The sequence below is a fragment of the Chenopodium album genome, chromosome 11, assembly GCF_948465745.1.
Source record: "Chenopodium album chromosome 11, dcCheAlbu1.1, whole genome shotgun sequence".
Classification (NCBI taxonomy): domain Eukaryota; kingdom Viridiplantae; phylum Streptophyta; class Magnoliopsida; order Caryophyllales; family Amaranthaceae; genus Chenopodium; species Chenopodium album.
This window is the reverse complement of record NC_137844.1, coordinates 11609190-11731305: the sequence shown is the minus strand read 5'-3', so window position 1 is coordinate 11731305 and position 122116 is coordinate 11609190. Positions and strand designations below refer to the sequence as shown.

General features: G+C 34.7%; 6 protein-coding genes and 2 long non-coding RNA genes across 23 annotated transcripts; 6 read left to right on the top strand and 2 right to left on the bottom strand.

The window, feature by feature from the left end:
* Window positions 1-12989: 12989 nt before the first annotated feature.
* On the bottom strand, window positions 12990-18909 carry LOC145568574 (uncharacterized). 10 transcript variants are annotated; one of them, XM_081627997.1, is made up of 9 exons: window positions 18686-18909; window positions 17680-17735; window positions 17190-17564; window positions 16978-17070; window positions 16220-16885; window positions 15774-16086; window positions 14240-15689; window positions 13623-14147; window positions 12990-13534 (listed from the first exon to the last, which is right to left on the bottom strand). In XM_081627997.1, the coding sequence occupies exons 2-4, from the start codon at window positions 17731-17733 to the stop codon at window positions 16981-16983; spliced, it is 519 nt and encodes a 172-aa protein (XP_081484123.1). In that variant the 5' UTR covers window positions 17734-17735; window positions 18686-18909; the 3' UTR covers window positions 12990-13534; window positions 13623-14147; window positions 14240-15689; window positions 15774-16086; window positions 16220-16885; window positions 16978-16980. The 10 variants fall into 10 exon arrangements, with proteins under 10 accessions (XP_081484123.1, XP_081484124.1, XP_081484125.1 ...); XM_081627998.1 differs by having other exon boundaries at window positions 12990-13731; window positions 13827-14147; XM_081627999.1 differs by having other exon boundaries at window positions 12990-13900; window positions 14055-14147.
* A 2198-nt stretch (window positions 18910-21107) lies between these two features.
* Window positions 21108-30386, top strand: LOC145567390 (uncharacterized). The gene is made up of 9 exons (XM_081626657.1): window positions 21108-21489; window positions 24566-24730; window positions 25511-25892; window positions 26013-26287; window positions 26454-26522; window positions 26638-26694; window positions 28442-28494; window positions 28594-28669; window positions 28806-30386. Exons 1-9 carry the CDS (start codon window positions 21446-21448, stop codon window positions 29782-29784), a joined length of 2100 nt encoding a protein of 699 aa, XP_081482783.1. The 5' UTR covers window positions 21108-21445; the 3' UTR covers window positions 29785-30386.
* Window positions 30387-41537: 11151 nt separating this feature from the next.
* Window positions 41538-44875, top strand: LOC145568573 (protein AAL-toxin resistant 7-like). The gene is made up of 2 exons (XM_081627994.1): window positions 41538-42679; window positions 44697-44875. Exons 1-2 carry the CDS (start codon window positions 41559-41561, stop codon window positions 44743-44745), a joined length of 1170 nt encoding a protein of 389 aa, XP_081484120.1. The 5' UTR covers window positions 41538-41558; the 3' UTR covers window positions 44746-44875.
* An 8994-nt stretch (window positions 44876-53869) lies between these two features.
* On the top strand, window positions 53870-61042 carry LOC145568572 (uncharacterized). Of its 2 annotated transcripts, none has more exons than XM_081627993.1 (6): window positions 53870-53981; window positions 54090-54234; window positions 55450-55543; window positions 57800-57999; window positions 59762-59882; window positions 60115-61042. In XM_081627993.1, the coding sequence occupies exons 1-5, from the start codon at window positions 53922-53924 to the stop codon at window positions 59875-59877; spliced, it is 615 nt and encodes a 204-aa protein (XP_081484119.1). In that variant the 5' UTR covers window positions 53870-53921; the 3' UTR covers window positions 59878-59882; window positions 60115-61042. The 2 variants fall into 2 exon arrangements, with proteins under 2 accessions (XP_081484119.1, XP_081484118.1); XM_081627992.1 differs by having other exon boundaries at window positions 54090-54252.
* A 1919-nt stretch (window positions 61043-62961) lies between these two features.
* LOC145567389 (histone deacetylase 15-like) lies at window positions 62962-79305 on the top strand. Of its 2 annotated transcripts, none has more exons than XM_081626656.1 (17): window positions 62962-63222; window positions 63300-63431; window positions 63567-63840; window positions 66360-66436; window positions 68256-68331; window positions 68476-68540; window positions 69686-69741; window positions 71652-71775; window positions 71863-71988; window positions 72081-72131; window positions 72798-72866; window positions 74576-74684; window positions 76416-76495; window positions 76600-76682; window positions 76771-76816; window positions 78485-78656; window positions 78973-79305. In XM_081626656.1, exons 1-17 carry the CDS (start codon window positions 63220-63222, stop codon window positions 79083-79085), a joined length of 1656 nt encoding a protein of 551 aa, XP_081482782.1. In that variant the 5' UTR covers window positions 62962-63219; the 3' UTR covers window positions 79086-79305. The 2 variants fall into 2 exon arrangements, with proteins under 2 accessions (XP_081482782.1, XP_081482781.1); XM_081626655.1 differs by having other exon boundaries at window positions 63564-63840.
* A 7055-nt stretch (window positions 79306-86360) lies between these two features.
* Window positions 86361-97887, top strand: LOC145568571 (uncharacterized). Of its 3 annotated transcripts, none has more exons than XR_014095847.1 (4): window positions 86361-86536; window positions 87001-88386; window positions 95137-95258; window positions 97624-97887. It is a non-coding gene; the product is annotated as an uncharacterized LOC145568571 (long non-coding RNA). The 3 variants fall into 3 exon arrangements; XR_014095848.1 differs by having other exon boundaries at window positions 95093-95258; XR_014095849.1 differs by lacking the exon at window positions 95137-95258.
* Window positions 97888-98379: 492 nt separating this feature from the next.
* On the top strand, window positions 98380-105518 carry LOC145568570 (uncharacterized). The gene is made up of 3 exons (XR_014095846.1): window positions 98380-102000; window positions 103318-103385; window positions 104762-105518. It is a non-coding gene; the product is annotated as an uncharacterized LOC145568570 (long non-coding RNA).
* A 3611-nt stretch (window positions 105519-109129) lies between these two features.
* LOC145567387 (uncharacterized) lies at window positions 109130-117079 on the bottom strand. 3 transcript variants are annotated; one of them, XM_081626653.1, is made up of 5 exons: window positions 116719-117079; window positions 114895-116623; window positions 114602-114794; window positions 109699-109905; window positions 109130-109507 (listed from the first exon to the last, which is right to left on the bottom strand). In XM_081626653.1, exons 2-4 carry the CDS (start codon window positions 116508-116510, stop codon window positions 109753-109755), a joined length of 1962 nt encoding a protein of 653 aa, XP_081482779.1. In that variant the 5' UTR covers window positions 116511-116623; window positions 116719-117079; the 3' UTR covers window positions 109130-109507; window positions 109699-109752. The 3 variants fall into 3 exon arrangements, with proteins under 3 accessions (XP_081482779.1, XP_081482780.1, XP_081482778.1); XM_081626654.1 differs by having other exon boundaries at window positions 109610-109899; XM_081626652.1 differs by having other exon boundaries at window positions 109132-109507; window positions 109610-109905.
* Between the last annotated feature and the right edge of the window lie 5037 nt (window positions 117080-122116).

Below are 122116 nucleotides of genomic sequence, written 5' to 3'. Positions count from 1 at the left end.
ATAAGGTTACAATAAAGAACAAGTATCCACTTCCAAGGATTGATGATTTGTTTGACCAGTTGAAAGGTGCAACAGTGTTTTCTAATATTGACTTGAGGTCCAGATATCATCAGTTGAGAATTGAAGATGAAGACATTCCTAAAACTGCATTTAGGACGAGATATGGACACTATGAGTTTACAGTGATGCCATTTGGATTGACAAATGCTCCAACAATCTTTATGGATTTGATGAATAGGGTGTTTCATCAATTTATGTATAGGTTTGTAGTAGTGTTCATAGATGATATATTGGTGTATTCAAAGAGCAAAGAAGAGCATGTAGAACACCTGAGGGCAATTTTGCAAACACTAAGAGAAAACAATCTTTATGCAAAGTTCTCTAAGTGTGAATTTTGGTAGGAAAATGTAGCATTCTTAGGTCATTTTGTGTCTAAGGATGACGTGGAAGTAGATCCAGCTAAGATCAAAGTTGTGAAGGGTTGGCCTACGCCCAAAACATTATCTGATATTCGGAGTTTCTTAGGTCTAGCAGGGTATTATAGGCGTTTTGTGAAAGATTTCTCAAAGATTGCTAAACCTATGACTACTCTGATTAAGAAGGACAAGAAATTCGAGTGGGATGATAAGTGTGAAGAAGCATTCCAACTCTTGAAAAAGAAGTTGGTTACAGCATTGCTGATTGTGTGTTTGTATGTTTGTTTAGCCTTGTCTTTATCTTGGCCCTACGATGACCCATTTTTAATGGCGAGTAGTGGGGACAAGTAAAGAGGAGCTTTGCAGGTGAGAAGCATATTCATGATGGACATGAGTGAAGAGCAAATTATGCTTAGTTTCCATAAGTTTATAATGTGGTTTATTGCTCTGAATTTTATATTTTATTATGCTTGTGAGATTAACGCAAAGGTTTTAAGTATTTTTCGGTTTTAATAGTGGACTACAATGGTTCCAAGTTGTAGGTTGATTTTGTTTGATTTCGTTTGACTTTGGTTTGACTTTACTTTCGGTTGGTTTGACTTTTAAGTTGACTTGTTTTGAATGGTTTTAAAGATAGTTTTCTGCTGTGTGTCTTTGATAATTGCCTTAGCCATTTTCATGGTGGCAGAAATGTCTTAGATTTCCTATTTTGTATTTTAAAAAGGGCAAACAGGTATTTTTAAAGAAAAGGATTTCTAGGGTGTTACATCTTCCTAGTCCCAAACCCTAACCTTTCCCCTTCTATTTCCGGAAAAGGAAGGCTAGGGCGAAGAGAGAAAGAGAAAAGGAACAGCAGCGACGGCGGCGGTGAGGGGAGGTGCGGCTCAATGTTTTCCGGCAGTCGGGGAGGTTATTTAAGGCTTTTTCGAGGGGAGGAGGGGTTACGGGAAGTTTTAAGGGGAAAAGGGGAAGGTGATCGGGGCAGTGCCGACACCGAGGGAGGAAGAGGAAGTCTGGGCGACGGTCGGCACTCAAAGGGACGAGAATTAGGCCGGTCGTAGGTTGCAACGGCAGCTGACCTTAGGTGGCAGCCTTGGTGGTTTTGGGTTATTTGTGTGTTTTTTTATTTTTTTTTTAATTTTTATCTTTTAATTATTTATTTTTTGACTAATAACTTGCTGACACGTGTATATTAAACTTTTTAAAAAAAATTTTACCTCCTCAACAGGATACCGGTCACCTGGGAGTGTTACTGGAGGATAGGGTATAAACTTGGAATAAATAAAAAATAAACGAAAGTTAAGATTAATATTGGCGAATGAGGCAAAGTTGGGATTAATCATGACAATTTTTCTTTAAAAAAACTCTTAAATTGTACTCCCTCCGTTTTTTAAGTACTTGCTCCACTTTCCTTTTCCGGCCGTTTTTAAATACTTGCTCCATTTCCTTATTTGGAAAGTTTTTACAATATTTAATTAATTTCTCTCACCAGGTGGACCCAAAAATATTAATTCCATATTCTCTCTCCTTCAATTCTCTCCTCTACTTTTGTTTTTTTTTTTACAATTTTTTATTCTTTCACCAACCCTACTACCTCCGAGGATTTCTTATCCACTACTAAGTTGAGTCCAAATGGACTCAACTAAGGGGAAAAGGAAAATAATTTTTGGAATAAAGTAAATAAATTGGGGGGACCAAGTGGTGTGGGGACCAAATTTAAAGCATCCAAAAAAATTCGAAAAAGAAATAGGGTGATTGGGACCTGTAACTAACCCCTCTTTCATCCCTAATTATTAAGAGGAGAGAGGAGAGAGGAGAGAGAAGAGCCATGGCAGGGAAAATCCCCAATTTTTTCACCTAAAATTGTTTCCCAATTTTTCCCTCCCATTTTTTGCACCTAAATTTTTCCCCCAAATTATTAATCGCAGAGGTCCTAATTTTTGATATTGGAAGCTGGACAAAACAGAATCGAAGAGGACCTAATTTTTTTCCCCAAATTTTGTTTCCCCCAAATTTTTTCCCAAAAATAAATCGACTACTATAGCTGAAAGGGACGAGTTTGGTGGACCATTGAAGACGAGCTGAGTTGAATTTGGTGGGGGGACTATTGAAGACAAGGTGAGCTGAATTTGGTGGACTATTCAAGACGAGCTGAGCTGAGGAGTTTGCGAAAATGGAATACGGTGGTTGTGTGAACAGAGTAAGTGAAATTATTAAGGTTAGTGATTATTTAGTAAATATTTAGTTCAGAAGTTGGTCATTGATGAAATTGTTAATTGTAATTGAACTTGCTAAACAAAGATGAATTATTTCATTAAGCTATAATGGCAATTGAAATTAGAAAAAGTAAAGAACAACATGCAAATATTTTGGATTTGTCGATCTGTTTATGATTTGTGGATTTCTTTGTGCTTAATTTTTATGTTATATGGACAATTGAATTTTGTGTCATCTAAGGAAATTATTGTTGTGTAAGTTGTGCTGATGTTGATGTTGTGGTATTATAAAATTTGTCAGCTTCAGTTGTTGATGTCCATGTTGTGGTGTTATGAAATTGTTTTTGTAAATTTGGTGGTTGTAATTGAACGATTTTTGTTGTGCTGTTGGTAGGGCTGTACACGGGTCCAAAACCGGACCGAACCTGGACCAGACTTGTTGGGACCGGGACCTGAATTAAAAAAATTTGAGGACCAGAGACCGGACCTGATTGAACAGGTCCAGTTCCGGGTCAGACTTGATTCAACAGGTCCGGTCCGGTTCGGGTTTGGGCCTGAACGAACCTGTTTTGTGATTTTTTTCGTTTTTTTTAATAAATAACATGTTGGACTTGTATTTGGACCTGTTTAGACCTGTTGCATAATTTGAACCTATTTTGATTTTTTTTTTAAAAAGCTTTTTTTAAAAAAAAAAAATAAAAACACAATTTTATCGGGTTTCAGGTCCGGACCTGAAAACCCCGGTTTTAGACCTGATCCGGACCAGACCCGGAATCCTTGAATTTTATCGTGGAGGGTGGCATTAGTAGGGACAGTGAGTTTATTGATTTGAATTAAGATTGTAGTGTGGGCTGTCATATTACAGTAGGGACAGGTACTTCATTACCTCAACAAGTAGTGGGAATGGTGTTTGGTACCTGGGATGAAATGAATAAGTTCTATCGTGGTTATGGGAGTCAAGAAGGATTTGATGTTGTGTGTATATGTGGTGGGAAGCCAGCCTCCAAAAATGCGGGAAAGTCAAATTCATATCGCACTTATGTTTGGAAATGCGAGTGCTATGGGAAGACAACGTACAGAAGGAGGTTTAATGGAAATAGGATTGTGGTTAAGGAAGAACCAGTAGTGAAGAAAAATGCGAATGTCCAGTTATGATGTACGGGCAAGGTAATGATGAAGGAGGTTGGATGATAAAGAAGGCTGTCAACGAGCACAATCATGTAGTGAGTCCCGAGATGTCCAAACACATAACTATGTATAGGAAGGAGAATATTACAAAGCACTTAGAGCATAGAATTGAAAATGACCATGGATCCAGTGCTCCAATCGGGCAGATTTACAATAATATGGCTATCCAAAGAAATGGTGTTGCGAATATGGGATTCACTAAAAAAGATATGCACAACTTGGTGAATAGAAAGAGGAGGTTGAAGTTAAAAAATGGTGATGCCTCGACTATGTTGGACTATTTTGACAGGATGAGTGCCGATAATCAAAATTTTTTTCACATGCATCGCCTTGATGAGAAAGGGAGGTTGAAAGACATCATGTGGGTTGATGCTCGGAGCAGGGAGGCATATAACTATTTTGGGGATGTCGTATGTTTTGATTCCACCTACGTAACAAATCAGTACGAACTTCCGTTTCCAAACTTTATAGGTGTCAATCACCACAGCCAGACTATTCTTCTTGGGTGTGCGTTGGTTTCTCATGAGAATGTAGAGACCTTTGAGTGGTTATTCAAGACTTGGGTGTCATGCATGAGAGGCAAGGCCCCAACAGCGATCATGATAGATCAAGATGCGGCGATGAGGAAGGCAATTAGAGTTGTATTTCCCATGCCTCAAACACTCCATCGGTGGTGTATGTGGCACTTTATGAAGAAGTTTGGGCAGAAACTTGGTGCTTTGTCTAACTATCAGGATGTGAAAGATGAGTTGCAGCATGTGATCTACAATAGCATTACCCCGGATGAGTTTGTTGAGTCTTGGTGGGAAGTTGTGAAGAAGTTCAAGCTGGAACAATTTGATTGCTATGATTGGCTGGAAGGTTAATGTTCTAAACTGATTGTTTGGTTCTGTTTTTACGCTTCTGCGTCCATGAAGTATTGTGTTTGTTTGGCTGTGTTTACTTGGGGTCTGATTAGTTTTTTCTGATGGAGTTGGTTCTATTTTATTCTGTTCTTCTATATATTGGGGAGTACCATCAAAGCCCATGTTGGTACTTTTTTAATATTGCTGTGTAGTAAACGAGTACCATCCAAGCCCATGTTGGTACTTGTTTGATACTGCTATGTAGTGAACTAGTACCATCCATGCCCATGTTGTTACTCTAATTTGTAGTGGACCTATTCCAGTATCATTTTGCATTTGTGTTGGATACTCATTTGACTTGGTATTTGAGGCTTTGTAATGGTATTTTACTTTGAGAAGTAAATTACTAAAATTCATCCCTATGTTTTGCATGTTGTTTGTGTTTGTGGTAGGGCTATTCGAGGAGAGAGAGATGTGGATTCCCATGTACGTTAAAGATGTGTTTTGGGCAGGAATGCAGACAATTCAAAGGGTCGAGAGCATCAACAGCTTTTTTTATGGGTATATTAATAAGCACACTCGCCTAGCTGAGTTTGTTCCTAATTATTGTAAGGCGATGGAAGCCATGCAAGTGATGAGACAGTTGCGGATGCGAATTCAGCGTGTTCTGTAAGGCCTTTATTGTCAGAATTTCGATTAGATCATAAATTTCAAAAAGTGTATACAGATGCAAAGTTTGTTAAAGTACAAAATCAGTGCAACCGTGTGGCATATGTGACCCCTGTCGGGCGAAAGAAGATGGTGTCACATAATGAGGAAGAGCATGCCTTCTCAGATCGTGTATGGATCTTGTAACATCCGAGAAATTCCTTTCTTTTAAAATACCTGTTTTGCCCTGTTTAAAACTTTAAATAGGAAAATCTAAGACATTACCGCCACCATGAAAACGACTAAGGCAACTATCAAAGACACACAGCGGAAGACTCTCCTTTAAAATATTTAAAACGACTCAACTTAAAAAGTCAACCAACAAAAGTAAAGTCAAACCAAAGTAAAACAAAGTCAAACCTACAACTTGAAACCATTGTAGGCCCTTAACAAAACCAAACAAATTTCAAAACCTTTATGTTAGTCTTGCAACAATAATATCATAATATAATTAAAGCAATAACACATCATAAACTTATGGAAACTAGCATGATTCGCTCTTCACTCATGCCCATCATAAAAATGCTTCATCACCTGAAAAACTTCTCTCTACTTGTTTCCACTACTCTCCATTAAAAATGGGTCATCATAGGGCCAAGGTAAAGATAAGGCCAACAAACACACAAACACATATTCAGCAAAGCTAAGTATATAAGCGTATTTAAACACACTAACATGCTTTTACCTATCAACACACAACTTACCTTGTAGCACTTGTTTTCAAGCACACAACATACATCAAAACTTCTCAACTAATTAACTAAATAATTTATTTAGTTTTGATTATATATCGAACGGGTTTCCCCCCTAACCTGCCCCAATAAAGGGATACTAACACGGGAGCTAAGCGTGCTAGTATAAAAGAACCACTCGTAAGTGGCCGAATTTCTACACATAATAATAAAGGAAAATATAGCGTCCTATACTCCCAATAGAAGTTATGGTTAAATATAAAACCCCATAACTCCCCCCATATGTTCATACTCAAAGTATATACGTTCCAAGAGTTTTGGTGCGCAATCACTTTCACTTTATGTTATTTACATATTATTAAACTTGGTGATGACTCTCAAACCATAATCATACAATCAAAATAATTATTCAAACAATTAAACACTCCAATTTAATTCTTGAATAATTAGTGACCACATAATATTTAATGTTGAACCCTTTTTAAATCTACCTCGGTGTCAAAGACACCTTAAATGCTTAAGCGCCAAAAATCCTATCCCTCGGTGTTAAAAACACCTTAACTGCACCAAGGCACCAACATACAATTTATTCCTTGTGTACATAGACGCTTACATAGCTCCTTTCCCAAGCTTATAGCATCAAATAAAATTATATGAACCATAATAAAATTCCCTTTTAATATTTCAAACCAAATTAAACATGTAGTTTAATTAAACATGCTTTCTATCATGCCATAAATAAAAGTGTGGTTTTTATTCAACGTGTCAAACGATTATTTCTAATCAATAATCCATCACAACTAAATCATGCTTCATAATTCAATCACCAATAACAACCAAATCACAAATCATAATCTAGCACGATACTATTTGGAATTAATTAATTACATCTAGCATGCTACTACATCATCAAAAATATGCTAAGTACGCGAACGTACTTTGAATACGATCTTAATATCGCCACGACTAATAGAAATCACTCACTTTAAAGTCTCCTACAAATTAAAATCATAATAGAGCATTAAAATCCACTCTACACAAATTTCCAGCAATATATACTCTTATTAAACCACTCATAAATTAATTAAAACAAGCTGAAATTTTATTTAAAATCTCAAACTTTAATCCCAATTAATGGGTAATTAAAATTCTTTAAAGAAACTTGATTTTTAGCATACTACCAAAAATTCCAGCAATATATATTAATAAAAACTTGCTGTAATTATGCTTTAAAACCCTTAAATTAAAGGTTTAAACCACCCTAAATCATAATCCTTTAATAATCAATTATTTATGAATCTAGGGTTTCAAAATTGGGGCTTTTTAATTAGAATTAAAATCTGAAAATTAATTTGCACCATACTTAATATCAATCATCATGAAATTAACACAAAACCCATAATTTATGATTAGATCTAAGGTTTAAACACAAATAAAAACAAAAGGTTACATTTTTTTTTTCGAGAATAAGGGTGGCCGGACATCAGGTGGCGCCACTACAGACTGATGCCAGCCTGCTGGTGGTCTCCACCGCTGCCGGCTGGTGCTGGTGGTGGTCGGCGGTGGTGAACCGAAAAGGGAAAGGGGAAAAAAAGAAAGAAAAAGAGAAAAAAAAATAAAGGAGAAGGGAGAGAAATTTTACCTTGGGTTTTCTCCACTCTAGGCAAAGGTTAATTTGCCTAAGTGTTGAATATTTATACCCCTTTCTCTAGAAACCCTTCTTGCCTAAACTTTCCCTTTTTATCTTTCCTAATCCCTTTCCTAATTAAACTTTACTAAAATAAAACTTTCCTAAATTAAATTCCAACTTAATAAAATAATTAATTAAATAAAACTTTCCTTTTATAAAATATTTCCAAACTTGTTTAAAATAAATAATTAAAATATCATAAATAATTCATTTCAAATTATTTAAATACCCCAAAAAATATTTATTTTAAATAAAATACGTATAAAAATACAGGGTATTACAGATCTATTGCAAGAAAAAGAGGAAAGAAATTCCGCTACAAAATAGGTTGATGGAGTACACAATTTTGTATAACACGGAGAAAAAAGAGGCATACTGTGATTGTCGCCACTTTGAATGTCATGGGATTGTTTGTAAACATATAATAAAGGTTTTGGTAGGAAACATACCCTTACCAAAGTTTCTTATCATAATGCGTCCAAAACGGAAGAGGTGATGAGATATGATAAGTTGATGCTAGCTCTTGAACATGTTGTTTTGCGTGCTTCATCGTCAGAAGATGTTGTTGAAGTGTTGATGGATATGATTTAGTTAATCAGCATCAAAGTAGATGAACTACAAGTGTTGGCTCAAGGTTTAGGACAAGGTTCTGGCGGTGATGAAAGGCCTAGTTGTGATCTTGAGGTGGTGAAAAAGGTTGTGGTTCAAACTCCAAAAATCCCTAGCTCGGTTAACAAAGGAAGCATTGCACAACCAGAAGACACTTTCAATTCTTGTGTGAAAGACCCTGAACCTCGGGGTAATAATAAAAAAGGCAGACCAAGAGGATCTCGGTTTGTATCCTCGGCAGAAAAAGGGGTTCGAATAAACAAGCCAAGGTTTCCAATACAGGTGTTAAGAAGAAATAGAAACAGGTTGCGGGGCAAGATGTGGATAATGACACTAGGAGTATACATCCCTTCAGTATGTAGAACCAAGTAAGTGTGCTGTGGTAACTGTGTTGAATATGTATACTGTCCTCAGGTTTGTTTATTAGGAGCTATTTGAATAATTTCAGGTACCTTATCCTAATGTGTTGGTTGCTCAACAAATGGCCTCATATTTTCATCAAGGGTATTTTCAGCAAGGCTACCAGCAGGTACTAGTATATGCAGCCCAGTAATTGGTTTTATAATTTTTTTTTTATTTGCCTTCCCCAAAGAAACTAATACTATGTTGGCAGCAGGTAGTAAGCAATGGGAGTGGCCCTTCAGCGTTTAACGGAACTATTTTAGCTGGTGGAATTCACATGAATGAGAAGAGTGACATACTTAGGTACTTCACCAACAACGCGTCGGTCAAATGCATTTCGGTCAACAAGGCCATGTATTTAATAACGGCTTTTCGACAAACCTGCCCATACATCATTTGCAACAGGATTCTAATCATTCAATAATAAATTGATTTGTAGAAAATAAGTCAGGTGTAGTATAATTTTTTGGTATGTTGCTGTAATTGTTCAAGTTAGGATGGCTTTTCATTCAGTTTTCATTCAATAACAACTTGATTAAATTGGTATCTTGTTGGCATAATAGATTGGTTATAATGGTATGATTATTGCATAGTAATAAGAGTTACAATGGTATCATTTTCATATTAATGGTATCATATATATTAATTAGTTAGAATGGTATCATATTTTACTACAATTAATAGTTACAATGGTATCATATTATTTATAATACGAGGTAGAATGGTACCCTAGTTATTTGCATACCAAGGAGCGTAGAGAACATATAACCAGTACCAAATTGCAAGATCATGTGGTACTATGTGGTAACTTTTTATCGTTGTCTATATGCAATCCAAAAAAATTATACTATGGATAATGTAATCCATACAGATTCTCTTGACATATCCACTAAGATAGCATATATATATATACACACACACACACACACATTATGGACTTTATTCATTGAAAAACATATTAAATGAATCAAAAATGTCGCACCTTCATGCTTGATGGGGGCATTCATACAGGTGAAGTGACCGAAATATATGGTGAATCCGGGGTGGGCAAAACCCAAATATGTTTGCAGTTGTTGTTGACGTACCTGTTGAAATCCCGGGATGGTGGGCTTCATGGATCATCTATATACATACAAGCATGTCCAGTTTTCCCAGCTCAGCGACTAAACCAGCTAAGTGTACATATGTGTCCTTCTAAATCTGTTGGTGGTGAAAACCCACCTAGCTTTATTCACGTAAAAAAAAATCGACAATGCGTAGGAGATTTTCTTGGTTTTGAATCAAGTTGAGCTAATGGTGGTGAACTCCCACGAAGGATGCAGACACATGAGGGTTGTTATTTTTTATTCAATAGCGTATCTGTTTAGGCATGAGCACGACAACACTTCTAAAGGTTTTTGGAGCGTACACGAATGTTAGTGGCTGTAGCGAGAAAAATGAAAGACATAGCAAGTATAATATTGTGTTCATTGTGGTGAACGAGGTAACTAATGTTTTTGAGAACTCAAATGGAGGGACCATAAGCACATACAGTTCGGGCAGAGAAGTGAAGGCCTCATTAGGCACTGCTTGGGACAGTTTGATTCCGAACAAGATGTTCATTTCGAACCAGTACGACAATAATACTAAAGCATGGTATCGAGACTGGTTGGTGGTGAAGAGCACCAACATCTCCATGTAAGGGTGGCGTTATTCATTTCGTATCACGGCCGCAGGTTTGGCAACTTGAAGCCCCATCGTAGTCCAATTATGTGTTATTCTATATTGCGTGTGTAGACCAGTACATACCAACTTTGTTCTGGTTTGTATTCAGGAGCCTATGTGTAATATACTAATGTATTTGTTAATGGGATCAGCTTTGTAATTAGGTATTTAGGAGTCTATGTAATACACTAATGTGGAGTTAATGTTGGTATTCAGTGTTTTGCACATAAAAGATTGTACCATTAAATTTTCTGATCGACCTTCTGGTTACTGGTGGTGATGCCGCACCATGTCCCTGAAAAGTAATCCAAAACAACTCCAATATGTCACTTTTAAAAAATATATAGATCACTGATTGTTGTAGTACCACCACATATTATGATGGTGTTAACTACATCCCAACATACTCTACGTTGGTACTGTTAAAGGTTATGGTGGTATCGATAGGGAAAGAACAAATAAAAAGAATGAGTTAAAGAGACAAAATAGAAAAACATACATGGAACGAAAGATCAAGCAAGTGGACCACGAATGGTTCTTCCCGTGGTTTAGATGGATTGACCATTGAGACTAGTTCACCTTTTAGCTAAAAAACAAGAACCCCGCTTGGTGAAGGGCTCGAGGTCCAACACTTTCCATTTCATAACTTGTAGGGAGGCCAAGTCTAATTAGAAGGAGGTCTTCAACTCGATTTTGACTCTCCGTTACAACCAACATTGAAGGCTCGTAGCGGTTGTAAATTTCGTAAAAGTGGCGGACAAAACACAAACGGTTGATCCCCCTAGCGTTCCAACACACAATATTCTTCCCTTTCGATATTATAGAAGGTGAATTGTATGATGGAGATGTGGGAGCTGTCTTCACTTTCAGTACGTGAAAACGCAGTTTTTGTTTTGCGAAATATGAATAAAACACTTGTACATACAACACAACAGATAAAGTTGGCAGCTCCATAACATGAATAGAATCGGTATAAGAACCAAAAAAGATAGGACATGTTTTAGTTGGTATGGCATATATACCAATGTCATCAAAATGGTATTCTGGATTAGGATCAAACAAAGGTAGTAAATTTTCCGATATTATGACTCGTTGGTCTAAATTAAGTGACAACTTACGTATTCCCACTCCAAATAACCCCATAAACCCCGATGCAAACCATAAGAATTGCATAACAAAGGTAGGTGGATGGGGAGTATTTTATGACCTGGTGGTGGTATGAGCATGCACCTACCTGGAAAGGGGTCTGAGTACAATGCAGACGAAAGCAAGGAAACCCACATTTCATCCATGTCTATCGTATTCCCCATCTCTGTATCATCATAACTAGCGAAGTAGAAGGTCTGGTTTACATTCAACTCTACCTCCAACTACGAAGGGGCATAACACAAGGAGGATGGTATGGAATATGTGCAGATAGTGAGAGTTGTGTTGATTTTAATTTCAAACAAATATTTGGCGAGGTATTAGCCATTTAAGATTAGAAAGGATTGAACAACTATTTTAGTTTGAGAGGGGTTTCTACAAATGACCTCTAACATCTTATTTATACACCCCAGTAGGAGCATTAAATGCATTAATGGATTGCCAACGACTTACTTTAATTACAAAATTCACCTGGGGTGTGGTATACCATCAGTTTATTATATATTCCTGGAAATACATACCAATATGGACTGTCATGGTATAGTTTTTTGGAATGCACTATCAAAAGCACTATAACATGGACTTGATAATTGATTTCCTAATTACATGAATTTCTCATCTAATTACTGTCAATGTAATTATTGCGCTTTGTACTTAATTTGCATGCTTAATTAATGCGCATTGTTACAATCAACTATTACATTACCTCCTTTGTAACAAGGCATTGGGGTGATTATGAAATAACAAAAAATATGGATCATATATATCGTAATCATCATTCTTTTAGTTCTACTCCTTATTAGAATTATACCAATCAAAACAAACCAAAATCGGGATTATTTTAACTTCATTAGACACATGAACTATAAAAATTGTTGCTGAGATAACTAGTTAAAGACCAAGTAAGTCCAGGCCTTTTCAGCTTTTCTTTATTCTTATTTTAATTAAATACGTAAATTTCCATTTTTAACCCTTGTGATTTAGTCGATGGAGGCACCAACTAAAATTGAGTTCAATAAATTTCCAAACACCACTTCGATCATGAGTTTTTACTTTATAGAAACACATCATTTTATCTTGTTAAGACCCTATACTGTTGTTGGTATACCATTATAGTGATCTTGGTATATTTTATCTTATTTAAACCCTATACTGTTGTTGGTATACCATAATTTTGTCACGTTTTTTTTTTATATTTTTAATTATTTTTCAGGACTTTTCCATAAAATTCATATGTTATTTTTTCATAACTATATGAGCTCGCATATAAACCATTAAGTATTTTTTTATAAATACACCTGACAGACATAATGGTATACCAATAAGGTACATGATGGTATACCATTCCTTTCATTTGACATGTTGAAGCATAATACAATGTATTCAATATTAAGCATATTAAGCATGTTAAGCATGCTTAGCTTAAATAAATGTGCATTGCAAAATCAAAATATTTTGGTGCCACACTTGTGAGTATATGCCACATAACCAAAATCAATGTCTAAACCACGACCTTAATGTTTCCACTGTTTTCCCGCCCCTAATAATAACTGTTATCCCAAAGTAATTCATAATAATTGTTTACCCTACAAAAATAATTCAACCCCATACAAGCACATCAAAGTCACCTATAACACAACTAAGCCATCTAGATCGTCCCGTCTTTCATTGCAAACTGAACGCAAATCCTCAATAAGCAGCTGTGCCCGGCCAAATTCCATGTCCTGTGAATCAACTCCTCCCTCTTGTGAATCTCCCTCTTGTGAATCAAGGATATGATATAAAATATCATAATTTGTCAACTAATAATCCAAACATAAGGTGAATGCAATACAATGTACTGACCATTTGATATTTTGTCTGAAAACGATCCGTACTTGCCTTAATGCAAGCTAGCATGATAACCCCACAACTAACACTATATACATAGAGGACTAATAAGATTAGTAAAAACATAAGTTGTGTACACAAAACAAGGTAGGTTATAACAGTAGTTGTGAACTCACATATCTGGTTGGTGAACAACTTTGACGCTTTCTACAGGCCACCCTCCAAAGGTACCCTCTACCCAACTACTGTCATGGGTGTTTATCAACACCTCAATTGCACTAATCTCTAATCATTTATTTGAATACATAATTCAGTAATCAATCGTTTACCAAAATTCTATTTTTACCAATTTTGGTATGAACACCACAAACGAGTTTTACCAATTTTGGTATGACTGCTTCATGTTTTTTAGCAGATTCAGAGTACATCGAGTCTATGAGCCATATCTTATGCTCTTTGAAGGAGAAGGCAGCACACCACCAATGTTCGTCCATTAGAACAAGGAAAAATATATGCAATTCATAACACAAAATAGGGAATTAACTCACCAAGATTAATTACAATAACACGACTTTCAAATTAGCACACAAAATACAAAATTAGCTCACCACAGAAATTTGGGTACAAGCCACACCACGCAAAGGGTGCCCATGTTTTTTGGCAAGAGTGGGAGCATCATCCATGTATGTAGCTAGCTTAATCTGTAAAATGCAATAACAATAAAACAATACATTATGAGAACTCTACAGTTACAAGTACCAAAACTGTTCAAACATAAGGCAAATTAACGTACCGCAAAGGCAGGATGCAGCATGATCCTTTTGTTGTGCCCCTCATACTTGATACCTTATTCCTTAGTATACAACTTAGACGCCACAGACACATACTTCGTACCAACCCTTTGGCGACGATGCAGAACATTATGGTAACATTCCTTATTAGCATATTCCCCTTCACATTCCAACAGAACAGGACCATTGAAATCATAAAAAAGACTCCTATTACTCATGATATAAACTAACTAGTAGGGCCTGGATGGTATAGTAGTGAATACCATCTTAGTCTAGAGTGTATAAGGATGGTATGGTATTTGAATACCATCTTAGTCTAGACTGTATCTGGATGGTATAGTAGTGAATACCATCTTAGTCTAGACTGTATCAGGATGGTATATTATTTGAATACCAACTTAGTCTAAACTATAACAAATTGGTATAGTATCTGACTATAACCTTGTGATTAACTTTGGATGATCAATTGTAGGAGACCTGAATGTCTAAATTTATCTAAATCTACAGATAAGAATTACTTAAATTCACTTACATAACTTCTTTAAGTATTTAGTAAATTCATTTCTAAATAGAAATGATTGAACATTTAATGTTTTTATTTTATTATGGAGAGTATTTAGTAATCAAATATGCATAATATACACGAGCTAATCACAAGTTTAAGTAAGCTAGTATCACACACTCAAATATATAATGGAAACTTAATGAGGTAATCATCGAAAGTAGTATGGATGTATCAGTTAAGCTTGCACTCACCTGCCACTCCCGGAAGTCCACAATTTAATCCACATCACAAGATTCGAATCAGGTGTCTTAAGCTTAGACACCCGACCCCTACGATTTCCGACAAAGTCTCCTGAAAGCACCTTAGACGATGGCTTTAGAGTCCGCTTACTGTCACTCCAGTTGCGGTTCTTTTTCTCCATCTTCACCTTCCTCTAATATATGTGTTGTCTCAGGTTCATGTGGTGGTTGCAATCCTGCACCATCATTAGGCAATCCCTTCCCAAGACCATCTTCCCCGTTTTCACCATTGCCCTCAACAACGCCTTCTTCAACTACGCCTTAAACTACCAGACCATGCACACCTTCCCCCGTCTTGTCCCCTCCCTTTGAACTTAACTCTTTCCCATGAACGCCATAGAAATTAGAATAAACCTTAGAGGTGACTCCTTGAATCACATCTGCAACCCTCATTGTTGTATACCCAACATCGATAACATCATCTAACTTCCTGAAAGTATCAGACAAAGATTTCCTATTCACGTTATGTGACTCCAACTCGCGCTCCTTGATTGAAGAGCTACCAGTACTCACATCAGCATGACTCAGAACAGGGGACCTGTGAACAGGGGACCTTTCCTTCGGCGCATTCCTCAAAGTAGGTATGCTGCTGCGGGCTTTTAGCATCTTCTCCATATTCTCAAACATAGGCTTCATCATTTCCATAACCTACAACACACAAAGAGAAAAAAAAAGAGAATGAGTTTTATATTTTCATAACCACAAAATACGACAAAACCCCTTATACTTTACCTCATTTGCAATCCTAACTTCTAACGATTGGAATGAGTCCCTTCCAACCAAAGGATGTCGTTCCCCGTACGCAACATCAACCATCTACCTGTTGCAATATGAACATTTAATACATTGGATCACCTTCAAAATAAAAAGAATCCAAAATATTGTATCAAACATAATACACATTCAGCTTCTGTTTCCCATAGTCTAGTGACGGGAGCAAATCAGCTTGAATAGCAGCTGTCAGTTTCTTCTCAGTCCACACCACCAATCTTAGCATATGCCCCCAACTCAAAGGAGGCAATGCAAGGTGGTCCAAGTAAAATATCTACAAAACAAACATGCAGTTAAAATTTGCATAAAGGAAAAACACATCAATATGCATAGAAAAACAAGACGAATTTGGCTTAATAATTGCATAAAGGAAAATCACATTAAAAAGGTTAAGTAAGACATGAGACCTGAAGGAATAAGACACATCCACCACCACCAGCTAAATACCCTTTGCTATGAAGCCTTTTCCTAAAATCTCTAACACAAGTCATTAACCAACTGTGTGCACATGAACACCAATCAAAATCCGCTGCAGCAGCCCCTATCAAAATAGCGGGCAATAATGCAGTTGCCAAGCTTTGACCATTCATAGTGGGACATATTAGCAGTCCCAACATCACTAGCAAGAAGGCCTTCATAAACTCATCCTTGTCATGGTCAGTTATAATCGACTTCAAAGGAAGCTCATCGACTGCTTGCTGAATCTTGATATGACAAACACCGTCTTTTGTAATCTCCCCATACTAATGAACAATACGATCAACCCTTGCTTGCATGGCTGCATTCTGAACTTTAACAAGCACGTGGTTTTGACCCCGAGGAAGCCCAAATATGCACCTCCATTGTTCAAGGTATAAAGGTAGCTCCCTTCCATCTCCTCCATTTAACACCTTCTTCTCAGGATCGATCCTTGCCATAAGCCAGTAACACAACCTACGATCGTTCTTTGTTAAAGGCAGCTTCAACAACCCTCCAAACCCACTTACCTCCAATAACTGTATTTTGTTCTCATCTATGTTCATCGCTTTCACAACATCAAAAAATGCATCAACCCCACAGTTGAAATTCGCTGGCTGAAATAAGATGACAAAATATACCTTAAAAGTCAACAAATACACATGAAGAAAATACAATCCACAACAAAACTTTTATCGACAAACTATACCTTCTAGCTGAAATTCCTCAACTGTGTGGCAACTATCACACCTCTTTTTTTAACTTGCTCACCCAACATTTTCCCCGGTTGTCCAACAACAAACTACAATAAACAAACAAACAAAACTCAACATCATCTACCATTTCACATAAATAAACTCATCAAACAAAGTCTGATGAAAGATAAAGAACAAAATCCTTCAGATTAAACTGTTTCTATACCTCATTAACTTCATGTTCAATTACTAGTGGACATTGTGCTCTTCTCACAATCCTCAGTTGTGTCTGTGGGGGTCTGATCGGTTTTAGTGGTGGGGGAACAACTTTACGCTTCTTATCAGTGTGATGAGTCACAAGGTACTCTGACTCCACCTCGTAATCACCAACATTTATATCACCTTCGGCATAGTCTTCTTCTTCTTCCACCACATAGTCAGCATCGTTAGAATCATCCGCTCCACTTATCAATCCATCATAGTTATTATCTTCTTCATCCTCAACAACTGGTGCTTTCATTTTCTTTTTGTTGTTGGCCTGTTGTTTGCTAGATGAACCAGCTGGAGCATTCCTGGTTCTCATTATCTGTTTAAGGGTACACTATGAATGGTAAAAAACAAAAACAATCAATAAATACAAAAAGCAAATCATTATCAGAAAACAAATGTGCTCAAACTCTTTAATAGATATTTTTTTTAAAGCATTCTTCACGTACCCCACAATTACTTCTGCAGCCTACTGAAGAATCATTGAACTGCTCCGACACCATGACTAAAACATTAGAACAACACACCCAAAAAAAGGAAAACATATCAATAATTAATTAGACACACACCAACACCACTTAACAAGTTCCTATATACCCAAACAAGTGGACACCCCATACATCAAATACTACCAACCAATTCGATGGTATCAGCTTATTAATGGAATCAATAAGAAGGCACCAACATGCAACATTATGGTATCACCAACAACAGTCTCAGAATACCACTCTTCACATTGATCACCTAATTCTCACTAATTCTATTTCTACACCAACTTCAAAGAGATGAAAAAACATCAATATACACGCAACAACATTCAACACAATCATACACAAAAACACCACTTCAACTTGCATTCACAATTTCCCATCAATTAATTACACTAATTTGACATAGAATTTACCCAATTTAAACCAAGATAACAAGAGGAATTCACACAACAACAAAATTAATTAAAAAATTAGTAAATTCAAACCAACCACGCTCATAACAGGGCATCATAGCAAATGAGGACACCAACTTAGTACAAGATAAGAAATCCTCGTAGCAAATCAAATGTTCAGTCAAATCACAAGCACCCACCACACAAATTCTATGTCTGTTACCCAGAAATACACTGAATTTAACATAAATTACCCATATTTACAACAGAACAAGCATACACTGTTCATCCTCCATCATATACTATCACAAAACTTCAATTCACACACACGATACACAGAATTTGGTAAGAAATTTTTTAATTTCAAAGGTGCAAAGGATATTAAGGCGAAATTTGAAATTAAATGCCTAGTAAAAACCCTTACTTTGACAAATAGTTAAGTGATTAAAACCCTAAAACACGTAAATTCGAGATTAAGCAAATAAATTACAAATTTTTTCGACATTCTCACAAATAATAGAATACCACACAAATTTTGTTAAAAAAATTAAAAAATAAGGGTTGAAACTTACATCCCTCGTCAAGTGCGATATTCCGACGCCTCCTTCCAACGTCGTCGCCAACTAAAATCCGGCAAACACCACCAGTACTTGACTCGCAACTGTTACGGGTCTTCAAATTACAACTACAGGATGTGAATTTGCCTTCAAACTGCTTCTGAAAACTTCCTTTCTCTCTAGGGTTTTAATTTGCTCTGCTCTCTTTCTGAAATGTGACATCAAATTTTTCTCTCTCCTTTTTTTTTAGAAAGCTTCAACCCTTTTCAATTCTTTTTTTTAAAAATTTGAATAACTTACAAATTGTGGGGACCAAAGCCTTCTCTCTCTGCATACTTTTTTAATCAAAAAGTGAATTTCCTATTTTACCCCTTAGTTGAGTCCATTTGGACTCAACTTAATAAAGGATGAGAAATTCTCCACTACCTCCATATTTTATTACTTTTTCCAATTTCTCCTAAAACTCCGCGCATAGAGAAGCATTAAAAAATGGAGGGAGTATAAAAGATTAAAGGAAAAAGATATATGCATCTCTTAGGGCTGCATATAAGAAGTTATAAACTATATATAAGAAGCTATAAGTGAAAAAAATAGACAATATATAAACATTTATTACACCAATTTACTCGTGAATTATTGATAAACTAGCATTTTGGCCCGTTCAATGCACGGGTTATAACTTAGGTTATTTTTATATAAATGTATGCTTTTCAATAGTTGAAACTACGAAGTTATTGTTACATGACTTTTGAGGTGAATGCTGTGAAAACTTATAATAAAAAAAAGTGAGGGTGGAATTGTGGAAGAATATGAAGGAATTTAGTTAAGTTTATATACATGAATATTGTAGGATATGAAATGACACCTTAGTTTAAGCTATATTTTAAGTTTAAGAGATAAAAAGACTATTTTTATTATACTTCATATGTTTATGTAATAGTTAATTCAACTTTATTTTATGATGGTGGAAATGAAACACTTCATTTTCTTAATTAACTGTGCAAATTACGAAATGCATAAAGATTTTAACATTATGTAATATATTTAATTTAATTTTTTTAATATTAAAAAGGTAAGGGAAGTGGCATGTGCATATGAGTGAGTTGTGCAGACATGTGGCATATGAATGATTGTGGTTTGAGTTTTTAAATACTAAAAATATAGATTTTTAATTTATTTAATAATAAAATAAAATATATTAAATCATATAACTAATATATAAAGCTAAACTTTTAGCCAAGTCATGAGATAGCGACACTTGACATTTCAACTTTTCGTCAAGTGTCACGCTACGTAGGCAACAACTAAATAGTAGGTTGACACATAGGATTTATTTGGATATATTTTTCATGAATAAAAAAGTTAGTTTTTTTTATTAGGATAAAAACTGGGATAAATTTTGTAGCATAAAAAAAATAGTTTAGAGTTTTATTTTTAATAAAATTTGGATAGATTTATAGGATAAAATTGTTGGTTTAGAGTTTTATTTTCGATAAAATACCAATATTTCACAAGTACAAAATCATATAACTAATTTATAAAGCTAAACTTTTGGCCAAGTCACGAGGCAGCGACACTTGACGTTCTAACTTTTCGTCAAGTGTTGCGCCACGTTGAATAGATTTAAATAGACTTCATAAGATAAAAAGTTAGTTCAAAGTCTATTTTTATAGAATTTTAGGATAAAATTGTTAATTTAGAGCTTTATTTTCGATAAAATACCAATATTTCAGAGGTACAAATTGAATTATAAATTTATTCTAAAAAAATTATTGGATTATAATTCTAAAAAATTATTATATAAATTTATTTCTTATATCATAATATTTTTTAGAGTGAAGGAAGTAGTTCAAAGCGTGAAACATCCATTTATAATATATACTAATCAGTTAAAATAATATACTTCACAATCTAATAGAGTTTTATTACAATGTAGACCTGTCAATTAGGATCGGGTCATGAGTCATCTCGGACTGGGTCACTTCAGGTTACGAGTCAAAAAATGTTCAACGCTTGTCCAAAGTTTTGGGTTCGAGTCAATCCAACGGGCTTTGTACATTTATTTTATTTAATTTTTTTTTGTTAATTTTTTATTTTTTTAATGTATTAAATCGAACATTTCCACGAATAATATTATTAGTCATTATATGTCTATTAGATAGTAAATCATGATAAAAGCATATCAATTCCTAATTAATTTTGTATCAATGATGTATCAATGATGTATTTTGGGCACAAAATTAATGCTTATATATAGCGAATCGAATAAATTTCAAAAGATTGCGGCCGTGATGGGGATCACCGTATAACCATACGTATTTATCGTAAGATTTAGATTTATAAGTTGCGAATTTCGAGTGGTTGTTAAGAAGAAGACACGCAACATTATTTAGGAGCTCCACATTCCCACGTGTCTTGCCGACCCACGAATAAAATGACAAAATGACACGCCAAAATTAAAATAAAATTTTACTCGTTTTTATTTTTATACTCCTCATTTTACTTATTTAAAATTTTTTACCTCAAAAAATCCGTGTTTCAGTTATGTACGCATAGAATCGGCGCTGTTGTTGTTATCTTTCTCAATTTCGTCGCCTCTTTTTTAACCCACTTCTCGTCGCTTTTCTCTCTCCTCTTTTAGATTCCTCCTGCTACCAAGATTCTCTTGATTCTTCGTTATTCCTTCTGGAATTTCTTCATTCGATTCCTTTTTTCAACTGGGATTTTTGTTTTTACTTTTGTTTTGATTTTCAGCGCTTTTTTCCTTTCTTGCCGATGATGCAGCGAATCGTGGATAACGCCATTGCAATTACTAAGGAGTAAGTCGAATTTTGATTTCTGATTTTTTTGATATTTGATTTTAAGCAAATTTTTTTTTGGATTTTTTTTTGTGTTAATTTTATTGGATTGAATTGGATTTTTGAGCGTGATTTCATCTGGGTATGTTGCGGATGTTGAGGGAAAATTGTGATTGTTTCATATTCGTAATTTTTTCAGTTATTTGTGCATTTTTGTTGCTGTAATTACGGAGTTATTTAACGAATTTTGGCTTGAATTAATGAGTGATTTGTAGGGTTTTTGTCTAATATTATGTTAACTGTAATGAAGTTGATTGCTATCATCTTAATATGACGTTGAGCTAGAAATATTGGCATAAGAAATGCGAAGTAGGATTTTGTGGAGCGATTAGTGTTATGGAATGATTGATCATGAAGTTTCTGGAACACAGCCGAGCTGTAGAGCTTGTTGTTAAGTAATAGTTAAGTGGCATTGTTGCTGTTGAAGATGTTAATTGAATGGTACGGAGTAGTTGAACATGTTTATTGAGTGGTACAGGGGTAGTTGAAGGTGTTTATCACATGTTACAGGGGTAGTTGAGGATGCTTATTGAGTTGCGTAGGTGCTGTCAAAATTGATATCCATCCCTATGTTGTTATCCATGCTTATAAAAGCCTCTATAACTATATATGTTTTTAATATTTGATGATTTGAGGTTGCCAAGACGTGCCACGAACTTAATAGGAAGACCTCCTTAAATGAGTTCTTAAGGAAAGTGGTTTCGTAGGGGTGGTGAATGTATTGTTTGCTGTTGTAGGAAGATGTACTTGGTTGTTCGATGTTGGAAGTACATGATTCATTTTGTTTGTCGTGCCAATTGATTTAGTTTTTTTTTGGGATTGATGAGGATTCATGATTAGGATGAATATTGTGGAGCTCTTTTGAAGTTACTAAACAATGCTACCTTATAATCTTTCCAATAAAGTTTCTTCACACGTCTACTAGTTTGTAGTCCATTTGTGTTTCAAATTGCTTATTGCTGTGATATTGAGGTCTTTTATCTGTGTAACGTTGGGGGCATTTGGTTTACCTGGTTATCAAGTAGGGTAGCCCAATGGCAATAATAGGGTCATGCTTAAAGGGCTTCTAATGGACAAAGCCGGTAATGGATAGGGACCTTATTAGGTAGGGTCAATATATGGCTAAAATGTTTTTCCAATTTAGTAGATAATGTAAAAATAAATACATAGATAAATTTGTATTCATATAAACTTAATAATGGCTTTGTCCAATATTTTTTTTATTGATATTTTGTTGGCCTGCCCATTTTCAGCCCGTTATTAACCCATGATCCGCATTGGCTCAATCCTCTATTGACCTAATAAAATTTAACCCTCTTTACCAGGTCTGTTTACCAGCTCATATAGGTTTGGAATTAGGAATTAAACCATAATGCTATCAGTTTAGAACTTGATACTAAAAAACCATGTGTTTGGTAAATGTTTCATATTGTTTTTTTTCTTCCTTGTATTATGATACCTAAAGGTTTGGTATGAGCAAAAGCCACCTTCCCCTTGGTTTCTCAAACCCATATTCTTGAGGGTTATGGGTATTAAATTTATAAATCTCTCAATAGTTTTAGCCATTCTAAACCTATACTTTATACCAAAATTACATGAACCAAACACCTTGGTGTTTTCATTGGATACTTTAGGGGGTCTTTGGTTCACTTCAAAGTGATTTAATTTACAAATTTTTAATATCAATTCTTGAATCTTCTTGATCCCAAAATCTGATTTGCTGGTCAGTGAACTTGCTTCCTTGCTTGAACGCCTTAATCCCATAAGTGGGGCGGCTAATTGGCTAAATGAACCAACATGAAGACTTCCTAGGAGGTCAGTCATCCTAGTACTACTCTCAATCATTTTGGGCTGTCACTGGCCTACCGTAACCCTTCTCCTTTATACAGGCTCGGGACTGGTTTTCCCACTGGCGGAGTTAGTTAGTGAACCGAAGAAAAAATAAATAATTACTTCCGCCTTAAATTATTAGCTGTTGTAGTAGCATAAAGAACTGCAGAATGTGTATTTCTTGCATTTTTAGGCCTAGTTCTCTTCACTTCTAACTCAATATTTAGTAAAAGTCAGTTTAAATCAGTGAAAGTTAATTCCTAATAGTGAAAAACTGAAAACAATTAAAATAAGCTCTAATTTGTAACATTTGGTAACTTCAACAATACAATTTTCAGATTACCACTAACTCAATGTGAACCATACACACACACCAATAAAAAAACGAAAAAATATAGAATTTAAAGCCAATTCACTTGAAGTCCACAAAACTTTAACACTATCTTTACGAATATACTGTTGCAATCTAGTTTATTTATTTTTTAAAAAAAAAAATGATTTTTCGGAGTAAGGACTATAGTACTCGAACCAACCTCTCCTTCTTCTTTACCAGATTATAAACTATAGCTAAATTGTATACAGGCTGCTTGAGAATTTGAGTTGCAATTGCTGATTTGGAAAATTAGTTTGGGGTCGGCCGTTGGAGAAAGTTAGGTATAGCCGCTAAGGAAGCTAGACTACACCCTTTAATTGTCTATGGAAACCGGAAATTCAGTTATTTAAATAAGTGAATTCGAGGTTGGCCATTGGTGATGGTTAGGTAAATGTACCATTGAATATCTAAATAACTGAATTCAACACTAATAGGTACAATCTTGGAAATTTAGTTAATATTTGATGATGCTGTAATTCTAGTATAGGGGGCTCAAGAGTTTGCATGATGCAAGTTTTACTCCCCTAGTTGGGTCATACCCTCTATGATTAAAATTAAGCTTAGAAAGAAGGCTAAAGCTTGTCCTCATTAAACCAATCTCTACATTCATTGTGTTGGAGCTTCTTTCACTTTAGTATATTTGGGTTTGCTTCCATATTATTTTTTAAATGTACACACATATATTAAAAAGAGTGTACTTGGTGATTGCTAAAGTCCAATTTACTCATATGAGAATGGGATTAGGGTGCACATAGATGCATATGATGTTCAAGATGATGATCTTTGTCTTCTATATATGATAGCATATTTGTAATTTATTTTATCATTCTGCAGGTCAGTGAAGACAGTTACCTATGAGTCCTTGAACAATATAGTTAAACTGATAAATAGCATCTCAGCAATTCTGCTAGCCATTTTGCCTGGGAAGGCTTCTATTCTGGAAGGTCTTGAGATAAGACCTACTTTTCGTGGACCTCGACTTCCAAGGTGGATGGGAAGGTAGTATTTACTTGATCAATAACCTGTAACAATTGCACTTTCTGTTTGATTGTTCGCTTGTTCTGTTCATTGTACTCCCTCAAACTTATGCTTCTTTTATCACTATTGGTTGTTTCTTGGCACTTTCTTCAAAGGATTTTATGAAAAAGGCATTAACTGTGATTGTTGCAATAATTTGAAATTATTTGCTGTTTGCCCTTAATAAACCTCTGATAGTATCTACTAGGAGTGTTTTATGCAGTAATGCTATAGTTTGGTTGTAGGGTAACAAAGGGAAAAAAGTAAGGGTCATAAAGATTGAGAGATATGTTGTTATATATTCTTAGGGATCTCTATCTTCATTTAACAGACATGCTACTCTTGTAAATACAAAGCACTTGTTAAATGTGTTTGGAGCTTCTGAACTATGTTTGCCTATTGTCTGTGAGCCATGTTCCATTACTAAATTGATACAGGATTGCATACCTTATCGTTTTGTTTCAGTTCTCTCTCTCTTATCTCTCTCTCTCTCTATCTCTATGTGGATTTTCCTTTTTTTTTTTTTTTTTTTAATTTATGAATCAGATTTATTCGTAAATTATATGCTTGAAGTGCAAACTGCATAAATTTGAGTGTCGTAACTATAATCTAGTTGAATTTCCTAAATATGGAAAAAAAAATGTGCCTCTTTTAGTAAAGAGGAGTAGAGGACTATGAAAAATAGATATTAAGCAACATGTTGTGACTTTTTTTTTTTTTTTACTATGTTATTTAACTTTTGACTTTTCTTTGTAATGGCAGTGGTGTTTCTTCCTTCAACCAGTTGATTCATGATCTGTCTGTGGATTCTGATACCTCAAGTGTGGAATACTCCTCTGGGGAAGAGGATGATGGATACTCATCACCTGCAACACCTAGATCTGAAAGCTCTCGAGCTTCATGGGCAAGCAATGTGAGAGAGTATGATAATCATCAGACATTGATTGGGTATATGCTTTCGTGGATTTTATTTCCCTTCACACTTATGTTGGGGTTTCCGTTTTGGCTCTACCGTCTAATCTTAAGAGGGAATAGGTCCCAACATGCCGAGTGTCCTTCACCTATTCATTCTCCTAGAAAGCTGCCTAGTCTGAGGGATCATTTTGTTCATCGTGCTACGGACCGCAGAAGAGGAGTTATTGAGGTCTCCACTTTTTCTTTTATATAACTAGTATCTTTACATTCTTCAAGTTCTTTGTAAAGTAAAATTTGGCCAATGGTGGCTTTTAGCATTTTTATCATTTTGCTTTTTTGAAACTCTCAGGATCTTCATCTAGCTACTGAAATTGTTATAGAAGCTGTCTTTGATGCCGTCCACAAGACTGCGCATTTTCTTCTTTCTCCATCAGAGGCTTTTAGAATTATATCTGGATGGATTTTTCCTCAACGGAGTAGCAGTATTTATGTCCATGAGTCTGTTGAAGATGTCCCTACAGCTGTACTTGGAGATCATGAAACGGCTCCTACTGAGAGGAAAACGACATTTCATCCACTTAATACAGATGCGCGGACTTGTCAAGATGTCATCACAGAATTTGGGTAAGAATGACTGTTGTATGCTTCTGCTGACAGATTCAAGCTCTTGTCTTTGGTTTTCTTTTGTAAACTATGTTACATATTGGACGCACTCATGAAGCAATAGGCTTACCTGTTGATTTTTTTTACCTTAATAATGTTAGTATTCATGGTTCTATGCACATTGTAGGTATCCTTACGAAGCTATACATGTGGTTACAGAAGATGGGTATATTCTTCTTCTGGAAAGAATTCCAAGGTACGGTGTTGTTCTTAGTTCCTAACTTTTGTTTTGCTAATGTCTTTTTTTCCCTTTTCTTGGATAATTTAGTGGTTTAATGTCACCATTCTGATGGTTGCAATGATTTTTCCAGACGTGATTCTAGGAAGGCGGTTTATTTACAGCATGGAGTACTTGATTCATCTATGGGGTGAGCTGTCCCTGCCCTTCTTGTTAATTTTGTATATTATACAGTAAATTATTGCAGTCTACAATTTAATGATGAAACTTTGTGCTTTGCCCATTTCTTGGAATTTCTGAAAGTTACTGTATAATTTTGGACATGGTGTTTTGGGGTTGATTTAGCAATAAACAGAAATTGACTTAAATGTTTCTATATTTTGAGAAATGGGACAAGTGAAGAAATCTTTTACTACCTTAGCTACTTATGTGAAGATGTTTCTATGCACCCACCTGGTGCACCAATTGTTCCGCACTCATCAATCTATGTCTCTTGAGGTTTTTTTTCATTCAATTGTTGAGATGTTTGTTTGAGATTTTGAAGCCCTTTGCTATGTTAAGTAGTAGGTGGTGATCCCTTGTATTTTTGGTTAGGAATTGAAAGTCACAAATGGACCGTTTTTGCCTTACTTTTTGTAGGGGAGGTATATTAAGGGTTTGTTAAGTTAAGAAGAGCATGCAATATCGCCTTTGATTTGCCATTGTTTGAGTGAAGCCTTCTTGTCTCTTTGACCACATTTTAGGATCATATCTGATTAAGGATAGTGGAAAAGGAAATTACTCTGAGAGCTGAGGTCACTGAAGCTGGCATTTGCAGTGAAATTTGTTTGTTGGAAAACAAGATTTTTGTATGCATCTTCTCAAAGCTTTCAGCCCTTTCCGCATTCTATTAAAATTAAATATGATTCTATTTGCCTGTTGCTACTACACTGCTGGAATGCTGGTTAATTGTTGACTGGGAATATCTAGCATATAAGCAGTTATCATGAATTCTGTCACTGTGCATGAATGTTGCATGTACATCTCGACAGAATTAAAACAGGGTTTTAATGATTGGTTTTTGTTTGTGTGAATGTGAGTGAGCAGATTTGGCGTAGGTGGCCAAATTCTGCAACTTCTGGTCTGTTTTGTAAAGTTCAGTTTACACATGTACTAATAATTATTCTCTAGTTATTTACTCCCGTCCCATATTAAGTGCCAAAATTCCCTTTATTTCTGGCCCAATTAAGTTGTAAAATCACGCTTTGCTGATTTGTGACCTGCTAGAAATATATATCGTATCTGTAATTTTATTTCCCATTTGTTAAGCTTCCATTTACCTACACATTTACTAGTGATTATTTTATACTCAATTAAAATGTGTCCCCATTAATTTCTCACAATATTTGGAAAGTGGAGTCCAACTTATAGTGACATGTATACCCCCCATTAATTACACATGTCCACCAATTTGACCCTTCTAAAACTCCCTTCAGGCCTTCTTTACTCCGTTACTTTTAGTGCTTTTAATTTGTGCCTTATTCATTTGTGGCGCTTAAATTGGGATGGATAGAGTATAATTTTCTAGATTGCAAATGACAAATTGGCGTAATAATTTGTCATCAATTCATCATATTTGGACATCAGATAAGGTAAAGTTCAAAGAAAAAATGACTTACTTCAAACTGGAAACTCTGGTGTGCTTTAGGTCGCTTTGAAGTCCTGTTCTTTTTTTCTGATGACCAAACCTGCTTGAAAATGATATTTAAATGATCATACCTATTTGAGAGTGTATTTGTATAGGGTAACACTTTTTGGGCTATGATTGCCTTCAGTAGCATACTGTTACATAGCTAATTTTTGTAGTTCGCATGATTTTGCTCCCCTGATTTTGCAATAAAAATAATATCTTCAGCTCCTCTAGCTCCTCTTTTTAACTTTTTCTCTTTCTCATTTAGTTGGGTGTCCAATGGAGTGGTGGGGTCTCCCGCTTTTGCAGCTTTTGATCAAGGTATGCTAAGTGCTCTTTTTTTTCTTTTTTTTTTTTTTTTTTCCTATGCTATGGTGTAATATTGCTATTATACTTCTAATTAACATGTCTGTTTAACAGGTTATGACGTATTTCTTGGGAATTTCCGTGGTTTGGTCTCAAGGGAACATGTTGACAGGAACATTTCATCAAGACAGTGAGTTCTTTTATACTGCTGTAGTGAACCTTATTTCCATTGTTACTAAGCAACTAAGACAAAACAAACATGTTACAGTATATTCTGCAGTCTGAGATGCAACGGTGATAAGACTAACTGTTTATTTATGAAATAGGTATTGGCGGTATTCTATCAATGAGCATGGCACTAAGGATATTCCTGCTATGCTAGAGAAAATTCATGAGGTGAAAACTTCTGAATTGAAGTTGCGGTACCCTGACTTTGATGAAGAAAACAGTGATGAGGCACCATATAATCTGTGTGCAATCTGCCACAGCTTAGGAGGAGCTGGTATTCTTATGTATGTAATCACGCGTCGAATTGAACAGAAACCGCATAGGCTTTCAAGACTGATATTATTATCACCAGCTGGTTTCCATGATGATTCAAACCTTGCGTTTACCGTGGTTGAACATCTATTCCTCGCATTGGCCCCCGTCTTAGTTAAGATCATTCCAGCTTTCTATATACCTACACGATTCTTCCGTATGCTGCTGAATAAATTAGCACGTGACTTCCATAATTACCCTGCTGTTGGTGGTTTGGTCCAAACTCTTATGAGTTATGTTGTAGGAGGAGACAGTTCCAACTGGATTGGGGTCCTAGGTTTACCGCACTACAACATGAATGACATGCCAGGAGTATCATTCTACGTTGCTCTTCATATGGCACAGATGAAGCGAACTGGCAAGTTTAGGATGTTTGATTATGGGAACCCAGATGCTAATTTCCAGGTTTATGGATCTCCAGAGCCAGTGGATTTGGGGGAATTCTTTGATCTTATTGACATTCCTGTTGATCTGGTTGCGGGTCGAAAGGATAAGGTCATTCGTTCATCAATGGTCAGAAAGTATTACACTTTGATGAAAGCAGCTGGAGTAGATGTATCATACAATGAATATGATTATGCCCATTTGGACTTCACGTTTTCTCACCGAGAGGAACTCTTGGCATATGTGATGTCCCGTCTACAGCTCGTTAAGTCTACTCCCAAGGAACGTCTAGGTTGTGTAGATGGAGGGTTGGAGGAAAAGCAACGACTAGGTTGTGTAGATGGAGGTTCAGAGGAAGATTTGCACAAGCATTCTGATTAATGAGGGTATCTTATTTATCCTTGTTATTGATGTGGTAACTGTTGTGAATGTCCTAAAGGTGTAGACTGGTGTACATAATTACAGTTACGTCTTTTGTCACATCATCTTTAGATTTAGAATCGGCTTTATGTTGACCATGGCTTCCCGTTATTTTATCCGAGGGAAGGCGAAATTTTAGAAGCGTCTGTTTGAAGCAACATGTCAGCAGAAGGTAAACTTGTAATTAGTTCCTTGATGGATAAAGTAACATTCCTATACTGTATGCGGCTGCTGTTGAAATGTGGTAAGACTTCACGTAGTATGCTGATACCGAGTCTCTTTTAGACTAAACCTATACTTGTTCTTCGGTCCTCCCTACATTTATGTATGATGTATTTAGTTTTTGATTCACATATGTTCAAATGATTGTAAAACTCAGGTTCCAATAGACCCTGAATTGATGCATTTTGTACTCTAATAGAATTGTTTTTATAGCTTCATCATTATGCTTGATGATTCTGAATATTGTAAAGATGATACAAAAGTCTCATATGTGCCAAAACTTCTACTACGTAGTATTTGTTTACTAAATATTGTACCAAATATAGCCCGAGGGCCTTGTTTCATTTTATTTTACCTTTTAGAAACTTATTTTAGACAAAATAAGCTCAAAATTTTTTAAAGAAGTTTAGTTTGTGGACACAGAATAAGAATACGGAGTAAAAGAATTTGTAAGTAAGCGTTCCATTCGGATTTCGGGCCTTCTTTGTTATATATACTTCTAGTTTTGCTAATGGAGTTTTGCTAATGGCTCAAGTGTCACTTAAGCTAGTAACGTGAAAACTAAATTCGAATAAGGGGCGTGTAATTGCTTAGGGTGAATGGGGGACAAAGAAATGGGACCTCATATCACATGGGAGTGATTTTAATTTTGTATGTGAAAGACAGGGAGCATTATTAAGGGTGAATTTAATTATATATATATCATAAAAGTTGAGATGATGAGTAAATTGGTATTTTTAAGCCGAACCCAAGTTGGCAATGTATACATACTGATACTGCGCTGCATGCAGGAAGAGGCACTGCAGGTGAGGCCAACAATTTAGTAAGTAAATAGCAGCTTTATTTGCTTGCTATTGCCTATTCCTCCATTTCTCCCATCCCCCTTTTCTACAGTTATCATGCATTCAATCGTCTTCATCCCCTTCACTTTGATACTTTATTACTACATTTAATATTAACCAACTTGGATAATATCAGGGGTGGATATAGCTATTAATGCAATTTAATCATATGTATTGATCAAGATTAATAATCAATATAAATAGTTTGGCATAATGATGGAAGACTAGGATAAAAATGCGATTTAATTATATAACTACTTTTTGGCCCGAGCGGTGGCTCGAGTCAATAATATATTATATATATTGAAAATGAGCTTTTATACATAGTAATAAAAGTTATGTGATGAAAAATAAATATAGATGAAATTAGTTACATATACCATAATACTTGTATTATTTAAAATATATTTTTCTTTCAATCACTATTGTACCGCAATACATATTTTGGGATACATATATAAAAAAAAATAGCTATAGGTTTTATTTATGTATGAGCAAATAAAAGAAATTAGATTATTTTTTGTTATTATAGATTGTTGTTGAATATTTATGTATAAAATTAAACATTAAATATTCAAGTTTATGAATATGGTCAAGTCTTTTTAACAAAACATTATACACATAAGATGTGTTATTGGAATAGTGGTTAGAATTAAAGGATAATAAGCATGAGGTCATAGGTTTAAACATTAATGTTAACAATTTATCATTTTTGTTTGATACAATAACAATAATTGTATGGCACGACGACACATCATCTGTCTAGTTATGAAGACACATGGCGAGTTCATATATATATATATATATATATATATATATATAGACAAGGGCTAGATAACTATGTGAGTCCAGTACTTGATCTTTTGAAAATATGAACACTGCTGTATGGTTCAATCATGGATCAATCCTAGCCAAGCTCAAGATACGTGACATAGCCTACAAACATCTTTGATCACTATGTATATTATAAAAGTTATAAGGGAGAGTCAGGGAGATACTTTAATTCCTCACAATTTGGGTGTTGAATTTGTTTAGTCTTATGACTCTTGTGCAATACATTCCTATGCAATGCATTCTACTTCAATTATTCCAATTTTTGTCAAAGAAAAACGAGTTTCATAGACCATGAAAGTATATAGGAAGACGTGTTGCTGCTGAAAAACCTACAAGTTTTATTGTACATCTCCTATTGGTTGATAAGGTTATATACAGGTATCACAAATTCATGTGGTCATGTGACCAACCATCATGGGGTTACTTCGTTAGTGTTATATGGGTAACTTCATCAATGTTACAAGAGTTACTCAATCAATGCTATAGGGGTTACTTTGTCTTTTTACAAGCGGCCACATAATATAACTAGTTGCACACAAGATACGTTGTACACAAGTGCCATTTAAAAATTAATGGACTCCATACTAATTTCGTAATTAAATTCTTCCATTTAAAATAATCAAAAAATCCTCCGAATTTATCATCGTTACAAGAATGATTCATGTATATAATTAAAGCATGTCCTTTTCAATAGCACCATACTAAATTTTAAGTCATTGAATCAATTATGCACACAATAAGACAAAATTGCACCATACCTTGACGTCTTATTGTTAAATAGTGCAATGTTTTTATATGTTTGAATTTCTCCTGTTCTGTTAGCTATATGCATTCACGTGAACTATATCATGTGTTATGTGTACGTACTTTGTTGATTTATATTTTATGGCTTCCAACTTGGTCAAGTAGCCAGGGAGGAGTATCTGGAACTAAACTAGCTTGCCACTTTGATTTTTATTTATGATTATTGTACTTGTTCTTGATCAATCATCGAGTTATACGACATCTTCTTTTCTTCAATCGGATCGATATTTTATGGTGTTATTTTTTTTTTTGTTCGTAGTAGAATTGTGTAGATTTGATATCTTTCGTAGGTATCGATTATCAATTAATTGACCTAGACAAGTCCAACTCTTTGTTTCGCATAAGACATGATTCCTCTAATGTTTGATGAGCTAAAAAGTAGTTCATAGGAGCAGTCTGTTAATATGGATGATGGATGTATTCTTTTTGGTTGGTGCATAGATAGCCACAAAAGATTGATGCTAATAAATGGATCTAATGTAAACCTTGAGTTCTATACGCACAAGATTTTAACCAACTTATTACTGTATATACTTAAGTTCAGCTCAGTTCAGCAAATGTGAACAAACCCTTAAACTGTATAAGCTAATTACACTAAAGATTTCAGTGTTACAACTATGATACAGTTCATATAGCATGCAAATGCGGAACAAATAGAGTAAAATTGGTGAGTAATTGCTTCATTAACTAAGAAGAAGAATTGCAGAAAGAGTGTTCTGAGGAAACAATGAGATTGAGCAATTCCTCTGTCTCTGGCTATTATTGCTTCTTCTTGTCTGATGGCTTGCAGTTCAGTTGACAAAAACATCAGACATGCTACTTTCACTTTTTATATTTTTTTTTGCTATACTTGAATATATTATATTGTTCAAAATTCCCTTAGAATTGGGTAATCTACAACAGTACAACTATATCTCAATGACTCAATTATAGAACTAATAGGATAAGAATGGCCAATTTAATTACTCCCTTTGTTTTACAATAATTAACTCGTGTGACTTTTTTTCACTATTTATATACTAATTTTGACCATCATTTTAAAGTAATGTATAAAAACTAAATTTTATCATGAAATAAGTTGTTAGATAAGTATTACTATAAAGTCTAACAATATCAAATTTTTTTATATGTTTTATTAATATTTAATCACATATGCATATATATATCTAAGGTCACACACTATTTTGACATGTGTGTCAAGTTTGACTATGTCAATTATCCTAGAATAAATAGAGTGTTTATATATTTATTGCAATGAAATCCTCTATTCCACCTTTTGTGTGTCATATACAAGTATATGTCATTTGTATCGGTTGATATATTATTGGGTCATACTAGTCATATCAAAATCAACCAATAAATAACGAAATATAAGTACAACACATACATATGGTAAACAAAAAGCGAGAGGGAGGGATTGGTGAATGAGAAGGTAAAACACAAAGAATGCATGTGACGAGTTATGGGTGGCCAATGGAGCCTATGGAGGTGGCAATGATGTGGTGGAATGAATGGGTTGCTGAAGGAGAGATCGCGCCGGGTGGTAGGAGTGTGATGAGAGGTTTAAATGGTGGTCTTGGTGGTGGTGTTTGCGAAATATTAAGACAAAGCCGTATTACTTGACTACTTGTATACTCTTCCGTTACATAAATTTTTATACTACGTATATAAATTACTATACCCATAAACAATAGCTCCATGAAATATGAATTGCTTGAATTAGGTTCAAGTCTACTTATTTTGATTTATTGGCTGAGAATGAGTTTGAGTTTGGCAATACTCGTTAAATTACAACATTTAGATTTGAATAAAGTTGACCATCAGGCTAAGTTAAATGACTTTAAGAGATGTCTTTTACAACATTCGTTCTTAAACACTACTCCGTAGCATTATTTGGACTTCTACACGAATAACACATTAGACCTTAATTGTTAGATTCGTCTCTATGACCGGATACTTTTAAATAGCAGCGAGCTTTCATTATATTTAGTGAGCGATATTAAAAGACAACACATTACATAAATTAGTTTGTAAGCATATAAATCCAATAGTGAAAAAATGAAAAAGAACATGTATAAACTATAAACCATTCAAAAACATATCCAAAATATGTGTCGGAAATAGGCAAATAGCAAACAATGATATTTGTTCATAGCTAATTTAAACTCAACCTTATATTCGATGTTGGAGTCCAATAATTAAAAGCCCGTTAAATTAAATTAACAACTATGGAGTAATAGATGAAGGTTTTTTTTTGTATTAAAGTTATCATAATCACTTTATAAAATTTAAAAAATAAAAAAAAAAGTTCTTTAATTGCATTGGTCTTTTGGTTGATTTAAAACCGAGGAAACACTATTTTTTCACTAATATGTAAAATGAAATAACTTATTATGATTAAATATTGGGATAGAGGGGGTTTTATACTAATTAAAAATGTAGGCCATTTAAAAATGAGGTAATAAACTAATAATGCAAAACTATATATCTTCCTTGAAGGACTAAAGAGGGTGAATTACTTTCAATTTATTTTTACCCATAGATAAATATAATATTTTCAGCTTTGTAGGAAAAGAGGCTTGTTTTTTTTCTTCATAATTTTTTTAAAGGAAAACTCATACAGAGTAATTATTAAAATGAGAATGAAACTTCATCCTCAAACAAGTGTTTTTCTTTATAAATTTTGCAGTTTGGTGCAATTTGGAACCCAAATTACACCGCAAACCGCCCTAAAATTATTTTTTTTTTTTTTTTTTTTTTGGTGATGCCGAGAGGCAAGACCCATACAAAGAAAGCAGAAACACTAGGAAAACTAGAAAGAAGAAAACATAAAGCAGGAAAATAAAACAAACACCAACACAAAGAAAAAGAAAAAACAACTAACAGCTACTGACCACCCCTCATAACAGCAACTAAGGGTCTTTCTCCGGCACCATCCTCGCAAGCGTAACTCTACTCAAGTCCTCCAATAAAACGGCCCTAAAATCCCTCGGGACCGCTTCAAAGATGACCAGTTTTTGCTCCTACGAAATCCCATAGTTAGCCAACCAATCGGCTACCCTACTTGGAACCCAAACCGCCCTAAAATTAATGACGATAATTTATTTTAAGGTAAAGTGAGCTAATGGTGATTAGCTCACATTAGCATAAATAGTTATACAAGATATTCTATAAAATTTATATATAAATTGATTATCATTTTACCAAACTGACCAATATCAAGGGTTAATTATTAGTTTATTACTCCGTATTAAAAGGCGTATCAATTGATCGGACTACTAGGCCAATTTAGCAATTGATGTGGCCTAGTAGATGATTCCATTCACACTTTATTATGTTACAAATTAAAAGAAAAAAGTCCGACCTAGTAACACGGCATAGAACAAGAAAGAATAGAAGAAAAAGTAGCCGCAAAAAATGGGGAAATAATTTGACAAGTTTTCCACACAAATATACACACGCTATATTACTACAATATTGCTGATGCCCTTTCTTTGCAGAATTTTGCGTTGCAGGCCGTGTGAGCCCCCCACCGTTCTCCAACCACCTTTCTTTACTACTTACGTTATTCACTCATCCATTCCCTTCCTATTCTAAAGAATTCTACTTCGAATGAGATACAAGGGCAATACTGTTAAGGTAGATGATTTAAATCTCGCATTAAAAGAATAAGGAATAAAAGTCTTTCTCATAAGTATGAGCATGTTTTAATTAATATGAAACTTTTTAAAAAGGTATAGAAAAATACATTTGTAAGGACTAGTCTAAAAATGGACAATATCGGTTCCTTTTAGTCTAAGAAAGCCAAATTGTCGTGACTAATGACTATGGTACAATCAAATAATGATGTTCATCCTAATGCATGCATCATCTCTCTCACTCTAGTAACACTGATACACAGTCAGAATTATTACTATTGCACAAAGAGTTTTAAGAAGATTGAATGATAAAAATATCATTTTAGCTAGGTTCTAAAGATTAAGTTTCTGAATTTTGTTACCCTTTACACTTAGTTATATGTTTATGATCACTTATTTATATGTTTATGATCGAGATGAGGTAAGATGAGAAGACACACTTTCAAAACCAATTGATCCTAGCTAGCAACATGCCAATTAACATGTGCATGGATAAGAGGAGACTTGACCAAACATTATATTCCATTTCCTTTTGTTGCTAATTACCACTAATCAATTTTACTAATAGGTGTAATAAATGATATAATTTACTGTCGTAAAAAGAGTGTATAACATCAACAAAGTGTAACATAAAAGGGGAGAATAAGAAGTACATCAACACCGCAAAAAACAAAGAGCAATATCTTATATTAGGTCGTTATCATAAAACCATTAATATATAACAATGTGTATGTTAGTATGTAGCAAGCTGCAACATGATACGATATGATGCATGCCCCCGGCAATAACCATTGCATTGACTGAATTTAAGGTGCTGCTCTGTTAGTGAGTAGTACCAGTTTCTGCTAGAAGAAAGCGACGTGTACGTAGCAAAAGAGAAAAGGACCCCAAAATTTTTATATTTCCTAAAATTATTTTCACTATGTACAAAAAAAATTGTGGACTTGTTGTTAAATTGCTGGATGTTGGAATGTATTGTTAAATTCTACAGTAATTTTTTGTAGAAACTGTTTTACACACCCGGGTTCACGGTGCATCCAAGAGTATTGTTTGCTCATTTTGAAGATTAGTGCTCATTCTATCATCAAATGAGCAAACAAATACCCTTGATTGCACTGTATACCCGAGTGTATATAACAATCTCTCTTGAAAATTCAATCTAGTCATCATCAAGTCATGATCAATTTGCAATAGCCAACTAAAAATGTTGTTGCTACAACATTTAGTTGAGGAGGACAAGCTAAGAGAAGGAGAAAGAGACAATGACCTGAGAGAGATACGGTATGGTCGTATAGGCCTATGGGGTGAATGTGAAAGAAAAGATCCCTCCATGCCTCTAAAAAACTAGCTAAATGGAGGTTTAGTAGATTGGACCCCCCACTAATAAGCTCTACTTGTCAACAACAAAAACTTCTCTGCTCCCTCGTCGGCCATTTCTCTATCGTGCAAATGTTTTTTACTTGTATGTAGTAGCTAAACTTAAATTCGAGTTTTGGTAGCTAAAATTAAATTCGAGTTTTTGTTGACATCTTCGTTCTCAAAAGTTCTATACATTTACTATTTGCACATAAACTAAATTAATTTGAAATAAAGTGTTGATTTCTTAAATGCATGTGTAAAAAAAATGTATAAAAATGATACATGCGTGTAAGAAAAAGTATAGGAGAACGTTAATTAAGAAAATTAAATGAAGAAAACGTGTAAAGAAATTTCAAAAACTTGTACTTAAGAAGGTAATAAAATTAAAGCCTATGTACAAGGGATAGAGTAATAACAAGTAATAACAAAATGTTAGGCCTTCTATCCGTTGTTTAAATGATATTCACTGTTTTAATTATCATAGAAGAGTTACTAGATTATTAATTTATGATGAAAATAAATTGAATATCAAAAAATTGAGAGATTGTTATATACACCGGGTATACGGCGCATTCAAGGGTATTTGTTTGCTAATTTGATGATAAAATGAGCACTAATCGTCAAAATGAGCAAACAATACTCTTGGGTGCACCGTGCACCCGGTTGTGTAAAACAATTTCTAAATTTTAAATTAAAGTTTATGATAGTTACTGAGATTTGACTCAGAGTTTAATTGGTACAATAAAGTATACATTTAACTAGTTTAAGTCCCGTGTCACGCACGGTTTTTCAAAATTTTATAACGAATAATAATGTTAATTCAAAATCTACCAAAAATTAATCCTCATATAATTAATGAAATTGAAAAATTTTGAATCTTAATTTATATCCAAAATTGAGTTCCGAATCAAAAAATAAAAGATATAAAATAATATTTTATAAAATAGAAGATATGGAAAATATGTGAATATTTTTTTAGGAAATGAATACTACAATTATATGATTTGGTGAATATTTTTTGAAGGAAGTGAATCACAATTATATAAAAAGTGATTTTTTTTTAGGAAGTGACACGTGTCATTCTTATTGTCTGTTTTAGTATTATGTAATTGATTGTGTAAAAAAAAAAAGGAATACATTTGATAATGACAAACTTTTAAATAAATCGGATGTACAATATATATTTTACATCCGTTATGAAGTTACCCTTAAAATGAGCAAAAGTTACCCTAATATGAATAAAAGTTACCTTGACATAGTTAAAAGTTACGAAGTATTCATGTTTTATTGATAAAAGTTACTCAAAAACTTGTAAAAGTGACCCTAAATTTGATAAAAAGTGACCCTCGATATACAGTAAATTACTGTATACCAGATGTATACAAAAGTTATTCTTTGATAATAGCTTGGATATTAATAATACGTTTAGGGATAAAGATTGTAACATATAATCTTCTCAAATTTCGGAATAATTGGCACATCAGTCAAATTTGAAAGTTGACACATTAAAGTTGTCAGTGTTTTTTTTTTTTTTTTTTTTTTTTTGATGACAAGAGTCAATGTAATAATTTGACCATTACTATACTATGATTAAACATTAGTTAAAGTTAGTTAATAAATAGGTTAAAAAGACAAACCGTATCAATTATTCTAGTAAGGAGATACTCCCTCTATTTTTAAATACTTGCTTTATTTTTCCATGCGCGGAGTTTTAGGAAAAATTGGAGAAAGTAATAAAATATGGAGGTAACATTAGTTAAAGTTAGTTAATAAATAGGTTAAAAAGACAAACCGTATCAATTATTCTAGTAAGGAGATACTCCCTCTATTTTTAAATACTTGCTTTATTTCTCCATGCGCGGAGTTTTAGGGAAAATTGGAGAAAGTAATAAAATATGGAGGTAGTGGGTTAGGTGGAAGAATATAAAATTATGAAAAGCAAAAATAGTTGAAAGAATTGGAGCCTTGGAGGAGAGATAATATAAAATTAATAAAATATGATTTTGTTGGGTCCACTAGGTAAGAGAAATGAATTAAATATTGTAAAAACTTTCCAAATAAGGAAATAGAACAAGTATTTAAAAGCGGCTGCAAATACAAAGTGGAGCAAGTATTTAAAAATGGAGGAAGTAGTAATTTTATGAATGCAAAATGTAATTCATCACTTCACTAATCTTATGTATACTCAGCTCGGTTAATTGGTGTAAAATTTTTGAATGAGCCTGATAATATATAAGTTGATCAGAGGTAGGTTCTCTCATCTTCAACCTTAATGAGGACTCAATTCTCTTGGTTAGGGAAGTTAGGCTCCGTTTTTTTAGTGTAAAACATTTTTCTAGAAAAGGATTTTCTTATTTTTCATTGTTTGGTTAATAAAGGGATGGAAAACAGTTTTCCCAATCAATCTCCTAGTAGTAGAAAATGTTTTTTTTCTAAAATTAAAAAAGATATGCCACATTTTCCTCCCTACTTCTTACCTCCTTAGCTTTACCTCTCCTCTTGTTCACCTTCTCCTTTCCACTCCTATTTCCCTTCCTACATAATTTTCTTGTAAGAGAAAACAAACAAAGGAAAAGTATTTTAACAATTATGTTATCCTTTTGAAAGTATTTCCATAAATTCTCTCTTTTTTTTTTTTCTTTTCAAAAAGTCATTTTCCGTTAAAACAAAACGGAGTCTATGGATTAAGACCTTAATTTTCTCAAAGGCTAGGGTTTGATATAAAAATAAAATAAAGACCTTGCTAGTTTATTAAGTGTAATATGAGTAAATAAGAACACAGATTATATTAAAGGTGATTTAAATCCTTTAAATTTGGAAGTCCAAAAATTATAATAAAAAAAATGTATATGTACTACTTCGTGTAATACTACTCTTATTATGTAAGTAGTGTAACAAAGACATTTGGCCTTTTAAGATCAAATTCTTTTATATATTAGTATATCAAATAAAATGATGTTTTTGCTATCAATTTTAACACTTTATTATACAAAAAAAATTCCTATTTTTAGAAGAAATAATCAAGTAGGCCGGTGTAGGACCGCTTGCAAGAAGTGTTAGGCCACCGGATGACAATAATAATAATGCTGATTTTTGAAGCGTCGCTTTCAAAGGCCATTTTCATTTTCTCTTCCTGCTAAAAATGTAATGACATTTTATGTATTTTTTAAAATTTTAGCTGACACTTTGCCGCCACGTGGGCGCCGCATTTTAGATCCAATCAAAACAATCTGCCACGCCCCAATCTATTGAATTTTGAATTACTACTACTTCTTACACAACCGCAAACTCTTCTAATTTTACTCTCTAACAACTCATTACATCATTCTACACCTTCTCATTGACCTTTATTTAATAATTTTACGACCTCATAATTCTCTTCGTTTCTGATTAATAGCAACACTTAAGATTACTACGGAGTAATTAGCAGTTGGCACATACTCTGTATATAAATTTTTTGAACCATAACATGAGATTTGATCATATAAAGTGGTGTAGTAGAGCAATGTTGTATTTGAATGGCATTTTTCAATAAAGAAAGTATTGTAATTAATCGGGCGGGGGGGGGGGGGGGGGGGGGGAGGGGGGAGTACTCTACTATACTACTTGAGTTAAATCGTGTCATCATACTCTCTTTGTTTCGTTAAAATTTTTCTATTTTCTTAAAATGGATGTTACATTCCATTTAATTTGTCACGTTCCTTTGATAGAATCTTTTCTCCTTTAACAAATAACAAACTTTGCGTACTAAAAGGAAAATAATAATAATAATAATAATAACTCCATCTACATGCTTTCAAATAAACTAACTCTTAAAATAGTGAATTAAGATAAATGAGACAGTTTTAATGGGATGAAAGGAGTAACCGACTAACCGGTAGTCTCTTTATGATTGGTCCCCAAATAAATACATAAGTATATATAAATATAATCTAAAAAACTATACTATAAATAAATCATATAACACCTCCTAAAATTTTGAACCCAAAGAAGAAATATTACAATAAGAAAAAAAATACACCAATACTTGCTAGAAATGGCTATTGATAACCTTGCTAGTAATGAAAGCCGCCTTTCGGGTGCATATATTCGTGGCCTTGTCAAACAACTTACAACTTCAAAACCCTTAAACACAAACGAAAATTTGGTCAATAATGATAGTCTTATTGTTGGAGAGTTTACTCCTCAACCATCAATAAACACCAAAAAAGGTGACAAATTAGGTATGGCTAAGCCAAACAACAACCAACAACAAGGTCACAAGAAGCAAGTCCGACGGCGGCTCCATACGAGCCGCCCGTACCAAGAGAGACTCCTCAACATGGCCGAGGCTCGGAAGGAGATTGTCACTGCGCTCAAGTACCATCGTGCCTCGATGAAACAAGCTAGAGACCATAAACAAACGCGAGATGAACAACATATGGATGGTCATCAGCAACAATTGCAACAACAACACCGGTCGATATTTGGCGTACAAGATTATCAAACTCGTACATTAGTTAAAAATGAACCACAATCTTCATTAGATAATAATTTTTATTATAGTAATAATAATAATAACAACAATTGTAACAATTATAATAATTTTTATAGTCCTTCTTATCCTTGGGAAATTAGTTCCACACAATTAATAGAACCCTTAAATAATATTCCACTTCCAAATCAAACCCTAGGATTAAACCTAAACCTTCAAGCTTTTACAAATTTAGATACACCCTTTTGCCATAATACAATAAACACTACCTACACCAATAACCATTATTCACCATTATCACCATCGTCGTCGTCCTCCTCCACCCCTAGAGACCTCGGTGCGACGACAACGGCCGAGGGGGCGGGACTACTCCCTAGTAATGGTATGGACATGATGCATCCGGCATTAGATGAAGTTGAGATGGCGGCGATTCGGTCCGTAGGAGAACAACATCAAATGGAGTGGGATGATACATTGAATTTGGTTAAGTCAGCTTGGTGGTTAAAGTACCTTAAAACGGTAGATTTTGGTAAGGAGATTAAAAGGGAAGAAGAGAATTATAATAATGATCATGTTGCATTTGGAGAGTTGGAGTTTCCTCCTTGGTTAACTGCAAATAATGATGAGAGTTTGCTGCAACAACATTTGGATGATTCTTGCTCCGAGGATACTACTTTGCCTTGGTAAGACCTAAAACTTATGTTACATACCTTGTTTTTTTTTTTTTAATAATATGAATGTGTATTAGCTTTTTAACTCGTGCAATAATACATGATTTAAGTTTAATAAAATGGATGGATTTTGTAGTAAATTATCTGTATGTTATCTTGGGTTTTTGTGCTTATGAGTATTAGAGTTATCAATAGTTCTAAGTTTTCATTAATTTTTGTTTCTCTCAAATAAAGGTTATTAATTATTAATTTAAATCAAAACTTTTGATAATGTTACGAAGTATTTAACTTTTGATGATGTAACTTGATCAAGAGAGTTCTACGGTAGGAAGGAAAACTCAAATAGTCAAATACATAACTACAAGACAAGTGTTTAGCCAAAAACATATAATATCTCAATTCTAAATTATTTTGTGACACGCGTGTGAATTTATATAAATCATTATAATCAAATTTTGATTATAAAAACATAATTATTACTAATAAGGAGTAATACAAGGATGATCATTTTAAAGTTCTATCCAAACTTTATAATTACTAATAATGCTAATACTATTTACTTTCAAAAATGTCATAAAATTAGGAATTACAATAACTTATCATAAGTGGTCAGTCCATTAATAAGTTATTGAAAGTCGGCTTTATATCTTTATTATTTTTCATGATCGTGCAAACCATTTAGAATGTATGTCACCGCCGAGCAACCTTATAAATAATTAAATTGAATTAAAGGCTTAGAGTTGTATAAATCAAGAAATTTACTCTTGTTGTGTTTAAAGCTAGACTAGAAAGCCAAGTGTAGACGAAGAAAATAAAAATGAATGGCATGGTGCACCGTGGCCTGCCTAGCGTTACACCAGCTAATTTATGCAGCTCTTGCGAAGTGTCCATCACTAAAAAAATTTGATGCTGCGAATATGCAACTTGTCTTTTGGTTGTGAGGCTTCTGTTCCTTGTTATACTGGTATTTTATTTAATTTCACTATTTTTTTTTCCATTTTTATTTAAAGTTTGCTGCATTATTTAGGAATAAAATCGATAAATCGAAAAGTTGACTTTTTATTTTAGATTCTTTCTCTCTCTTTAAGAGTTTTTTTTTTTTTCTTTTGTGTAAAAAAAAAAAAATGTTAGGAAACCCTTTTGACGAGGAAAAACTCTCTTAGCTAGCTTCATCCGAGTAGAATGTAGAAAGGAAAGAGTGTGACAATATTAGGGTATACTTGCAAGTTACAAATATAAATGTGTACAAGTAAATGTTTTCTTGTACACCAAAGTTGTTTTCAAATCAATATTTTCTAATCAACGTCTCCAAATGAGTGAAAGGACAAATATCTACGTCTCCTAGAATTGAAGTAGCCTAATTTGATGGGGGAGCATAGTCACTTAATGAATACTCACGAGAACTATAATAATGTAAAAGAAGTACGTTTATCCTCGTGCGTGCTATAGTTTCTTTATCATACTTAGCTTCTTGCGCTAAATTTTAGATTTAATTGATGGTTGACTAATTTTTTAATACATAACTAGATCTTCTAATAATCGATACAACGTGTAAACAACATGTGATTTAAAAGGACAGATGTTCATCACACATTTTTTTTTTTTTTAATGTTGTGCACATGTCATCAAATGAGAACCGGTGCACCACTAAATACTTTCTCCGTTTTTATTTAGTTGTAACACACCCTGTTAGCACGCATTTTAAGAAAAATATTAGACTATGTAAACGGATAAATTAATTTACAAAATTTTACCACTTATAAGAAGAAAGGGATAAGTTGCTACGGTTTAAATTTCATAGCTTAATTTATTCTTTTACCTAGTTTAATCACCTTCTCAGAAAACGTGATAAAAAGTGTGTTGCAAGTATTAAAAAACAGAGGAAATATATAACAGTAATACGGAGTATTTTGTTACAGTAATAAATTAGAGGTAATTAGACCAAAATGACTTTTGTTTAAATTTATTTTTCTTGGAACCAATAGAAAAGTGGCTAAACATGTGCGTTTTGTTTGTTGTTATGTAACAGGATGGATATTGGAGATATTGATGGAATGGACGATGAGTGGTTATCATAACACTATTTTAGCAGTCTGATTTTGCTTCTTCCCAATACAATCAAGTTCTTGCAACATAAACCATAGATGAGGAGGTCAAGGGTAAAAATGGAAATGAAATACTTGTATTCTAGTACTTTGCTTATTTTTTCTACAGAAATGGATTAATTAGTAGCCAATGGTAGACAACCAACCTCCTTTGATTTGTCATTTACATGATTACATCCCTTCCTTCCCTTTGGTTTATTAAAATAAAGGGTTTTCTTTGATGATTTTACATAGAAGGCATGCAATAATTGGAGTTCTACAACCTGTGTCATCCACAATGTTTATTGATGAAGTTGTTTGATTAGGTTAATTTAACCGGTGTATGGTTTAGACGTTACACTATATTACTATTTTAAAATATAATATTAGTAAAAGAGGATTTAAAGAAAATAAATCTTCATTATTGTCTTTGAATTATTGAGGATATTCTACTTTATTCATTTTTTCCGGGCTACATAATTTTTTTTACTTTTTTTTTTAACTTTACTTAAAGATATATTTATCTATGTGTATACCTTCTTTTTTTTTTTTTTTTACCTGCAACACTTCATTTTTCACACTCGTCAATGCATTAATTCAATCTCAAATACTACCACCGTTTCATAAAATCTGCAACAAAGGTCCTTGCACAATTTTCAAGGCAAAATTTCTTAAGCATAGATTAGTAAACAAAATGACATGTGATTAATTGGATGAGAGAGAAAATAACCCCACCACAACCAACCAAAACCCAACCAGCCAACTCGACCACCATCAGACCACTGCACCAGACCACCACCAACACCACAACCAGACCACCAACGAATGAAACCCCACCTCACCACCACCCAAAACCCATCCAACCAACTCGCATCACCACCAAAAACCCACCCAACCACCACAAACCAAAACCCCAACTCACCACCAAAGAACCAAAACCCCCCTTATCACCACCAACGAACCCACCCAACCAAGTCGTAGACCCCCCAATCGTAGACCCTCAAATCGCAGACCCCCAAATCGCAACCAAATCGCACGACCACCAAATCGCACGACAACGACTTTGAAAAGGGTGAAAGGGGCGGCGAACTGGCAGGGTGACGTGAAAGGGGTGAACGACGACAACTTTGAACGAGAAACAGAGGCAGCGGTTTCGTGGTGGTGGTGGTTTCGTGGTTGTGAGAGAAGAGAGAGACTTGATCTGAGTGGTGGTGGTGGTTTCGTGGTTGTGAGAGAAGAGAGAGACTTGATCTGAGTGGTGGTGGTGGTTCAGAGGGAAGAGAGAGAAGAAATGGTGATGGATGTGGTTGTGAGGGAGGAGAGAGAATGTGGATTAGGGTTTTGATTATGGATTAATTAATTTGGGTTAAAGAGTTAATATGTTATTTATTGTAGTTAAGTAAAATTTAGTAAGGGTATGGTGGTAATTTTACACAAAAAAATTTACTAAAAGGGGAAACTTTTGGTTTGTTGCACATAATGTGTAGTTTCCATTTTGGAAAATTGTTGCAGATTTTATGAATCGGAGGTAGTATCTTTAATTTCCAATATGTAAATAAAAATTATAAAATTTGATATTAAAAATATAGTATAAATTGAAACAAATCTAACAAGCTAAGACTATATTGTACATTTTTACTTAACTATAGAAAGTCAAGGTAGAGCATGTGAATAGTGTAAAAGTCAAATTGTTACAAGTAAAGAAAAACAAATGAAGTATAAGCTAAGATGGTAATTAAGAATTGTGATCGATCTTTAAATCTAGCCATGAGGTTCAGTGTTTGAAACTTGCGGGATGTTTTTGCTTAATAATACTCCCTCCATTTTTCAATACTTGCTCCATTCTTCATGCGCGGAGTTTTATGAGAATTGAAAAGAGTAATAAAATATGGAGGTAATGGGGTAGGTGGAATAATAAAAAATTATAAAAAGAAAAAGTAGTAGAGAGATTGGAGGAAAGAGAATATGAAATTATAAAATATTATCTATGTTGGGTCCACTAGTTGAGAATATGAATTAAATATTGTAAAAACTTTCCAAATAAGAAAAGTGGAGCAAGTATTTAAAAACGGAGAGAGTACAACTTATACATAAGTGAATAATGTATAAGTTGAAGTATTATGAGAAAACATTTTGAATAATGTTTTTGTCCTATACACCAAAGAAATTCTTGCGGACATATATTATTAATATCATAAAATATTAATATCTTTATATAACATATGAACGTGTAATTAAATTGGATGTAATTATATTTTATTTATTTATTAAGTTTTTATAGCGTAATTACATTTAGTTTGTAAGTACTGAAAAAGCTAAACCACCAAGCCTCAAGAACACTACAATTATATCAAAGAGGGCAATTTTTTAGGTTCAAATTTTGCCCTATTAGGCAAAGGGGACAATTTTAAAATCACCCCCAAGTCGCCCTATTAGCTTCAAAGTGCATACAATCTTTCGCCCTCTTTGTTAAATATCAAAGAAGGCAAAAAAATTTGCCCTCTTTGATCAAAATCACATAGGGCAAAATTTTCGCCCTTTTTGATTGAATCAAGCAAGACAATAAGTTTTTTTGCCCTCTGTAAACAACTCAAACAAGTCAATTCATATCGCCCTCCTTGCTCAAAATTCGCCCTGTTTGATCAAATTTTAAAGGGCAAAATCAAAGTCGCCCTCTTTGTTTAATTTTTAGTTTTCACAAAAAAAAAAAAAAAAATTCTAGGAGGGATTACATTTAGAAAAAAAAAAGGTGTTAATAGGCATAAATTCTAATTTTGTCATTATATATACAAAAGTATATACCAAGTTTTCCTAAATAGCAAATATTTAATAATTTTTTCTAGGACATTTAGTTCGAACTTAATTAAAACTTGTCATACAACTAAAACACTCCTTAATATATATACATATATATATATATATATATATATATATATATATATGAAATTTTGACTTTCACTACCTCTAAAACACATGCATTTCACTTTTGTTACTTGGAAAAAAATTTATTTTATTTTACTACCATACAAAAACAACTTTGTTTAAAATTGCTACCACTTAACGGAATAATTTAGAGTTTCGTTAAGTTAATTTTTTTTAAAAAAATAATAATAAAATAAAAATTAAAAAAACCCAGCCCCTCCCCGTCAGCCACCCCCCCTGCCGGTGGCCAGCGCTGGCTACCACACCTACTCCCTTTCCCACACCTACGAAGCTCATCTCCCCACCTACCAGCACCACCAGCCACACCAGCCACACCAACCACACGCACCACCAGCACCACTACCCAAAAAATTAAAAAAAAAAAAAAAATCCCCACCCTAACCCTAAACCCGCCTAAGCCCACAGCCACCACAAACCCATCACCACCCACCACATGAACACACACACCTACCAGCACCACCAACCACATGCACCATCAGCACCACTACCCAAAAAATTAAAAAAATATCCCCACCCTAACCCTAAACCCGCCTAAGCCCACAACCACCACAAACCCAGCGCCACCCACCACACGAACATACATCACACACACACCACCAGCACCACCAGCCACACCCACCACACGCACCACCAGCACCACTACCCAAAAAATTAAAAAAAAATAAATATAATAAATTAATGAAAAACGGTAAACATACCTTATGAAATCTTCAACTTTTGGTTTATATGGTTAAATTCGACCATGATAAAAACCCCGGATCTGGAGTTTTCATGGTTGAATTCGACTTAAAAAACCATTAGTTGGTTGTGCCGTGGTCGAATTCGATCAAAAGTTGTGGGGGGTGGGTGGTGCTGGACTTCACGAAGAGAGAAGAGGAGGACGGAGGGAGGAGGGAGGCAGAGAAGAGAGAAAATCGAGAAAGAGGAGGGAGGAGGGAGGCGGAGATGACAGAGAAAGAGGAGGAGATTCAGAGAATGAGAAGAGGAGAGAGAATGAGAGGAGAGAGGCTGGTATTTTTGTAAAAAAATAAAATTTAATTTTTTTTTATTTTATTTTTTGGTGGCTGACGGGGAGGTAGTTAGGGTGGCTAAGGAGGGAGTGGTGGCCGGAAGGTGCTAGTGAAGGCTGGTAGTGAGGGTGGCTGGATCTCACTAACGGAATTACTAATTGATTCCGTTAAGTGGTAGCAATTTTTAACAAACTTGCTTTTGTATGGTAGTAAAATAAGATAAAAATTTTCCCAGGTTGCAAAAGTAAAATGCATGTGTTTTAGAGGTAGCAAAAGTCAAAATTTCCATATATTTATATATATATATATATATATATATATATATATATATATATATATATATATATATAGTATAAACTATTTTGTGTCTCGAACGATGCCTCGGGTTTTGTTTAAATACAAAATGACAAAATTATCTTCATTTTAAATAACATTTTGAAAACATTACATTAATTAGTTTAAAATTAAATTTAAAAAAAGGAAAAAAAAATGTGGGGATAGGAAGAGAATGTAGTAATAAACTTGTAAATATTACGGTCTAATTGCTAAGCTGGTATTAAATCTAGAAAATTTGCATCCAAGGAATCAACAACCATTAGTATATAATTAATTTCTTATCAATTAAATTGTAGTTTAGCTATTATGCAATATGAAGAGTTTTAGAGTGATGATACATAGAGTGACACGTACGGGTGACACATAGTGAATATGTGGCGCCTAATCATATCGAGGGGATTGTGGCATATGTCATTGGCATATTGTCCCATTGTGTTTTAATAATATTATAGATTTGGAGGAATTAGTTTCTTGGATTTCCGGATTTTCATAAGTCATACCTTATGTTGAGATATGATAATAGCTTATGTTACATGGACTCGGGTGCGTGTGTCGGACACGGATACGTATTCGAGTGTCCGATTCGTCAATTTTCAAAATTTTAGGACACGGAAACTCTGTCCTATATTTGGACACGGGTGCGGGGACACGACGCTTTCATTTTTTGCAAAAAAATATACATTACAAATTATTTAAATATTTCATTAATTTTCTTTGTCTAATAATTAGAATATAATATTAATTTACAATTATTTAAAATGGAGTAATTTAAATATTACAGTAGCATGACAATATAGATTAAAAACTACTCGTAGTAAAAGTAATACGTAGTAATAAGTTGTACTGTAGTATGTGTCAAAAAAAAGTTGTGCTGTAGTAACATTTTTTTTATACAAAAGAACAAGAGTTGTAAAAGACATATGTATAAAAGAGAGAGGATAAGTGGTCAAAAGTTAAAGGACAAATACAGTAACTAAATTAAAAAGGTACCACACAGTTGTCCCACTCCACCCTTATTAATTAAGGGTCGTCCCACTTTTCAATCTTTTCCTCACTGATATCAAGAGTAAATACCAAAATTTTCATTTTCTCTTGCTAATATCGACCAACTCATGACAGAAACTAGGGGCGGAGCTATGGGGGGCCGGCAGGGGCCCGGCCCCTTGTAGCTCAATCCCACGGCCCCTTTTTTTTATTAATTGGTCCTGCTAGTTTTTAGGATATATAGTAAACAACTCCTTTATATAATAATGTTGGGGTTTTGTTGGCTCAATGGTTAGTGGGTTTAGAATTTACCACATGGTCGGGGTTTCGATCTTCATAATTAGCAATTTTGTACATTTTGTTTTATAAATTATCGGCTACATTTTTTTTGTCAACGAGTGGATTTTACACAAGTTTTATACATAGAAAAATAGGTTGCCAACAATTTTAATATATATGTAAATCTATTATTAACGTTATTTATATAATAAATCATAAACTCCGATTAAAAAAATCGTTACAATAATAAGGTATATATTTATATATTTATTCAACCGTCGGCCCTCGTAGCTAAAAAATCCTGGCTCCGCCCCTGACAGAAATAATGGAGTCCGCGAAAAATTTATACCAACTCACGATTTCAAGTCAGCAACAATGGAGTTTCAGCCTCTCTCTGAAGTGTCCGAGTGCACACTGCCGAATCTGACGCGAATTTCGTACCCGTGTCGACACGGACACTTCGGGATTTCAACCAAGTCCGGTGAACATAGATAAAATAGCCTAATATGGCAATAAGTTAATTGAAAGATATGTCAAAAGAAGTTGAACAAATTATTTATACCAAAATTGTTATGAACTCACAATCTTTGAAAAAAAAAAAAAAAAAAAAAAAAAAAGAAAAGAAAAGAAAGAAAATGTCAAAACACTATGTGAGAATAATTTTGCTGATACATTCACCAATTCTCTTCCATGAAAAATTTAATAAATTGGTGCATAACATCATAGTTTATTAATTTTATTTGTGACATGTAGGTATGTATGTTAACAATATATGTATTGTTTCTAACAATATATGTATTGTTTTATTTTTCATTCTTAATTAAAGTATTTTAAAGTTAATGGGTAAGCTAACCAAAGCATATAATAAGTTTTGAGTACTCTTTTTTCCATCTAGGGATTGAAAAAGTTAAATTTGAACTAAGACAAAAAAAAAAAACATCATTCAATTTAATTTGGAAAAAATTTGCAAAAACAGTAAGCATCTGAAAATCCATTATATAAAAATATCTACTAGCTAGAGTACAACGTTAAAATATTAGAAGAGAGTTTACAAATATAACTCTCACTGGTGTAGAAAACAAACTTACAAAATAGTTATATAAGAAGACGAGATTGTGACATTAGAGGATCTTCGTTCTCATGATTTCTTAGAAATTGGTTAACGTAGATCATGGGGGATTACTCTCAAATGATGCCAATAAATATTTCATATTTATACACATGCTCTTTAATTTGCCATATAAATTTCTAGGAGTCTCACTAATAACAAAGCGTACTGTTTCTAGTAGCAACGTGTCAATTAGCCAACGTGCTAAAATAATCTAGAAACATTGAGATATAATTAGATTGACTTATAAAATTTGGGACGAGCTACACACAACAAAAGTGAATGCCCCATTACTTGAAGTTATTGCACAAGTATATATGCATGCATTCAAAGTTTTTGTACATCTAATATTCAGCTACAAGTTGTAAATATAGACTTTGGGAAAGCTATAAGAATAACATATTGCGTTTTTTTTTTTTTTTTTTGTTATAAATAAATGTCCCATTTTGACAGTGTACTCCGTGTAACATATTGTGTATTTTTTTTGTTATAAATATATGTCTCATTTTGACTGATGTATATTTGCGAACACATAATAATTTTGACTAATAATATTTGTAATTATTATTAAATATGAAGGGTAACCTTTGAAAATCTAATATATATATATAAAGGGGAGTTTTTCCCCGAATTTTTAGAGAGCCACGTAAGACTTAATTTTTTCAGAGCGTCACGTAGGATTATAAATTTAAGTTGTAGCCAATTAAATAAAACATTATTAATTTCTTTTACAATTAAATTATTCAAATGCCACGTAAGCAAAATTGACGAATAAGATTTTAAAGTTTAAATTAATTAAATACAAATATTATCTTTTGAGATTAGGAATTTTATCTAATATTTTAAAACTAATATAATAAAAATTTTAATTTAATCACATAAATATGAAAAAAATACTAACAAACCATGCATCGCACGGGCTTCATCTAGTTATACATTAAGACGATACTATCAAGTAGCCAAGTACCCCCCTAACCACATAACTACATGGAGTATCATTTTATGTATAATGTAGCAATTGAGGTTAAAATGATGTGCGTAAATAGTGTAAAAGTCAAATTAGGACATTTATTTTGAAACGGGGAAGGAGAGAATTTTGTATTTATAAATTAGATAATCCTCGAGAAAATGCTCAGAATTTTACGAAGTAATTTATTTATAAATGAAGAAACCTTTTTCTTAATTTATTATTTAATTAGAATTTCATTATTTGATCTATATTTACGATGTATTAGGAAAAAAAAATGGTCATGAAATGATAAACAATTTTTTTTTTTTTTTGAAACAAATTAAATCGACAGGTAAGTCTTGTATATGGCTAGCCACCTTGGTTTATAAGAGTAATGTTAATTTATACTACCTCCGGTTTTTATTAGTTGACACGTTTTGACTTTAGCACTATTCACACACTTCCCTTTGACCGTGCTTTGTGATTTATATGTAATGAAAAATATAGTCATGTGGGGTCTTGTTAGATTTTATCACGGTATATAGTTTCAAAATATCATCTTTTTAAAATTTTTGCTTATCGATAACTAAAGATATTAACTAAAGAAACGTGTCAACTAAAAAGAAACAGAGGAAGTATCTATGAGTAACCTCATTTTTTCATAAGAGTAACCTTATGTTGTCCATAAAAGTAACCCAAATTCATTATATGAGTAAAATCAAGTAATTTAGAAATAAGTAACCTCATTTGTTTATTCGAATAACCCTATTCTTTTGTTTAAAAAATGAAAAAATTAATTCCACTTTTTTAGGAGAGTAACCCATTTTTCTCATTTAAGTAACCTACATACGTTAAGATAACCCCATTTGCTCATTACCATGACCCCACTATTACTTAATTTATTGCTTTATACTGTATGTGATTATGTGAAGTTGCCACACCATGTGGCTAGCCGCATATAAAATTTGTGTAATGAACTTTTTATTAGCTTTAAATATTATCGTTCATTGTTAAGAAATAAAGTACTTAGCTTGTACATACTTCCTTTATTTTTTTTAGTTGACGCATTTGTATTATCACGCTTGTCAACGCATGTTTTTAATGATTAATATCTCTAATTATCAACATTGTAAAATTATAAAAAGTGAATATTAATAAAATATACATTGAAATGATTCAAACAAGATTTCACATGAATATGTTTTATCGTATCTATAAACTACAAAATCGGGTCAAAACGTGTTGTGTGAATAGTGTAAAAGTCAAACAGTGTCAATTCTTTTTTATGAAAATAAGTAAAATAATGTAATCAAATGTAACATTATTTGAAAGTGGGGGATAGCTTAAGTGGTTAGAGCTTCCTTCCCCAATTTCAGGAGATCATGGGATCGATTCTCACCTCTACGGCCCTCTCTCAAATCATTCGAGGAAAAAAAAAAAAAAAAACATTACTTATCATGCACTCACCGCTACTTAAATCGCTATTACTTACAAACGGGAGTAGCCGTTAGACGCCAAAATCATTCGCGGGAACTTTCATGAAAAGGAGAGAGAAAGAAAGATGGACGATTCAGGGGCAATTCTCCTCCAAATTTCAACCCTCAAGGACATGCTTGACAAGGTAATCCAATTCCAAGTTTCTCTTTGATTTCTGCATCAATTTTAATCATTCAATTTCACACCTAGGGTTTTCGCCAACAAAATTTGAGTAGTTTAACTTTTTTGTTAGGTTAACGATGAAATCGAAGCGAATATCCAAATTACATGGGAAATTGAATCGGAAATTGTTAAAATTGAAGAGATTGAGAATGCGTTGGGTGCTAGAGAATCTGAGCTCATGAAGTTGATTTATTTGTCTCAATTTGAATTAAGTGGTTTGATTACTGTCACAGGTAATTCTTTTGATTTTGAGGTTTTGTTGATCTTTTTATTATTTCTCTTTGATTATAGCTCTAATTGTGTATTTTTTTTGGGTTATAAAAATCAGAATGTTGATTGGAGTTTGGGTTATTTAACATTTATTAGTCGAATTTCGTTTGAAGATTGCTGATTGATTATTAATTTGATGATGGTTTCGAATTAAAGTTCTCCGTGATAGCAAATAATGTTGTTTCCTACTTAGGGTGAAAGGAATAGATGACTAAATTATCATGCGCTTAAAGAATAGGTGAAATAGGTATGTTCGTTGTAATGTGATTTAATTATATGTTTAGAGAACGTTTTTGAAGTTGCAAGTGTTGTGTTGGTGCGACTTTGAAGTGAGGGGTGAGTTGAGAGGATTGGGAAATGGGAATGAAAGAAGATGGTCTGAGAAGAGAGAGAAGAGGAAAATTTTGAGGGGGTGCACGAGTGAAAGTAAGCGAAGGGAAGGGAAATGTAGAAGGATATGAAGAGAAAGAAAAAGGGTCCAAATTGAGCCGCTTACTATTAAAAATAAGTAAGTGAAGAAGGGATACTTTGTAATTAAATACGACATTGAACATAAGATAAGTCTCATAACCCAACGAGTGAAGTATTGTAGTGGAAGTTTACCTAACATTGTAGTTTATGCCAATGTTTTGCCAAAAGTTTAGAGGCATTCATTTGGTTATCTCACATAATAGAATTTAAAGTAGTAAGCATAATGAACAATTACTGTGAGTTTATGGATTGCACTAGTGATTAGTGGCATAGGAACATTGTCTGACTCTCTTTAATGAATTGTGCTGCTAATGAGCTTGTTTATCTGATTACAAATCTAGGGCAATGCATGTACTAGTTATTCACTGCTAAGCTCCGATATTCTAAATAAACATTGTTGTTTTTTTTTTAATCCACCCAAACAAAATCCACAAGCAGAAATGTCGTGCCCCAATAGAAAAGATTTCCAATGTTCATTTTTTTGTGTGTGTGTGTATGTTCGTTGTAATAGCTTAGGTTTTTGTCAAGAAACATGATAGAAATGTTGTATTTTAGTGTAGTGCATAATGTGATTGCTGTAGTTTTGTCGTATTTATTGTCTTATGCCAAATATTTAATTTCAGTAGCTAGTTCTTCACTCTTTTATACAAGTTCTTGCTATTACAACCACTTTTTTGTTTTATTCATAGTTAACTCAAGAAAATCAATAGCAGCTTTGACTGAAGAGATTAATGATCAAAGGAGGAAAAAAGATGATTTACGTGATAGATTGAACAAGAAGCGGTACTCTTTAAAGCTGTTAATTTATTTCATTGTTCATTCTAATTGCACACAATATACATGCTTTTTGGAGACCTTTTAAATAGTTCTAGGGGAAATCATTACACATTGCTGAAGCAATCTGGCCAATATCTATGTCTTCTTTTTTATCATAGGCAAGGTCCTTTATGTCTGAACATGAAAGTTTTATTCAGTTTTTTAGTCCACAACAATTGTCTCTTGCCTGCGTTTATAAATCTTAAGCTTGAAATCCCAAAATTAGGTAAACAGTCAACAAATGCAGATGGACTCTGTAAAGCAATGTTACCCAAAGTTGGTAGTTTGGTCTACTCTTTGTTGCTTAGTTTTATAGAGGCAATTGGTTTCTGAGAGACTCAAGATTACTCAAATACCTTTTCATATCTGAACAGTGAACACTTTGTGTTAATGAGCGTGATTCAGACCTGTTATGGAAACTCTACCAAGGATTTTAAAAATGTCTGCTCTGGGCATCTCTGGGGTATTTTTGGCAGTGAGATCTGATAAGAATACCCAGTGCCTGTTAGGCTTCACTATCTTTGAAAAAAATTAGAGTACTAAAGGAAATCTAGTTCAGGAAAGATAGGCGAGAAAGGCGGGCTGCTGGTTTGGTGCCGCAGGCTGGTGTTGCATGAGTGAGGGTCTGAGGAAGAGAGGGCTAGCTGCGTAGCTTGTGTTTGCTAGGTGAGGCGAGGGCAGCAAGGGAGTTGGAGTTTGTGGGTGTGGTGAGTTGTTGAGGGGTGTAGTTGTTGCTGTTCGGCTGTGTGGGTGAGAGAAGGGAGAGAGTGTTGGTGGTGTTGTTGGCTGCTTGCATTTAGGGAGGTATGTATGGTGAAGTTTAGAAAGGTGTGGACTGTGGAGTGTAGGAAGGTGCAGCAACAGGGAGTGCATCAGGGAGAGCGATGAGGATACGGCATACGGGTGTTGAAATTGCTATTGGTTGGTGTCAATGGTGTGTGCATGTTTAGGTGGCTGGGTGCAGGCCAGCAAGGAGGGAGAGAGGGTGTGGGACTTGAGATTTGGGAGCTTGTTTCAATTTGTGACCTGAAGCTTCGAAACACTCTTTTACAAACAAAATAATACGGGGGAGAAATCGGGATATAAAATTACAAATTTTTTTTAATGTATAATAAAACAATTTAACTTACATAAACTAATAATTAGGAAATAAAAAAGAAAAAATGAAAAGAAGCTGAAAGAAAATAAAACTAAAAATTAAGGTCATATCAAAGTATTATAAAATAAAGTAAGATTAAAAAAAAAAAAACTTAAAAAAGAAAGAAAGTAGAATGGATGATGAGTGTTTATCTGTATCATCTTGTTAGAAAATTAAGGTACCAGCATCCGAGTCCTTGCTTTGCAATTTCAGCAGCATGTTGCAGGAAGTCAATAAGATTTGTGCTGCTTATTTTCCTTTTCTTTAAGATCAAAGTGGTCTTTGCATTCCCTGTAATTCTAATTCTGATATAATGAGGTTCTGGAGGATTTGAACTATCAGCTTTAATAATTCATTTGTCAATATTAACACATTAGTTTCTATGAGAATTAGTGGTTTCCTTGCTGATCAATGGAAATTTAAAGCAGCCAAAATTAGTATAGATTATATATACATTATACACACACCCCATGCACGCACAAACTCATAGAAACCTAAGTTTGGTTAATCTTTCATCGACTACCTAAATATTCATGATTTCTCTTTTCTACTTAATTCTGTTAAAATAAATCAGTTGAGGCTTAAATCATGAATGGAGGAATTTAAACTGTTTCTTGAAACATTTTATTTACCTTTTTTAACCTTAAGATGATCAGTACTTTCTTGAAAACAGGATTGAATCAGGAACAATGATGGTTTTATGGAAAGTAACATAAAATGTGGGTGTTTAATAGTGGAAAACCCACTCTTCAATATATACAAGCATTATTTGAAGGTGTAATTAGTGGCAAGTCTGGCAACCATTTGTGAGGTTTTTGGTTAAGTATATTAATAGTGCTAACTAAAGCCTCAGCATTCTTTTTGAATTTCTTTCTCAGTGTTCAGTACATAGTGACCATGGTTTGACTTATATCTATGTGACAATGAATAAATAGAAAGCAACCTCTTTCTCTTTGCTTTAGATTAAAAAGAGGTATAATTGCAACATATTCAAATTCCTTATATAATGTCAATGTGCTAAAATTTTCTTTGAAACAACTGTACAAGATTATCTTGATGAGATTAATTGTTGAATTTCTGGATAGGGAAAATTTTTCCGTGGCGTGCATTGAGTTCCAAAAGAAAATTGAAAGTGAAGACTGCAACAAACTGAGGGAAATGTTGTTGGAAAAAGAATCTCTTCAGGATGAGATCCATAAGCTTGATCAGGCAGGTTACAATTTTAAAGTACCAGTGACAGCACTTTCTGAGGACATTCTTGAAGATCTATACAGGTCTAATTCTGGTAATAATCTTCCTCTTATAAATCTTTTCGACATTGTATAACTCTTACAATAATTGTTTTTTACTTTGTGTTCAATAAATACCTGAATCACAGTCAATATTTTGCCTGTATACTAGAGTTCTCAGGCGTGTCAGCAGTTGATCACAGCTTGGTGACCTACTGACTCTATGAAATGTAATATACTGTAGCATATTATAGAACCATGTTTACTGCTGCTCATGTGGCTCCCAGCCATAGCAGGATAAGAAGAATCTAATTATTACAAGTTTGCTGCTTCCCAAATTCTGCCCAAATTGACAACTCCCACCTTTTTTTCTGCCCTAATATAGGTAGGCTAGTTTCTGTTTTAATTCTGCCCAAATTGACAACTCCCACCTTTTTTTTTCCTGGCAATTATGTGGTAGTGAGCAGTTTAATGAGACATTTAATCAATCCATCACATTTGAAAGCTGAAACAGCTTAAATGTCTACTTTTTTTTGTGTTTGTTGAAATGTATATTACTGCAACTGCTAAGTGTAGTGGACAAAGCGAATTTCAACCGAGGCTCTTTTCTCCATTACACACATACCACGGTTTCAATGGCACTCTTGCTGGTCTGTTTAGTAGTTTGAAGAGTTTTGTATATTCATTGTAGGCTGACCTTGTGCATTTTTATTAACAGCGTATATTATGTTTGATGATAATTTGAATTCTTTGTTCATCTAATTCAACTGATGTTTGACTGCCAATTTGATTTTATTTCAAATTGTCTATATCTTGTCTATAATGCATAATATCTAGTTACCCTTTTTTTGCTTTTCAGTATGGCAGTAGGTCATCATTTTTGTTTTCTAAGATAGACTCCCTTCAATCGTGTGGCAAAGTATATCTACTTAGAAGATATGAAGGACCTTCCAACTATTGGCAGTAGCCTAAAGACTCATGCTTATATGCGAACCAAATTATCCACTTTACTTAACACTTATGACAGCTGGCAGTTCCTAGGAGTTCTATTTCAAGCTCAAGTACTTATTGCTTTTTTTTTTTTTTTTTTTTTTTTTTTTTTTCCTGAGTACTTTTGGTAGCTTGTGATGGAAAAAACTTGCAATCAGCTGGCCTGGTCCTGCGGTAGTTATTTAAAAATTCAAATTCTTAGTTACTGATCCCTTTATTGCAATAGCTGCCATCTTCTGTGAACCTTCTCTGTTTGTGTCTGCCTTAATTATGTAAGACCTTGATATAAGTTGATATAGATCACTCAAATGGAAACTGGTATTTAGGTTATAATAATATGTTAGCAAGCATAGCTTTAGAGGTTTTGGACCTAAAAATTTGATATCTTGAGTAATGTTTTGTACAGCTATGTTCGAGAACCTAGTTGACTAGAAGCTGGATCCACTGGTGTCGTGACTGGGGTTTGAATGGTTTGTTCATGTCTTGTGAAGGTTCTTGCCTGGTGTTCAATTTTAAAATTGGCCTTTGAAAAAAAAAATGTTACAATGAAACTGAATTTTTTTGCTACATTAATGCTTGATCATTTATCATATTTAGTTTCTGAACACCATGATTGTGAAACTTAATATTTTACAAGCCTGTGTATTCCCTAGTTCTGTGGCACCTTGTCCAGCTAGCTATTGCCAAGTATTGAATTTGTTCTGGATTTTTAATCACCATCTTAAATGTGATGGTGTTTGTGCCCAAAATGTCAAGAGCAGGAAATTTGAATTCTGATATACTTTACTTCTATTGACATAATGTCATTAAATAAATTCTTTTTTGCAGCACTAGCAACTGAGATACAGGAAAGACAGGCTGAGAATGAGCAAGTGCTGAAAGAAATAGTGGAGCTTAGGTCAATACTGCTTTCCACCATTTCTGATGTTGATGATCCATGGTGATACTGGTTAGTTATGAGTTACTTATAGTATTTGGCAAATGTTTGTATTTCAACAATCGCTAGGCCCACATTTCTATACTTATAGTTGCTGTTGTTAGTTAGTATTTTCTCCTTTTATTGTTGCAGCACTTTGACTATTAATTTAACTAATATCTATTAATATAAATTATAAATAAAATTATACTTTGAAATATATGTAGTATAGCGATACAATTTGATGACACTATGTTCTCTACAGGTACCAAGTTACAGTTTTGCAGAAGTTTTTTGTTTTGAGGAATGAAGATGTTGGTTAACGATGCTTTAAATAATCTCTGCAGCCAAATCATCCCTTTCATTGGCACATGGTTAAATATGTACTTCAAGGGTGGAGAATTGTTGAATGACGAAATTTTGGCTTCGTAGGCTGTATTCCTTGACAAGTATAAGAAGAAAGAAATATAAGACGATTGTAGCCCTTATTATAGCCAATGCTAATGAGCTGCATTGCTTTTGCTCCAATGATAACAAAAAACCTCTTGTACTTGCTAGTTACTACATGTATTTTGGAGTCACTAATACAAATAGAATACAACACTTCTAGCAAACAAGCCATTTCATTGCTTCTAATTGCTAACTACACAAGCTCTACAAGACTATAAACACTAGCTAGCACTAATATAATTTATAAATGTCTTCTTTCTTGAAAGAGTAAACAGGTCCATAAAGAAGAGTGAATGACTTCTTCGCTGCAGGTTCCTAACATAAGAGACATGGTAAGTAGAAAAACTCTCATCTCACTCTTAGAGACTGCTGGTGGCTGCAGATGTTTCGCTGAGGTACTGAACTACTGGTGACAGGAACTTTAATAAATGTTAGCGTTTAGCTGAGAATTGGAACTTGGAAGAGGAGGTGCGGGATCAGAAGGCCTGAAAGTGAGTTGCTCATTGTGTTGTGCTTTGTAAACTCTTTAGTCTTTAATTCACCAGCCCTCATTGTGTTGTCCTTGGCCTAAATCCCCAATTAAAGCCCTGGTGGTTCCAGAGGCATAGTGTTAGAATCTGACTCCTTTTGATGTATTAGATTCCCTTTAGATGCTTTCTTAGAGTTTCCTTTATGTTTTCTAGGCCCGAGGTCCCATTATTGTGTTACTGTCAATGCAGTGTTCACTAGGGATTCTCCTTGTAATCAAATTAGAGCTCTTTAGAGGGTGAATGATTGAATGAAATCTTAAACCTTCTACCAAGTGTTGCCTTGCTTTTATGCTTGTTTGTTGTTAGACCTTTATAGATATTGTGCCTTACTTCCATAATAGCTCCCCTCCAAACCAACTTGATGCATTAAGGACTCGTGGTTCGGACCCGCTTGTGCCCGCCTTGAAGTATTGGCCATCACAAGCCCCGACCTCCCGCACTCCGTTGCCCAAATAGACGAGAGTGCTCCTAAGATTCAATTGCCTGCTTGTGTTGTTGTGTGCTCACAAGCCCCTCTTTTTCTCAAGGCTAGCGTTCTTACCACCAAAAGGCTAGAGTGCGCCGCATGTTTCGAGGCTCAAACTCCTGGAACATAACACATAGCCACATGGGGGGCTGGTAGAGGACCGACTGGCGCAGCCCAATTCTGTGGCCTATATATATATATAATACGGCCCCTATAAAGTTTAGTAATTTATCTATTGAACTCCCTTGTATAACATAACTATTCTCTTGGTTCAATGGTAAGTTGGTGTAATTTTTACACAAGGATTTATCATCTAATCTATCCGATTCATTCATGATTAAAGAATAATAGGTGGATCGAATATGGATTAAGGTAAATTAGGTGATGAATGGATCAGGTGGTAAATGAAGGTTGGTCAAGCGTTACCCAACCCACCTTCGATCCATCACATCACAACCCTCTACATTTAAAAGAACAATACTCCATTAGCTTGTAACCTTGTAGGATTCAAAGTAGGTGTCCATTATTCGGATTTAAACAAAGCCAACCTAGTCCAAACTGAATTATTAATTTGATCGTGATCTTGTTTGGATCCAAAAAAACCGAAATATGAAACTGTAATCTTACAAATATTGTATTTTCTCCGTTTTTAAATACTTGCTCCACTTTCCTTTTCTGGCCGTTTTTAAATATATGCTCCATTTCCTTATTTGGAAAGCTTTTACAATATTTAATTCATTTCTTTCACCTAATGAACCCCCACATAAATCATATTTTATTAATTTCATATACTCTCTCCTCCAATTCTCTTAACTAATTTTGCTTTTTACAATTTTTTTATTCTTTCTCCTACCCCACCACTTTTATACAAGTATTTTATTAATTTCTAAAATTTCGTGCATTGAGAAATAGAGCAAGTCTTTAAAAGCGGAGGGAGTATATATTAACCATGTAAACCTATATGTTTTAATCATATTAATATTAATCATGTACAACTATGTTTTCAGTACTTGTATTAATCATGTACAACTATGTTTTCAAGACTTAAATTTTTATAATTGCATTTTAATTTTTATACTTCCTCTGTTTTTTTTTGTTGCACTATAAGGAATTTCACGCTTGTCAATACATTACTTTAGCTATCAATATATTAAATTATACTTTTGTAAAAACTTATAAAAATTTGATATTTGAAAAGTAAAGTTCGATACGAATCTAACTAGATCTCATATGACTATATTTTTCTTAATGTATAAATCACAAATGATGGTCAAAGAAGATTAAGTGAATAGTGTAAAAGTCCTAATGGTGCAATAAAATAAAAACGGAGGAAGTAAGTCGAATTAGGTCCTAAAAACTACCTACAACATTTTTTAATTCAGAGTTTAAGATCGGATCCAAATAAATGCATAATAATTCGAATTGGATTAAATTGAATTTAATAAAAAAAATGTAAATTGGATTGAATTTGAAAAATTAAAATTCCAATTTTATTTCAAATCAAATTGAATTAGATTTGGCTTAAATCCAAACTGAAACCGAAACCGAAATCGAAATCGAAGGAACACCCCTAAATTCCAATCTCCCCCCAAAAAAATTATGGTCGTTTTAAAAAATAATTAAAATAAAATAAAAAAAACTCTTCAACTTCTGATACTATTAACATTAAGTCATCAGTTGCTGACCTGCATGTCTTTCTCTCTCCTCCAAAACCGGCGTCAATTTCACCGGTGACATCATCGTCGTTTCGTTGTCTCTGTCAAAAATCCTCCATTTCAATCGTCTCAACTTCACCTACAAAACCCCCTTAATCTCTACTAACAATTTAATTTTGGGATACCCTAGATCTCAATTTTCGATTTTCACAGTTGTTCGTGCTCTTCAATTGATGAAGTTGAAGGCTTTTGAACGTATCTATTAATTTATGGTAAATTATTTTGCTAAAAAAATTGTGTTTATTTATTTATACATCTATTTGGTTGCTAAGTTGGTCAATGTGAGCAGGGTGCTGAATGCAAAATGATCTCAGAATCAGCTGAGTTAGTTATTTGCCAAAATGGAACTGATGAGCAGCTTAATGGAAATATCGACACGGCCTCGGCCACGGCAAGTTTTTGCTCTCGCTCCGATGCAAAGGTATTTAATTTGTACCTGTAAACATATGTGGCATACGACGTACAACTAGTTATTGGCTCGGGCGATCCCCATTTAGTTAGTTAAAACAATGTATTGAAAAGAATGTTCATTGGTTGTGTTAATTTGTTGTAGAAGAAAAAGGAAAACCGTAATAGAGAATTGACCCTAGAAGATATCTGTAATAACCCGGATGAATTGATTGATGATGATGAAGATGATCTTGATTGGGAGCCGTTTCTCGTTCGAAGGTGGTCCTGCATTAATTGCACAATGCTTAACCCAGATGGTGTTGTTTTGTGTGAGACATGCAATGAGCACAAGGAATCTGGAATTCTTAAGCATGGATTTTTTGCTTCACAAGGGGCTGCTCTTTCTCCACTTGACTTGCAAGGGAAAGAGACCTTTACAGGTGTGAGTTTGTTGTGCATTTTTTTTTCTTTGACGTGTAATTAATTTTATCGTGTTTAGTTGTTTAGACACAGTGGAATGGAGATAAAAGTGAGAGAAACAATGAAATGGGATTTTGATTTTCGAAATTTAGACTACGTTTGGTGCACTAGACGACTTTTGATGTACAAGTATCTAATTATTTTGTAAGTACCAATGTACCATCATCAAAAAGTGAATTTGATAGTGGACGGGAAATCATTATATTAACTTTACTTCATTGATTCATAAAACTAAAGTATTTACAGAATTTCCATGGAAATGTGAAATTACTACTAACAAATCATTCAGAGAATTTTCATGGAAATGTGAAATTACTCCAAACAAAAGGTAAATTTTTTTAGGATAAAGCTTAAAAATCTGTATGTTGATGCATTTGTAACGAGAATAGGTGAAGGAATACACGTTCTCGGATATTGATCTTATATAAGTAGGCTTGTAGGATGAGGGTGGAGTTGAGTTTACATCATTCCCTTCTTGAAACCAGAACTTTTCTTTTGTAATAGGGGGAAAAAACATACTTCAACTTGACAATTGTGAACAAGAAAGCTTAAAAGAAATGATGAAACGGGCTGCCTTTATATCATTAAGGATAGAGTTTATTTTGGGCCATTAAATAACATTTTGGGTATGCACATAAGGCTTATCTAAGTGTGTAAGAAAACTCACATATATCCCACTTTTTTTTAATTTATTTTTTATTTTTCATTTCATAAAGCATAGACCAAACCAAGTTCAATTTGACACTAGAGTCAATCGTGACATTTGAAACCTGGGTGTACTTAATCGATGTATGTGAAGTAAGAGGTAGGGTTGCAAAAAGAAATATAAGACATGTACCCTAGCTCTCTCCTTTCGTTTGTATGGTCTCTGATTTTATAGGGCTATCACTTTGCAAATTTAGAAAGTGTCCGTGAGCATATAATAAGAGCTTAGTTTTATAGTCCTCTTCTCTATAGTTTTGTGTTTTGACAATCAAAGGAGGCTTGAGTGTTTTAATATTCAGAATCTTAGAGGATGATGCATTCAATGCACTAGAGTGTCTCCTTCTGCCATTAGCTAATAATTCTGATTTTTCCTCTGTTTTTATCAAAATATTTTGTTTGATACATTGGAATGAAGCAATTCTGCTTAAGTTTGTGGTCAGCTAAGGTGATTTATATACTATATTCTTGGGACTCTTCTAATTTTATTCTCTTTTGTGATTTATGAAATTTCAAGGCTAGACATATTGTCATCAGGAGAAAGAATGAGTTTAAGGCTTTCTTTCTTCATAATGTTTGGTGTGGTGAACAACCCTTGAAAGCTCAATTACCTACCTTTGTATAACGTGGCACCCCTTAAAGATGCTACAATGGGCTAGGTGGTATAAAACAAGTATGATAGGTGCTAGTAGGGGGGGGGGGGTATTGTTTTATTAAAGTAATTTTAATGGAGATAGTGGGTATTTTTTTTTTATTGAATGTGAGTGTGAGACCATTTGTTTATAGTAGGGAAGTGGAGAAATGCATTAAAATATTAGTGTCTTTCCTATTATAGAAGTGTAAAGGGAGTATAATTTGAGAATCTTTCACAATTGGGGCAAAGTCATTGGATTTTTAACTAACTGTAGTAACAAAACTTATAGACTTTATTTTAGTGAATCGAACATGGTAGGTATAAAATCAAATACATCCATACTCATCAAATATATCAATGCCTAGTCGCCCACTTGTTTGTCAACTCACCATTAACCTCACTTGTATAAGGTCATTACCCGATCACTCACTTAGGTATCAATATCCACACATTTATAGTATTAGCATATCAACTCACCTTACATTGTCAAATTACAATCATACTCGCCGAGCATTTAATGTATTTTTTTTATAATGACAGTCCTAGATATTCTCTCACTTATGTATATATGCATTTCACTAACGTTCAAATATTTTTTTTATAAGCATCCAATGTTACATTTCCCATATTTAATACATTTTTCTGATATGAACAAAAATTTACAAATGCTGTCATAATATTTTCGAAGTATTAGCATATCAACCCACCTTATATTTCAAAGTAAAATAGTACCCGCCAACTTTAAAAAGCAATTAATTTTTCGAAATGGCGGCTCTAGATCTTTTTCCTACGGTGTATATATTGATAGGAGTTTCTATCGCTTAAATCTTGTTGCTTGAAAAACAATTGCATTGCACGCACTATGATTTATGTTTGACTGTTCTGCACCAAATTGGGGTCCCTTTGATTGCTTCAAGGCCCTGTCCTGGTTGATGCACTATAATTTTTTTGTCATATGCAGAAGAGCATTTATGGATTTTTGTAGAATGCTTTCGATATCTCTCTAACTGTGGTTTATTGTAGATGAGTCCTTGTGTTAAATTAATTTGTTGGTTAATTGGTTTGAAAAGCTTGTATTTTAGGTGTAATATCATTGTTCTTCTCTGAAGTCGTGATAAATTTCTTATGTTTCAATTTCTACAGAATCTGTATCTGATATTGCAGCTACTGGGCGCTCCACTGCAATAGGTTTTGATGAGAGAATGTTATTGCACTCAGAAGTATGCTTTTACCCCTGATTATCACGCTCTTCTAGCTTTTGGTAACTAGTTCTGTATTCACTTATGTGTTTAGACATCATAGCTAATATATATAGTCCATGATTTTTTTTTGATGTACAAGTCCCTTAGCTGGCTTACTGAGGTGATGTTGAAATTGCAGTATTTGGGTTATATAGGCCTGGTTATTGGCATATGCTTGCATTTCACTATTGTCACAACAATGTGTATTTCAGTGCTCAAAGTGATGAAGTATAATGCTTGTAGCTTCTTTGAAATTCTTCTTCAACTCTTTGAAAAGAAAATTGTAATACTAGCTATTTGCTATATAACTCTTAATAAGTGAGCTTATAATACTGGCTATTTGCTATATAACTTTCATAAGAATGTCTTAAGGTAATTTTGTGCAGATGTCCATCTTGTGGATGTTTTTGCTAGAGTAATGATGTATCTTGTGTTTGTGTGTGCATGGGAGGTGGTTTATAGGTTTTGTAGAGGTTGGATGGCTGGAAGAGTTCTCCCTGGGTGGCAGGATTGCATCGTATATTCTTGTTTAGCATGCTCTTTATTGCCTCTCTTATTATCTGTTTGGGTAATGAGATACACCTGCTGAAGTGGGACCTGATTTGTCAACTGAAAGTTGGAGGTCCAGAGATTGGAAGGATGGTCTATTTTTTTGTTCCAAGTATGCTAGTTTTGCTTGATTGATGTTTGTGGTGTATTGCATTTGAATTCCCTTTTGTATCACATCATCAGGAGGAAAATCTGGATTCAAATATGGACTGTCAAAGAATAGGGATGCACTTTAGGCTAATAGTGCTTACATGTCCGTGGAAATTGGTTTCTTTCATGATCAATGCTTTTATTTTGTGCTGTCAGTTTTGTGATAGGTCTATGCTGATATATTATCTTTGGAAGGATGCTTAGAGAGAAGACCAGTTTACCTGTTTCTATTTTCATTGTCTTTTCTTCAATTTTCTGTCCATGAAGATGCTCCTGTATTTGCATTTTTTTTGCCCCTTGTTTGTTTAACCTGGTTACGATGATCCCCTTGTTTTGTATCTCTGCCAATTTGAATTGGAAGACTGATGTTCCTGTTTCTCTTGCTGTGAGAGCTTTTGTTGGGATGCTAGCTTTGACTAGGTATTTCTTATTTTGTTGTTGTTTGATTAGTGCCAACAGAAAACCTTGGCTTGCATATCATGCTTCATTTGGTGGTAAATGTTTATTTGGAGGAAATTGTTGGGGAAGTTGTTTTAAATGAACTCTGCGGGGTTTAGGTTGATGAAAGAAAATTAGCTACGACTCACTGCTTTTATGGAAATTGTGGTTTCTTTTAGAATGTAATTGACATATCTTCTCAGAGGCCACTCTTGCAATGACTTTTGGGATAGTGTTATTTATTTAGCTCCTTGAGTTTAGGGGAAATGGGACTCACTGTAATTTAATCTTGATTAAGGACGTCTTGTCAACCTGCATCGTAGACTAACTTTAGTATATACATTCCATAAATTATTTTTCTTTAATCGAACTTTTTTTTTTTCTTTATCATTCTTTTCCATGCTACATGCACATTTGTGGCCTTGCGGAGCTAAATTCAGTTCAATTTAAAAACAATTAAGGATAATTACCCCACAAGAATCACCCTGGGCCAAAGTGGAAGGAGGTGGTCACCCTTCTTCTAAGAAAAAGCTACTGCTTGCTTGATTGATTTGAAAGAAAGCAAGCCGTTTTCTGAAGGATGCTTTATAATGAATCTTTGAATGTTTCTCTTGGTTTTTCCTTGACAACTGATCTTATTTGTTGGTTTCTATGGCAATAGGTTGCAGAGAAGGTCTATTCTCATCCAGAAAGACCTGATCGTTTACGAGCAATTGCCGCTAGCCTTTCTACAGCAGGTCCCATATTGCACTCTTCTTTTATTTGGTTATGTCTTCTTTTCTCTTCTGGTTGTGATGGATGTCAGAGCATGTTTCACTAATACTTTTTAATTTTTTATTATTATTAATTTCGAAGATATTGCGTATTTTTGGTGTATGTAGGAATCTATCCTGGCAAATGTCGTCCTATTGGTGCTAGAGAAATAACTAAAGAAGAACTATTGAAGGTAATCATTTACTTATGATATGTTGCTGTAACTCTTTAATGCCTTCATAGGTGCATGCTTCATTTCCGGCATTTCTGCTAGTAATCGTACAACGTGAACTGTGGATATGTTCCTTGAAAAGTGAAAAAATTTGGGGAATTGAAAGGCTTGCTCGAGGAACATGTTAAATAAATATAAATACGAATGCAATACATTGCTCAAGAAAAAGGCTGGTCTGGTAATCTGGTATGGTGTTTGTACTTTGCCCTTAATAGGACCTGGTTATTGTAGGGGGTTGAGGGGCAAGTGTTTTCGTCCTATTTATAGACACATGAGGTTGCCTCTCTTTCTTACTTTCTTTCATTCCTTGGATAGTTGACCTTTTAGGTAGATCAAGAAAAATCTCTACCAGTGCAAACACCATGAGGTGATCCTTGGGTTGTTATTGCAGTTGCTATGTAGATATGTTAGATGTATCTTTATTATTCCTATTCAAAATGAAAACTTGTATTCATTGTGAACTACATGATTTAAGCTTTTGTTCATTAGTCACATGTCAGTAGCAACGAAAAACATTCCAATATCAAGTTCATTTTCTTACCTAGCGGCTAGCGGACATTAAAGGTTCATTTTCTGGTATAGCAGATTGAATACAATGCCTAGTTATGGCATCAGAAAAGAAGAGAAATAATAACAACAACAATAACAATTTACTTATGTCAGTAGCAATAATCATTATTCCAGTATGCAAGTTCATTTCTTTATCTAGCTGGCAATAAAGGTTCATTTTCTCGTATAACAGATTGAATACGATGACTAGCTGTGGTATAAGAAACGAAATAGTAGTAACCTATTGAGCTTATGCCATTATCTGTGGGTGACAATATGACCAAATGGGTTAGATGTCTTGTATAGTTGTACATGTACCCATGTTTGTTTCTTTTCCTAAAGCTTAGCTGTCTAGGTAGGATAGGAAAATAGGATGTATGATGCACTCACTGTTTTCTGATTTCTGAATGTACTAAATTTGGGCTCTTATATGTTTATTTTTTTTTTTTGATGGTTGAATAACCGTTAGCTAGTCATAGCCATAATATTTTGCATTTTTACAGGGCCATCTGTTCTTTTCTCTTATTGAATTATTGTTGCATGATGGGTATCTTCAGGTACATTCTATGGAGCATATAAATGCCGTTGACGTCACCGAGAAAATGCTTTCTAGGTCTTCTTCTGTTCCTTGTATCTTATTATTTATTTTTCTTTTTCTTTTTTCTCTTGGATCTTGCATTCATGAATTGTCATTGGATAAGGGTTTTCATTCTCCAAGTTTCCATACCTGCTGGGTCCATCTGTTTTTTTGTTAGAGATGTGTAGGAAGATGGATTTTAATCTTCATAATATTTCCTGAGCTGAAGTATTTTTCACAGCATTTGCTACTTTGTAGCTGCTGCTGAAATGTAATCTGTCCACAGAATATTAACTATAAACCATTTGGACAAGCTAATTGAGTAATTTTAGATCTCCTTGTATGTATTGTACATAGTAGGATTTGGGAGGAGTGGATGCATGCAGCCTGGCTAGTTAAGTTGAATGCTAAATTATACTTGTCTAATCTTAGCTATCTTTATTTTATATAGAATACCTAGTCCCTTTCATTTATGTTAAGCCCTATTTTTATGTTGCCTTGTCTGAATTATAAGCTAACAAAGAGCTGCCAAAAAGCATCTGTGTAAGCTTTGAAGGTTTGAATAATCAGACTTTATATGCATAAAGTATAATGGTTAATCATTTCCATTTGATTCATTTCTGTATCTGAGTAAGATCTAGAGGTTTGAATCAATAGACTTCTTATTGATAGTGGTTGAGCCTTTTTGCTTTGCTTTATTGAGTTCTGTGCAATATTTGCGGCATGTGACATTCATATGGAAATTGCATTTGGGTTTGGCAAATTAATACTATCTGTATTGTTTGCTGATCTTCAAGCGTCTTTAGTTCTTGATCTTGTAAAACTCATTTGCATATCCTGAGTGAGTGGCCCTTTGGCGTGTCACTTAGACACATACACATTCCTAGTTAAAAAATTAATGGCAGTGATTTCTTTTTTAAAGAGTACTTTCTTTCCCTTAGATTTTGCTTTATCTCATTAATTAAGTACTATCTTAGGAAAATAAAAAAAATAGCTGTATCTATATTTGATTGATATTTTAATTTTGTTAATTGTCATGTACAAGGAGTTTGAGACATGTCAAAAACATTTCACAATCTTAGTCTTAAAAGGCATTAGGTGCACTTAAGTACCGAGGCGCGGTCTTGGCCTTTTGGGTATATGGAGAACTTTAAATTCCAAATTAATCAATTCTAGAAAAAAAAATAAAAAAAAATGAACACATTTTGTACTCAAAACAGCATAATAATTATACCCGCCTTTGCTTAGGAGTGAGAATTAGCACATAGGTGATTAGTCTTTTTCTTTACAAAATGTGGTTAAAAACGCATCTGGTTGATTTGTACTCAAACCTTATGGAATGTGTTGCACCTGAAGGTTTCAAATAAAAGGTTAAGAGAACAAGCCCTTCATATGTCCGATCTTTCAACTTGTGGTTCTGAAGTGTCTTCTGAGTGGCATTTGGTGTGTTGTTTCTGGGCTTGTTCCCTGCAGCATTTGTGTATACCTTTATTTATGTGTTTAATAACCATGGATGTATATGTGAGTTGTTGGAGAAGGATAAGCGAAGCTAGATTGGTTACATTTGGAACTGCTCCTTCTGAGAAGACGTTGACTAGTGGATTCACGTTTTAAGGGAATGAATATAAGATTTTGTTAACAAATTTCTCAGGTTAATGTATTCTTCTTGTTAAGGATATTGTATGGTTAACAACGACTGCTAATTGAGCATTACTTATATTTTTTTGGCATGTAAGCCAGGCCATGCAGGACTCACAACCTTTTCTTCTGGTTTTTGCCAGCTATGTCTGTTCATGAATCATGATCATCTTCTATACATATTCAATCTCATAGGTGTACAAAATTATCTTTTGTTGCTTGTTTAGATAATTAATACTTGTATTAGTTGGTTGGTTACTTGAAGAAGTATGTTTTGCACTGACCAGTATGTCATCATCAATATTTAGCTATTTCACTCCTGACACATATGCAAATGAGCATTCTGCACAAGCTGCAAGGCTTGCAGCTGGTTTATGTGCTGATCTTGCTTCTGAGATTTTTTCTGGACGCGCCAAAAATGGATTTGCTCTGGTAGAAGTTCAATTTTCTTTGGAATTCTTAGAGATTTGATACCTGGAATCTGTCATTAAAAGTGCTGTATTTAATTTGATGCATCAGATTCGGCCTCCTGGTCATCATGCTGGTGTACACGAGTCCATGGGTTTCTGCCTCCACAATAATGCAGCAATTGCTGCATTAGCTGCTCAAGTTGCTGGAGCCAAGAAGGTCTTGATTGTTGACTGGGTAATACTACATACTATTGTTTCCTAGTTGCCAGACGCTACTTTATGTGTAAGATCTTCAGGTGCTAATCATTTTTTTTGGGGTGTCTGCAGGATGTCCACCATGGAAATGGTACACAAGATATATTTGACAAGAACAAGTCGGTGAGCCCTAGAGAGTTTAATTTTGATTTCTCTGCTACTCTTGTTGATATCTCTGAGTGAGCATATTCTTGCATGCAGCTCTTACATGCAGAACAGTATGTTTGTTTAAGACCTCTTTGACTGTGTAGCTCTTTTTTGTATGCCCTCTTTGATCGTGTAGATCTTGTTTTGCTCAAGCTAGGTCATATTTGTTTCACCTTAAAAATAGTAAATCTAAAAATAAGAAGTAAATTCAGTTTCCGTCAATCATTTTTTTTAAAGTAAAAATCATGACTTCACATAAAAAAACATACTTGTGAATTATTAAAACTAATTTCTAATCTGTAAAATCAGTTGCAAGAAGTACAAATCAGTTTTATAAAGTAAAATCTGTTAAATTTGTAAAAATATTCACTTCAGTTGAGTTTTGGTGTAGAAAATCAGTTTAATTTGTTGCTTGACTTATTATTTGTTAAAATTGAATTAATGACTGGACTAGTAATAATATTCAAAGAGTATGTGAAGTTACTCAAGTAATAATGGATTTGTGCAATTAAGCATCTTAAGTGTTTGACAAAGCCTAATAGAAGTATCTTCAGTAGCCTTGAATCCTTGATGCGTTTTTTGTTCTTTGTATAATGGCGCTGCTTGATATAAATTTTGCATGAAACATTTGACTTGTTGCAGGTTTTGTATATTTCGTTGCACAGACACGAGGGAGGCAACTTTTATCCTGGAACTGGGGCAGCCCATGAGGTATTTTCTTGTTCTTGGTCCTTAGTTGTTTTTGGTGTGATGCTATGAAGCTCAGATTAATAACAATGAATTGTGAGAAACTAGGGACAGGATGCAGAAATTGGGTCATTCTAGATAGATTATAAAGTTGCGTCAATGAGGATGAGAAAGTTTATTTGGTGACAAGGATTTCTTTCACAAAAGACAGTTTAGAACAATTGAGCCTTCCAACCAGTTGTATGTCACTTAAGAGACATAAGCTTGAGGAGAGAGGGTTGTTGAACATAATTCTATATGTGTCCCTCAACCTCTTGCTGTCAATAGTTCACAATAGTAGCTTTTATATTAGCACAAGATGGAAAACTATGAACTATGAGCAACACATGAAAAACTCATGAAAAGCCTGTGTATGCCTCCAGTCGTGTGCGCAGAAGATATTGTAGCAGTAAATAAGTTAGGTGGACCTATATATAGTCATGGTTTCATGCACAACAAGATGTTGATTGGCTAGTTTAATCATATGTGCCGGGGTTGAAGATGGGGGTGGGTCTAAGGGCATTTGATGTGTCAGCTTTGATGCGAGCATGTGTTGGATGCATGCTTTAATCATGTGTGCATGTGTTGTGCTCTAAAAAAACATATATCTTTTTTTTTTTATTTTTTATTTAAGAGTGGATGTTGTGTGAAGCTCTGGTAAGGAGGCTTGGAGAGTGGTAAAGTGATGGAATCATGAGGTGTACGGGAAGACCAAAGAAAATTTGGAGGAGGTGATTAAGATTGATAAGAGTCTTTGGGGATTGTGGAAAATATGCGTTGGATAGGGTGGAGTGGAGGAGAAAAACACTGAGGACATGTGTTGACATAATTAATATTATATATATCATTGTGTTTTGCAAACTCTATTTATTTCCTTTGTTAATTTTATGTGTTACAACTTGCATGTCTTTCCTTTCTTTATAACCTTTTAGCCCTCTTGTAAAAAAACTTTTCAAATTTTATTTTCATATCCTCTTTACATTGCATTTTTATTTTTTATTTTTTATTTATTTTTTATTTTTTTACCCTCAACGTTTCCCCGTCCAATTTTATATTATCACTTCTCTCTTTCTTCATTCAAATTTATGCGGACAATCCTTTATCACAAACAATGTTGGGATTAAAGCTTTGTTGCCATTGTATGAAGGTGGGAATGTGTAATTTATTGTTGGAACTTTGTTAGTGGTGTTTCTTTCTTAGGCAAGGTTTGTGAAAGATTTTGTCTGGATGTGTCATTTATTGTGGGAACTTTGTTGTTGTTTCTTTCTTTATTGATAGATTCCATTTATCCTTTTGGTTTAAGATAAGGAGTGCAACACCTTGTTAAAAATGGGGCTACTTTTACAATATGGTACAAATATAAACTCCATAAGGCTTGTAATGATTGTCATTTTCCTCTTTTGTTTAATGCGAGAGATGCAATGGCACCAAAGGTTACTTTGCCCTTGAGGCAATCTTTTTTTTTGTTTTCTTGAGGGCAGAAGAGCAAATATTATGTGAACCATATTGTCAATTAAGTGCCTAAGGTCAAGGAAGCATACCTTACCATAAAAAGATGTTCAATGGTGTTTATGAATATTATAATTACGGTTTTATGTGGTAGCTCTGAAGCATAAGCCTGAGGTGCCAATATTCTAATTTGTCAGGCCTATTTGTACTTTGTTCAAAAATCAAGAACCTAATTTTTTCTGCAGGTTGGTACCATGGGTGGTGAAGGCTACTGTGTGAATGTTCCTTGGAGCTGTGGAGGAGTTGGTGACAATGATTACATCTTTGCATTTCAACATGTCGTGCTTCCAATAGGTGACTACCAAACACTACCAATAGATAAAAAATACTAATTAATGCTTACAATTTGCAAAGCACTGTTATCCACCTACCGGCACCGTAGCTTCCCTTCAGAGCCACTTACTCATGACGCGAGTACCTGAAGGGAAATATGAGAAATATAAATGAAAGTTGTTATGCATACTGTGGTGTCAGAATTCTGTTAGAACTTAGAAGTGAGAGAAATGGGGAATGTTAGGAATTGAATAAAAAGAGAGATGGGTAAGGCCAGAAATTGTAGGCTTCCACATAGTTCCTCCGTTAACTATTAATTGCAACAAAGGGGTATTATTTGTGAGACATAAAGTATTCCTTTACTGCAATTAATATTTAACAGAGGAAGTATAATTTTCTGAATAATCCTACTACTCCCCCCTTCTCTGCTATTTATCCTTTTCTCAAAACCCTATGTTGCTACCTGGTAAAATAAATATTGTTGATACTTGCCTATATTCATGCTGCCAAATTAGATGCTTTTCCCATCCACTACTTGGTGTTGGCACAACCCTTCTGCTGTCTGCTCTGCTACATGCTCAGGTTGTTGTATGAGCTGCTGCTTGGTTTGGCATCTACTGTAATGTGAGTAGCACAGTTTGCGGTTGGAATTTGTCACAGGAGTGTCCCAGCCTCCCGAGACTCAAAATTTTGGAATTTTGTTGATACAATCACCCCCATCCATCCTTCCCTTATTTTCATCTTTTCTTTAACATTCATCTGTTTCACAATTCTCATTTGTGACAAGCACACCACTTACTCCGAAATATTTTCATGCCCTTAGATTATCTTTAAAGAATATTGAGTTTGGAATAGATCAACATAGGTAGTGCTATTGAATCAAGCATTTATTTTGGGAAATGGTGCAGATTAAATGCAAATCTAGGCATTGTCCATTGGTACACTGACTTGGTTTTCTTGTATTGATTAGTCATTCTATTCAATGTATTCTTCAATTACTCTAAAAGGGCATGAAAATTATCATATGTGTATCTAAAAGGAGACAGAAGTTGACTGTAAAATATTCTGAAGTTACTTATTCCTTTAACTATTATGTCAGATTTGTCAGCAGGATCCTTGCACATTCATCTATTACGATGAAGTATATGGATTTATGCAAGAGAATGCTATAATAGTGTTCTCCAAAATTTCTAATTTTAAAAAGGCTGTGAAGTCTTGCTATTTTGTGCAACTGCTGTGCAGTTATTGTTTTGCACCAATTGCCTTGAGATAAAATTAAGCCATGAGAAATTTTTTTTATTTCATGTTTTCATCAGTGTTTCCCGGACTCCAGTACAAGGCTTGATTATAAGGTACTTGTCCAATTTGTCATGATCCATAAATTTGTTGCATGGGGACTTTGTTTTGAATTGTGGATTTGGTACTGGAATGCTTTTATATGATACTTGTTACAATTAACTTTTACACGGATTTCCCTGGTTTGTCATTTTCACTCGTTAAATGTAAGCTTGCCAGTTTAACAGCCCCAAAAGATCACATTATACAATTAACTAAGTGAAAATATACTACAGTTTACCATAACTTTTGAAGAATTTATCTTCAGGCCACTTTGAATGACTGTTGATTAGAAAGAATTAGGTTAGACAGGGATGACTTTATATTTCTATCCTAAAGTTATATAAGAGTGCTTATGAACATTTTTCTTTGCTGTACCAACATTTCTAATAGATCTTGTAACCTTTATATTTGCAGCCCAGGAGTTTACCCCTGATTTCGTTATTATATCAGCTGGACTTGATGCAGCAAGAGGTGATCCACTTGGTGGATGTGATGTGAGGACTATGATACTCTCCTAAAACCTGTTGGATATAATATTCCCCTCTAATCAGTCATGTCCTGATTCCTGATATTAGGTTTGCATGTAAAATACTTGTAGGTCACACCTGCTGGTTATGCTTGTATGACTGACATGTTGAATAGCCTTGCGGGAGGAAAGCTGCTTGTAATACTGGAGGGCGGGTAAGTGGTAAACTTGTTTTTCGGCCTTTGTTGTTTTTTTTTAATTATGATAATTACATGGTTATGCTTCATTTAATTCTGATTTCAGGTATAATCTGCGATCAATATCGTCATCTGCAACAGCTGTAATTAAGGTACCTTTAATGTAAAGGACATACAGAGCTTTTTATATGTATATATGATTGTTTTAGCATGCATGCAGACTATTTGAGATTGAGATGGGAGTCAGTTTGATTCTTAGCTATTCTTTGATAGCAATACTGTTGAGGCTCAGGGGTCTAAGATGTTGAAAGATACTTTTTAGCTGATGTACACAGGAAAAGGAAGCCTGAGAAAGCCCTAGAATCTGAAGAAAAATTGTTGCAGTCTTGAGAAACAACGCTTGTAAAGTATTTGATGAATTAGAGATCCGCCTCCCCCTTACCATCCCCCTCCCACATTCATTATCTATGATAGAACCTTGTTAATTGTATGACTTGGTGCAGTAGGAATTTGGTATTGATGTCATCTGGACTATTAAACTCCCATTACTAATTAAAAGCAAATTTCCGATATACCTACATTGCCCCTTTGATTTATCGTTTTCCATGTTCTCTTCCAGCAACATCAAACATCAACTTCCCCCTCGGCTCCTCCCCTTCTCTCCACCTTGCTTATTAAACACCCCTCACCCTCTCCAACGACGCATCATTAATACAACGAATGAGCTAGCTTAGAAGTGTGCAATTCGGACTCCTAACACCTTGTTTGACTGATAATTACTGAGACCATTCAGAATAATAGTCTAATACCCTTCTGAGTCTTATTATGCTTTGGGATTTAAATCGTGTACAAAAAGAGTAAATAAGTTGTTGCAAATGCCTCTTGCCCTGATGGCTTGACCAATGATGTCATCTTAGGTTCAAAAAACACCACGCGACTTTGCAACAATCAGATTTACTTAAATTCCATTTGAAAAACCCTAGCAATCCGTCACATGGCCCTTTTCACCTTTTCTTATAATTTTTTTTTTTTATTTATTTTTGACAAAAATCAATTAATTTTTTATACGTAAATAAATTGTGACTCACCTACAAAGAGATTTGTCATGAAATAAATGAGAAGACAAACTGCCTGTGGAAGTAATACAAATTAATGCGTCTTAAAAATGAGATTTGTTTGATTTTGATTTCTATGACATTTGCTGTTAAGCTTAAATCAAATAAATGAAGTATAAAACATTAAGCTACTGCTCTTCAAAGATTCTTGGCTGGTTTTAGAAAATTAGAATATGGAAATTAGTGAGTTTATTATTAAATGAGCACTTTTGTGCACTATTAAACTCTGCAAGAAGCATATAGTGAAACAGTGCCATATGTGGATGTAAATTATAGCTACATCGATAGTTTGATACAGAGTATCTGTGTTATCATAATGTGTGTCTGTGTGAATGTTTTTTTATGATTCTTTCCCAATTCTGGTGTTTTTGGACTGCTGTTTTACTAGAACTTCCCCGTCAATTATTTCATTGTAAAGTAGGAGACATTCAAATTTACCTTTTAGCCTAATTGAAAAGTAAGAATTTATATATGTGGCCAGATTGCATTAAAGCTTGTGATCGGAATGGCATCACAATCACAGTGTTGCACACAAAATTTTAATTTCATGCCTCTCTAGTATTAATGTTACATCTATGAAGTATTTAGCAATGTCCAAATGAGAATTTTTTATTTTTTTTTTTGTTTTTTTTTTGTCAATTACTTAATAATCTGTTTTTTATTTATTATTTTATTTATTTTTATTTTTTATTTTTATATCTGAAGGTTCTGCTTGGCGAAATACCTGAGAACCAATTTAAAGGTGTTGCACCTTCCGCAGCTTGCATGCAAACTGTCTTGGATGTTTTGAATATCCAGACGAACTTTTGGTTAAGTCTCTCTTCCAACATCATGAAATTGCAGTCATGCTGGGAATCATACTTGGCTGGAAACAAAAGTGAGTTTGAAACTTGTGAACCCAGTATAGATTAGTCTATTTACAAAAATTTCCTATCCCCCCCCCCCCCCCCCCCCTCTTCCAAACAAAGAAAAATAAATTAAGGAATGAGGTGAATTGGCATCTTCTTAGTTGCTAGAATCTTTGGTATATTAAAATTTTAATGTGAGGGGCAGTTTAGTAATAAAATAGCAGTCTTTAGTTGGGTAGTTTGAGGATCATGTAGCATGTTGGCTCGAGTTTGCCCCTGGAGTGGCCAGTGTTTTCAAGTGTGCCAAGGATCTCGTCATCCATATAATTTTTGTGTGTTTTGCAGGAAAAACTAAAAAAAGAAAACATCGAGTTGTAGCACCGCCTATCTGGTGGAAATGGGGAAGAAAAAGGTTTCTATATTATTTACACTGTCAGCGGTTTCGTGTTAAGCCCTAGTCATTTCGAGAAACTAGTGTAATGCTAATTTCTGCTACATTTATTCTCTGTTGATTTCTCATCTTTTGCAGCGCATACATGCAGCTAGATGGCCCTTAAAAGTTTAGTTTACATGGTTTTTGGGTAGGATTGTCCATGTAAATATATTTAGGTGTAGTTAAGCTGACATTGTCACATGGTTTGCTCATTATGTTTTGGTTAATCAGTTGATTTTATCGCATGATTTGCTTATCATGTTTTTGTTAAATCTTTTTTTTTTTTTTTTTCTTTTTTTTTGCTTTGCAATTAATAAAATTTTATTAAGAACCAAGAAACTTGCTGTTAAAAGCAAGACAATACAGCACAAACACTAAAGAAAGAAACTATAACAGCCACTTTTTCATCTCTCCATCACACCTACAAGCAACATTGAACAGAATACGCTTAACAATGATATCTAGCTCTTCATTCTTTTGCCTAAAGATTCTAGCATTCCTCTGATTCCAAACATGGTAAACTGTTTCAGCGAAGTACATAGTGTAGATAACAACTTGGGTAGTAGTTTTCCTGCTCATATTAATAGCAAGGAGCAGCTCCTCCTTAAAACACAAACTACTTTTCTGTATCTTGAAGCAGTGAATGACCTGCTAGATATTAGCAGCATAGTCACAGCTAAAGAACAGGTGGTCAACAGATTCTGGTATACCAGACTGACAAAGAACACAATGAATGGAGCACTGAACACCCCAGTTACTAATCCTATCTGCAGTAGCAAGTTTGTTTTGGGCAACTAACCAAAGAATTAAGAGACTCTTTGGCTAGCTTTAGAATTACAGTTCACTCTCCTCCAAGGCACCTTCTCAAAAAAGTTCCCTGCAGCTGCTTATACAGTTTGCCAATTGAGAATCTACCTTTAGTCATGACAGAATCCCAATTAGCATCTCTGGATGATATCTCTACTATACAGAATCTTCTTCAAAGCCCAAGAACAAGAACTAGGAATAGAAATAGTAAACAGATCCTTACCTTTAGTATAATAGCTATCAACCCATCTCACCTAAAGCTTGTCCTTTTTATGAGTAAGAGCCCATAAAAGTTTTGCAATAGCAGCTTTATTCCAAAGTTGAACATTCTTAATATTCTAGCCACCAGCAACCTTGGGGAGCATCACTCTTTCCCAATCCACAGGAGCTCTTCTAGACATGTCAATACCCCCAGTCCACAGCAATAAGTCCACAGCAATAAGACTTTACTTCCTTGATAATCTTTTTTGGCATGACAAAAATTTGACACCAAAAGGTCTGCATTCCGAAAAGGATGGACTTAATAAGCTGCAATACGCCTGCATAGCTCATGAATTTGCTAGTCTAAGATTTAGCTCTAGCAATTATCTTTTCAACAATTGGCTTACATTGAGAGTAACTGAGCTTTTTCAAAGATAAAGGGACTCCCAAGTTTCTAAATGACAGCTCACCAATAGGAACATTAACAATTCCCAGAATATCTTCTTTAACATCATTAGAAATACCAGCAAAATAAATGTTACTCTTATCTAAGTTTGCCTCCAAACCTGAAACTTGAGAAAATTTCATAAAAGCCATCATTAAGACTCTAACTGACTCCTTGTTAGCTCGAGCAAACCTAAGAAGATCGTCTGCAAACACCATGTGGGTCAAATTGAGCCTCTCACATCTAGGATGATGATTAAAATCCGGGTTGGCAGACAACTGGCTCATAGAACAAGAGAGGTACTCCATTCCAATAGCAAAAATGAATAGCTTTCATAGGATCTCCCTGGCGTAGATCCTTTTGTGCCATGAAGGGCTTACAAGGGAAACCATTGATCAGAATTGAGTAAGAGACAGTAGCTAAGCACTCCATAATCTAGCCTATAAATTTCATAGGAAAACCCAACTCTTGCAACACTATTTTCAAAAAGCCCCATTCTATCGAGTTATATGTTTTCTTTAGATCCACCTTTAACATGCATCTTGGGGAATTATGAGCTCTGCCATAACCCTTGATCAACTCAGTGGCAAGAACTCAAGAAGTATATTGTCTGCAATATGTCTAACCGGGACAACGCAGCTTGACAATCACAAACCACCTCAATAATCACTTTCTGCAGCATGTTAGTAATGATTTGAGAAATCTTGTATATAACAGAATAACAAGCAATCGGTCAAAAAGATTTCACATGAGAAGCATTCTCAATTTTTGGGACTAGAGTAACAACTGTAATATTAATATTACGAACCATTTTTCCAGTGTCAAAGAAATCCAGAATAGCAGTGTAAATATCATGCTTAATGATATGCGAGGACTTTTTAAAGAAGAAAGAATTATGCCCATCAAGACCTGGTGCTTTTGTATCATCAAAAGCTTTGACAATACTATCAATCTCATAAATAGAACACAGGAGTACAAAGAGAATCAGCTGCATCTCTAGAAAGTCTAGTCCCAGAATGAAGGACAGAAAGATCAGGCATATGAATAGCATCTGCAGCAGAACCTAAAAGCTTCTTATAAAAGCCAACAATTTCATCTGAAATGCTAGCAGGGTCAGAAAGCAGAATTCCAGCATCATTGTATAAAGAGGTAATTCTGTTAATATGTCTTCGTTGCTTAATAGAAGCAAAAACTAATTTGCTGTTAGCATCTCCTGAAGCAAGCCAATTTATCCTTGATTTCAACTTCTCAAGACAAAGCTTCTCTTCAGTATGCGAAACTTCAGAATCAGGAAGTATAACAAGCTGGTTTTGGATATCATCCAACTCTTGCTGAGCTTGAGAAATTTTCATCTGAATACCAGCGAACTCAACTTATGTAAGTCTTTCAGAGGTTTCTGCAATCTTTTCAATTTAACCAAAACTCTGTGAAGAGGAAAACCCTCACATTCTTCATTCCAGCTAGCAGTCACAATCTGTTCAAAACTTAAAAGGTCTTCCACCTGTTCGAATCTCAACACCACTATCAATGAGCAAAGGGGAGTGATCTGAAACTGAAGGATTAAGATAATTAGCTTTCACATTTTCCATCTCTTGCATCCAGCAAGCCTTCCCTAAAGCTCTGTCAGTCCTACTCATAATTCTGGTACTTCCCAGACCTTTGCTAGTCCAGGAAAAATAATGTCCCACACTTTGAAGCTCCGCTGATCCTGTAGATAGAGGTGATAAATTGATCAAAATCACAAGTCTCGGCATTAGAGATAGGATTGCCATGCACTCGATCAGTTGAATTAAGCACATCATTGAAGTCTCCACACATAAGCCAAGCACACCAACTACAAGCACCATCAAAAGCACTTAAACCAGAGAGTTTTTGTTAAAATTATTAATAAGCATGTTTATTATATAAGTAATCTTACTACGTTTTATGCTTACTAGTCGTTGGAGCGTGATACGTGCGCTCCCCTAATCTTGCGAAATTAATCTCGACAAGTGGTAGTGTGGTGTGATGTTTAAGCAATGTATATTTGTATGAGTATTTATTGTAAATCTAAAAGTTTTCTCATAAACAACCAAGGGATCTTGGAACATAAACCACAGTTAAAAAAAAAATAAAATAAAATAAAAAAATAAAATTATGTTCTGTTTTTGCAGATTAATGGACCATTTCCTTGTTTTTTTTTTCAAGCAATTTAGGAGTGTCAAGCATTAAAACTTAAACAAATACATATCAAATCTACAGCTAATTACAAAAGGCAAGAAAAAAAAATTCATCAATCAAGAGTAGCATTGACTATATGCAATCATCCACCGTGCAATACCGCAATGCATATATGACAAAATGTTCATATTCATTATTTAAACAAAGATAGAGGTGAGCACTCTATACTTCATGACTCATCTAGAATAATCTTCATATTCTCAATAATTCATTTTAAAAGTTGTGTTAACTAGTTTCAATTTTGGAGAAGTGTTATTGGTAATAAGCTATTATAAAAGCTGGCATTAATTAGGCCAGGGTTATTAATATGTATTGATAGGTTGTGTGGAAATTTTGGAGTAGATTGTTATTGGTAATAAGCTTTTATAGGGTTATTGATAATATGCATTAATATGTTAATCTAATGACAACACCTTAAAAATAAGTTGACTTCTCAATTTTCTAATTTTTCTATTTAAGTACTTAGAAAAAAAATTAGGCGTTAAGAATCTACCAAATTAAAGACGGGTCATGTTCATGGGTTTAAATGAAAAAAAATCAAAATATAATTAAAAAAGATAATTTTAAAGACTTAGGTACCTGAGTTTTTTAATCAAACATATGTCTATATAATTTTAAAGTAAGGTTAATCATTCAAATAATTATAAGCATCCGTAATATTCTTTTTATACTAACTTTAGAATGGGATTTTATAGCTATCTAAACTAATTTTTCATTAAATTCTTCTTTCCTAAAACTCTAATGTTTAAATTAAATATTTTAAATTAAGTGTCAAAAGACGAATAATACTATGGTTTATGCTTTGCAAGTCATTAACAACAATGTCCAAAGAGATGTGAATGATATTAATTATCTTAGTATTATCTGCTTTAAAAGTGAGAATAAAAAACAAGTATAGGGTAAATGGGTTAAAGAGGTTGGAAAATGTGTTTACACTTTCGATTTGGTGTTTTCGTTAGACGAGTTTTACGGAGTTGGAATACATGTGAACTTCTATTCTGAAGTAAATAGATAATCGCGAATATATAACTTTGAAAGTTTGACGAACAAGAAAATTATAAAATATTGACCGTAATAGATCTATGGAAATATGACCGCTTGATTGAATCTAATGAAATTTATTTCAAACAGATTATTTAGAAGTAATAGGAGATTTGTTAGAATCAACGTGAATGGATGAGAAAGGAGTGGATCTAAGTTCAAGGTATAGACTTACAGCTAAGGGTGTACACAAATAGACCTGGACCTAAAACCCGACCTGAACCGGACCTGATTAGACCGGACCTGACCCGGACCGGTAAATTCAGGTCCGGTCCCGGTCCTCAAAAAATGGGGAATCCGGTTTTCAGGTCCGGTCTGGGTTAAACCTGGATTTTTCAGGTCCGGACCTGAAAACCTGTTTGACTTTAATTTTTTTTTTTTTTTTAAATCTGACTTTTTATTAAGTTTAACCTAACCTAAATGCCGAACAAATTCATAGCAGCCAACTATACTCCCTATTTCATATTACCCCTCTCTCTCATCTCCCACCATAACCACCGCCTACCACCACGTCCTTGACCTGCTGCCCCCTGCTCTGAAGTCTGCGATGCCGCTGATGTGCTGCCCCCTATTGCTGTGCCACTGACCTGCGATGGTGCGTGTTGACGCCGATAGAAGCTGCGGCTCGACAACCTTCGGTTCCAGCGAAGCTACGAATGATTCACAACGCTTTGTGTTTCTTTGTATTCTATTGCTTTAGATTTATCAACGAATGATTCCAATTTCATATGAGAAGCTTTTTAACTTTAATTTTTAATATTTTAATTTAATTTTTTTTTTTCTGAATTTCATTTGTGTTTTAGTATATCTGTGGTTCTGTGAATACATAATTCATATTGTATATGTAGAAGTGTAGCAGACTAGCAGGTAATTCATCAAATTTCACTTTTATTTTATATAATGTTAGATTTAAGTTCATATTATGTAAAAAAAAAAAATAAAAAATAAAAAATAAGGTCCATTAGGTCCAAAACCGGACCGGACCTGTTGATTCAGGTCCGGTCCCCGGTCTTCGAAAAATAGAGAATCAGGTTCCAGTCCCAACGGGTCCGGTCCAGGTCCGGTCCGGTTTTGGACCGGTGTACAGCCCTACTTACAGCAACTTTTTTGGTGCAGCAGGCTACACCATGCGGTAGGGGTTAGCTGAGTTTTTGTTAGAGGTTATTTGAGTTACTTGATGAGGGGTTACTTGAGTTACTCAGTCAGGGGTTACTTAAGTTACTCGGTCAGGAATTTTTCAGTCAGGGGTTACTTGAATTACTCGGTAAGGGGTTACTTGAGGGGTTCAGACAGGGGTTACTCGAAGAGTTCACTCGGTTTAGGGTTACTCAGTCAGGGGTTACTCGAGTTTTTCGGTCAAGCCGCATTCAAAAAATTGTGACTCGAGTAATCCATGACCGAGAAACTCAAGTAACCCCCAACTGAAAAACTCGAGTAACCCTTGACCGAAAAACTCAAGTAACCCCGAAAACTTGAGTAACTCCTGACCGAGAAAATCAAGTAAACCCGAAAACTCGAGTAACCCCTTACTGAGAAACTCAAGTAACCTCAGAAAACTCAAATAACCCATGACCGAGAAATTCAAGTAAGCCATGTTGCACTTAACCCATTTATTTTTTAAAAACAAATTCTTAATATTGAATTATTTTTTATGGCTCATTAAATGGTTTAATTGAATACATCAAAAATATGTCCATACCTGCGTAAGGAAATCAATAATGCATAAACAACATAATTTTTCCACAGTGAATACCTTCGAGGCTTTAGCCGTTAAAAACTTAAAACTTATCAACATAACTTACACACTATTTTTATTGCTATATAATGAAAGTATATCAATTACGATGCATATAATATAAAGTTATAATTAATTTATTAGTTCACATCATTACAACTTTATTTTTATTACTACATAATGAAAGTATTTCAATTAAATAAAGTTGTAATTATATTGATATTTTTATTATATTTTATCATGAGAAAGATAATATAAAAATTATAATTAATTTATTATTACACATAATTTTATATGTCAATTTGTTTTATGTAGATGTAGTTTTATATAATTTGTTAATTTATAAATAATTTAAATATAATTTATTTCAAAATATTTTGATAAAAATTACAACTTTATTTTTATTGCTATATAATGAAAATAGTAACATAATTACAACTTTATTTCAGAAGTATAAAGAGTGGTATTAATGAATACCAGTAAGGAACCAACTCAGCCAACTAATTTATCATTATAAAATGACAACAATTTTATACTTACCTCCGTTTTTTATTAGTTAACACGTATTCCGTTTTAGGAAGTTTTTTTTAGTTGATACGTTTTCTTTTTGGGTAAGTTTTATACCTTGCTTTTTAAGTGTACCCTACTTGCTTTATCATTCTCTCTTACTCACTCTCCTCTCCTTAATATGTGTGCCTAAATTAAACGTGTCAACTAAATAGAAATGGAGGAAGTATATATATATAGTATAATAAGAACTAAAAACTAATCTACACCGTTGATCGTGATTCATCTAACAGCCAAAATTCTACCCGCCTCATTAAGGGCAAAATAGAAAAATCGGCGCTTTGAATGACCACCCATACATTTCCGGCGTTTCCTTTTTACTTTCTCTCTCATCTTCATGCTTTCTCTCTCCTCTTGAATTCTCTCTGCTGCGATTTTACTTCTTCGACTTCACATATGAAAATCTTCGATTCGGTCTGTGAATTCTTCGATCAGCTATAATCTAGTTGTTTTTGGAGAGGTAAATGTTTTTATTTTTTCTTTGTTTGTGGCTAGCTATTTTTAAACAGGTAATTTGATTGAATTTGTTCTTTTTATTCAATTAGTTTTGTGTAATTAAATTCGAGTTTGAAGATTGGGGTTTTTTGATATTTTTGGTTGAAAATGTTCGATTTTGCTTAATTAGTACAACTTTTTAGGTTTTGGTTGAATTTTTCATTTATATCCCGATTTAATCGAATTAGTGTAACTATGATGATATTTCTATGATGTTTGTCTTGTGTTAGGGTTCTAATGATGCTATATTGTTTTGAGATTTTTTTTATTTTGTTTCTGAAATCAGGTTTTTCAATTTTTTTTTTTAATTTAGTAATGTACAAATTTCGCTAATTTTTTTGTGAAATTATTGCGATTTTTGTAATCTAACTCTTCTCATGATTTTTTTTTGACAAGCATTAATTTGGAGGACATTTGTTTACTTTGCAGGTGTAATAAATTGATGTGTTTTCTTCAATCTACTAACTTCAATTGCGTAAGATATTTTTCCTTTTTTAATTTATTTTTGTTTGTCTATATCATAGCTTCATTCATATGCTGATGTTGTTGTTTTAGGCGTGCCTCACTCTAATGGGTAGTATTGTACAACAATTCCAACTTTATGTTGATTAATGGAATTGATAAAAAGAGATAAATTTGGCATTATTAGTACTTAATTCTGGTGGGAAATCAGGGAATGAAGAATGTATGGAAATGGGTGCCGACCATATCTATTGTCTATTTCATTGTTCATGTCATTTTTTTGGATGATTATTGCTACAGACTGGTTTGTGCCAACCTACAGAGTTGCTGCTCGTTTGATCCTTGATTACTTAGATTGATGACATTTTTAGATTGTTCATGTCATTTCACACGATATATTGTCTATTTAATTATTCATGTCATTTAACATGATCTTTTTGGTGGTTTAGTATGATACTATGATGTGTGATTGTTTGTTTGATGTTAGAGGTCCAATCTTATTTGTTTTTTTATTTGTTTTTTTTATTTTTATTTTTATTTTTTTTTATAGATATGCATGTTAGTTTGAAATTACATGATACTAAGATTATTATTTTAAGGTGTGTATATTGGGAATGTCTACTGCATCCTTTAAGTCTTACAAGGACTTTAACATCTCTTTCTAACCATGCAAAAGCGTACTTCAGTTCAGCGGTTCTGATGTGCAAGGTATCATACATAGACAATAATATGGTTGATCTATACATGACATCTTTTGAGATGTTTTTCTTTACTTTTAAGAATTTTATTTTACTTTTGTTTACTTTTAAGTATTTTTAATTACTTTTGTCAAAATGATCAAATGCGTTTACTGACTGTTCTTACTATATAATAGCCTACTAGTTCAATCGGTAGAGCATTGTGCAATTGCACAAAAGATGTGGGTCCGAGTTCCACGTAGGTTATTTATTAGATAATTGTTATTTTTTATTTACTCTACATTTGAGCTCTTTTTATTTACTTTTAGAATAGTTCAATTTACTTTTTATTATTTTTTTATTTACTTTTGACATACGATGCATAATCATTGAGATCATCTATCTGTCGAGAAAAATTGAGCGTGACAATTGATTCTTATCCAACTGCAAAGTAGTCAGACTAGTACATTTGCTCATCTCCCAAGGAATAGAAATTGTTAGTGAATTTTCAGACTGATGAAGCTGTTGTAACAACACCAGTTCCCCGTTTCACCAGGAATCCGCCGCCCTAACAGATTGTTAGCTGATAAATCAAGCACAACCAACGCTGAACAGTTAGAAATCTTAGTCGGAATACTACCTGGAATACTACCTGTCAGAGTATTCCCCTACAGAAGTAAGCTATTCATCTTCCTAAGCCTTCCTAACTGAGGAGGAATTGCACCAATCATCTAATTCATATGCAAATATAAATTCATATATACACCTTTAATTTGAGATACATCTACTTTTTAGTAAACATTATTTAATTTTGAGTAAACGTTAATTACTTTTGAGTCTATTATTTATCCACTTTAATGATATTTTGATTCATTTTTTGACTCTTTTTATTTACTTTTAACCCATTATGATTTACTTTTGAGTCAATATGTGATATGTGGAATAAGGATGTCAAAATAATGGAAAGTTGCTCCTTGATCAACAGTGTGACATTGTAGATCATTTACGTTGTGTGAAAATTATTTACTTTTTACATTGATTTATTAACTTTTAATGTGAAAACCTTCACTTTAACCTCAACGCATATATTTCTCTCTTAGTTGATTTACATTAGAGATATTTGGAGGTAGAAATAGAGCTGAGGTCCTCAGCCAATCTAGAAAAAAGATGACAACCCCAAAGTTTTTCGGTTTAATGATACATAGAGGCCTTCAAACCCAATTAATCTTTTGTAAATCTTAGAGCTAATTTGTTTTACTTTTTACTTATTTTGATTTACTTTTGAGGTGTTTTTATAACTTTAAATTCTTTGTATTTACTTTTAAAGGTAACATATGTAGGAATCGAACCTACACCTCTATGCATCTGCATAGTGCTCTACCACTTGAGCTAATATGATTTTTTTTTTTATTTTATTTTATTATTTTTTTTTTACAAAGCAAACAAGCAAATTTTATTAAGGAAGACTTGAAATGTCAAGAACCACTACATCCGGAAAACCATCAGTACTTACATGGTTGAGTCTTCTGACAGTGGCTGCGGCTTAATAGGCGGCTTATTGTAACGTCGTAGTCTTTGCTCTAGGAGGTCTTCGGTCTTGTTCTCTTCCTTCGACTACGAACGGTAAATGTGACTGAGAAAAGAGATCAGGATAAGCCAGTTGAGGCTACAACAGAAGCTAAATGCAAACCTAAAAAAGTTGTGATAGAAAAATTAGTTACTCTCTATAAAGTCTAATGTGGCAAGTCTGAGGTGTTCGATTCACATAATCATAATCAAGTAGAAGACTTTCTGATGTTGCAAGAATTTCCACAACGTCTTCTTCCTCTTCTTTAGGTAACATAATTCAGGAATGACACAGTCGTTAGGTGATCAAAGCGAGGCTGAAATTCCACGAGCTCCTTCAGAAAACATACTGCAATTGGCTCAAATCAATAGCCTGGAACAGAATTGTGTTACTCCTAACAATAACACCATGGTTAATAAGACTTTGAAAATTAATAATGTTACTATGGGAAATATGCTACGGAGAAACAATACTGATGAAATACGCCTTCAGAGTTGACTGAGTAAATTGGATCCTAAGGAAAATCCTTAGGAAATGACAAGTATAAGCAGGAAAATTATGAGAAAGCTTTAGTGTTGTATGATCAGGCCGTAGCAATTGATTCTAGTGTAGCCAACTAGCCACCTATCAAAGCAATAAAAGTGTTGTCGTGATAGCCCTTGGCAGGCTCCTAGAGGTAGTTAGGTAGTTTTCGAGTGCAGAGAAGCTATAGAAGCTATTAGAATTTATCCTTTTATCAATTGCAAATCTACCCTGCAACTTGCAGCAAGTAGCCAGTAGAACATAACCTATAGTGTCACGAATAACACCCCCTAGAGGCCTAGACCAACTAAAATATCCTCAAAGCAGGCTGCATTGGTATTCAAATTGTACACCCTAAGTTTAGGAGGTTTAAGGCAATGTGTAGCAGCTCTAGGAGCATAAAACATGTGATACACAAAATATCAAAAAATTCCAAACGTATTGCAACAAAATCCAGTCTAAATTGCACAAAAAAGCAGCAAATAATTATGTAAAATCAACATAATATAATAGTTTTACAGGACCTTCAATTCCCACACTAGTTTTCACACCTCTAATTCTGCACTCCCTCTGATACAAGGGGAATACAAGTCAGGAGGCAGAGTTCCTAGCTTTTGTTAGCCAGATGCGGAATACAAGGGAAATTACCAGAAGTCCTATGAACGACTCAAATTATGTTGCAGTAGTTAGACTTGTCAGGTAGCAGTCGGACAAGAAGCATACTAGCTTAGGTGTAAACCTTTAAACTAAAGGATTAATCTACTTTAAGAGCGATTTAGCCTACTTTTCAAGATATCTAGTTTACTTTTAAGAGAAATCTAGTTTACTTTCAAGGATGAAAAATTACAGTGTACCTGTGTACAATGGTATTCTATTCTCTGCAGATTAAGGTTCACTTAAATTACAGCTATAAAAATCTGATGCATCATCTATTTAGAGTGGCAAATTACTTTTGGAATATTTTGATTTACTTTTAAGTATTTCGTATCTACCTTAGGACTTCCTCCAACCTAGCTATGTAGGATTTACTTGGTTTCATTCATAGAAATACTGTAATACGAACAAGAAAAAGTCAATATTCCATATTCATTATGTAAGAAAATTACCAAGAATTTAACAATTTCAGCATGTTCATATTGTATGAAAATTTAATTCACTTAGCCAAATTGATTTCCTTTTACTAGTTTTGTATATACTTTTATAAACATTACAATAGATTGAAGCAAGCAATTTTGAATAATCATCAACACAAACAAAATTCATACTATAGAAAATTCTTATCGCACATTATCATATACTCTAAAATTCTGTGAAAAAATAACTAAAATTATAATTAAAAAAACACACACACATATTTGAAGCCAAAAAATCGTACAAAAAATCGCTTAACAATTTGCTCGCACCAATTAGCACAAATTTGAGATCCAAAATATAATAAAAATCAGGTTAATTAAAATAAATACTCACAAAAATTCATTCGCATCGAGTTGTAGGTCTAATAACTTCTGAATTTTAGCTAAAATCTTTCTTTAAAATCAATGGATTTCGAAAAATTCAAACTCTAAATTCATTAAAAAAAAATTAAAAAAATCAAGAAAAATTCAAACGAGATACTTGTTTAGACATCAATTTTGCAATTATTGGAGGTTTTCCAGTTCGTGGAGGAGATAAATAGTGCTTGAGGATTAATGGCGGTGATCCATTTTCAGAGGAGAGAGAGAGCTTGAGGAGAGAGAAAATGCTTGAGCGTGCGTCAGTTTAGATCTTGGCCGTTCATTTAGTGCGTGTTTTTTGTTAGATCTGACAGTCCCCATAAGTTCCTAGTTCCTATATATATATATATATATATATATATATATATATATATATATATATATATATATATATATATATATATATATATATATATATATATATATATATATTAATAGGCATGGGGCGGGTCATGGCCTGAGTCAGCCCGCCCCTGTATCCATCCTTGAATAACGTATCATCTATGAGTAATGATAGTTAAACGATCTTATTAGACAGAAATTGGAGAGGAGTAGTAACATGTTTTTTCCATCTAGCTTTCTCTCTCTCTCTCTCGACGGTCATCAAGGAAATACCACCTTGCCTAGGTAAGCTGGCCTTGGGAGTCCTTGTCAGGGGGGTTTTAGCTTTCTTTCTCAAATTGTTTTTCTTTTTCAGATTTTCAGCGTTCGAGGATTCTTCTTTGTTCTGTCCTGTCTTGTTTTTTTATTTAAGCGTCTTGGGTTCATTTCCTTGTCTTTTGTTTCGCATAATCATGGAATCTCAAATCAATTCAGACGTCCATATGCTTGATTCTGGTTTGGGTGTTATTGCTGAGAGCTCTGTTGCTAGTGATATCTTCACTAATGACAAAATCTCGACATGTACCTTGGAAAACTCCACTTCAATGACTGCTGTAATGGGGGATATACAGAGTCCAGGTTCACCTAAGGTTCAACAACAAAAACAATCTTTCAGGGAGGCCGTTAAAAAATCTACCCAATGGTTTTCTGAAGCTAGGAAAATTTGTGTAACCTCTATGGAATGGGATGATGATGAAGAAGTCATATCCCCTCCAGATCCTTCCAAGGTTGTTTCTTTTGGAAAACAAACTTTGGAGAAACTTAGGCAACCATGGAAGTTAACATTGATGGGGAAGTGTTTAGGTATTTCAATCCGTCCATCCTTCATGACTCAACGGGTTCAGGCTATGTGGAGGCCCAAAGGCACTCTTGAGGTCATTGATTTAGGCAAATATGTTTATTTATTTCTGTTCTCAATCCAAGATGATTACGAGAGAGCTCTTCTTGGAGGACCATGGTTCATTCTGGATCATTATTTGATGATTACCAAATGGAAACCAAATTTTAGACCAACAAAGAATCCTTTTGATCGAATGACGGTTTGGATTCGATTCCCCGAGCTCCCTGTCTAATACTATGATAAATATGTTCTCTTCGATATTGCTAAACTGGCTGGGATCCCTATTAGGGTGGATTGCGCCACTAACCATCTTACAAGGGCGAGATATGCTAGGGTTTATCTTGATATTGACCTAACCATACCTTTGATCTTAAAAGTTTGGGTGGCTAATAGTTGACAAATAATTGAATACGAAAATATTCAATGCCTTTGCTTCTCATGTGGAAAAATTAGTCATACCAAAGATCGATGTTCTTCCAAAAGTGTTTCTAATGTGGAATCAACACCTAATTCCGCTTTATCAAAAGAGGAGTTTCTTTGGTCAAACATTCCCACTTCTTCTAAAAATCCTATTTCTTCTACTCCCCCTATTTCAAGGGTCTTAGCTCCCTACTCTTCTTCTAACTATGGTCCATGGACTATGGTGTCCAACAACAAAAAAAAACACTCCCAAGTCAAACAAAACAAGAAATCTCCCATAGCTGCTACTAACCAGAAACCAGCCCAAGAACCAATCTAAGCCCAAGCCTCTTTTAGTCCAGCCTATTCCTAAAAGTCCACCAAAATCAGTTGTTTCATCTTCTTCTCCAAATTCAAATGCTTTTGCCTTACTGGAATCAATTCAAGAAACCACTGACATTGATAAAAATATTAAAATAATACAAGGCAATGATGAGCAGCTCCTTGGAAAAATAAAATCAAATCCAACAAATCTTTCTTCTATTCTATCACACGCTTCCTCTTCATCTTCCATTAGCCTACCCCCCGAGACAATCAACCACCTGGAAAACACGGACTCGTTTCCTACAATGGCAATTGAAGCTTCTCCTACAATTCAAGCCTTTTAAACCCTCATACCCAGTCTTTAAACTCACAGAAAAACAAAAGCAAAGAAACCCTACCCTCGAATTTAACTCTCAATGGAGAAAAACAAAGGGAAACTAACTCCTATCCGTCCTCCCCGGCATGCAGCCCGGACCTATCGCCGGACATCTGCATCCCCTCCAGTCCAATCACCCATTCCAACCCCCAATCTTTCATTGGAACCGTCGAACCCTCTCCATGGAACCCCTGTTTCTCAAGCACTACCTCTTTCAATGAGACACCCGTTCAACCCCTTCCCGAATCCACCACCACCACCTCCTCAATTTCCTTTCAACAACACCCTAGCTCCGTCTCTGACTCCATCTCAAATTCGAACCCTGGTTTCGACTCCGCCGATTACGACACCACTCTTACGACACCAACCCCGGAAAAAATAGCTATGATGTACGACACCCTTCTCCAAATAACCAAGTTCATGAACAATTAGTTCCCACAACCGTCCACTCCGCCACCACAACCCTCAATTCCTCAGCCAACCCTCCGCCCTTAGTATCAACAGCAGATACAGTGGCCGAATTACCGTCCCCACAATCTTGTTCCACCCCCTCTAAACCCCCAAATTATCCCTCTCTTGTCGGCAAATAGTGAACAAAATCTCGAAGAACTTGAACACCTTATTAAAATATTCAGCATCAAAAAAGAGGTGGTGGGTCTCCAAGTCGAGGTGAACTTCTGGGAGACAGTGAACACAATTAGGGGATTGGATTCAATGGTGATTCCCTTGAAGATGCATGATGTGGTCTTGATGGATCGAGCCCAATATTGGAAGGAATGGGATAAATTCAATCCTCTTTTTTCCATGGGTAACCTGGTACCTTCTTATCCTGATCTTAATATGAAAATTGTTTTGTGGAATGTCAGGGGGGCAACTAGCACTAGTGGAAAAAATGACATTTGTAACAACCTATTTGTAACGGGCAGTAGTTTGCCAGTTACAATAAACCTATTTGTAACGGGCAAAATAACTGTCCGTTACATTAAAGTAGCACAGTGGTACGGAAAAGAGTATTCGTAACGGGCAAAATGATGTCCGTTACAAAAATCAAGCTATTCGTAACGGGCTGCGTTTTGCCCGATACAAATAAGCTGGGATTCGTAACGTGCACCAATTGCCCGATACGAATAGGTTTAATACTTAAAAACCCTAAAAGCGCGTAACTTCTTTTCACTTCACCTTTTCGATCTAGCAGCCGTCTCATACTCCTCTCTCTCTTACCCTCTCTTTCTCTCTCTCTCTCTCTCTCTCTCTCTCTCTCTCTCTCTCTCTTCTCGGATCGTTCTTTAATTTCAATGGAGATTTTTTCTCACTTAACTTTCTCTTCCACTTCTCCTTACCTCCATTTTCTTTCTCCTTGCTCCATTGATGAACCTCCCTTCAATTTCCCCTTTTCTGATTTTTGATTTGATTTGATTAATTTTTTTTTGTCTGTTTTCTCGATTTGATATTGTTATTTTATTGTTTGGGGTTGATAAGGTGAGTAAGGAAGAAGGATTAAGGATTTGAGCTCGATTTTGTAGATCGAAGAGGTTTAATTTGCGATTATCCGGCACCGTTAAGGCAATTTTGTAGAAAGCCGACACCGATAAGGCGATTATCCGCCAGATCTCTGCAAAACGGCGGCAGCGATACTCCTCTTCGGGTTTTGCCTCTTTCCCTCTCCTCTTTTTCTTGCATTCATGTCGATTTTTTTTAAAATTTTTTTGTTTAATGAATTAGGATTTAAGTTAGTTACAGATCTTGAATTTCGTCTTTTAATTTATCGTATTTTGGATGATTCATTTCTTGTTGGTGTTTCAATCTGTTTATGGAATTATTTAATCGATGATTTTATAGGTTTTGGCTGATGGATAATTTAATTTTGGTGATTATTTTGTTGTGAATTGAGGTTTAATTGTTGTGAAGAATGAAATTTTAGTTTGTTTTTTCTGATTTTAATATGAATTTTGTTTATTTTAGGTTGTTTATTCGTAATTAGTTGATTGTTATATTTGTTAATTTGCAAAGTGTATTGAATAATTATTTAACTTGATTTATACTTGGGATTCTACAAAATGACAGTTGGTGTGCCTCTGAAAACGAGCAACAAATTAGCCCAATTTATGTTCTATACTCAAAACAGTCAGTTAATTTTGCTTGAATAATTTGGATTCTATATACTCAAACAAATTTTAGGTGATGATGGTGGTTTGAAGGTCGTTTAATTTGGTTGTAGAAATCATCGTCCGTTTAAGTCAACGAAGTTTTTATTAGAGATCTTTGATATTCTGTTATTTTTTTGAAATTCATGTTTGTGATGTCATGTATCTTTATGTGCCTATGTTATTGTGGCCTATTTCCTTGATTTATGTCTTGTTATTGATCTAAATTATTGATGAGTAAACTGAATATAATGGTGCGGACAGGAGTTTAGATTAGTTTTTGTAGTGCTTAATTATTATAATTTTAGGGTTTTTACTTGATTTTATTTCATTATTTGTGCAATTGATATGTTAAGTATATTTGTATCAAGTTCTGTATTTTAATATTATAAAGATAGATTGTTGAATAAATGCCTGCATTTTTTTGTTGTTGAATATATGCTACATTTTAATCCTATAAAATACGCTACATTTTACTCCTATTAAGTTTGCTGGATGTATGTTGCGTTTTAATCTAATTAAGACTGCTGAATGTATGCTGCATTTTAATCTTATAGAGATTGCTAAACATATACAGTGACCCTGATTGTTTAATTGTTCACGTCATCTGTTGGCTGCTGGTGTTAACGTTAGGGACGTCTGTGTACTGATCATTAAGGCTAGTCATACCCAAAATGTCCTTGGTAGTTTTCCCCTTTCTTTGATTTTTTATTTGACTTGGTGCTTTTTTTTTTTTTTTTTTTGGGGATTTTCATTTTACAGTGTGAAATTTTGAAAATGGGTGGGCACAGCTTAGAAAAGTGAATACCTTAGGGGTACTATGTAGAAAAACCCCTCTTTCATTGAATTATTGAATGAAATTACAAAGCTATGAAATTTAATGGTTTTTATGTAGCTGAGCGTTGATTAGTACTATATTATAGATTTACAATTGCTTGCTAATCTACGAAATGAGTTGAATAAATTAAAACTTGATTTATACTTGAGACCCTACAAAATGTGCTTATGAAATGGAATTTGATTATTGTGGATTTTACTGACTTTAAACTGTTGTATAGAAGTATTATATTGAATTTTTTGGTTTGAGGAATGTTTTTAGAATGAATTTTTTAATGTGACTGATATTCTGATATTAATTTATATGAATTGATTTTAAAGTGTATACCTTTATCCAAGTCTTTGATTCTTATGTTTGTCACTCTAGCAAGATCTTAGTTTGATAGATTTGGTGTGACTAAAGATATTGTTTATATGAATTGAGAGCTGACTTGGTATGGAATTGATTAGTCTTGGGCTTAGCTTCTAGTATCCCTTACTTTTTAAACTTAAACAAATAATGTTGGTAGTTTGTGCAGCATTTGCACTGCTCATTCTCACCAAAATAAAATGACAGGGCAGAAAATATGTGACCAAGAAATTGCATTTATGTTGTTATGGTGAAACATTGTTGATCAATTTTGTGCTTGTTTCTTGCTTTTCTTTTTAAATTTTTTTAGCATTTTTCTAGGGTTATATTTCAAAATTTTGAATATTCTTTATTTATTTGAATTTTTTTAGATCCCCATTTCTTGGATCTTGATTATTGTTGACGACAAATTTGAATTTCAGTTGGTCTTTGATGAAATTGATTCTTCTTGCCATTTATGAATTGGGTTTTTGATGAATATTATCATTTTCCTAATTTTAATGATGTTATTTAATTTAAATGTTTGATGAATTGGGTTCATCTGATCAAAATCGTGGAAGAGTGATTAAAATAGATTAATTCTTATAGAAATGTAGAGGGTTGTTTGATTAATAATTACATAATTTAATCTGTATATTCCGGGTCATCTTAATTGTTGCATTTATTAATGATTATTGCAGGTTTTCAGTTGGAGATTATGCTGATACACACAGAAAGTACGGTGATGTAGTTGATATGATTGGTTGATCACTATTATGGAATACAAGACTCGTACTAAGCTTCAAGACTACGGAATATTTCCTATTATGTAAATCTTAGATTTTCAGGAAAATAATTTGTTTCCAGTTTTGTTGGAATTTTTTTTACTCCAAATTAGCTTTTTGGCCAATTGTACTACGGAATAATAAAATTTTTGGAATAAATAAAATGTTATATTGAATGAAGATTCCTATTAAAATTTCCTCAAAAAAAAAAGAAAAAGATTCCTATTAAAAAAAATAGAAAAAATGAAAGATGCAGTAGAAGCTAGAAGGCTGACAGCCCAGCTAAACATGCTGGGATTTTTTTTTTTTAATTTCGACAAAATGTATTCGTAATGAACAGCCGAAATGCCCGTTACAAATAACGGGCTATTTGTAACGGGCAGTGCATATGCCCGTTACAAATATCCCGTTATTTGTAACGGGCATTTCAGCTGCCCGTTACGAATAGCCCGTTATTTGTAACGGGCATTTCAGCTGCCCGTTACGAATAGCATGTTATTTGTAACGGGCATTTCAGCTGCCCGTTACGAATAACTTGTTATTTGTAACGGACAAGTGCCCGTTACAAATAACATATTTAATCGTAACGGCCGTATACGTAACGGCCGTTGCCCGTTACGGAAAGCCCGTTTTTGCCCGTTACGAATAGCTTTTTTTCCACTAGTGTAGGAATGAATTTATCCCACATGCACGGGAAGTTATTACTACCCATAAGCCTAGCATTTTCATCATTTTAGAAACCAAAAGTGATGGTAATCATGCTTCTCAAGTTTCTAAATTGTTAAGTTTTGATGATTTCCAATTTGTCAAACCCAATGGTCTTAGAGGGGGAATTTGGTTGATGTATAAAAATTCAATTGAATTAATTGACTACCAGGTTGGAACAACTAGAAACTACTTCCATGCTCTCTTTAAATTTACTCCGGACAGTAAGGAGGTTCTCCTAACAGTCGTGCATGCCCCTTCTTCTCCTTCGGAGAGGCATAGGCTCTGGGATGAGCTTCGTTCTAACCTTCCTCCTGACGACACCCCCTGGCTTTTCCTCGGTGATCTGAATGAGGTTACTAAACCCTATGAAAAGTTAGGGGGACTGAGGTTTAGACAGTCTTAGTGTGCTGATTTAAATCGGTTAGCTGATGCTGCTAGTTTGGTGGACTTAGGCTTCTCCGGCAACCCTTTTACTTGGCATAATGCTAGGGAACGGTTGAAGCTGATTCAAGAAAGACTGGACATGGCTTTGGGGAATCCAAGTTGGCTGAATAACTACCCAAACAATTAGGTAATTCACTTTGCTCGTACTCATTCGGATCATTGCCCTATTATTATTTCTTTATTTGATAAGTGGAAAGGTGGCCCTTTTCCTTTTCGTTGCAAAGCTGCTTGGTTGGAGCATCCTAACTTTAAATCTTTCTTTATTCATAATTGGGAGATCCATCATTTTGATTTTATGATGAAAGGGAGGGATGAATTTTTAATCAATATCAAACATTGGAATCATGACATCTTTGGTAATATTACTAATAAAAAAAAGAGATTAGTAGCTAGAATCAATGGAATCCAAATTGCACTTTCTAAAAACTACTCGGCTTTCCTTGTCTCTTTGGAAAAGGATCTGCTTTTAGAGCTCAATCATATTTATAAAATTAAGAGGATTATTTGGGCTCAAAAATCAGGTTTGGATTGGAGAAAGCATGCAGACTGTAACACCAAATGCTTCCACCTTTTGGCTAATATTAAAAAACCTAGAAGTAAAGATTTATCTTTAAAAGACAACAATGGAACTTGGATAAATGATTTAGATTTGCTGCGCCAAATGGCTAGGGATTACTTCATAAAAGTTTTCCAATCTGTTCCTATCAATCAAACCCTTTTACAAATTTTTTTTTCCATAAGATTTAGAGCTTTCTACTTTTGATGGTTTTGATTCTCCCCCCTCAATGGATGAAATCAAAACTGTCCTTTTTGAAATGGATCCGATTAAATCCCCAGTTCCAGATGGTTTACAGCCTGTTTTTTTCCAAAAAAATTGGAGTTCTTTAAAATATTGTTTAACCTCTTTTGCGGGTGATTGTTTCACCAAAGGTGTTATCCCTCAAGCCATTAATGATTCTTATATTTCTCTTATTCCTAAATGTGATAGTCCTACTTCTATGAAAGACTTTAGACCTATTGGCCTTTGTAATACTATCTATAAGATTATTACTAAATGCATTTCTAATCGCTTAAAACCCATAATGAATGACCTAATTATTCCCTTTCAATCTAGTTTTATTCCTAATAGATCTATTGAGGAAAACATTATTATTATTAAGGAGGTTGCCCACCACTTTAATAAAGCTTCTAAGAAAGCTAATTTAATGGCCCCTTAAAATAGATATCTCCAAAGCTTTTGACAGTTTAGAATGGGGCTTTATAAAGGATACTCTCCTTGGTATTAATCTCCCTTCTAATCTTATTAACCTGATTCTAAGTTGTATTTGTTCTCCTTCCATTTCTCTTCTCTGGAATGGTGAGATAAATGATTCTTTCTCCCCTTCGAGAGGTATTCGTCAAGGGGACCGCCTTTCCCCGTATATTTTTGTTCTTTTCTTAGATCGACTTTCTTGCATGATCCAATCTAAAGTTAATGAGGGTTCTTGGATGCCTTTGAAAATCACTAAGGATGTTAGTATTTCTCATTTACTCCATGCCGATGATGTTTTTCTTTTTGGGAGAGCTACCTCCTCTAAAATTGATGTCATGATGGAAGTCCTCAATGATTTTAAATGTATTTCAGGTTTATCTATAAACATTTAGAAATCCTCTGCTATTTTCCCTAGGAAAATGAATTATAATATTAGAAGATCGATTTGTGATATTTGTAAAATTGCTAATACCACAAATTTTGGGAAATATCTTGGTATTATTATTAGTCATAAACGTTTGAGTCATCTAGATTACTTCCCTCTCCTTAATAAAACTTGTAATAGAATCAAGGGGTGGCAAGCTAAACTTTTAAATATGGCGGGAAGATGTACTCTAATTAAGTCTGTTCTTAATTCTTACCCCGTTTATGCCATGCAAACTAACTTTTAGCCCGTTAGTGTTCTTACTCAAATTCAAAAAAATTGTAAACAATTTCTTTGGAACCGTGTCAATAGATCTAGATATATTCCGAGAACAAATTGGAATGTTGTCTGTGACCCTATGGCCAAAGGAGGTCTTGGTATTAGAGACCTAAGGAGATGAAATCTTTCTTTTATGGCTAAATTAGGTTGGAAAATTTTAACTCAACCTATCAAATTATGGGTTAGGATTCTAACCTCTAAATACCTTAAGTATAGCAATTTCCTAGATTACAATTTAAAATGTACTGACTCTCTATTATTTGGAAGGATATTCTCTCAAGGAGAGACATTTTGAAATCTGGAATCATTATTCATATTGGGGATGGGGAAGACACTTCTCTTTGGTATCACCATTAGATTGGTGAATGTCCTTTATACCAAATTCCTAACATCAAAATTCCGGATTCTAAAGGGCGTTGGCGTGTTTCTAACATCATTAGAAACAATGCTTGGTATCTTAATGATATCAAACACCTTATTCCTTCTTCCATCTACATTTTAATCCTTGCTTATCCTCTCCCTCAGCTTGTTCATGTTAATGACAGATTGAAGTGGACTCTTGACAAATCTGGGGGTTTTACTATTAAATCAGCCTATAACTCTACTTCACCTTAATTCAACCTCAACACTTCCTTCTTGTCTTTATTTTCTTGGAAAAATATGTGAAAAATTAAGGTTCCTTATAAGTACAAAATGCTGGCTTGGAACTTGATTAAAGATATTCTTCCTTCTACTACTTCTCTTAACAAAAAAATTAATTGGTTTGATCCTATTTGTATTAGATGTGAAGCACCTTTGGAAAACACCATCCATATTTTTAAATATTGCCCTAATTCCACAGTTTTTTGGTCTTTGGTTTTCCAGAAATTTCATAAAAATTCTTTTGATTTAAACATATTTTATAAAACCAACCTCACTGACTGGTTGGCTTTTAACTTTTCTTGTGATTCTCATTGGAAAACTCTTTTTTTGATTGCTATTTGGCATATTTGGAAAAATAGAAACATGGCCATTTTTGAGAATAAAATGTTGTTCATTCAATGAACTTTTAACAAATTCCTAGTGGATTATCTGTGTACTCTAAAATTAAAACAGGTGAATCTAGCCACTCCTAGCTCTTCTGCTGCTCCACCAGCAAGGATTTGGGAACCTCCTCAATACGGCCACTTCAAACTCAACACAGATGGTAATCCCCCATATTTTTAGGGTAAATTACAATATATTTCTTTATTATTTACATGAATACTTTATTTTGATTTCAATATGTAAATTATTTTATGCAAAATTTATTTGAACTTTATTAAATAAATAAGTTTTATTTTTAATTAAAATCCTTTTCTTATTCACTAACCATGATTGTCAATAATGTTGGAGCCTATTTTTCACTTAACCCAACATATTGTGGCCCAAAAATAAGTCATTAATCTTAATAGGATTGGAATAAGGGATTAAACACCTAAGCCCATAAACCTATATAAACCCCAAAACCCTCAAAATCCCCCCCCCCCTCTAATCTCACGTAATATTCATTACTACTGCTTGCCTCTTCTTCTTCCTATTCATGCATCAACTAGCAAAAAAAAAAAAAAAAAAAAAAAAAGAGTTGCTGCTGCCGTACACCCTTGCTGGCGCAGCCACGCCGCCCACCACCGGCGCCGCCAAGCGACCTCCGACCACCACACCACCAGTTCGCCCCCTCCCCTCTCCTTTCTTCTTCTTTTGTTAATTTAATTCAAGTTTTAATCTTTATCAAATTTTGTCATTAAATTATTATTTTTATGGTTTGATTATGTATATGGATTGTAAAAGATTTTAAATTTATGAGTATTACTATGTTTAAACTATAAAATAAAATTTCAGATTTATTTAGCTAAGAAAATAAGGGTTTAAACCTTGGTTTTTCATGATATTAGGGCTTAAAATGTGTTAGTCAAGTTTCTTAAGTATACAGTGTTTATATTATGTTAAAATCATAATTTTTAGTGGTTAAAACTAATTTTCAGATTATTAAAAATGTAGATTTGGGAATTTAAAGCATTCTAAATCATGTTTCTTAGAGTTTTCTATACACTATATGATCGTTATGAATAATTTATGTTAATAGCTTATTAAAGTATCAAGTTTAAAGTTTAAATTAATTTTCCAGATTTTTGTAGTCTGAATTTTATTGTTTCGGTATAAAAAATAATAGGTTTTGATGTTTCTATATATATATTTAAGCTATTATTCCATTATTACAAGTATGGGTTGTTAAATTTGCAAAGGATGTGTATAAACTAAATTTTCAGATTTCGTTAGTAACTTAAACATGCTGTAATTTCATGTATAAAGGTGTATTTTAAGGCTTTTATGAAGGAAACTTAAAGAATTATATATAAGATTTTAATTTTAGAAAAAGGGAAGGTTTTAAAATGTTGTTTAATTGGATTTTGAAGGTTTTAAAGTAAGTTAGTATTGCTGTAAATTTGATTGTTTGGGTATTGATTGAGATCTTATTGTTTAGTTTAAAAGAGGACTTTATTGAAGGTGATTTCTAGTTAGTAAAGTGGCATACCAACTCGTTTACTCAAGGTACGTACGAGTTACGAAACCTTGTCTTTAGATGCATGTTTAGGGATGTATCGAGAACTTAGTATCATGTATAGAGAAGACTGAGCTTAATTGTTTGGTTATACATTGTGATTTCCGTATGTTGTGTATTATGCTACTTTGCAAGTATTATTTATGCATTAATTTGTTAAGATGCACTTAGAGGCAAAGCTACGTGACTATGTGGAATGATTTATTACTCGTTCATGACTATTGAGATAGAATGAGTAAAGGAAGAATTTAAGTCTTATAAGGCGAGGTTAAGGTTTTGGGGTGCTTTATACACTCAAGGTGTTTATACACCGAGGTAGTTAAAGGAATCAATAATAAATACGGCTTGTCACTATTAAGTCAAGAATTGAATTTGGAAACTTGGTTTACTTGATTGAATTGATATTGGATTGATTGTATTGTTTTGCATAAGAGTCATCACAAAGTCTAAACTTGTAAATCACGTAAAGTGCAAGATGGATGAGCAATAAAACTCTAGATTTGTGCACATCTGGAGTAATGGCAATCAAGGGTTGGGGTACACGGGGTATTAGCCGTGCACTTTTCTAGAGGCCGTTTGATCTACGAGTCTCTTGTTTCAAATACTTTTCAAAAACTAGGAGTTAGATGAGATCTCATACTAGCTATGGTCGCGGAGTCACGCCCGTGGCCATTGGATGTTTATTGATGTTTCCGAAAGGAGGCATGGGGTTTTTCTTTATTGATGTTCCAAATGGAGCATGGCATGGGATGGACAACCTTGTCTATTGCTTAATCCGACGAATAAAATGAAATGATTTAATTATTATTAACTAGTGAAGTCTTAGTAAAGTTGACAGTTGAGTCGTGTGTTTGAGTCTATAATTTAATTGTCTATGATGGTTGAATATTAGTAGCATGCTAGGGATTTCTTATTATATTTCGTAGCTTGTATGTATTCAGCGTTGCTGATTGCGTGCTTTTGTGTGTCTTTCTTTGGTCATGGCCTTCGCCTTTCAATGACCCTGTTATGATCCAATCTTTACGCTTGTAATATTAGGGAGTAGATTAATCACAGGTATTTGCATAAAGTGGGACTTGCATCAAGTGATGGGTAATTGAGGGGAGAGTTGGTTCTACTTATGATTTATTTCTCGCAAAACATTAAACTTTCTCAAACTCTACTTTGATTTTATATACTACTTTGTTAATTGGGTTTTGAATAAGGGCCTTAATGGTTCTAACTTGTAAGATTTAATTTGGGTTTTAATTATTGGTTTGAAACTCTAATTTAATTGAATTAGTTTTCCGCTGCTAAATTCTGAAATAGCCTTAACGTTTGAACACGTGGCGGTAGCACGTCAGTAATTCTCTTATATTTTGTTTAGGGTATTTACAAGTTTTAAAAGAGAATTATTGGGGTGTTACACTCTTGGGTAAAGCTGGAAAGTGCAAGTGGAGGTGGTGTTATCAGGTGTGCTAAGGGGATCTGGCAAGAGGGTTTCTCGATCAACTACAATGCTATGTCTGCTGCTGCCTCTGAGCTTTTAGCCATCAGAGAAGGTTTACTTGTTGCTTGAAAAAGGGAAATCAGGTACCTTGATCTTGAAACTGATGCAGATGCCCTCTCCAAGATGTTGAAAAATCCAGATGCTTTCAAAGACCATGATCTAGGAAACATAATCAGGGATGTTGCTTCCATCCTCAAGGGTAATTGGAATGTTAGCATTTACCATGTCAGCAGGTCTGCTAACAAAATTGCAGACACTTTGGCTATCAATGGAAGAACAAAGGTCAAGAGAGGGGAGAAAGAAACCTACTTCTACCCCCCCTGCTGATGTTTTTGAGCAATATGCCACGGAAATTCCAGACTACCAGCCCTAAGTTTGATCTTCAATGGACTGCTGCAGGCTCCTGTCATCTTATGATCCACAATGTGTTATGCAGGAAATCTTTTGGTTAAGTATTCGTCTTCTAAAGTTGATATTTTAGCTACTTTCACTATATATGTAATTATTACCCAGGGTATGATTTGGTTGCGGCTTATGCACCAATCTATCCTCCTTTTGCTGCTTATTCTGAACTTGGCTGATGCCATTATAATATAATATATATATGTTCCTTTTTGCGTAAAAAAAAAGATAGTTAAATGATCTTAGTACCCAAGATGGATGGAGGTATCTTCGCCCAAAATTTGTATTAATTAAGGCGTCCTTTGTTGAATTACAAATCTATTGTAATTTACTTTTTTTTTTTTTTTTTTTTTTTTTTTTTTTTTTTTTTTTTTTCACATTTCATCATCAATAGAGAAAATAAAGAAAGGAAGAGAGGGGTATTTTAACTTGCCTTCAATTGAAATATTTTTTAGTTGTGGCCAAATGTGGTGGATGGAGAAACAATTGACATCCTTCATGAGTTGATGAAGGAATTTACATTTCTCTGTTAGGCACAGAACAGAAAATACTCTTTTGTTAACTTGCAAGACAAACGAAATCATTTTAAATTTACATCATAAGATAGACTAATAGCAACTCATACAAAAATGACCACTTATCCAATATCACCAATGCAATCATGCATATCAACTCATTTTAATATTGAAAAACAATTACTTTGTTCCATTAAGTTCGACATTTATTTATATCCAATAATTATATTGAATAATACATTATGTTCAAGCCTGTCAAAATTAAGTTTTTCACTATGGTTAATGTTAAGTAATTGATTTACAAAAATATGTGAATTTCTTTGAATTATGTTTATCTAGTAATTATGATTGAATACTTTAAGCAAATGTGCATATGAATTATGGAGTACTTAAAAAAAACATGTGTAAAGATAGCAAATTAATTTCTACGTTAAATTTCGTCTAAAAATTTTCATAAATTTGTTCGATTCTTTTTCCACAAACTTTCATATGTGGCCGACTATACGGTGTGACCAACCATTATGGGGGTTGCTTTGTTAGTGCTATAGGGGTTACTCACTCGGTCAGGGGTTACTAAGTCAGTCAGGAGTTATTTGGTCGGTTAGGGGTTACTCGGTCAGAGGTTACTTGGTCGGTTAGGGGTTACTCGGTCATAGGTTACTCGTCGATTAAGGGTTACTTGGTGTGTGTCAGTTGGCCACATCTGGCCACACGGTGTGGCCAGCCGCACACAAAACTTGTTTTTCTTTTTCTCTTCTTTAAATAAAATCATCTTCGTTCAAATTGCTATTCAAATTTTATCAGATATTCACAAATATAAAACACTCAATTTGATTTTTAGGGTTTTAATTTTTCTGATTTTGGTAATTTGAACAATTAGCTCTTCAATTCAACAAAATTTCTTAATAATAGATTGATTGAAGAAGATATATCTTGAATGTTGCATATGAATTCTAAGATAATTTGAAGAATTTTGAAAAATAAAGTAAGACAAGGAAGAGCGGGAGAACAAATATAGAGGAAGGATTTTTTTTTTTAAAAAAAAAAAAAAAAAAATTAAAACGCCAGCGTTTTGACCCCTTGGCCATGGTACTCCTAGAGTAATGTAGAAATTGCGAAAGATTTAGAGAAGTAAAGAATAGAGACTCGTGTGAGATAGAGAGAATTCATGTGCATAAATTTTAATGTTTAAATCATTGTGAAACTTTCTAAAATGATAATTGTTGCAATATTAGGGGAATAGAGGTAGTAGTACCCAAAATTTCAATGCTGCCCCACACTTATTTGATGTTACCCTCTGCATTTGAAATTTTGAACCAATAAGTTTGTCTTTTTTGTTTTTTGGTAACCTAAATGTAGAAATTCTAAAACTCGAAGTTAAAATCTTTGGATCTAAGCATCTTTGCGGCATTCCAATAGCATTAGTAAAATGTAGAAACAAACCCAAGGTTAGTCAGGATATGAATCATATGATGCAGAAATGAGATGTCGTAATTATTTAGTTGATTTATAGTACAATCTTGCTTCCAATTTTTCTTAGTTTCTAGTCAATGTCATGTATAATCATGTTCTCCAAGCTGTGGTGACCATAACAGAAGAACTAGCATACAAGTATATGCAAAAGAATGAAGGTTAAGAAGCTGATCGGATGCATTCTAAGGGAATATATTTAGGTAATTTTGTGGTTCTTCTCGACTTTAAGACGCTCACATTTCTTCCTCTATTATGTGCTGGACTTGTACGCAACTGGAGTAAACATAAAATACGGTCCCTAAACTTTGCCAAAAGTTTGATTTTGGTCTTTATACTTTCAAAAGTATGATTTTGGTCCCTCAACCACCAACGACTCATCAATTGTGGTGGCTACTACAATGAGTCAGCAAAGTTTAAGGACATTGCCTTATTTTATTGCTGACTGGACTATAGTTTAGGGACTTCTAATGCTGACTGGACCAAGGTTTAGGGACTTTGCCTTTTTTTTTTTTCAATTGCTACTAAATATGTTAATTAACCATATATACCCTTAATTAATCTAAACTATTATTTCCCTTCAAAAAAAAAAAAATCTAATACTATTATTTTATTTCTCTATCTAATCTTGAATTTATTTAATTTCCCACATTAATTTTAATAACTTTATGTTTCTCTCTCCTCAACTTCTTACCTTCCCCATTTTTAAAGCTCCACCACCCTACATATCTAACCCACTTCCACCAGCACCACCCTCTCCCACCGGAACCTAAACCCCCACCAAAGCCACCAAATTCCCCACTGTACTACTCCCACTAAAATCACCCAAAACCCAATCACTTCCTATGAAAACCGCCATAACCCCCACCAACACCATCAACGAACCACCAACATTGCTGCCATAAAAAATGAAACACCAAAACCATCAACACTCCAACCGAAAACCACCAAAACCTCTATCACTCTCACCAAAACCATCACCACTCGCATTGAGATTGACCAATACCCCCACCACTCTCAGCGAAAACCACCTACACCGCCACCACTCTCACTGAAAACCACGCACCACCTCTAGATTTTCAAGCCTCTAACTTATCAATGCATCCAGATCTATAACCTAAAAAATTATAAGTATATATTATTATCCAAACTCAAGGTGGTGGTCGTCTCGTGAGCTTGACATGGTTTACTCCTTTATTTTTTTTTTCTTAAATTCAAAACTAATTGTTTTCGATTTGTTTTTTTTTTTTTTCAATTTAATTGGCTTTTCTAGATTTGTTGGAAATTTTGGTTTTTTTTATTTTATTAATTTTAAGACAGTTGTGGTGTAATGATGGTGATTGCGGTGGTTTATGTAGTGGCGGTGGATGTGGTGGTGGAGGTTACTATTGTGGTTTTATTTTTGGGGCAAAGCAAAAACCAAAGCGCGTCGTTTTATTTTTGTGGTGTTTCATTACGCCACATGTCTTGCTGAGTCTCTAAACTTTCCCGTTAAAAAATATCTAATGCCAAGGTCCCTAAACTTTCATCATTCTTAATATAAAATGACATGTCATATGGGCAAAGTCCCTAAACTTTCCCCTTCATTTGACAACTCAGCAATTTAGTCCTTAAACTTTGCCTAGTCATCAATTTTTTCGCCGGAATAAGTGTTTAGTGGTGGTGGAGGGATCAAAATCAGACTTTTGAAAGTTGAGGGACCTAAATCAAACTTATACCAAAGTTTAGGGACCGTATTTGGTCTTTACTCTACGCAACTGCTAATTTTAACTCGTGATGATATTAACTTAGTTAAGTGGTTTTTAATAAGAACTTGATACATAACTGATGCTGTCATTTGACTGACGGAGTATATCTTCTCATAAATACCAAAATGAACATAAATGAGTAACCATTTTTCACAATAGTCCGACAATTTTAATTTCTTTTGATACTGGCTTCAAGGGCATACAACCACAGACGTTAATTTTTCTAGAATTTAGGCCCTCCATGTTTAATGATTATGTTAGACAGAAAGGGTAATGAAACAAAAACATGATGTATTGTAACACATTGACTATAAACACGACCAGTCGCTCCTTAAATATGCGACAAAAAATGGCCAATAAATTTTCCATTAACCTTAAGTCATGTAACCTTCCTGCTCCCTTTTAGAGCTGCGGTAATGCCAGTATATTCATCCCAGAATCCTTAATTGTATTCAAACATCGATCCTCTCAATCAAGATACATGCAAGCTGGAGGAATGGGGATAAAAATTAGTCAGTACAGGAGTAACTTGTTTTCTAAGAATCTACTGAAATTATTACTTAAAAAGCCAAGAGATAACCGAGCCCCACCTTGAAGATTCAGCCATAAGCTTAGCTAGTTCAGTGAAAGTAGGATAAAATTAATTAACATGTATCTGGAGAAAAGTCGAAGAGGGCACCTCAAGTTCTAGCTGAAGCAAAAATCTACCCAAATTGATAGGAAAAAATCCACCCTAAGTTTCCTGTACAAGAGCTGCTCGCTCAGGATTCAGAAGGAGCAACTGCTGCATGTCCTTCGGCAGAACACTAAACACTGCCTGTAGATCTTCCTGCAGCTTCTGGCAACTTTTCATAGAGTCTTGTCCACTTGTTCCAGACTTCTGCAGCTGATTCAAAAGTCTCAGTTGTAAAATTCACACAACACAGAGCTCTAGAATTTTTAATTGCTTGAACTTCTGTTGAATGTAAAGCAATGGAACTTAACAGTTTCAATGGTATGGAGACTTATAAAGAACAAGACAAATTGCAGATGTACCAGGTACAATATCAGACATCACCACGACAATTGTACAGACAATAGTGAAAAGTAATTAAATCCTATTCACTTGTTACTGGGGCATGGTAAGAGGATAACCCATGTTTCTTTTAAACACCTACACAATTAAGCCCAGAGGAAGCCAGGTCATGTTTCCACATTTTGGGATCCACTAAATAACATTGATCGACTACACAGTAGACAGTTAGAAACAATGTCCTCTCTTCTTGGTTAACTACAATCCTCTTCCTTGCACAAAAAAAATGGTAGTCGATAGAATCATTTCTTTTTCACTACATACACCTCTTCAAAAATAACTTAACATTTGAAGCAAAATGCCGTCCAAAAATTCGCATTTTTTAGATAAGTAAGCAGATATGGCTTTAATTATGTTTAACTTAATCACAAAAAATATGTTAATTGGATCATAATTATATAATCTTTTACCTATCAACTGTATACAACGAAGTAGCCATTAATAAAATAAAATGACATAAAATGATTCAACTTCAACTGCGGCCTCCACTTAAGGTCCCCTTGTACAAAACCTTGTCCAACACATAGGAGATACCCAAGATTAGGCAGTAAGTTTAACAAGCTCTTCACACCAAACACTAGTAGCCTAAATGGAAGAGTCAGGTATTCTTGACTATGATTTCCCTCAATCACATCACAAAAGCCAACCCTTTGGTATCAACATTCACATAAACTGCCAAAGTTAACATAACAAATTTGGCGTCTACCTCATTAAAAAAAAAAGACTGCCGCATTTTACTTGCCCTGTTTTCCTTTCAAGGGTCCCAATTTACTTGCTCCGTCATCCTAGTAAACTACCTACTCCTCTCTCACTCAGCCACCCAATTTTTACTCCACTATTTCGCTTGCATAAAACTGTATAAACGTCTAAGGGAAAAGTAAATAGGAACACAGGAAGTTAATAAAATGATGTCCCTTGATCAACTTGCTCCATTTCCTCCCACTCTAAACATCTCTGCAGGACATTTCTACAGTTTAGTCTTACCAAGGAGCTGACTATAAGGCTGACAGGATTATTACACTAAAGGACTGATGCTAAGACAGCAAGCTTCCATTCTCTGTGTTTTACATTTGAGATAAGCACAGTTACTGATCTAAGTACTGAGGCAGAGTAGGCAAAATATAGTAAGCCTATTTAGAATCTCTTAATCAATGATCAGTTACCAGTGAACTCCAGGGAGATGGAGTTCATGGATATATGAGGAACGGTTGCATCAAGTTGACACTTGATAACTACCACAATTCATGTGTACAGGTTAGATAAAATGATTGAAAAAAGTAATATTCTGAAACTGACAGTTTTCTGTGTGATTCAGTACAGAACCTACAAACCAAGCCAAACTTATGTTCTAAACAACCAACAAATGCTGAAACTACGAGTTATTAACAGTGATGGTTATTCCGTCAGAATACATTTGAAAAAAAAGACATTTGACAGCCCCAATGAACAAATACATCAAGGCAAACCCTTCTTCTTTCTAGTTTCCCAATCTACACGGACATCATTGGCAGTTTGGCACTACTTTGCATCACAAGGCTAATGATAAATGTCAAAGAGAACTGAAATTCAAGAGTGCAAACGGTTAGCAAATCTTTCTCCCCATGACAAAGTGACAAACTACAACAGCTCATGGGGGAAAAATTCCTTTTCTTAAGAGCATCCTCTATGGCCTTTGTATAATGCTAGAGGAGAAGCTCTTTGTCTTCTAAATTTCATTAATAGAGAAGACCAGAGTGAAATTTTAGACACAAACAAGTCCATTCTTCTTTAATTTTGGAGTAAAGGAAACCAAGTAATTCTCAAGCCTACTCATGATAACTAGAAAGGGGGATGAGGGGGAGACTGTATTTTAGGGCCATTGGAATCAACACAACTCATGCCAGGAAAGCATAAGATAACTAATACAACAATTTAGATATCAGACCCAATGAATAAGTTTAGCCCAAGAATCCTACTTGAGACAACAATGCTCTCCAGAGCTTACAAAATGAAAAAACATGATTCCTAGCATCAAAACCTTAGGCTAAAAACCACTCTTTAGAAGAGCTGTCAACAAGAACAGAAAGAGAAGCAATTAACAAACAGAAGAAAACAAAAACCTGTAATTCAGCTTCTTCATTCTGATAAACCCTTTACTAAAAACCAAAACATTCCATTGCTGGTGGGGTAGGTTATCAGGTTAAGGAGCAAATATCTCCAGCATCAGCAGAATGATGTATTATTGGGACACAGGGAACAAAGAATTCATTCTCCTTCCACTTATTCAAATTCTATAAAAGCTCAAAAAGGAAAAGGGAAAAAAAAAAAAAAAAGGAAAAGATAAAGAGTCTAAAATCTTCTCTAATGAGCTCCCATAAATCCTACAAGAAAATCAGAGTGAACCCTTTAATAAGAACTCTCCTCAAAAGGTCACTTCAAGGTTCAAACACTCTCAATGCTGAATAGAGATAGGGCCTAATCAACTCCATCAAAAATCAAAAACTCTATTCTCTCAAGGAAAAATAATCACAAATCTCATAGAAAGAGTTCTCAAATAGATAGTTGTAATCTCCTGAATTATTGCCTCCTTGCCATTAATAAGATCCCCTGAGGGTCTTCGTGGCTCTCATGCCCATTCTAGTTATCCAGGAATTCAGGTTCTAAACAGCATTGTCTTCAAGTCTATCTCTGAAGACAAGACCAAAAGGTAACTTTGGGGAGACAGGTGTCTAGGGAAGAAAGAAAAGAGGGGTTTTTCTCACCCAACGAGGGGAAAGCTCCTGAGCTTGATGGCTTTAATGCTCTATTGATTGTCTTGAAGAAGAGAGCAGTAGTAGGAGAAGCTGTATTGAATGCTATCCTTTCCTGCTTAAACTCTGGCAGTTTGCTTAGGGAGGTTTTATATACCGTTATTGCTAAAGTTCCCAAGCTGCCTAATGCCACAAAGCCAAGTAATGACAGACTCATTTCATGTTGTAACACCATTAATAAGTGCCTCACTAAGCTCATAGATTTTCTTGGTGAGTTTATTTTGATTGATCCATCAAAAACAACCTTTGTTCCTCGCGCAAAGTCTAATGGGTAACATTTTGCACTCAGGGTAGCCAGCCTATCTACAGACGTTAAAACTGCAATGCCTATGTTGATGTTGATGATGAAGTTTAGAATTGAAACAGATTCAGAATCACCTGCTCAGAAGTTAGGTTAGTACTGTGTTATACTAGACGCAGGCAAAGTCAAAAGAAGCTTATCAGAAAGAAGAGAAAAGTGAAGCTTCAAAGAGTTCAGGCTGTAATTTGATGAAAACGAAGGAGACAACAAGACTTCAGACGAATGGAAACTCGTGCTAAGAGATCTGCTTCAAGAAATGAGTTGCTGAATTGGTAATACTGAGTTGTAATCACCAAAATAAAAATGACGAAATCTTATAAATGCTAGAAATATACTTTTATTAATTATATCCATCATTAGTGTTTCAATCTGTCTTGGTGATCATCTTATGCTATAGATATCTACATTTTGTGGCCTTTTTAATTTTTATAATAATCAATACTGTTATTTTCAAACAGGAATCTTAGGAGCCGCTAATGCTACATGTCAAATTACAAGAATATTAACTTTTACCTAAAAATGAACAGGTTGTGATAATATAGTTCATACCCATGGCTAAACATCCATCAAACTTTCCATTTGGAATTTTTAAGTATGGATATGGTTAATCGGGTATTATATTAAATTCCACTATGTCATTAGAATTAATTAAAACACTTACTCCATTTCCAAAAGTTCTTAAAATTTACTACTTCCTCCATTTGTTTTAGATGCATCACTTTCTGACAATGGAAGTTTCAATTTAAATGCATCACTTTTCTTTTTAGTTAATAAAATCTCTCTCTCTCATGTCACATGGGCCCTCTTTATTTATTCTATCTCTCTCAACTCTCAAAATTGCCTAGGAGTCCATGAATTCAAAAGGGATGCAGTTTTTAAAAAAAATTAAGGAGAAAGTATTTACTCACCAATTAAGGAAATAGGAGAGAGTGTTATATGTTGTGAGTGCAAGAATAAAGGGTATAAAGTAAGAGAGACGGTAAAAAGGTGAGTGAGTGTAAGGATAAGAGTAAGTAAAAGAGTGGAAAGGTATAAATATAGTTAGGAAAGAGGGATAAGGTACTAAAAGGGGTTTGCCAAAAAGTGAGTGTAAAGGAACTATTCGAATGGATGAAAACGGAAAGCATTATGAACTTTCAATCGAAGGTAGTATGTCGATATATTAAAAAACAATAATAATTCTTTTTCATTATCTTAATTCTCGTAAGCGGTACTAACAACATATAGTAATTTTAACTTTAAACATAAGCTCTCATATTTGCATATGGGTAATTCTAACAAAAGGTTTAGTGAATCACTATTGTATAAGTAAAATAGTATAGCTTAAATAAGATCACTGAAATGACTGAACCAAATCATTCAACGCCAAACTAGTTCTTGCTTCAAGAATTAGATTTAAATAAGAATTTCTGAAGGTCACCTGCAACTCCCCAAGAAGGTGCCTTTCAATAGCATTGAAGGAGTCCACAACTTCTAATTCAGACATTTTTGATAAGAATTGATGGATATCGGTTTTCAATCTTGCTTTTTTCCATAATCTGTGCTGCTCTTGCTCAGCCACTGCACGCCTTCTAGAAAACCATGGCATAAAATTTTTCCCTTTAAGAAAACGCCTATCAATAGAACCACAAAGTTAGTGTCAGCCATAGTTGTAACTAAACAGTCAAGTAAAATATTATCTCTACAGCTCTACTATACACTTGCACTCCTCACCTGTATAAATCAAGCCAGTTTGATCTCATCCTCTTTGATAGAAATTTTCCTGGACCTCTTGCAGCTAAAGTATGAAGGAATTCCTCTGCGTTAAACGGAGGAAGAGGTGGTGGATCAACAAATGGTGAAGACCCTTCAGGAGGAGTATTGATCTTGAAATAAGGGCCAAAAGGAGACAAAAAATTGGTGGTAAGCTCCAGAAAATGCCGACGTAGAATCTCATTGTTCACAACAGACATAGATTCCTCAACCCTTGCTAACGTTCCCGCATCAACAAGCCTGTTCAAGATAGATGTATCTGGCTTGGTAGTTGCACCGTAAGTGGTCCAAACAGCTTCTTTGTGTTCTGTCATCAGACCAAGAGGACCATCCCTCCTCAACTTGACTGCATTTAACAAGCTCGATGGAGAAAATTTTCTCAAAGAGAGCTGTTGAACACCCAATCCTTCTAAGCGACCAGTTGGTCTACCAGAAGAGGACCCGGAAACAACGTTAGCACGGCTTGAATTAGCAACAGGACTTCCAACGGACACAATGTGTGGAAAATTGCGTAATGCTTTCAGGAAAAAGAGGTTTGTTACACCGAGTATCATAGGAGGAAAGGTGCCGCCATCTTGTAGTGAGTTCAAATGGGCAAATTCAGGATCATGAATGGTGAAGTAAGGCCTGAAGTCAATACTACAAAGTAGTGGAGCAACCAAACTCACAAGACCTGCAACAGCCTCGCAACACTGAGAAGGAGTTGGGGCAATGATAAGAACAGGCTCACCAACAAGTACTAACTCCCACAGAACCCAAAGCTGCAAGAGAATTCCCCGAAATATACCAAAAAGGTCTGCTTCATGGAAAAGGCCTAGGGGGATCGACTGATTAGTAGCAAGCAATGGAACCATAAGTGAGGCAGACTCTTCAAGCATCATTTTCTCATCTAAAGGCAAACTTTGGACAGGAGGCAGGTTCACTTTCAAGGTAGCATTACCAATGGGAAGTTCCATCAGCTTCCCCGGAACTGGAGGAGGCCACAATGACACATAAGCGGCAATATGCTCAAGAGCTTTCTTTCCTATGTCAAAGAACAATGGACCCATAATTTGCAACAAAGGCCTGAACACACTAGAAAATGGACTATGAGACAAGATCACCACCGACTTCTGTTCCCCACCTCGCTTAAGCCTCTCATCATGCCTTTGCCTATTAAAGACAAAGCCATACAAGAACCGAGAATCATCACCACTCTTATGGTTGCTCAATACCTGCAACACCTTCCCATTTGTGGCACACTTCTGAGGAGTATCTCTCTCTATCTCAACTATCTCAGAAGTAAGTACATTTGCTGCATCAACATTTCCCCGCCTTCGTATCCTAAAGAAGAATATGCAATCATGGATACTCGAACGATTTTGGTTTTGGGACACAGAATCCGGGAACGAACTAAAAGCCGTCCCAAGCTCCTCATCTTCAGATAAACAACCGGCCGGATAACATTCCTCTACTACTTGACCTTGCTCAAGATCAAACCTAATCACATAAAACGCCACAATCCATCGGTGTAACGACTCATTATCGACTTTCGGACTCGGTTCCGACTTTAATGAAAACGATGGGGAACGGCTCATTTCCCACAAACTTGAGACAAATTATCATCCAACAAAACATCATAATGGCAACATTTCACCAAAAACAAAACTACTAGATCACACTCAACAGTTCAATGAATCTCAGAATTGATCTACAGCAACAAAACATACAGCAAATCAACATTTTATCTAGTTCATATAGAAAAACTTCTCAATAATTCGACTTAATATAAAAAACAGAGCTTACCTGAACTTCACTCAACTCCAATCCTTAGAACACCGAGCAAAAATGCAACTTTTCCAATCGTTTTCTCTGAATTCAATTAAAGAACATCCCAGCAAATTCACTTTGATGTGAAGAAATCAATTTGCTTTTTTCAGATCTAGCAATGGGATCAATAGAGAAACCCTAAATTACAATATCGAATTTTTGAATCTGTGAGAAGAAAAATGGAAGTTAGGGTTTCGAATTTGCCGAAACAGTCGATCAGAATAATGGTTTTGTTGTTGCAGATGCCGGTGCCGGAAATGAGTAGAGCAAAGGCTAGTGGTATACGATGTGATTTTGTTTCTTTAGCCAATCTTTCTAAAAAAAAAAAAAAAAATTAAAAAATTAGCCAATCAAATGAAATTTGTAACGATTTTTAACGAATATTATAATATAAAAGGTTCCGGTTAAGAGTTAATCGTCTTGAAAAACAAGGACAAAATCGACATATTTGAGGGGAAACAAAAAGGTTAAACCGCTTAAACAGTAACCGCCATTGGCGGAAATTTAGCCCAATTATTTAAAAATTTGTCATTTGATTAAGGAAATTTTGAGTTTTGCTACCTGTGAAACACATGAGTTTCACTTTTGCTACGGGAAAATTTTTATTTTATTTTACTACCTTACAAATACCACTTTGTTAAAAATTGCTACCAGTTGACGTTTTCTGTTACTGGTGACATTAGGGGCCCAGTTAGTTAACTACTCCCCCTTATCATCTTCTCTCTCCTCGAATCTATCCCCTGCCAACGTAATTACTTTATTTCTCACTCATTGAATTCCATCAACGCCCAAAATTAACTCCATTGAAGCTTTTTTTTTTTTAACCACGAATCTTTCTCTCTCATCTGTCAGCATCCCCATCTTTCTTTATCACATCTTTTCTGCAATTTGGAGGTTGAACGAGCTTGCGTGGAAGCTTTTGACTGGTACAGCGAAGCAGGGGAGGAATCGTCATCTCCATTGTTGGAAGATTTAGATTCGACTGACAACGCTTGATTACAAGGTACGAAACCCTATCTACTTATAGTGGTCCAAAAATAGTGGTAATTTTGCAATTTTGTATGTAATTTGGGGTATTTTTGGGAGAATCTACAGTAAACCCTAAATTAGTGAGCTTTGATTATTTTATGCAATGTTGTTTGACTAACTAAAAATTGATGCAATCACAGTCATGTGGTAGGGTATGGGTATTTGCAATTGGCATTTTTTAATTAATTGAATTGATTTAGGTACTGTTTTAGGAATTAAATAGTGTTTGATTTGTTTATTGCTACTGTATTGTAGATTAAAGACATGGCTGATGATGATGATAATGTTGATGTTATTGATATTAAGATTAGAATATTTGGGGGTTTTATGTATAAGAGTCGTAGGGGAGTCCAGTACCAAGTGTATGAAGCTGGGTTCACTCATTGGAGAAGGGATGTCCCTTTGAATTGGTTAACAGTAGGGTATTTGAGGTATTTATGTGCTGAATGGTTTAGGTTCAAGGGACGAGTTGTACCTACATATTTGTACTGTGATACAAAGAGAAAGATAAGACTTGGATGACTGGTAAAAGGAAGATAGAAACTGTTGAGGCTGTACAAGGGTTAATATAAGCCAAGCATAGGGATGGGTATTTAGAGGTCTTTTGCACAGTTTCTGATGACCCTGCCCCTAGTGAGGACCCCTAGAGCACTTTAGTTGAAGACAATAACCCCACCTCGAACCAGCTGCAATCAAACTTGAATGAAAGCACTTCCTACTTAACTCCACATCTTTCTGGCCCACTGAATCTACATCCAACCCAACCCAAACAAAACCTCCACAAAGACAAAAAAAGTCAAATGTGACTGCCAGCCCACCTCAAACCCAGAAAAAAATCACAAACAAATACAGAACTTGTAGTGAGAAGGAGCCCAAGACTGTCTCAAATACCTGAAACAAAAGAGATCTTTAAAGAGAACAAGGTGAGGAGAAGCCCTAAGTTTTCTAGATCTGTTGATAAGGGGAAGGATAAGGTGACTGAAGATGATGGGAGTTCTGGTGTGAGGCTTACTAGGGGTAAAGGGAAAGGAACTGGGAAGGGAAGTAAGAAAAGTAAAGCAAGGAGGGCTCTGCAGTTGGATGAAGAGGATGAATCAGGGTCTGGGTCATCTAGCTCAGATGAGTCTGATCTAGAGATTGACTGGGAGCCTGGAGAAGAAGAGGCAGACAGTGATGAGGATGAGGGTGATAGGCAAACTTCACAAGGCATTTTAGGTGAAGTAAATAGGAGTTTGGAGATTGTGAAACATGGGGATGAAGCTTCAAAGGAGTTATTGTAACACCCCCGATTCACTAAATAATAATAAACAAGAATTAAAGGAAAAATAAACAATATTTGAATAAAATAGCGGAAGCATACACCTAAATCGGAGGTATTACCGCCACACTCGACAACCTGTCAAGTGTTAAGGCTTACAAAATCCCAATAATCTGAGTGAGCTATTTATACAACTTTACAAACTCGTTATAGCATACTAATTGAAACACTTAAGCTCCTTTAGCTACGATCACTTGTTAAACCTGCTTAGAAAATCTTGACTGCTCACCATTAAGGACAAATTCCAAAATAGATTGTCGCGGGGCCACCATAAGAAAAAGACATGGCCGCAAACACAAGTAGCACAACAAAACAACACACACGTTAGCAAAAAGCTGAGTAATCACCACATATCAGAATACAAAGAATAATATAAAAATTAACATTACTAGCTCAATTAAACAATGTAGTACAAAACTACATTACACAATGTACTTTGAAAATAACCTTTGTCTAACTCAACCTCGAATAATAATACGAACCTTCACTCAATTAACTCATTTATCCCATAAGTGTGTCATGCTCTTTGCTCTATACCTAGCCTTGGACATGGGTAATTCGAATAACAAACCAACAAGTATAAAAACTTGAATACTCTCAATAAACAGAAAAGACCTTGAACCAGACCACATATGGGTCAAATCCCACTGTAGGGGACCATAGAAAAATATAAATAAAGATTGTACCTCATTCTTAACTCATGATTATCACCCTCTTACCAACATGCCAAGGACTAAGGTACATAACGCCGAGCCTCAAACCAAGAACAAAATAATAATGCTCAACATTTTGATCTCATACTTGATAAAATAACCATTCACAAACTAGTAAATAATATCTCAACTATGGCACAGGTTCCCAAATAATACAACAATTCGATTCATAAAACGTCTCAACTCTTGTAGGGCAATGATACTAATAACCCAAATATAATCAAATCTCAACCCAACATTGTTTTGGGTATTTTATACCCTGCCAAGTGGCCCAACTAGAGTCTGACATGTGTCACTGGAAGGGGCGCCAGCTTGGACCTTCCAAATGGTGACACGCGTCAGGCAGATATAGCTCCTGATTTGGGGTATTTAATAATCCAAGTGGACCAATAAGAGAGCGACACGTGTCTCCCTGGGAGGCGGCCCAAAGCGCCTCCAGATGCGTGACACGTGTCACTCAGATATCCCTTCTGAAAAGACGGCCTTCAAGGCCCAAACTTTAAGGCGCCGCAAAACGGCGTGCCCAAATCCCTAGGTCATCAAACCCTAAGGAGGGCACACTTCCCAACGACCCTATAAATAGGGACACTTCCCTCATTTATGAAGGGGGTTACATTGGCATTAATTACAGAGCTGTCGTTTTCAAGAAACAGACAGCACATGAGCTTGGAATCCGAGCAGATAACTTAATTTCCGCACGTTTTACTCCGAATATCGTACTAACTTAACCTTTGGAGGCGGACCACCGACCATTCGGTGCTCCGTTTGCTTTGCAGGTACAGGCGTCCTTGCGGAATCCCGTCTAGAGCTGTAACTCTCCCGAGGGACATAAAAAACCTCAAAACATTTGGCGCTGTCTGTGGGGAGAGTACCTCGAAGATGGCTTCCCAAGAACAACCTGTGCCGCCTTCAGAGACCAATCGGCTTCTGGAAGAAATAGAGGTCCAGACGGACCATGACTCAAGTGACGACGCAGATGTCGAAACCTATGTGGCCCCAAACGGGTCACTCATCTCTAAGCGCCTACGTCAGAAAGACAGGCGGGAGCGCAATGCTAACCAGGCGGGTACTAGTGGGCCCCCTGGACCCTCAAGAAAGCCCACGGGGCAGCCGATTGATGCCTCCCAGGCGGCAGGATCAGCCCCAGTCACCCGTGACGAGCTCATGAAGTTCATGAGTAGCCTCAGGGGTGAAATTAAGGGACTAATCAACAAGCGGACGGTTGCCCCTAGAGGGGAGCAGTCGGCCACAAGGCCTACCAAATCTGGACAGTAGAAGTTGGTCCAGGACCGACAGTCGACTCCTCACCCTGCTCCAAAGGAGAAGGCTTGGCCTCAGTTTGATCTGTCAAGACTCCGTCTCCCTAAAACGGTGACAAGAGGCCATCCGGCATGTACAGCCGGATGGTAGCAAAAAATCATTTCCTGATGCTCGTCAGTACATCAACCAGTTAAGGAATCAGTAGCTGTTGGAGTCGGCTTCTACGTCGACTTATCACGACAGCTTTCAGAATACCTTGGTGAGGAATTCTCCGTCAGTACCGGGGACTCCCGCAAGCGGCCCTCTCATACAATCGGGGCCTCATGTGATCAATTCGGCGCAGTATGTGGCACAGCCACTATACAGACCGCCTGCTTTGCCTTACATCCAGCCCGCCTGCTTTGCCTTACATCCAGCCCGCCTTCTTCGGAGGGCAGGCGGCATATAACTATCAGCCTTTGGACTGGCAGCTTCGGCTACAAAACCTTGGGGAGCAACCCTCTACCTTCTCTAGGGAAATAGCCGAGGCCAAACAGCTGGCCAAGGTAAAAAATGTCATGGTTGGAACCTATGATGGTACCTCCAACCCTGAAGACCACCTCTTGGCATACACCCACCTCATGTACTTACAGGGGTTGGATGATGCCGCCTGGTGTCGTTGCTTCCCAGCCACCCTGAAGGGCATAGCCCAACAGTGGTTCGGCAATCTGCTGGCTGGTTGCATAAACAGCTTCAAGACGCTTGCGTTCTTGTTTGCTTCTAACTTCTCTATGAACATCCCTGCAAAGAAAACGAGCCTTGATCTAGGCCATGTGCAGCAGGGAGATAGAGAAGGGCTGCGATCATACGTCAGGCAGTTCAATCTGGTGAGAATCCAGATCCAAGGATTATCTGACGAAGTGGCTTTTACAGAATTTTTCAAAGGTCTGAAGGACGGGTCGACTTTCAAGTTCGAACTCATCCGCAAGAAAATCTTCACCCTCCAAGGAGCCCTGATGGAGGCAGACGCTTATATAAAAGCGACCGAGCTCTGCTCTTCTAATAAGCAGTCAGA

What these genes read in the sequence shown, in the direction of transcription:
- LOC145568574 (XM_081627995.1), bottom strand. Translation starts at nt 17,733, where the DNA reads ATGGTGTCGGAGCAGTTCAATGATTCTTCAGTAGGCTGCAGAAGTAAT. An exon ending in GCTGCAGAAGTAATTGTGGG is followed by an intron (nt 17,565 to 17,679) that starts GTACGTGAAGAA and finishes TACCATTCATAG; the next exon opens with TGTACCCTTAAACAGATAAT. An exon ending in TTGAACATGAAGTTAATGAG is followed by an intron (nt 17,071 to 17,189) that starts GTATAGAAACAG and finishes TGTTTATTGTAG; the next exon opens with TTTGTTGTTGGACAACCGGG.
- LOC145567390 (XM_081626657.1), top strand. Translation starts at nt 21,446, where the DNA reads ATGATGCAGCGAATCGTGGATAACGCCATTGCAATTACTAAGGA. An exon ending in GATGTCATCACAGAATTTGG is followed by an intron (nt 26,288 to 26,453) that starts GTAAGAATGACT and finishes TGCACATTGTAG; the next exon opens with GTATCCTTACGAAGCTATAC. An exon ending in AGGAACATTTCATCAAGACA is followed by an intron (nt 28,670 to 28,805) that starts GTGAGTTCTTTT and finishes TTTATGAAATAG; the next exon opens with GTATTGGCGGTATTCTATCA.
- LOC145568573 (XM_081627994.1), top strand. Translation starts at nt 41,559, where the DNA reads ATGGCTATTGATAACCTTGCTAGTAATGAAAGCCGCCTTTCGGGTGCA. An exon ending in GAGGATACTACTTTGCCTTG is followed by an intron (nt 42,680 to 44,696) that starts GTAAGACCTAAA and finishes GTTATGTAACAG; the next exon opens with GATGGATATTGGAGATATTG.
- LOC145568572 (XM_081627992.1), top strand. Translation starts at nt 53,922, where the DNA reads ATGGACGATTCAGGGGCAATTCTCCTCCAAATTTCAACCCTCAAGGAC. An exon ending in TCAAGGACATGCTTGACAAG is followed by an intron (nt 53,982 to 54,089) that starts GTAATCCAATTC and finishes CTTTTTTGTTAG; the next exon opens with GTTAACGATGAAATCGAAGC. An exon ending in GATAGATTGAACAAGAAGCG is followed by an intron (nt 55,544 to 57,799) that starts GTACTCTTTAAA and finishes ATTTCTGGATAG; the next exon opens with GGAAAATTTTTCCGTGGCGT.
- LOC145567389 (XM_081626655.1), top strand. An exon ending in AGGTCTTGATTGTTGACTGG is followed by an intron (nt 71,989 to 72,080) that starts GTAATACTACAT and finishes GGGTGTCTGCAG; the next exon opens with GATGTCCACCATGGAAATGG. An exon ending in TATTTGACAAGAACAAGTCG is followed by an intron (nt 72,132 to 72,797) that starts GTGAGCCCTAGA and finishes GACTTGTTGCAG; the next exon opens with GTTTTGTATATTTCGTTGCA.
- LOC145567387 (XM_081626653.1), bottom strand. Translation starts at nt 116,510, where the DNA reads ATGAGCCGTTCCCCATCGTTTTCATTAAAGTCGGAACCGAGTCCGAAA. An exon ending in AACTGGCTTGATTTATACAG is followed by an intron (nt 114,795 to 114,894) that starts GTGAGGAGTGCA and finishes TTCTATTGATAG; the next exon opens with GCGTTTTCTTAAAGGGAAAA. An exon ending in ACCTTCTTGGGGAGTTGCAG is followed by an intron (nt 109,906 to 114,601) that starts GTGACCTTCAGA and finishes CTTTTGAATCAG; the next exon opens with CTGCAGAAGTCTGGAACAAG.